Below are 144,179 nucleotides of genomic sequence, written 5' to 3'. Positions count from 1 at the left end.
TATTCCACTTTGATGATTTTAATGTGCATTTTATCGTTGTACTTAACCCTTTGGCCTTTATATATTTTAGACTTTCGTGTTCATTTTTGAAACATTAATAAACGTGTCCTGAAAAAAAAGTATAAAAACTCTTGTCTTGTCTGCTTTCGTGTCACAAGTGACATTCCTGACACTATAGCTACCTCTACTGTCTCTGCTCCTTCTTCCTCCACTTTCAAAGTCATCGACAAACACTTTGGGATGCCTTGTATCTTCGCAATCCCTTTAACACGCTCATTGCTGGACCTAGCGGTTCAGGCAAAGCCGAATTTGTCAAACGTTTGATCGAACATAAACATCATTTGATCGATCGTCCACCTCAACGAATCGTGTGGTGTTACAAAGAGTGGCAATCGGCGTACAACCTCTTGCGAGAAAGTCAAGGCGATTCCATCGTGTTTGTGGAAGGCATTCCTAACGAAGACGACGGAATCGTGTCTGACTTCCGTCAAACCCATTTGGTCATTTTCGACGACATGTTAGGAGAAGACGAAGACGAAATTAAACTGTGGTTTACGCGCAAAGGGCATCACCGTAATGCCAGTGTCATTTACATCACTCAAAATTTGTTTCAACAAAGTAAAGCCCATCACACCATCAGTTCCAATGCTCATTACGTGGTCTTCTTTAAAAGCCCTCGAGATAAATCGTAAGTTCAAGTCTTAGCCAAAGAGTTAGGAACGCTTTGGCTAACTCAGGCGTACGACGATGCCACTCAAACTCCACACGCCTATTTACTCGTCGATTTGAAACCTACTACCCCCGATTATTTGCGATTTCGTACTCATTTGTTTCACCACTGGTGTCAAGACAGAGGACCTGGCCTGTACATGTCTCCGTCCTCGACTTAACCCAAAATAAATCTACCAAACCTCGGACACTTTTCGTCTGTCTCAAACAGCGCCAACATGAGGTCTCTTCAGTCTCATCTTCCCGTCAAATTGATTCGAGCCTTGTATGGCATCAGTCACGAAAAAAATCCACAAATACGTGCTCGTGTCTTAGAAGCCAGTCTCAAAGAAATCTTACGATGGTTCACGGTAACAGCACGTCACTTACTGCAAGACATCATTCAGATTCCTCATCAAATCAAACGCTTTCTTGATAGAAACAAAGTAGCTTTGACCCAACTGGCCGATCTCAGCATTGACACTCAAACCAAACAGCTGATCATTTTGAAACCTAGAGGGAACGATACTCCATGAGGTGTCATCATTTGCTCCCTCTTAAGATGGGATCCTAATGCTCCCAAAGTTCTAACCAAGAAAAAAGCCACTCCCATAAAAGCCAAACGAAGCACCAAGAAGAAAAAGAGCAACAGTGTCAAGGCCAGGTCAGGATAATGTGACTGGGTGGGACATCATGCTACATGTCTTTGGCATGATGCTCCAGTGCTAGACATCACTATAAACTGCCACACTGCAGACATTGTAACAATATGTCTTAGCCACCACCAACACCCAAACAAACAACAACAAAAAGCAGCAATAGCAACAACAATCATATTGTTCAGTTTCCACACGAGTCCGATATTATTTCAAAATTGTTGTACTCATTATAGTCCTGAACACTTCTTTTGAAAATAATTTCTGGATGAATTCTATAGTGGCAATAGTATGTGAAGAAATTTTAGAAGATTTTTTGTTACATCCATTTTAATATTAGTAATAGTTTTTATCGTGTAATGCTTTATATATCATCATTATAAGATATGCAATTATTCCGACACATCCAATGTTATTTGAAGTAAAGGTAATGCATTTTATTATATATTACACACGGAGGTATTGAAATGTACGAGTGGAAGTAAGACTATATTAACCACATTGGCGACATCACTTTGTGAGTACTTTTATATCATACTTGTAATATATGTAAATTTTCCGACACCTCCAACGTTTTCTAAAGTAAAAGTATTGCATTTTATTATATATTTCACACGGAGATATTGAAATATACGAGTTGAAGTTAGACTATATTAACCACATTGGTTACATTACCTTGGGAGTAGTTTTTATATCACACTTGCAATATATGCAAATGGTCCGACATCTCCAACGTTATTTGAAGTAAAGGTAATGCATTTTATTATACATTTCACACGGAGGCTTTTAAATATACGAGTGGAAGAACGATTATATTTGCTTTTTCGCCATTTAGAAAATAAACGTGGGGATGTGTATTTTGTTCAGAACTGACTAGTGACCTATTTCATTGTTCTCCACAACAGTATGTACAGATCTTCAAAATAGGTCAACTGTAGACAGTCTAGTGCACTTTTATCCAGTGAGGTGCCATAAAGAAACAACGGGCTCTAAACAGTAACAGGTAGATTTCTAGCATACAATTTTGATTAGTTTTCTTCATGAATCAGGGACTGAATGTGCATGACCTATTACAATGTCAATAGTAATTTATCTAAATATTGTTGCTGTTGTTGTTGTTGTGGGGTTTAACGCCATTTTCAGCACACGATAGGCTATACATGGCGGCCAGTATTAATGGTGGAGGAAGAACCCGGAAAACCCTGGAAAGAACCACCGACCCACGAGAAGCTACTGGCAAGCTTTTTCACATGCCCACATTGGCTGAATCTTAGACTCGAACCGCCGCAGACAGAGGTGAGATGGCAGTGATCCGTAACGAAGAGCGCTTTAGACCACTCGGCCACTCGGGGCCCCTATCTAAATATTGACAGATGTCACTAATATGTATATATATATATATATATATATATATATATATATATATATATATATATATATATATAAAGAATACAAATGATATGGCCAATAACAGACCTTTCAAGTGCACTTGATCCGGCAAAGGATCACGTGTGTCAGTGATTGATTAAGATAACTGCAATAAACTGACAACAAACAGTGCAAAACTAGTATCTAACTAACCAAAGCGCTTTTGACTCTCATCTGTATTTGTCTTTCAAATCGACTCATCAAGAGTCGAAAGAGACTAGGCTACTTAGATACTAGTTTTGCACTAGTATATATATATATATATATATATATATATATATATATATATATATATATATATATATATATATATATATATATATATATATATATATATATATATATTGTGTGGGTGTGGGTGTGGGTGTGTGTTAGAGGATTAAATGATCACGGTTCGGTATTTATCGATGTGTAAAATTTACCTTATCACCCACTAAGTAAATAAAGTCCGAAGGAATTTATGTTAACTTTGTGAGTGATTAGGTAAAATTTACATATCGGTAATACAGTAATAAAGAGTGGAGTGTCATAGTGGGTCATGTCATTGATATATAGTAATAAAGAATAGAGTGTCATAGTGGGTCATACCATTGATATAAAGTAATAAAGAGTGGAGTGTCATAGTGGGTCATGCCATTAATATAAAGTAATAAAAAGTAGAGTGTCATAGTGGGTCATGTCATTGATATATAGTAATAAAGAATAGAGTGTCATAGTGGGTCATGCCATTAATATAAAGTAATAAAGAGTGGAGTGTCATAGTGGGTCATGCCATCGGTAATAAAGTAATAAAAAGTAGAGTGTCATAGTGGGTCATGCCAATAATATAAAGTAATAAAGAGTGGAGTGTCATAGTGGGTCATGCCATCGGTAATAAAGTAATAAAAAGTAGAGTGTCATAGTGGGTCATGCCATTAATATAAAGTAATAAAGAGTGGAGTGTCATAGTGGGTCATGTCATTGATATATAGTAATAAAGAATAGAGTGTCATAGTGGGTCATGTCATTGATATATAGTAATAAAGAGTAGAGTGTCATAGATGGTCATGCCATTGATATATTCTTATGATCATTAATCTAATATTTAATAAAAATGGTTGGTGTTATTTAAACCAAGCTAGTCCTTTTTTTCTAAAATTATTCTTGCGAATGGCACGTGTTGTCATAACATCGTTTGTTGTTAGTTTCTACGCATTTCGATATTTCAAAAGCAACGTCGTGTCCATTTTTAGCGAGAACCATTGCTAGACATATGACCCTGACCTGTAAGAATAGCTTCTGTAACATGACGAAGCAAAAGCCAATAATTTACGAAGATTGCCTTGTAAAGCCTGTCATATGCCTTCTTTGGTAAAAGGTTTAAGTGTCTGAATGCCAAAAGGTATGTGCATTTACATTATTTTATCTTTTAATGGTTAATTTTCATCTGGAGTTTGTATTAAAAAAAATTGTATCGGAAATCACAGGAGTGGGTGGGTGGTGGATTGTTGTTATTATTATAAGAGTGTAATGCGTTGATATAGATAAAACTTCAAACTAAGTGACCGGGGAACTGGGTGCACAAGTAGTTCACACAATTTATGGATGAGTAAATAATGCCAGATCTGTATTACGTGACCGTTTACATCCAATACAATAGTAGAAATCGCGGTCAGTTTATACAAATTGGAATTGAATTACCTTTCATTATCTTTAGATTGGTATCAAGAACGATGGACTTATAATACCAGATGATATCAACTTTTGCGGAGTGATATTAACAGAACTCCGTACGATGAATTAACGGAAAGAAAATGAGTGAAATGTAAACAAGCTAAAATGTCGTTTTATCGTATATAGTTAATGGATGGTTAGGTATTTTCTTCGCTCTTATCAGTATCGTACACAACTGTAATTTCTGTATGGAATGTTTGATGGTCATTCTGATATCTGGCAAGGGAGTCCGCAATGATGGGGGTTGGGGTGGGTAGCAAACATGTAGTGGTCAGCTATTAAATTTTTTTAATGGAGGCCAACACATGTTTAGAGGTGAAATCGGGAGAGGATCAAATGACCACCCTTGCCCCATGTGATGGAGCCCATGGTTACAGGTACGCATTTAATATGACTATCAATCATGGGATTGGATCGACGGGAAAATAATCAATATGGCATCACCCATCAAATGACATCGCGATTTATGATACACGGATTTCACGCACGCCCAATGCATATGGAAAATGTAACGCTCGTTGCAGCTTGATTAGCCTCCATGCAACACAATAATTGTACTGCAGTGACTCAGTTCTATCTCAGCATGGGGATCTATTGCACACGAAATGCAACATCAGATTATATATCTTAGCTAATATAAATATCTTCCCGTAAAATAAATTGTACATGCATATTTAAAAAAACAGTGTCTTAAGCAAATCGTTTATGATTTTCAACTTACTTAGTATGTACTATACGTGATATCTGTTTCTACCACATACATCCACCATATAAAGACTATTCCCATTACGAATTAGCGTACTAGCGAGGGTGAGGGGGCTTGGACAGAGTGTTTGCCCGAGCGCCAGAGTTTATGCGGCGCCAAAACTACGGGCGATATAGCCCTTGTAGCGCCTAAACCCTTTGAGCCTTCATTGTCGCCCCGGGTGTCGTTTCCCCTTAAGACGCCACTGATTACGAATAGCCCTTAAAATCGGGGTGTTTAAAGATTTTTAGCTTGGAGTCATTCAGATACAACTGCTCAGTGATGTTTCTGCATTACCCAACCCAAACATTATCAATCTGCGCATGAAATGTGTCAGCAACAAAAAATGCAGTAATTATTTAGACAAAAGACACACTTTTCAGCATGGTATGTGTAAGTTAAGTGTTAAAACGTTATGGTTACACAATTATTGTAAAAGTTGCGAAATTATTTTTTATGGCAGTAACAATGCAACTATTAATCGCTTAGGCACACAGTAGAGAAAACACAAGTAAATCGAAGGTTCTTACTTTAGAAAATATATAACAGAAACAAAATCAATGCCCCGTGAAGTGGAAATGCTAGTAAGCTTTTCGATAGTGAAATTGCTAATATTTTCAAATACTGACTTAAAATAATTGTGTTGATCGAATAATGACATACAGTGCTAACAGAGAGAACAGGAGAAGATAGTGCATACAACCCTTGTACTTTCTGGGTTTATTTCCTTACAGAACGTAAATATCCTTTATTGTAAATCTATATTGTGTTGTGTACGAAACGAACATTTTGAAAAGACAATGAGTTGTCCAGAATTTCTCTTGATATTTTTAAATCGATGTCCATTATTTAACATGCAAAACCAAGGTTAACGGTACATTCGAGGCAATTTGACTGGCATAGAAAATAGGTATACAATTTTGCCTTGCTGGAGAGACCATCATAAGGTTGGCGACAATATTTGGATTATGCAACGTTGTAGACACGTGCTCTAAGAAAATATTTGGATTATGCAATGTGGTACACACGTGCTCTAGGAACACGTTGATATTGCTTTAGAACATTAATCTAAACCGCAACATAAATTTCGAGCTTTCAATGTATCTTTCTTCATTTTAGATTTTTGAAAATCTATATATTTCGAGTTCTGCGATAACTAATTTTAATTACTCATTTTATTTGCAGAAATTGTCAAAAAGTAATCATGCACAGTAATTATCAATGTAATCATGTACAGTAATTATCAATCAAATCATGTACAGTAATCATCAATGTAATCATGTATAGCAATTATCAATGTATTCATGTACAGTAATAATCGATGTAATCATGTACAGAATTAACAATGTATTCATGTATAATAATTCTCAATGTAATCATCTATATTAATTATCAATGTAATTATGTACAGTGATTACCAATGTATTCATGTACAGTGATTACCAATGTATTCATGTACAATAATTACCAAAGTAATCATGTACAGTAATTATCAACGTAATCATATACAGTAATTACCAATGTAATAGTGTGCAGTAATTATCAACATAATCATGTACAGTAATCATCAATGTAATCATGTACAGTAATTACATATGTAATCATGTACAGTAATTGTCAATGTAATCATGTACAGTAATTACCAATTAATTCATGTACAGTAATTATCAGTGTAATTATGTAAAGTAATTACCAATGTATTCAATGTATTCATGTGCGGTACTTAGCAATGTAATCATGTACAGTCATGATCAATGTAATCATGTACAGTAATTATCAATGTAATCATGTACAGTAATTACCAATGTATTAATGTACAGTATTTATCAATGTAATCATGTACAGTAATTACCAAAGTAATCATGTACAGTAATTATCAATGCAAACATGTACAGTAGTTATCATTGTATTCATGTACAGTAATTACCAATGTATTCATGTACAGTAATTATCGATGTAATCATGTACAATAATTACCAATGTAATCCTGTACAATAATTGCCAATGTAATCATGTACAGTATTTACCAATGTATTCATCTACAGTAATTATCAATGTAATAATGTGCAGTAATTATCAATGTTTTCATGTACAGTATTTACCAATGTAACCATGTACAGTAATTACCAATATAATCATGTACAGTAATTACCAATGTAATCGTTTACAGTAATTACCAATGTATTCATCTACAGTAATTATCAATGTAATCATGTACAGTAATTACCAATGTAATCATGTACAGTAATTATCAATGTAAACGAAACACTCAACATGCATTTGTTCTGAAAAGATTCTGGATATTAAATTCGTTTTAATGTTGGCTTTGTCCTGGATTCAAATCTCACGCTTCGCTCTGTTTATTTCTTTTCCCACTTAATTTCCCTGTGTTCTTCGAAATAAAAAAAGGCCTACTAATCAGGGAATCGATGTCGACAACAAACGTAATTTAATCAAATAAGCATATTCTGGCCATAAAAATGTTATGTCGAAGATTAGAGCCAAACGGGTGATACAACAGTAACGATTCTGATGGTTTTATAGCGTTTCATCCATTATTTTGTTTCAATATGATATACTTTCTTTTGGGTTGTTTTTGTCCTCTTAAATCAATTAAGTTACTTCCGCAAAATTTAATTTCGCAAGGTCCTCGAGACCTGCAAAATCAATGTCATTAAATGCTTTTCACATATTAGAACAACGCTCGTGAATGTCGTCGAAATCACTCTAAGGAAAGATGTACTTGTAGACAATAATTATATTCTTTTGTTTCTGCATAAGTCGGCTATGATTAAACACTGTTTTAATTTTGTAAAAATAAGCTGCATTATGGACATTGGAATTACTCCAAACAACATCACCGTTTTGATCGGACTAAACCCGCTTTATTTTATTTTGTTATCGTCAATAACGTGTCCAGTACCTTGCCTACGGTCTCAGCCTGGCCAATGAATCCAAAGAAATACTCTACCGTAGGAGACCATAGCTCTAATTCCTGAGTTTCAGGGAATATGGCAATTTTTTCAGATGATTTGAGTAGCTATAAGGTCACCAGTTAATATTTATTCTCATATAGACTATTTTACACTCCATCATAAAATTACGTTCCTACTGTAGGTATTTTGTCGATTATTGCATAGCGAAAAAGTACCCAAATTGTATTCATATTTATTTGGGCATTAATGATGACACTGTACAACATCTTTCTAATTTAGATAAATGGAAAATTCTAAATCAACCGTATGACAACTATTTTTTTAAATATATGTAGCAGGAAAGTAAAATAGCTTATTCATAGTGTACGTACTGCATTTATTTCGGGTTATTTGACAACAAAAGTGCATATGTGTGTGTGTGTGTGTGTGTGTGTGTGTGTGTGTGTGTGTGTGTGCGTGCGTGTGTATGCGTGTGTGGGCATGAGTTGGATTTTTAAAGTGGCTTTAACAATTTTTCAGTCATATCGCTACAATGTCTGCAGTATGGCAGTTTATAGTGATGTCTAGCATTATGGCGCAGACATGTAACGTCATGTCCCACCAAGTCATATTATCCTGACACCTTGCAAGTCTTTGTTATGACTTGGCCGGGGTTCGATACCGCGACCTCACGCATCCAAGGCGGACGCTCCAACCACTAGGCTACCGGAGTGGAATACAAAGGGCTGATTGACTTTGTATAATAATACATTGATTCGAGATTATTGTAAATTCTTTAAAAGACATGATCGATTATATCAGTGTGATGCATTCAAGACTATTTGTAAATCAACTCATTGGATTTGTGACAGAACATTTAGCAGTATTAGGGATCCAAATCACGATACTGTATGTTCCTCTTAAATGGGATTTTTTTGGGGGAAAAGGTATGCAGAATGTTACTAAGCTTTTTGGTTTCGTTTGTTAGTATGCCTTAGTTGTAGACTGCATAATCAGAAAACAAAGTGTCTTTTGCAAACAAGACTTCCTATGTTCCTTTTTGCTTTCAAACAATAAGTAATACAACATCTGATATAGCTAGTTCTACATACTACATTTCACCTGACTAGTTCTAAATACTACATTTCTTCTGTCTAGTTCTAAATAAAACATTTCTCCTCAATAGTTCTAAATACTACATTTCACCGGACAAGTTATAAATACTACATTTCACCTGACTAGTTCTAAATACTACATTTCACTTGACTGGTTCTAAATGATACATTTCACCTGACTAGTTCTAAATTCTAAATTTCACCTGACTAGTTCCAAATACTACATTTCACCTGCCTGGTTCTAAATACTAAATTTACCGGACAAGATAAAAATATTATATTTCAACTAACTAAATCTAAATGCTACATTTTACCTGACTAGTTCTAAATATTACTATTCACCTGACTAGTTATAAATACTACATTTCCTCTGACTAGTTCTAAATACTACATTTCACCTAGCTAATTATAAGCACTACATTTCACCTGACTAGTTCTAAATACTACATTTCCTCTGACTAGTTATAAATACTACATTTCACCTGACTAGTTCTAAATATTGCTAGTTATTTCACTAGTTCGAAACACTACATTTCATCTGACTAGTTCTAAATACTACATTTCACCTGACTGGTTCTGAATAATACATTTCTCACCTGACTAGTTCTAAATTCTACATCTTACCTGAATAGTTCTAAATATTACTACTTAATTCACCAGTTCTAAACACTACATTTCATCTGACTAGTTCTAAATACTACATTTCAACTGACTGGTTCTAAATAATATATTTCACCTGACATGTTTTAAATTCTACATTTTACCTGACTAGTTCTAAATATTACTATTCATCTCACTACTTATAACTACTACATTTCACCTAACAGGTTCGATATGCTACATTTCACCTGACTAGCTCTAAATATTACCATTCACCTGACTAATTCTAAATACTACATTTCACCTGCCTATTTCTAAACCCTACATTTCTCCTGACTAGTTCTAAATATTACATTTCACCTGACTAGCAATAAATACTATATTTCACCTGACTAGTTATAAATACTACATTTCTCCTGCCTAGTTCTAAATACTACATCTCACCTGACTATTTCTAAATACAACATTTCACCTGATTAGTTCTAGACACTACATTTCAAATGACTAATTCTAAATACTACATTTCAAATGATTAGTTCTAAATACTACATTTCTTCAGTCTGGTTCTAAATACTACATTTCACCTGACTAGTTATAAATACTACGTTTCTTCTGACTAGTTCTAAATACGACATTTCATCTGACTAGTTCTAAACACCATATTTTACCTGAGTAGTTCTTAATGCTACATTTCTCCTGACTAGTTATAAATATTACATTTCACCTGACTAGTTCTAAATACTACATTTCTTCTGTCTAGTTCTAAATACTACATTTCACCTCCACTAGTTATAAATCCTACATTTTACCTGACTAGTTATAAATACCACATATCTTCCGTCTAGTTTTAAATACTACATTTTACCTGACTAGTTCTAAATACTACATTTGTTCTGACTAGTTCTAAATACTACATTTTATCTGACTAGTTCCAAACACTAAATTTCATCTGACTAGTTTTAAATACTACATTTCTTCTGTCTAGTTCTAAGTACTATATTTCACCTGACTAGTTGTAAACACTACATGTCACCTCACTAGTTCTAAATTCTACATTTCACCTGACTAGTTCTGAACACTACATTTCACCTGACTAGTTCTAAATTCTACACTTTACCTGACTAGTTCTAAATATTACTATTCACCTCATTAATTATAAATACTACATTTCACCGGATATTCTCTAAATAATACTATTCACCTCACTATTTATAAATACTACATTTCACCTGACTAGTTCTAAATATTACATTTCACCTAACTAAATCTACATACTACATTTTACCTGATTAGTTCTAAATATTGCTATTCACCTGACTAGTTCTAAACACTACATTTCAAATGACTAGTTCTAGATACTACGTTTCTTCTGTCCAGTTCTAAACACTACATTTCACCTGACTAGGTAGACATGCTACATTCCATGTGACTAGTTTAAAATACTACATTTCACCTGTCTAGTTCTCAATACTACTTTTCATCTGACTAGTACTTAATACATTTCACCTGACTTGTTATACATACTACATTTCACCTGACTAGATATAAATACTACGTTTCTCCGGACTAGTTCTAAATACTACATTTCCCCTGACTAGTTCTAAACAATACATTTCACCTGATTAGTTCTTAATACTACATTTCACCTCCACTAATTGTGAATGCTACATTTCAGCTGACTAGTTATAAATACTACATTTCTTCTGTCTACTTCTAAATACTACATTTCACCTGACTAGTTCTAAATACTACATTTCCCCTGACTAGTTTTAAATACTACATTTCTTCAGTGTAGTTCTAAGTACTACATTTCACCTGACTAGTTCTAAACACTACATTTCACCTGACTAGTTCTAAATACTACATTTCTCCTGACTAGTTATAAATACTACATTTCGCCTGACTAGTTCTAAATGCTACATTTCTTCTGTCTAGTTCTGAAAACTACGTTTCACCTCCACTAATTCTAAATCATACATTTCACCTGACTAGTTCTAAATACTACATTTCCCCTGACTAGTTCTAAACGCTACATTTCTTCTGTCTAGTTCTAAATACTACATTTTACCTCCACTACTTCTAAATGCTACATTTCACCTGACTAGTAATAAATACTATATTTCACCTGACTAGTTCTAAATAACACTACTTACCTGACTAGTTCTAAATATTACATTTCAACTGACCAGCAATAAATACTACATTTCACCTGACTAGTTATAAATACTACATTCCTCCTCACTAGTTCTAAATACTACATCTCACCTGACCATTTCTAAATACTAGATTTCACCTGACTAGTTCTAAACAATACATTTCAAATGACTAATTCTAAATACTACATTTCAAATGACTACTTCTAAACACTACATTTCATCTGACTAGTTCTTCATACTACATTTCACCTGCACTAATTCTAAATGCTACATTTCATCTGACTAGTTCTAAATACTGCATTTTACCTGACTAGTTCTAAATACTACATTTCACCTCCACTACTTCTAAATGCTACATTTCACCTGATTAGTTATAAATACTACATTTCTTCTGTCTAGTTCTGAATACTACATTTCACCTCGCTAGTTCTAAATACTACATTTCTCCTGACTAGTTCTAAATGCTACATTTCTCCTGACTAGTTCTAAATACTACATTTCACATGACTAGCTAGAAATACTACATTTCAAATGACTAGTTCTAAATGCTACATTTCACCTGACTAGTTCTAAATACTGCATTTCTTCTGTCTAGTTATAAATCATACATTTCACCTGACTAATTATAAATTCTACATTTCTCCTGACTAGTTCTAAATGCTACATTTCCCCGGACTAGTTCTAAATGCTACATTTCTTCTGTCTAGTTCTAAATACTACATTTCACCTCCACTAGTTCTAAATGTTACATTTCACATGTCTAGTTCTAAATATTACATTTCACCTGACTAGTTCTAAATACTACATTTCACCTGACTAGTTTTGAATACTACATTTCTTCTGTCTAGTTCTAAGTACTACATTTCACCTGACTAGTTCTAAACACTACACTTCACCTGACTATTTCTAAATACTACATTTCTCCTGACTAGCTATAAATATTACATTTCCCCTGACTAGTTTTAAACACTACATTTCTCCTGACTAGTTCTAAATTCTACATTTTACCTGACAAGTTCTATATATTACTATTCACCTCACTAATTATAAACACTACAGTTCAACTGCCTAGTTCTAAATATTACATTTTACCTAACTAAATCTACATACTACAATTTACCTGACTAGTTCTATATATTACTATTCACCTGACTAGTTCTAAATACTATATTTCACCTGCCTATTTCAAGACACTACATTTCACCTGATTAGTTCTAAATACTACATTTCTCCTGATTAATTCTAAATACTACATTTCACCTGGCTAGTTATAAATACTACATTTCTCTTTACTAGTTCTAAATACTACATCTCACCTGACTATTTCTAAGAACTACATTTCACCTGACTAGTTCTAAACACTACATTTCAAATGACAAGTTATAATACTACGTTTCTCCTGACTAGTTCTAAATGCTACATTTCCCCTGATTAGTTCTAAACACTACATTTCACCTGACTAATTCTTAATACTACATTTCACCTCCACTAATTCAAAATGCTACATTTCACCTGACTAGTTATAAATACTACATTTCTTCTGTCTAGTTCTAATTATTACATTTCACCTGACTAGTTTTGAATACTACATTTCGTCTGTCTAGTTCTAAGTACTACATTTCACCTGACTAGTTCTAAATGCTACATTTCTCCTGATTAGCTATACATATTACATTTTATGTGACTAGTTCTAAACACTACATTTCAAGTGACTAGTTCTAGATACTACGTTTCTTCTGTCCAGTTCTAAACACTACATTTCACCTGACTAGGTAGACATGCTACATTCCACGTGACTAGTTTAAAATACTACATTTCACCTGTCTAGTTCTCAATACTACTTTTCACCTGACTAGTACTTAATACATTTCACCTGACTTGTTATACATACTACATTTCACCTGACTAGTTATAAATACTACGTTTCACCTGATAAGTTCTAAATACTACATTTCCCCTGACTAGTTCTAAATACTACATTTCACATCCACTAATTGTGAATGCTACATTTTACCTGACTAGTTATAAATACTACATTTCTTCTGTCTAGTTCTAAATACTACATTTCACCTGACTAATTCAAAATACTACATTTCCCCTGGCTAGTTTTAAATACTACATTTCTTCAGTGTAGTTCTAAGTACTACATTTCATCTGACTAGTTATAAACACTACATTTCCCCTGACTAGTTCTAAATACTACATTTCTGCTGACTAGTTATAAATACTACATTTCCCCTGACTAGTTCTAAACGCTACATTTCTTCTGTCTAGTTCTAAATACTACATTTCACCTCCACTACTTCTAAATGCTACATTTCACCTGACTAGTAATAAATACTATATTTCACCTGACTGGTTCTAAATAACACTACTTACCTGACTAGTTCTAAATATTACATTTCAACTGACCAGCAATAAATACTACATTTCACCTGACTAGTATAAATACTACATTCCTCCTGACTAGTTTTTAATACTACATCTCACCTGACCATTTCTAAATACTAGATTTCACCTGACTAGTTCTAAACAATACATTTCAAATGACTAATTCTAAATACGACATTTCAAATGACTAATTCTAAACACTACATTTCATCTGACAAGTTCTTCATACTACATTTCACCTGCACTAATTCTAAATGCTACATTTCACCTGACTAGTTCTAAATACTTCATTTTCCCTGACTAGTTCTAAATATTACATTTCACCTCCACTACTTCTAAATACTACATTTCACCTGATTAGTTATAAATACTACATTTCTTCTGTCTAGTTCTGAATACTACATTTCACCTCGCTAGTTCTAAATACTACATTTCTCCTGATTAGTTCTAAATGCTACATTTCTCCTGACTAGTTCTAAATACTACATTTCACATGACTAGTTATAAATACTACATTTCAAATGACTAGTTCTAAATGCTACATTTCACCTGACTAGTTCTAAATATTACATTTCAACTGACCAGCAATAAATACTACATTTCACCTGACTAGTATAAATACTACATTCCTCCTGACTAGTTTTTAATACTACATCTCACCTGACCATTTCTAAATACTAGATTTCACCTGACTAGTTCTAAACAATACATTTTAAATGACTAATTCTAAATACTACATTTCAAATGACTAATTCTAAACACTACATTTCATCTGACAAGTTTTTCATACTACATTTCACCTGCACTAATTCTAAATGCTACATTTCACCTGACTCGTTCTAAATACTTCATTTTCCCTGACTAGTTCTAAATATTACATTTCACCTCCACTACTTCTAAATACTACATTTCACCTGATTAGTTATAAATACTACATTTCTTCTGTCTAGTTCTGAATACTACATTTCACCTCGCTAGTTCAAAATACTACATTTCTCCTGATTAGTTCTAAATGCTACATTTCTCCTGACTAGTTCTAAATACTACATTTCACATGACTAGTTATAAATACTACATTTCAAATGACTAGTTCTAAATGCTACATTTCACCTGACTAGTTCTAAATACTGCATTTCTTCTGTCTAGTTATAAATCATACATTTCACCTGACTAGTTATAAATTCTACATTTCTCCTGACTAGTTCTAAATACTACATTTCCCCTGACTAGTTCTAAATGCTACATTTCTTCTGTCTAGTTCTAAATACTACATTTCACCTCCACTAGTTCTAAATGCTACATTTCACGTGTCTAGTTCTAAATACTACATTTCACCTGACTAGTTCTAAATACTACATTTCACCTGACTAGTTTTAAATACTACATTTCTTCTGTCTAGATCTAAGTACTACATTTCACCTGACTAGTTCTAAACACTACACTTCACCTGACTATTTCTAAATACTACATTTCTCCTGACTAGCTATAAATATTACATTTCCCCTGACTAGTTTTAAACACTACATTTCTCCTGACTAGTTCAAAATTGTACATTTTACCTGACAAGTTCTATATATTACTATTCACCTCACTAATTATAAACACTATAGTTCAACTGCCTAGTTCTAAATATTGCATTTCACCTAACTAAATCTACATACTACAATTTACCTGACTAGTTCTATATATTACTATTCACCTGACTAGTTCTAAATACTATATTTCACCTGCCTATTTCTAGACACTACATTTCACCTGACTAGTTCTAAATGCTACATTTCTCCTGATTAGTTCTAACTACTACATTTCACCTGGCTAGTTATAAATACTACATTTCTCTTTACTAGTTCTAAATACTACATCTCACCTGACTATTTCTAAGTACTACATTTCACCTGACTAGTTCTAAACACTACATTTCAAATGACTAGTTATAAATACTACGTTTCACCTGACTAGTTCTAAATGCTACATTTCCCTGATGAGTTCTAAACACTACATTTCACCTGACTAATTCTTAATACTACAGTTCACCTCCACTAATTCAAAATGCTACATTTCACATGACTAGTTATAAATACTACATTTCTTCTGTCTAGTTCTAAATATTACATTTCACCTGACTAGTTTTGAATACTACATTTCTTCTGTCTAGTTCTAAGTACTACATTTCACCTGACTAGTTCTAAATACTACATTTTTTCTGTGTAGTTCTAAAAACTACATTTCACCTCCACTAATTCTCATCGCTACATTTCACATCACTAGTTCTAAATTCTACATTTCCCCTAACTAGTTCTAAATGCTACATTTCTTCTGTCTAGTTCTAAATGCTAAATTTCACCTCCACTACTTCTAAATGCTACATTTCACCTGATTAGTTATAAATACTACATTTCTTCTGTCTATCTCTAAATACTATATTTCACCTGGCTAGTTCTAAATACTACATTTCACCTGACTAATTAAAAATACTACATTTCAAATGACTAGTTCTAAATACTTCATTTCTTCAGTCTAGTTCTAAACACTACATTTCACCTGACTAGTTCTAAATACTACATTTCCCCTGATTAGTTCTAAACACTACATTTCACCTGACTAGTTCTTAATACTACAGTTCACTTCCACTAATTCCCAATGGTACATTTCACCTGACTAGTTATAAATACTACATTTCTTCTGTCTAGTTCTATATACTATATTTCACCTGGCTAGTTTTAAATACTATATTTCTTCTGTCTAGTTATAAGTGCTTCATTTCACCTGACTAGTTCTAAACACTACATTTCACCTGAATAGTTCTAGATACTACATTTCTCCTGACTAGCTATACATATTACATTTCACCTGACTAGTTCTAAATACTACATTTCTTCTGTGTAGTTCTAAAAACTACATTTCACCTCCACTAATTCTAAATGCTACATTTCACATGACTAGTTCAAAATACTACATTTCCCCTGACTAGTTCTGAATACTACATTTCTTCTGTCTAGTTCTAAATACTACATTTCACCTCCACTACTTCTAGATGCTATATTTCACCTGATTAGTTATAAATACTACATTTCTTCTGTCTAGTTCTAAATACTACATTTCACCTGGCTAGTTCTAAATACTACATTTCTCCTGATTAGTTCTAAATGCTACATTTCTCCTGACTAGTTCTAAATACTACATTTCACATGACTAGTTGTAAATACTACATTTCAAATGACTAGTTCTAAATGCTACATTTCACCTGACTAGTTCTAAATACTGTATTTCTTCTGTCTAGTTATAAATCCTACATTTCACCTGACTAGTTATAAATGCTACATTTTTCCTGACTAGTTCTAAATACTACATTTCCCCTGACTAGTTCTAAATGCTACATTTCTCTGTCTAGTTCTAAATACTACATTTCACCTCCACTAGTTCCAAATGCTGCATTTCACCTGACTTGTTCTAAATACTACATTTCTTCTGTCTAGTTCTAAATAGTACATTTCACCTGAGTAGTTCTAAATACTACATTTCACCTGACTAGTTTTAAATACTACATTTCTTCTGTCTAGTTCTAAGTACTACATTTTACCTGACTAGTTCGAAACACTACACCTCACCTGACTACTTCTAAATACTACATTTCTCCTGACTAGTTATAAATATTACATTTCCCCTGACTAGTTTTAAACACTACATTTCTCCTGACTAATTCTAAATTGTACATTTTACCTGACTAGTTCTAACTATTACTATTCACCTCACTTATTATAAAAACTACAGTTCTACTGACTAGTTCTAAATATTACATTTCACCTAACTAAATCTACATACTACAATTTACCTGACTAGTTCTATATATTACTATTCACCTGACTAGTTCTAAATACTACATTTCACCTGCCTATTTCTAAACACTACATTTCACCTGACTAGTTCTAAATACTACTTTTCTCCTGATTAGTTCTAAATACTACATTTCACCTGACTAGTTATAAATACTACATTTCTCTTTACTAGTTCTAAATACTACATCTCACCTGACTATTTCTAAGTACTACATTTCACCTGACTAGTTCTAAACACTACATTTCAAATGACTAGTTGTAAATACTACATTTCTTCTGTCTAGTTCTAAATACTAGATTTCACCTGACTAGTTATACATACTACATTTCTCCTGACTAGTTTTAAATACTACATTTCACCTGACTAGTTCTAAATACTACCTTTCACCTTACTAGTTCTAAACACTACATTTCACCTTACTAGTTCTTAATACATTTCTACTGACTAGTTATAAATACTACATTTCACCTGACTTTCTAAATACTACATTTCTCCTGACTAGTGTTCAATACTACATTTCTCCTGATTAGTTTTCAAAACTACACTTCACCTGACTATTTCTAAAAGAGGCACTTCAGCTAACCAGTTATAAAACTACATCTCACCTAGCCAATTGTAGCAAATATATTATCTTATCCAGTTATAATTTCTTTATTTACACGGATCAAATTTCTATTTTAGAAATAAAATACTCCCCTTAAAATCATCAAATAGTATGCGAACATAAAAAATAAAGTAACGTATCATTAACTATATTTCACTTGCATTCACTTTTTCAAAATGATCCTTAAATCGGGCTTGCTTGATTTTGTTCTCGGTTTGTTTCGCTGTTTTGTTATTGTTATTATTATTATTATTATTATTATGATGATTATTATTATTATTATTATTATTACTATTATTATTATATTTTAATATTTGGTTTGTGTTGGCTTTTTTCGTGATTATGTAGACATCTTTTATGACTCATTGATCTAAAAATATTTTCAGGAAGAATATTTCCTTGAAACGAGTGAATAATGGATATATTTCATAGAGTAGTGAATAGATCCGTTATTCACTCAGAGGAAGGAAATTTTATTTTTATTTTATGATCAAATTTTTTGTCTAGAACGATGTTTCACAGATTGAAGATGGGTCGGTGGTTCTTTCCGGGATTTTCCCGGAGTCTTCCTCCACCACTAATACTGGCGCCTATCATGTGCTGAAAAATGATGTTAAACCCCACAACAACAACAACAACAGATTGAAGATGCAGACGTCCTTTTGTTTCCCGCTCAGCGATGTCGGCGGTTTGCCGTGTAATTTGTGCTGTTTAAAATCAGTATCCGCATAAGTATCCTTCCTAATTCACGGTAAAAATAGAGCATACAAAAATTAAACATGAAAAGGCAGAAAAATATTTATGCATTTGAGATCTCATCTTGTTTCATCTGCATGCGAGTGTGCCATACTTACCACTGAACCAAGCAGACGTAAAAAAAACCCCCAAAAAATCAGATTTCCTGCCCGATTTGTTATCGACTTCTATTGGCGGATTAATGAACACAAATTTCAGGTACTCCGTGACAGAGAATTATGAAACGTACTTCTAGAAAATCAAGTAATCCAAAGCCAAGCATGAAAGAGAGAGGCACAAGTCTCTTCGGCTATATCAGGTAACTACTATTACCAATACCAAAGTAACTAACCGTCTAAAGATGCATCCTCGCTTGGATGTTTACAAAGACAGTTTTCGATAAAATGGTTGAAGAACAGCAGATAATAATTTATTATTAAAACACTTACAAACAAAGTCTTAACGCAAAAGAAAATTGTTCTTTGTGTGCGTCTTTTGATATTTTCAAACCATTTGTATCTATTGAGGAATTCCAACCATGAGCTTATGCCAATTTGAAAACATATCTCACTGGTCATGAACGTCACTTTTATCATTTGTCTTTTGTTTTCCTTTTCTGATAATGTAATTGTACCATGTCCGTTTATTAACTGTTTTCTGAGTTTGTAAGTGTACCATGTCCGTTTATTTAACTGTTTTCTGATGGTGTAATTAGTCTCTGTTTTATTAAAAAAAAAGAAACTGCTTTGTACAATGAAGAAAATAAATGAATATGTAATTATGGATATTTGGAGTAAAGTTTTGTTATTTATTTATTCCCAGATATATTGAGAGACGGGTTATGGTTTCAAATCCGGTTTGGCTGTTTCATGCACAGCGGCTGTAATAATGTCACAACTCTGACCAGATGAACATTTCTGAGAACGATACCGATTGCCCCTCTTTTAATAGAAAAGTATGCCCTGAGTGAAACTATCATTCATTAATAACAAAGAGATTTAATTTATAACTCTAGCACTTGTAATTGTTGTTATGTGTGGGAGGGTGGGCGTTATATGTTTCCTTTTATATAAAACTGTTTTGATAGGCTATGCGTGTGAAATTTTGCATAGCAAAATCCGGTGCACGAACCTCGCATATCTATGTTAAAAAGCTAATGTTATTTGTTGTCTGACTCTGCTTCATTGACTTTCAAGAATACACTCTCTCTAAGAGTAAAATTGCATAAACGTTTGGACGAATAACAAACGATCTGGCTTTTGTTTCCAGCCCACGACAGAACCTAAATGTTAGACATTTTAGTACGCTTTTCTGTGGCCCTTGATTATAGCCACCGATGAAAGGAGTGCTCTTTTCAGAATCCAATTATGCTACTTTTTTCCTTAGATACATCGATCGATTCTTGAAGCACGCACTTACACTGTTAAGTGTAAAGCACAGAAATGATAAAAAGAAAGTAAAAACCAGCCTCAGCAAGGATCGTTCCGTTTGCTGTATTAGTCAGCATTCCTCACGTAAAATGGCAGTACTAATACGAGTACAACTTGTACTGCAAAAGGAGAATGTAAGGCAAGCTAACATCTCTGATCAAAAGGAATGACCGTATTAGTGTGTGACAAGGAAATCGGAGTCTGATAACAGAACGGGTTAGATGTGAATTGTGTACTGGTGTAATAAAAGTAAAAAGTTTTGATGATGCGGATAAAGCGATCAAAAACATGTAGCTTTTGTACGGGAAAATGAACGTGTTGCTAATGTAACTGGAGATGTAATAGACCCAGGGCGTAATTGTATGATGTATAGTTAGGTAACATCGTCATTCTCTGTGTAGAAATACGAATAAATTGTAAGCATTTTCAGAATTCAGATGAAACTACTCTACCTTCAGAGATCAGTATCTATTTGATTTGCTTTCATCGAAAACTCTATGCTTTTTTTATATCGTAATAAATACACATTAATGTCCGTATTTGAAACAAGCGACTTAGATGTCGAAGGATACGACGATTTATCAGTTTATCAGCAATGAATAAATTCTCAGTGGCTAAAGTCCCGCAATCAGACAGCAATCTTTACAATGGAACTAAATTCACCTCCACCGTTCCCTTTCCGGCTTTATCACCCTGATTTATCCCTTCTGTCCAGGTAACCATTTAAAATACATCTGACATTTTTTATATCATGATTATTTTTAAATACGTATTCTATATCTGTAAAATCTTTTGGTATTTTTAACGTTGTTTCCGCCGTATGTAGCATATTTATTCGACGGACAAATTCGTTTTTCTTGATTTCAGCTTTATCTTTTGACAATAGTCTTGATGGCAAACCTGGTTATAGTAGCAGTCATGCAGAAATATCCTGCTATTCATCTTTGTTTTTGTTTTTATCGAAGAAGCCACTATATTTATAAGTCTTAAAAGATATATATGTCTACATACATACATACATACATACATACATACATACATACGTACGTACGTACGTACACACTTACACATACATACATACATACATACATACATACATACATACGTACGTACGTACGTACACACTTACACATACATACATACATACATACATACATACATACATACATACATACATACACACATACATACATACGTACGTACGTACACACTTACATACATACATACATACATACGTACGTACGTACGTACATACGTACACACATACATACATACATACATACATACATACACAAACATCCATCCATCCATCCATCCATCCATCCATACATACATACATACATACATACATACATACATACATACAACTAAATGCATCGGTGATGGGAATATAACTATTCATTGGCACATAATTAAAAGACTCATGTTTTTATATATAAAAAATCAGAAGAATAACTTTATAGTAGTGTACTGATTAATCCCCCTGGCACATTTTGTATATTTCAATAGTTAAGGAAACAATTCTGTGAACAATTTTCTTTATCGGTTGTATTTATTGCAAATTCTATTTTGACAGAAGCTCTTACAAGGCATTTTTTGTAACTCGGTATTGAAATGGGTGGATTTATATTTTGTCTTTACTTGTGTGACTTCGTGTAGAAAGGAGGTGAATTATTTGAATGGTTCCACGGCCATTAGTTGCATCTGATTTGCTTTTTAACTATTCGTTTCGCTACTTTTTGGTTTTATTGTTTTAATGACTATTAAACCTTCTCTGGGCTTTCATCTGAAATTGATTCATTTTTGGGGGCTATTCTTCGTAATTTTGGATTAATTCAATCCAATTAGTTATTTGGTATTTTTAAAATTGAAATCCAAACAATGCTTTTTTATCTTTTAATCAGTATTTAGTATAAGACACATCTTTAAATTGGTATTTGTTCTTCACGTGTTGGCACTGTGATTTATTATATATTGACGTATTATAAACATACATCAAACATACATACATAGTATCAAAAGCAAAATAAATGAAACATCCGGTTCGTATACTTTAGGATTTTTTATATGTGACATCGTGGTTTGGTTCAAATAGAAAATAAGCAAAAATAACCATGGTGTTTACTATTGAAAAACGTATGCACATGTAAGTAACAGGCGATAAAGAAAATGCATGTACCAAATCGGCCTGAATAAAAGGTTGGATTTGCGGTAGGCTTCTTAAAAAATTCTTGTATTATCCATTTGTTCCGAATGTCAAATGGAGGAACTACGAGTATTCTGAGTGGTAAATACTAAATATACTAACAACACACACACACACACACACACACACACACAGACACCGCCACTCCGCCAGTAGTGCTACAGGATTAATGGATGCTTATTTTATTTATTTGTCTTGTAGATTTTGCTTCAGCGTGAAAATAGTGCAACGAAAGATCTGAAATTTGAAGCCATTTACCAGAGGTATACACCAAACTCACAATAATAGGGTTTCCTGTGCTATAAGAGTGTGTCAAAATGTTCAGCTTCCAGGTACATTTTGATAGATATGACGTATAATATTTACGTAGAGTTGTGTAGCAATAGATATTGCATCCATCAGCAAAAGATTGTGTTGAAGGGCTGGAAAATAACTTCCTTTCTAAGCAAATTAAAGTGTAAACAAACGACAATTAAATGTCATGAATCAAACACTACATTTCGTTGTCTGCTTAGTTACCTGAGTGACCTACAGTTGAATAATAGCACTATATTTATAATATTCGAAAATCAAGATTTATTTCATATTTTAGTTACCTTTATATCCACGATTTATCGTGAGCGGAAGTACTGTGATACCCTCCGTCTGATCGCCTGTTCCTTGGTCTTTCACATAGATCATTCAAAAAGTCATCTCTTAGGTTCCTGTGAGTGGATCGAAGGGAATATATATACAAACATTATAATTCCAGTGACACATTAACTATTTATTTCTCCAAACTTTTCACATGCATTATTGAGGGCTCTCTCGCAAAATGTACAGCAAATTTGGGGTCATGACCCGTACATCAACGACGGACAGGTGGTCGGGATGGGGATGGGTGGGAGGTAATGCAAATTGGCTCTAACAATTGCAGCGTATTGACGTTTTTTAAATTCACTTATATTCAAATAGAATATATATCCAACAGCGATAAAAAAAACTATCTAGAATCCATTAACTTTGAGTTGTGTAGATGTGTCAGTTGAGTCGTAGGTTTTGTTAAATATATATATCGTGTTCTTTTGAAATACCAGCTTGGCGGTTTTTTCCACCTATACGTGAACACCCTATATTCTGTCCCGAAACCAGTCTAAAGGTGGAACATTGAAACGTCAGTTCACTGCTGCGAAGAATCATTGTGGAGATCTAAACTTGAAATGAGACCTGAACTTTTACATTATGCAAGTGTCCATACTAGTCTTCAATCACTCGCTGTCTGGAAGCTTGGTAAATGTTTTCCTAATAAAACTTGGACTTTCGCTAACATTGCCTATTTAACTATGTGTTTAATTTCAACAGAAAATGAATATAACTGTAAACTCTGCAAGAGATTGACTACAGACAGAGCCAAACATATGTTACTATATTGCCAAGCCCTAAACGACGAACGTAATACTATGTTTGAAAACATAATAGATGCAATAGACATTCTAGACTCGCACTGGCTTTTATGTCAGGACGATGACTCATTACTACACATCCTTTTGGACAAGTGAGTGGACATTTTTGATTCTACGGATGATCAGTCATGGCAGGCATTCATGTGTGTGGTGGCTGATGGAATAGACACAATGTACAGAAGAACAAATGAACCTGAAAACGATATATGATACTATGCTTGTTCAGCAAATTAGGGAAATGGACCCATTTCATTTCGATCTTATAAATTATCTACATGTCTTCTAAGTGAGAGAGGACATGATAATCCATTTAAATCGTTACAGTCGAATATAAATAATTCCAATTCCTTTATTTTCCTCTCTTAATATTTGTTGCGTATATCTCGTTTGCAATGAGTTCTCTCACTCATGTGTTTAGATATTGCGTTTTCTTTACGTTTCTTGATATTTATGTATATATATATATATATATATATGTGTGTGTGTGTGTGTGTGTGTATGTGTATATATATATGTACGTATATGTATATATGTGTATATATATGTATATGTATGCATATGTGTATATCTGTGCATATATGTATTTGTGTGTATATGTGTATGTATATGTGTGTGTGTATATATGTATGAATATATGTATGTGTGTATTTATATGTGTATGTGTGTATATATGTATATATGCGTATATATGTGTGTATGTATACATATGTATATATGTATGTATATATATATATATATATATATATATATATATATATATATATATATATATATATATATATATATATATATATAGTGTACTTTAAGTCCATTAATGTCAAGCTATGTTCCTATCTTTTCTGTATTAACGAAAAATTAACTGAATAAAATCTTTTCTGAAGAGGAAATAAAGAAAGTCAGTCAGTCAGTGATATATACATACATATATAGATACATACATACATACATACATACATACATACATACATACATACATACATACATACATACACCTACACTATAAGGATTGAACGCTTGCATAGAATATTAGCCTTTTCGCCAGCTTACTTCTTCCCCTTCCCCCTCCCCACCCAGCAACAATTCCACCAACTTCAACAACACGTCTTTTAATCAGCTCGCTGAAAGGCCTGATATCTTGCATTATCAGAATTTCTAAGATCGATAATAATATCAATGAGCTCAGTTTCTCCAGCAATTTTTGAGAAATTAAATAAAAAATGGAAAGGAAACGTGATCCAGTATGTACTCAATCTGGTGGATGCCTGCAAAATTTGGGTGCACCAGAGATGCACAAATTCCATTTGGATTTTTTTTTTTTTACCGTGCTTTATGTTATTTTGTATGAGGCATTGATTAATTTTGATGGGAAATTGTCTCACCTGGAGAACTTGCACAGATGCTCATCGGAGTCTGCTCCTGAGAACTAGTCAGGCACGGTAATACTGAAACGACACTAGACGATATGCGTGAAGATGCTCATGTCATTGTAAGGTAATGTTGACGGATATTGAAGACAGACTGTCTTGCTAACCTTGAATTATTATTTTTTCACCTGATTGATTCCGTTCGAGCTTTAAACAAGACATTTCTGATATTAAATGTCAATCCTTTAATTAGTTTTCCAACAACAGTGTTCATTCTTCTGCCACATAAAGTCATAACAGGATTTGCCTGTCGCCTATTACTGTATGGGTAATATGATGCCGAGTACATTATTAATTTTTAAGGAGATGCAATGGATCAGTACATGGCGGACTCAATGCCGAAAGGGTGTGAGTTTTAAACCATGGCATCGAATCAGCCTGGGTCGGCTACAGTAGTGTTATTGTTGGCCAGGCACTTTACGCCATTTGCATCGGAACTAAATAATACAGTTGTATTGCTGTATCGTAAGATGCAAAAGTAGACAACGCGTTATGTTTTGTGATAATAATTTCCAAAGGGAAATAATCTTGAGAGATTTGTCTGTCCACTCCAGTGTATTATCAGAGTATTCTCCCTGCAATACATGAACAATGCAGATAGATCTCTAGTTGTTCGTTTGACTGAGTACGCCCGTGTCCCTAAAACCTGACGCTGACTGGCATTACAATATTCTCAAAGTGTCAAGGTGATAAAAAGTTGCTTCATACACCAATATGACTGGAAAAAGTTGAACTCGTGATATCTGTTGAGAATGGAGGGTTAATTCTGCCAGGTTAATTGTCATGCATGATAGATAACGGTGCAGAGAGCGTTTATAATCCTTATGTAATTATTTTGAGTTTGGAATGTTTTGCAGGATACAGGGTCAATCACCATAAAATAACATCTTTATTTTGTACCAGGATAAACCAGATTCCATGACTACGCTGCCAAGGAATGACTGGCAACAACAGTCTATTAATTAGCTGTGAATGTTTGTGCCAACCCAGTGTTCATTAAGAAAAATAAGCAATTGGGAATTTTGGACTTTTAAACATGGAAATTGGAAGGGTTATGAGATGTGTTTTTTTATTTTATTTTATTTTTTTTTTTTATTTTTTTTATATAAACGTAACTCATTTGCTTCTTATGTAAATCAAGAGTATCATGAATTGCTCTGCACCCTAGCATCGTTGTAAATTTTTGGTAATAAAACTGTTAACATTTATAGTCAGTAAATATTTGTACTTTCTTTTTCTTTGCTTAGTCTGAATTTTTTTAAAAAAAAAACAACTTTTGAGTAGTAGTTTGCTTTTGGGCAATTTATGAAAATTAAGTTTCGATTAATCCATGTATCATTTTTGGTAATAAAACTGTAAATATTTTTAGTCAGTAAATATTTGTACTTATTATATGCTCATACTGAACCCGCGCGTCAATACACATAAAGCAATCACGTGCATAAAGGAACTACTTTCTACTGTAAACAAACAACGGACACAGACGCCAGCACTTTTGATTTGTAAACAAATCATGTACACTCGCGTAAGAGGCGCTTTGCGTTGTGGTTGTTTAAATTTGTTTCTGAATGAACTAAAACAGATGTTTCGTGGACTGCCACATACCAGCTGCTTTGGCACATTCCGCGTTGATACAATGTTCCGGATTTAGGCTAGCTACAGTATACAACAGACGCAAGAACAGGTCATTACATATCTCATATAAGTGACAAGTCATATACTGTCTTCTTTAGCTGCTGATAAGAATGGCCAAAAAAAGTATACTTACAGTTTTACATCCTGGATTTCCTCAAAATGTACTTTCATAGTTCTGCAAATCCGAATTACATGAGGCATGTCATGGGTTCTCAATCTTGATTACACATTTCGAAATTGTAATGTAATTTCGACTATATTCCAAGTGGAATTAAATCCTCCTTACTGCACTCAAAATGAAATAAGCATTAAATTCCATAGCGTCTTTTTGATAATTGCAATTTAAAGACTTCATACTTTTCCCATATTATGATTTCAAACATTCAATGACAGAAACAGAAACACATCTGCAGATGTCAACACGCTTCTCCCTAGCTTCTTCAATCCCATGTATTTCATGTGTAATTGTCACATACAAATCCAGTCCATATTCACGAAATTTCGTAGAATCGAAAAACAAATACCAAAATCTATTCATTCCAGATCAAATGGAAAAGTTGTTGCAATGCAGATTCATTCGAAATATGACTCCAAATTTCAATTTTAACTAGATACGCCATTTTTTTTCGAAAGTTATGTCGAGCGCGCGACTAAGTTCAAATTTATCTGGGCGGAGTTATGTGCGCAGTTATATTGTTGTTTGTTGTGTAATGTCGAATATGCGCTTGTGTATTGAGTTTGGAATACGGCATACATTCATTTACGTTGTTTCTTGTAGTGTATTTTGTTTATATAATTAAGCCTAAGGAAGAATAAAAAAATGAGCATATAATACAAAGGTTACTGCATTTGTATGGGAAAATATGAACTCGTTTTGTCAAATGGATATTCTGCACTCCCAAGGTCATGCAGTATTCCATCCAAAAAACTCGTTCATATTTTCCCATACAAATGCAGTAACATATAATTTCTTTTTCTATGCTTCGTCTGAAGTTTTAAACAAACATTTAAGTAGTAGTTTGCTTTTGGGCAATTTTTGAAAATTACAGTTTCGATCAATCCATGTATCATTGTTGTTTTTCATCCGTCAAGCAAAGCTATTTCTGTATTTTATCAAATTTGCAGTACATATGTACAATGTTATCAAAATATATTAGTAATAGGTTTTTTCTTGTTGCCTTTTCCATTCATGTGCGAATGAGGATCGGATATATCTCCTTCCCAACTCTCCATTCCTACATTTTCTTTTACTTGCTACCGGATGCGGGATTTCCGTTTCAGGGAGGTGAAGCTCTTGGCAACCCTACAGCGTTTTAATTTTAGGCTATTGTACTTTTGTTGATAAGATTTTACATCATTAAATCCGGTTATTGTAAAACGGTTAGTTTTAGTGATTGAAATACCTCTGATAAGTAGAGGAACTATAACTATCAAGATTCGTTTTAAGTTCGTGTATTTTTAAGCGATATTGAGGAATGCTGTGTCCTTGCAGCAGAACAGCCTTAGCAAAGGTGAGCCTGAATCGGATCATTTTGGCGGGAATCCATGCTCCTAACGCGCAGAGGTCTATGTGAGCATGGCAATTGAAAAAAAAACTGTTAAACTGTTATATGATATTTATCTTAAAATTTACTTCCAACGCTTTAAAATTACTCTCTCTCTCAGTCTCTCTCTCTCTCTCTCTCTCTCTCTCTCTCTCTCTCTCTCTCTCTCTCTCTCTATATATATATATATATATATATATATATATATATATATATATATTGTAAAATATTACTAACGCGCGGGGCCCCTGTGTGCGTTGGTCCCGAATGGGCCAAATCGGTCCAATCAGCATAGGACCGGACCTGCCTTGCAGTATAACATAAAACCATGACAAAATTGGTATTTCAGTTACATTAAAGCTATGAGCCTTGTATGGTAGTGGCCATTCTAAAGTATGCAAACATTCGTCAATATAAAGTCTGATTTATAAGGATATATAACCTAAGAAGAACAAGGAGTCAGTTAGATAAACGTTTTGAAACATTTGTTGGTGACACTATAAAATAAAAACAAAACAAACAAAAAGAAAAAAAAGAAGATATTTTACACTTCAAAACTGTTGTAAATATCGTTTAACTTCAGCAACCTGGTCTTAAAATCATATTGTACGTCATGCCACACTCTGACTTACACAAAACCTATTGTACGTCATGCCACTCTGACTTACATAAATCCTATTATACGTCATGCCACTCTGACTTATACAAATCATATTGTACGTTATACCACACTCTGACTTACACGAATTCTACTGTACGTCATGCCACACTCTGACTTATACAAATCCTATTGTACGTCATGCCACACTCTGACTTTAAACAACTCCTATTTTACGTCAATGCCACTCTGACTTACATAAATCCTATTGTACGTCATGCCACTCTGACTTACATAAATCTTATTATATGTCATGCCACACTCTGACTTATACAAATCCTATTGTACGTCATGCCACAATCTGATTAAACACAAATCCTATTGCTCGTCATGCCACTCTGACTTACACAAATCCTATTGTACGTCAATGCCACTCTGACTTACACAAATCCTATTGTACGTCATGCCACTCTGACTTACATAAATCCTATTATACGTCATGCCACACTCTGACTTATACAAATCATATTGTACGTCATGCCACACTCTGACTTTACACAAATCCTATTGCACGTCATGCCACTCTGACTTACACAAAACCAATTGTACGTCATGCCACTCTGACTTACACGAATCTTATTATACTTCATGCCACTCGGACTTACACAAATCCTATTGTACGTCATGTCACTCTGACTTACAGAAATCCTATTATACGTCATGCCACACTCTGACTTATACAAATCATATTGTACGTCATGCCACTCTCTGATTATACACAAATCCTATTGTACGTCAATGCCACTCTGACTTACATAAATCCTATTGTACGTCATGCCACACTCTGACTTATACAAATCATATTGTAGGTCATACCGCACTCTGACTTTACACCAATCCTATTGCACGTCATGCCACTCTGACTTACACAAAACCTATGACGTATAATAAGATTTGTTTAAGTCAGAGTGTCATGACGTACAATAGGATTCGTGTAAGTCAGAGTGGCATGACGTCCAATAGTGGCATGACGTATAATAAGATTTGTGTAAGTCAGAGTGGCATGACGTGCCACTCTCACTTACACAAATCCTATTGTACGTCAATGCCACTCTGACTTACACAAATCCTATTGTACGTCATGCCATTCTGACATACATAAATCCTTTTATACGTCATGCCACATACTGACTTATACAAATCATATTGTACGTCATGCCGCACTCTGACTTTACACAAATCCTATTGCACGTCATGCCACACTCTGACTTTAAACAAATCCTATTTTACGTCAATGCCACTCTGACTTACACAAATCCTCTTGTACGTCATGCCACTCTCACTTACATAAATCCTATTATACGTCGTGCCACACTCTGACATATACAAATCATATTGTACGTCATGCTGCACGCTGACTTTACACAAATCTTATTTTACGTCATGCCACTCTGACTTGCAGAAATCCTATTATACGTCATGCCACACTCTGACGTATACAAATCCTATTGTACGTCATGCCACTCTGACTTACACAAATCCTGTTGTACGTCATGCCACACTCTGACTTCACCCAAATCCTATTTTACGTCATGCCACTCTGACTTACAGAAATCCTATTATACGTCATGCCACACTCTGACGTATATAGATCCTATTGAACGTCATGCCACTCTGACTTATCCAAATCCTATTGTATGTCATGCCACACTGACTTACACAAAACCTATTGTACGTCATGCCACGCTCGGACTTATACAAATCATATTGTACGTCATGCCACACTCTGACTATACACAAATCCTATTGTACGTCATGCCACTCTCACTTCCAAAAATCGTATTGTACGTCAATGCCACTCTGACTTACACAAATCCTATTGTACGTCATGCCACTCTGACTTACATAAATCCTATTATACGTCATGCCACACTCTGACTTGAACAAATCATATTGTACGTCATGCCACACTCTGGCTTACACAAAACCTATTGTACGTCATGCCACACTCTGACTTTACACAAATCCTATCGTACGTCATGCCACTCTGACTTACATAAATCCTATTATACGTCATCCCACTCTGACTTATACAAATCATATTGTACGTTATACCACACTCTGACTTACACAAATTCTACTGTACGTCATGCCACACTCTGACTTATACAAATCATATTGTACGTCATCCCACACTCTGACTTTACACAAATCCTATTGTACGTCATGCCACTCTGACTTACACAAATCCTATTGTACGTCATGCCACTCTGACTTAAACAAATCCTATTGTACGTCATGCCACTCTGACTTATACAAATCTTATTATACGTCATGCCACACTCTGACTTTACACAAATCCTATTGGACGTCATGCCACTCTGACTTACACCAATCCTATTGTACGTCATGCCACTCTGACTTACACAAATCTTATTATACGTCATGCCACTCCGACTTACACAGATCCTATTTTACGTCATGCCACTCTGACTTACAGAAATCCTATTATACGTCATGCCACACTCTGACATATGCAAATCCTGTTGTACGTCATGCCGCTCAGACTTACACAAATCTTATCGTACGTCATGCCACACTCTGACGTTACACAAATCCTATTGCACGTCATGCCACTCTGACTGACACAAATCCTATTGTACGTCATGCCACTCTGACTTACATAAATCCTACTATACGTCAAGCCACACTCTGTCTTATACAAATCATATTGTACGTCATGCCACTCTCTGACTATACACAAATCCTATTGTACGTCAATGCCACTCTGACTTACATGAATCCTATTATACGTCATGCCACACTCTGACTTATACAAATCATATTGTACGTCATACCGCACTCTGACTTTACACAAATCCTATTGCACGTCATGCCACTCTGACTTACACAAAACCTATTGTACGTCATGCCACTCTGACTTACACAAATCCTATTGTACGTCATGCCACTCTGACTTACACAAAACCTATTGTACGTCATGCCACTCTGACTTACACAAATCCTATTTTACGTCATGCCACTCTGACTTCCAGAAATCCTATTATACGTCATGCCACACTCTGACGTATACAAATCCTATTGTACGTCATGCCACTCTCACTTACACAAATCCTATTGTACGTCAATGCCACTCTGACTTACACAAATCCTATTGTACGTCATGCCACTCTGACTTACATAAATCCTTTTATACTTCATGCCACATTCTGACTTATACAAATCATATTGTACGTCATGCCGCACTCTGACTTTACACAAATCCTATTGCACGTCATGCCACACTCTGACTTTAAACAAATCCTATTTTACGTCAATGCCACTCTGACTTACACAAATCCTATTGTACGTCATGCCACTCTGACTTACATAAATCCTATTATACGTCATGCCACACTCTGACATATACAAATCATATTGTACGTCATGCCGCACTCTGACTTTACACAAATCTTACTTTACGTCATGCCACTCTGACTTACAGAAATCCTATTATACGTCATTCCACACTCTGACGTATACAAATCCTATTGTACGTCATGCCACTCTGACTTACACAAATCCTATTGTACGTCATGCCACACTGTGACTTTACCCAAATCCTATTTTACGTCATGCCACTCTTACTTACAGAAATCCTATTATACGTCATGCCACACTCTGACGTATATAGATCCTATTGTACGTCATGCCACTCTGACTTATCCAAATCCTATTGTACGTCATGCCTCACTGACTTACACAAAACCTATTGTACGTCATGCCACGCTCGGACTTATACAAATCATATTGTACGTCATGCCACACTCTGACTTTACACAAATCCTGTTGTACGTCATGCCACTCTGACTTACACAAATCCTATTGTACGTCATGCCACACTCTGACTTTACACAAAACCTATTGTACGTCATGCCACTCTGACTTACACAAATCTTATTATACGCCATGCCACTCCGACTTACACAGATCCTATTTTACGTCATGCCACTCTGACTTACAGAAATCCTATTATACTTCATGCCACACTCTGTCGTAAGCAAATCCTATTGTACGTCATGCCACTCTGACTTACACAAATCTTATTGAACCTCATGCCACACACTGACATTACACAAATCCTATTATACGTCATACCACTGTGACTTACATAAATCCTATTGTGCGTCAATGCCACTCCGACTTACACAAATCCTATTGTACGTCATGCCACTCTGACTTACATAAATCCTATTATACGTCATGCCACACTCTGACTTATGCAAATCATATTGTACGTCATGCCACACTCTGACTATACACAAATCCTATTGTACGTCATGCCACTCTCACTTGCACAAATCCTATTGTACGTCAATGCCACTCCGACTTACACAAATCCTATTGTACATCATGAAACTCTGACTTACATAAATCCTATTATACGTCATGCCACACTCTGACTTGTACAAATCATATTGTACGTCATGCCGCACTCTGACTTTACACAAATCCTATTTCACGTCATGCCACTCTGACTTACACAAAACCTATTGTACGTCATGCCACTCTGACTTACACAAATCCTATTGTACGTCATGCCACTCTGACTTACACAGATCTTGTTATACGTCATGCCACTCTGACTTACACGAATCCTATTGTACGTCATGCCACTCTGACTTACATAAATCCTTTTATACTTCATGCCACATTCTGACTTATACAAATCATATTGTACGTCATGCCGCACTCTGACTTTACACAAATCCTATTGCACGTCATGCCACACTCTGACTTTAAACAAATCCTATTTTACGTCAATGCCACTCTGACTTACACAAATCCTATTGTACGTCATGCCACTCTGACTTACATAAATCCTATTATACGTCATGCCACACTCTGACATATACAAATCATATTGTACGTCATGCCGCACTCTGACTTTACACAAATCTTACTTTACGTCATGCCACTCTGACTTACAGAAATCCTATTATACGTCATTCCACACTCTGACGTATACAAATCATATTGTACGTCATGCCACTCTGACTTACACAAATCCTATTGTACGTCATGCCTCACTGTGACTTTACCCAAATCCTATTTTACGTCATGCCACTCTTACTTACAGAAATCCTATTATACGTCATGCCACACTCTGACGTATATAGATCCTATTGTACGTCATGCCACTCTGACTTATCCAAATCCTATTGTACGTCATGCCTCACTGACTTACACAAAACCTATTGTACGTCATGCCACGCTCGGACTTATACAAATCATATTGTACGTCATGCCACACTCTGACTTTACACAAGTCCTGTTGTACGTCATGCCACTCTGACTTACACAAATCGTATTGTACGTCATGCCACACTCTGACTTTACACAAAACCTATTGTACGTCATGCCACTCTGACTTACACAAATCTTATTATACGCCATGCCACTCCGACTTTCACAGATCCTATTTTACGTCATGCCACTCTGACTTACAGAAATCCTATTATACTTCATGCCACACTCTGTCGTAAGCAAATCCTATTGTACGTCATGCCACTCTGACTTACACAAATCTTATTGAACCTCATGCCACACACTGACATTACACAAATCCTATTGTACGTCATACCACTGTGACTTACATAAATCCTATTGTGCGTCAATGCCACTCCGACTTACACAAATCCTATTGTACGTCATGCCACTCTGACTTACATAAATCCTATTATACGTCATGCCACACTCTGACTTATGCAAATCATATTGTACGTCATGCCACACTCTGACTATACACAAATCCTATTGTACGTCATGCCACTCTCACTTGCACAAATCCTATTGTACGTCAATGCCACTCCGACTTACACAAATCCTATTGTACATCATGAAACTCTGACTTACATAAATCCTATTATACGTCATGCCACACTCTGACTTGTACAAATCATATTGTACGTCATGCCGCACTCTGACTTTACACAAATCCTATTTCACGTCATGCCACTCTGACTTACACAAAACCTATTGTACGTCATGCCACTCTGACTTACACAAATCCTATTGTACGTCATGCCACTCTGACTTACACAGATCTTGTTATACGTCATGCCACTCTGACTTACACGAATCCTATTTTACGTCATGCCACTCTGACTTACAGAAATCCTATTATACATCATGCCACATTCTGACTTATACAAATCATATTGTACGTCATGCCGCACTCTGACTTTACACAAATCCTATTGCACGTCATGCCACACTCTGACTTTACACAAATCCTAATTTACGTCATGCCACTATGACTTACAGAAATCCTATTATACGTCATGCCACACTCTGACGTATAGAAATCCAATTATACGTCATGCCACTCTGACTTATCTAAATCCTATTGTACGTCATGCCACTCTGACTTACATAAATCTTATTATACGTCATGCCACACTCTGACGTATACAAATCATATTGTACGTCATGCCACTCTGACTTACACTAATCATATTGTACATCATGCCACTCTGATTTACACAAACCTTAAAATACGTATGTTATATGGGTTATTGGCGCCACATGTCAATATCTGTCTTTTATACTTTTACTTATGTCCTGTATTAGGAAGTCTTTTGAAGGTACAATGGTTCGGTTGTTCCAATATCTGCAGTTTGACGTCCCACTTTAGTTAAAAAATATTGCGAGGTCTGTTGTTGGGGCAATTTGATTCGAACAATAATTGGAACAAAAGAACTGAATGCATGATGATTGATAGGAATCTTTTCAAAATTAATCAAACGTGCCAGAGGTAAATGTTCAGTCTTCAATATCTTTTCAAAATGAATCAGACATGCTAGAGATAAATGTTAGATCTTAAATAATCTGTTTGAAATGAATCAGACGTGCTTGAGATTAACGTCAGAGCTTAAATAACTTTACAATAGTGTTAATCTGTGCCTTCATCTATTTACCAAAGGTCACCTCTTGTTCATGTAAAATGACACATACAAGATAGCTCACTTCTAATGGTAGGTAAAGTTATCTGTAATAAGATTGAAAACCTTTATGCTGAACACAAGAGTCTTCCTTATTGTAAAAGATAAGAAACAAAGCCTCTGCCCGTTTTAACAAAAATCCGAGTCCCCCAAAGGCTTAGGTGCCAAATTATAATGCCAGTACGAACCTCTATCTGTCCTTATATAAGTTTTACTGTTCAGTGTTACAATCATATCTTTTTTATAGAAATTCCATGATATCAAATTATATATATATATATATATATATATATATATATATATATATATATATATATATATATATATTTATTTATTTATTTATTTATTTATTTTTCAAAAACTTCAAACAAATAAAATAAATTAATTTATAAAAAAAAAAAAGAAAACAAATAAAAAAAATAATAAAAAGGTAAAAAATAAAATATAATATACAACACAATTATAACAACACATACAAGATAGCAACCATTAACATGCAGTGCAGGAGGGCCTCCCTAACTGGTCTGAAAAGATCAAACAAGAAGAGAGTACCTTCCACAAATAAAAAAATAGATAAAAAAAATAAAACATAAAAAGGCGGGTGAATTCTAGTGAAAATTCTAAGTTTGAATTGAGAACAAAGGATTCTGATAATTGTTGCATACATTTACAGTCATATGTGTTGTTTAGTTACCTCTGTTTACAAGTATAATTTTAACGCTATTCTGAGGTTTTCAAACACTGGTAAGTAGTTACGATAACAACAGGATTATGCAACCATTATTATTAAACATAATAATGTGTTGCTAGCAATATATTTCGTTTACTAGATATTGTATTTTATATATCACAAAGACAGTAGCTGAGGGAACATAAAGGACACATGGGACACTACAGAATGTGTTTCTGCTACACAAAATATTCATGAATGGATATCAAATTAGATGTTTATGGCCTGATAATTTCTAGGACCTCGACAATAAAGGCGTATTTGTAAGTGGGAAAGAAGGCACTCTCTCTCTCTCTCTCTCTCTCTCAGCAGCAGAGGGGGCGAATCGGACATTTTGTCCAATCGTTATTTTGCTTAATTATTACTTTCTGCACTCAACGATCTAGTGTCGTCAGCGCCTGGTAAAAAAAAACGACGACGTCGTTGGGGGATCGTCGCGTCGTCATTTGGTTTAATTAACACCTTCTGCGCGTAGAATCCCCAGCGTCGTCAGCGTCCGGTAAGCACATCGAAGACCGCGTCGATGTCATCGCCCCCTCTGCTGCTAAGTGGTTATTTACAATGAAAATTATTTACAACTAACCGAATATTTGGTCAAGTCCGATACGATATCGTGTCCGAGGATCATGTAAATTTATCGTTACGAATCCATGTGGGGTCGACTGAGCATGACTAAAAAAGTTTCGAAAAACATTAAAGTCCATGTCACCGCCGCACCATGTCTGCCAAATATTTCGTAGCGTGTGTGTATCAACGCCGTTGAACACAGCAAGAATATTACAGTTGTCTCTAATTACTTTTGGAATCTGAGTGTATCGTTGAGTGACATATATCACGTCAGTGTTTTTATGCCTGCCTCTGGAAAATATCCTAGCTGGGTTCTTTTGATTGTCTAACATAACATCATCGTACACGACTAGATTGTTAACGTCGCCATCAATATCATCGATACCCGGTGCATCATTGATATCCGTAATAAACTCAATAACATTCTTTTTAGCGATCGCTGATGCATTCTCGTTGAAATCTTTCAACACCTCGTAGCATCGTTGATCATCTACGCTAGGAGCAACCAAATACAACTTATCCCACTTCATCCATCTCATTATTAAATTGAGTAACAATTGCGTCTTGCCGGATCCAGATGGTCCGATGATAATCATCCGGATCGAGTTTGGTAACGCTGCAACATGCTTAACTGGTTCTCTTGTTTTAGTCGCCGAAAAATCAATTATATTCATATCTCTATACATAAATTATGGATCTATATTGTGTGAAGTGTAGAGTGCGTACTGGCACAAATGATATGACAACCGTTACGACAAGAAATAACAGATCGGCGCTTACTGGTAAGTGTGTACAATGCGGTACAAAGAAATTTAGATTTATTTCTATTAGACCCGGAGATGTTTTAAAAAAAAGCGAGGAGGTGACATCGCAGCCAAATTGGCAAAACTCCCCGGAACACCGTGGGCAAAGTATCCAGGAGAAAAACACCTCCCAGGATATAACTACTGTGGCCCCGGAACACGATTAGATATTAGACTCGATGATCAAAATCAACCCAAACCCGGTGAGTATCCAATAAACGCTATCGATAAGGCGTGTCATGCTCATGATGTTGCTTACAAAAGTAGCGATCTGCAACAGCGTCATATCGCGGATGTAAAATTAATTCACGCGCTAAATGCTATTCCTGATAAATCCGTCAAAGAAAAATTGGCCTCATGGTTGGTAAAATCGGCTATGAAAGGTAAATTAATGATTGGCGCTGGTAATTAATAACAATCATCCAAGAAAAACGATGGATTCCATCTATTATTCTCCAAGAGGATACTGGAAGGGGAAGGCCGCAATTGGTAAGCTTGCAAGCGCTGCAAAGGTAACAAAGACCACTGCGGCTAATTGGTTATCCAAACAGGCTATATGGCAAATCTATCTACCACCGCCTAAACAAATCAACTTCTCGCGCTTTGATGTCAGCGTACCTAATGAAGTTCATCAGGCTGATATACTATTTCTGCCGCATGACAACGGTTACAAATACGCGCTAACCGTAGTTGATGTTGCGAGTCGATACAAACAAGCGGAACCATTGAAAACAAAGTCAGCAACTGAAGTAGCCGATGCGTTTGAGCGGATTTATCGAAGAGGTCCTCTGCGCTGGCCAAATCTATTACAAGTTGATCCTGGTAGTGAATTTCGCGGCGCTGTTTTATCAACGCTGAAACATCATAGCGTCGCGATACGACGAGGTCATACTGCGCTACATCGTGATCAGGCAATTGTTGAACGATTCAATCGGACTCTCGCTGAACGGTTATTTGGATATCAATACGCGAAGGAATTCATCCAAGAAAAACGATCTCGTGAATGGGTTAAAAGGTTGCCAGGTGTAATTGCAGCGTTAAATAATGAGATTACCCGAGCAATCAACATGAAGCCCAGCGACGCGATTAAATACGAGTATATACCCGGAAAATCAAAAATAAATAGCGTTTTCAAGCCGATTCTCGGCAATGTCACCGTGAGATATCTGTATGAACCAGGAGAGCTTGAAGGCGGTAAAAAAAGAGCTACTGATCCTATTTGGAGTGTTACCACACATAACATATCAACGATAACACGATCAACTGGTAGACCACCGATCTATAGGCTGGATTCAACTGCTCCTCAGCGCGGATTTACACGCGAGCAACTACAAGTGATACCTAACGATACTCAATTACCCCCACGTGGTCTTAACTAGCGCCGTTGCGTCTATTGCACTCAAGACAGGTCAACCTCACATTGTTTTTGACATGACCGAGACTGTTATCGATCCTGTCCACGGTAAATTGGCGAGCGTCTTTATCCGAATAACGCCAGCGCATTACACAATTGCAACTAGCGCAGTGATTATTCTGTTGTTGTCGTAACGCAATTATTAATTCGGCATCAATATCAAAACGCCGCTGTTTTTTTTTATCCTGTTGGCGGTAACCCGAGAGTTTTCTATCAATGACGCTTGCATCGATGATGTCATCGTTGTCGCCGGCTTCGTCGGTGGCTTCGTCAATAACAATTCTTCGAAGCTGATTCATTCTCCGTACTCTGGACACTGCAAGATAGACTAGATTTGACCATTCGATGCGATTATCAACCATCCAAACAACTGTGTCCGTGATGGTTAATCCCTGCGAGGAATGTATTGTCGTTGCGTATCCTAGCGTCCACGGGGATTTATCAGCACGTAGCGCGTCCTCGACGACGCTGATATCAACGAGCACGATATCATTCAGCACGAGAATTTGTTTTTCTGTCCCCGACGCTGTCGGGCCTGGAATTTCAACTTCAATGTTCTGCCGCCGTGTGTCCGCGGGTCTATAACATAACGGCACTGGACGCGTTGAAAACTTTTCCTTATGCAAAGTAAACAACCTCCGCTGAAGTGTGTCTCTGACTATCTTTCTACTCGCTACAATCAAATCGTTTGGTCTCCATGTTTCCCAGAATTCATTTAACGGCGTTTCCGGAATCACCTCGCGGATTATTTCACACTGAATTCTATCCGGCTGTAATCTGATTAATTTTTTAACCTCGCGCAGTTGTTCATCAAGTGCTCGGTAATCAGTATCGGTTTCTTCATAATAGTCCACAAAACCCCTTAACCAATCATGTGGACCCTCGCCGACAAATGGTGGTGGTTGGCCATGGTCCCCACACATGATCACCGCTGTATTCGCGCGCAGCAACCACTCAAGAAACATTTGTAAAGTATCTAACGAAACAGTACATATCTCATCCCAGATGATAATGTCGGGAATAAATTTTTCACCCATTCGATCAGGAGTCCACTCGCCGCCGCTGTATCGAAAAAAGCTGTGATAAGTAACGGCGTCAACATTTCGTTGTTTTATTTCTCGCGCTAGTCTATGGGTCGGTGTAAGCACGATTATACTTGCCCGCGTTCGAAATAATTCAATTGCCCGAGTCGTCTTTCCTGACCCGCCACAGCCGCTTAAATAAACCGTCTTGTGTCTACAAATTGGATCAGAACACGGTGGTGCATTAGACCATTCTGACAATTTATCACCGCGTAAGTAGTTGTTCTCAACGGTGACATCTGCTGACGGGGAATAATCGCGTCGTATTTCATTTTTAATTCTCCATGTACCCCAACTCTCGTCCGGACTAGTAAACTCGGCTACGTTTCCCTTATACGCTACGTCAATATAAAATGAATCAACGGCTACTCTAACCGCGGTGTCAGGAAATCTATTTATCATCGAGAATAAATTAATAGCGGCATAACCCAGCATAGACGCCCTCAAATGTGGATACGCCGGGCTGTCTCCGTCGCTGTAGGTAACAACTGTACCCAACCTCGTTCCATTGGACAAGAAAGCTGTTTTGCAGTTCACGTATCTATTTTTCGCCACTGCGTCCTTGATTACGAAATCATATTCTGCGTCATCTATAATCAGCCGTGAGCAATATCGTTTGTAATCGCAGTTTTTTCCACCTTGTGTGAACTTACCAATTATTCTTCTACCGAGATCTTTTGCCTCGCGGTTTCGTTGGTTAAATATCCTCCTGGACCATTCGATGATATATTCCTCGTCGGCATCAATGTTTTTTCTGGACTCGTCAATTATGCTATCTAGACGCTCCGGTTCTGGTAACCAGACTTCAGTCTGTGCCCGGTATGATATAATCGCGTCACTGACAATCAACGAAACTAGCATGCTACAATCAATCATATACCGTAGCAGCGCTATTGGCAGCCATCTCTTTTCAGCCATGTGTCTACCGATCCAAATATAGCAACAGCGATGGAGTCCTGCCGCGAATTCAAATGATACTATGCGAGCGAATCCGGTTAAATCAAAATCAGGCAGTGGTCCATTAATAGCAACACGAGTCATTTCATGACTGGGGTGTCCAAATCGTCTAAAGTACTCAGCGGCGGATCCATACCCGAGAAAACTCGCTGGATAACAGGCAACCATATCAACCGAGATCATAGCGTCGCGGTTGTATTCAGTGTTCCATAGTCCACCGTGATAGTATTCCAAACAACTGGATTGTATATCCGGTAGAAATCCCCTGCGCGTTGGTCTCCACGCATTTTTCCTTGCTGCAACATGAGCTACAACCGATGTAATCGTAAAACAATTTGTTAGCAGTTGTTCATCATGCTCCTCAAATTCTATGGCGGTTTTTTTCATCCTGTTGTGAAATGCTTCAGTGCGATATAATTCGCCGTTTGGTCTTACAAACTGATCAAAGGTATCCATGTCGTTTTCAGCGCTGCGAAGTAACCACACTGATACAGGGTCGTTTTTACACAAGTAGGCAATAGCATCAAATAGTTTCCTCTCCGCGAGAAAACCATCCCGGGAGAATTCTTCTCCTAAAAATTCCCCCGGGATATACTTTACTGTTCTATCCCGTGGAAATATTGTGATCGCGGGCGTCCATGCGTGTTCGTTATGATCAATAATTTTGATTGGGGCTCCCTTCGATTTATACTTCGATTCGTATAATACTTCACCGGTTATCGTTGTAACGGTTATTGGAAATCTCAGCGATGTTTCTAATCTCGCTATGTCGCTGATGGTTGCTCCACGCTCTTTTACGGTTAGTTCCCACTGGTTGATTTTGCTACGTCGTAAATCAGTCAATTTGTTTCCTCGACATGCATTTGTAAAATGCTCTATTATTCGTTCTGCTACACAATTTATCCCCGTTGACTGTTTCATCGGTTTCAGTTTTCCGATATCAGGTTTCTTATTTAACGGGTATATTCCATAAACAACTGCTGTTTCAGGATACGCTCGTTCATAGTATGGTCTGTCAATTCCGGTTAACAACCCCGGCTTGGAGTCGCGGCTGACAGTGACTGTTTTCTTGTCGCTGAGAACTGGTTCAAATTTATCACGCATGATCCAATCGCCTGATTTCACCCGGACAATGAATTTTACTCTGAAGAAATACCTTTTACCGTCAAGTTGTGATATTATCATTGCTGCGCGGTTGTCGTTCATGGTAGCATCAACAACGCCATCAATTCGAAATGTTGACCAACTATGAGATGCACTATCACGTTTGAATTCATCGATACAATCGCGTATTTTATTCAACAGGGTTCTATCGTTTATTAACGCTTTTGGTGTGTCCTTGAGGACTCTATCGAGATTGAACTTAATATTTTTCCGGGGCTTAATTACTGCTAATCTCTCGAACTCATCCATATAATTAAAACAAGTATTTAAATGAAAGAATATAGTATAATGAATAAATGCAAATGGTTGATGATTGGGTCGACAACCCCGTGCAATAAATCATGTAGAGGTGAATTCTGCGGGTATCATTTACAAAGCGTTCGTAATGGTTCTCTTGGCCCCCTCCCGTGCTTGGTTTGCCACGTCGGTGTAAGAGGAAAATCACAGTTGTGTATCAATTGTGGCGGAAAGCGATACAGGGAACTAAAACGCTATTATGACAAGCGAATTAAAAACGCCGTCATTGACCCCACCGCAGACTTCGTCATCAAAACTCCTCAGGACTACATTGCAAGGTTTATAATTAAACCAAATAATAAATTAGACAAGTAGTATTATTATACAAATGGACCAAGAGTTCAGACCTCACCCTGTGTTTGTTAATTACGAGGCATCTCGCGACGGTATTGTTAGAAACCGCAGACTGAAGAAGCCGGTTGGTACCGTAAATAATCACGGATACTTGCGATTTAATGCTGGGAAAAAAATCTGTCTTATTCACAGGATGGTGTATGAAGCGTTTAACGGACTGATCAACGACGGTCTCGTTATTGATCACATTGATGGATGTCCTCAAAATAACAGACTGTGTAATCTAAGAGCTGTTACACCGAGTCAAAATTCCAAATTTGGAAAAACAGGAGGGATGAGAAAGGCAAAACCCGTAAAGTCATTTGATACAATAACGCACGACGAAAAAATATTTCGCTCTATGAATGCGGCTGGTAAATACTTCGATATTTGTAGTAAATCAGTTCTAGATGTTGCGGAGAATATAACTAAAACAGCGATCTCAAAAAAGACGGGTCACAGAATTCGATTTTCATATATAACATCAAAGGGAGATAACTCGTTTTGTGATAGCGTCTCATGATAAGAGTTATGTCCCTTGAAGTCCAATTAATGTTGCGATTAATTAATCATTTTACGATGAAAACTAATGAAATACACGCTATTATCTAACAGCTGTATTCTTTTTTTTAATGTTTTATTTGAGTATTTGGTTTCATTTAAATGCCGTGAAACACCATTAATAAGTATTTAAGGATTCAAACGATTCAAGGGAATTCAAATTAACACACACCTTGTGACTGACGCCGCTGTATTAGTCACTTTATATATAAGATGACTCGTTATAAGCCTGGGGCTTTCGAAAGCCAATTCAACTAATCAAAACTAACCCACGCTCTTGACCCGGGCGTGTGGTTGTCTTTTGTTCACAATCATGCAACCGGGTTAATTTAATTGGGTTGCTTTTGATTGGTTGAATTGGCCGTAGAGTTCCGCCCCGCCGTTTTATGTTTGTGCTGTCTTGTGCCGTCCCATCATCCATCAATCATTTCATTGTAAATATATTCATCCTTAATTAAGTACATGTAGTGATGTCCCCCAAGCATATCTTCTGGGCGGTCTACGATGACGTTTGTCACCCTAGGCCTCCCTCCCGGAGATGTATGCTTTGGGGTTCCAAGATGTGAATGTCCTTAATTAAGTATATGTATATGCCTGTAATCTGCCACAACACTCGAGTGGAGATCTACGGCATTGTACTGTCCATGTATGCCTGCAATCTGCCACAACACTCGAGTGGAGATCTACGGCATTGTACTGTCCATACAAAAAACGGGGTTAAAAATGGCCCCAATAATTTTATTAAAATTTTTGATATTAGAAATAAGATGTTTTATAAGAATAATGAATATCGAAGACATCAATAATATATTAACTGAGATTTCAAAATTAAAAAATCAAGGAATTGAATTATCTGATGGTCTCGACAGTGAAAAAATATTATCCGATTATGAGATTATTAACGAACAGTCGAAACGGGGGCGTTTTACCCTGGCCCGCGAGTATTTTTTTATAAAACGATTACAACATACGATCAATGAAAACTTGTACCACAATGACGCAAATGCATTCATTGGACTATTCACTGCCGTTGAAATAATACGAAAAAAACTCGGACGTGTTTATGAACGACGCCGGGAGATTTCTAGTAAGATCAAAAACATTAGAAGAATTATAGACGAAAACTCCGTGGAGCCCCCGATGGTACACTCGGCGGAAAATTAGAAAATTGCGGATCAATTTACAATAATGGTAGGTGAATCACTTACTACTCGGCTAGCCAGAGAGCGGCTAGCAGCGCTTAAAAAGTTTATACCGTTACGAGACAGGGTCCGAGAACAACTTCAAACGCGACAACAAATGCAAACTGATTTTGCTGTTGGAAGTGAACAGTTATTTGCCCCGGTAACTAAAGCGACTAAGGATGTTACAGCGGCAACTGTACCCGTTCTTGGTGCGCTTGAAAAGATAGCGGCAGAGACAAAACAAACAAAAAGGTCTTTAGAAACACTCCCTGCAAAAATAGCGGCTGCTACAACACGGAGACCACCACCACTCGCTATAACCGAACCACAAGAACCCTATGTTACAATGGCCGATGAAGAAGAACAAGGCGCCACCGCAAGAGAACCAGAAGAAGAAATACCAGAAGAAATACCAGAAGAAGAAATACCGGAAGAAAAAGAGGGGAATATACCCCGTATTGTACTCAAGAAGAGCACAATAGATCAAATTAGAGGCTTCAGCAACAGGGAAGAATTAATTAATTTTACTGCCAACAATTTTGCTAAGAGCATACGAGATAAGAAGCATATCAATAGCGGTTACGAGAAAAATATAAAGTCGTTAAAGGACTGGGCAAGAATAGTGTATTTAGCAAGTAAACATAAAGATGCATTACCACATCGTAGTAAATCCGATTACGACGCATTCCACAAGGAAGTTAAGAGTAGAACACCAAAAAAAGGAAAAGGATACCCTGTTGGTAAAGAATCCTACGGCGTTACCTGCCCTAATAGTGTTCTCAGTGATATATCACGGCTAGAGGTACTAATTGGAGGAAAACGAGCCGGAAATAACTCTACGGAAATAATCAATGAGGCCGCTGATATTTGCAAGCGGTTATTTGCAGGCGGTATTATGGACATTAATGCATATCGAACGCTCATAGACGAACTCGTGGATGATTAATTGAAAAACCGGTGTTTTTATAATAAAGATGATCATACACTACAACCACGATAAACCAGTACTCGTCTACGTGGTAAACTCGCGATTGCCTGTTTACCGCGCGTACTATGGAGATGGTCTCGGTAGCACCATTGCGGGGTTATTTACAAGAATGGCTCCAAAAGTAGCGCCGTTAGCCAAACAATTAGGAATGAAGGCTATTGATGTTATTCGTGATAAGGGTATTAGTGCCATTGGAGATGTTGCCGGAAGGGCGTTTTCTGCCGCACGAGACAAACTAATGTCATTGGTGAAATCTAAGAGATTTTCAAAAAGAAAACAGATGCCATCAACGACAGTGATGCCTGCAAATGTCAGTAAAGTAATAAATAACGCCGTGGAAGAAAAATTAGAGTCGTTGGCGACGACTCAGTCGTTGGCGACGAAGCCATCAATGGCTGAGCCATCCGCCGATGCGGCAACCAACGCGCTCATGAACGCGATAGCGGGGAGTGGTTTAAATTCAAAGAATTTACGACGAAAAAATCGCAATTGAAAACATCAACATGATAAATAATAGAATGTTTGCGCGAACCGCTGATCCCGCGTTTGATATGGATGCCCCAGTGCGCAGGGATGATTCTGTCCGTGATTATCAATATTATTCTTATTATGCAGCGCAACCTGACCTACGATCGCGAATTGAACTTCAAGTCCAAGATACCAGTAAATACTTTCTGCCGTGTGAAGCGTTTATCGAAATCGAGGGAGAACTCGTGACAAATGCCGCCGATAATGCACCATACGCAGATGACCATCGTGTTCGAGTTGGCTTCGTCAACAACGGTATCATGGCGTTATTTGAGAGCGCCAGATATCTTATTGACGGGCGAGAAATTGAATCAATAGAACGCGAGGTTGATGTTGCAACAACGATAATTGGGTTGGCGAGATACTCGGATGATTATACAAGATCGGCGGGCCCATCTATGATGTTTGCGAAGGACACCACCAATAACGCTGACCATATTCAGTACATCAACGTGCTGGTGGAAAGAGATACCGCAGTTGACCAGGTTGAAGCAACCAATCCAGATCGCAGAGCAAAACCAGGCGCTAATTTCAATATTATAAAAAGCACCAACAATGATTACAATCTAGGATTCGCAGCACGAGTAGGAATGTTGCAAGGACCACGCCGACAGTTTTCATGCGCGATTCCACTCCATCACATATTTGGATTCTGCAGAAATGTTAGAAAAGTCATCTATGGGGCTAAGCATACAATCGCGCTGACGCGAAGGGGCGATGATAACAATGCAATATGGCATGCTGCTGGCGTCGCTGCCGGTAAAGTCATTTTAACTAAAATGGCATTGTGGATGCCGGTGCTGACTCCATCAGTTACCACGGAAGCACGATTGTTAGCATTTATGGAACAGGGAGGGAAATCGTTGTTGAGTTGGCTAGCGGTAACAACTGATGCTAAAGAGGATAACGTCGCCGATACGTTTACATGGCACCTGGCGTCAAAACAGGGTGTTTCAGCCCCGCGTCATATATTCATAGCGCTGCAGAATAGGGAACGATTGGGTAGTCAAGAACGCAGCCATATGATATTTGATCAATTAGGAGTCAGGGATGTTTCGCTGAGAATAAACGGACAACAGGAACCATCCGAGGATATACAGCTTAATTACGGCGATAACCATATCGCACGTGTGTATCATCGATTGCTGTCGTATATGGGTCGTGATCAAAACGTCGACACTGGTTTGCAAATATCACAACTTGATTTTAAAAACCTGTATCCGATTTATTATTTTTCGCTGGAACATCTTGATTTAACGAGACAATCCGTCGTTGATATACACTTCCGAGCTCGTATAGCCCCGGGTGGTGTTAATTATAGAGCGGTTGCTGTCATTCTCAGCGATAAATCAATGCTGCTAGAAGGCGTTGGTGGACGAATGAGAATCGTTGATGCGCCAGTGGAAAACATGTAATTGAAAACACAAACGCGTTTACAATAAAATGTCGTATAGTGTCGTCAATGTAGAGTTGACTGATGGTCAAGTCAAGAAATTACGATCAAAGTCGGCTAAACAATGCGGAACCACAATAACGCTGAAGCCGTCACAGATGGCAGGTGGTAATCATAAGATATCGTTGACGGCGCGTCAAATAAAACATTTCAATGATGCGATGAAGAATAAAAAGGGTGTTCAAATAGATTTTTCAGCCGCAGCAATTAAAAACATGGAAAAGACCGGTGGGATATTTCCGCTGTTAGCTGCGATTCCAGCGTTGATTGCCGCGGCCGCACCAGCAGTGGCTAAGGCGGCTGCGTTAGGGGCCGTTGGTACCGCGGCGGGAATGGCATTAAAGAAGGCAACCGGGAAAGGCTACAAAAAAAAACGACCCGTGGCCGGAAAGGGTCTAAGACTACCGGGAACCCCGTATTCATGGTACTCGGGAAAGGGTCTAAGACTACCGGGAACCGTTTATTGACTCGGGAGTCAATGACTCCTGAGTCTATGACTCCAATGTCTAATTTTGATTTAATAGACGCCGCAAACGCGCTAGCGATAAAAAACTTCAGAGGTGTTTTTATGAGGGATCAATTACCGGCGGCACCAAGGAATATTGAAACCGGCATAATTAACCTCGATGGGTCCTCCGGAGCGGGAACTCATTGGGTTGCGTACGCGATTGATCCGCGTGCGATCGTCTATTTTGATTCATACGGGTTAGCCCCGCCGAAAGAGTTCATGCGGTATATCCGGGCGTGTTCAGCCCGGGTTTTTTATTCCACGCTGCCAACACAGCAATTAAGTGACCCACCGATATGTGGCCGCGAGGTATTGAACGTACTCGCGGCGATTTCATCATCGCGGAAACCACCTCATGTGGTTGTAAACGAATACACTAGTGGGAAATTTAGAGACAATTACATTAGATAATAATGATTGATATTTGGGGACGACCGGTTTCGGCGCTGAAAAAGCCCACGGAAACGTCTACCACCGATGACATAAAAAAACTAATCGAGGATGAAATCGCTGATACGTTGAATTTAACAAGTGTTGACCCAGGTGAAATAGTTGTATTTCAGGACCGCCAGGGTAAATTGAAATCCAGTAATGTGTCGCTGGATGACGTTTTAATACGACATCCTAATGTCACCAATGGCACTATCGCGTTGTATACCGGCGACGGACGACTCAAACCGGGTAAACATATATCGGAGGTGATGAATGAGATAACATCCGTTCGAGACAGACTTACATCGTTGAATATATCTATGATCGAATTCGACGCGCAGGTGAAAAAATCTGTCACCGAGGTGAAAAAATCTGCCACCGATATACAACTCACTACCGCTAGTTTTTTTGGGACCCCGACAGTAACCGAACCAAATCTTGCAACAATAAAGAATACTATTTCGGAGTTTACGACGCTGTCGGGTCAATTTTACACGTTACGAAAAAATGTTAACAGGATCGATGACAACTTTGATAAATTCTTTGGTAAAAAAAATGCCAAACCGGATGAAATCACAATAACTATAAATGATATCACTGCGTATGGACAGGAAATAGAAACAATCAAAACTGATGTTACAACGATCATAAATAATGTAGACGCGCATGAACGGGAAATAGAAATAATAGGCGCTAATGTTGCAACGATCATAAATAATGTAGACTCGCATGGACGGAAAATAGAAACAATCAAAACTGATGTTACAACGATCATAAATAATATGGACACGCATACACAGGAAATAGGAACAATCAAAACTGATATTGAAGCGAACAAAAAAAATGTAGACGCATATTGGCGGGGAATAGGATTAATTAAAACTGATGTTGCAGCGAACAAAAAAGGCATAGACGTGCATACATATGAAATAGAAACAATCAAACTTGATGTTGCAGCGAACAAAAAAAGTATAACCGAGAATACACGGGAAATAGAAACAATCAAAACTAATGTTGCAGCGAACAAAAAAGATGTGGACACGCATATACAGGAAATAGGAACGATTAAAACTGATGTTGAAGCGATTAAAAACGGACTACCGAGAGTAGCAGAGCAATTTGAAAAAATAAAAATCCCTCATGAGAACATCATCAACACAGTATACACAATTCGGCATGGATCATTCGATTGGACTCCTACACAGAATACAGTAAATATCACCGCAACTGTTAAGGGCATTTATCGATTGACACTGGTTTCAATGATGCAGTTTAATATATTATCGTCGAGTTCATCCGGGTTTAACAATACAATATCAACAATTATAGACAAGAACGCAACTGAACAGTTTACAATTTATGCCGTTGATAGAAATCTAGCCCGGGCAAACATTACATGGTATGTGGAATTTGCAGCGAATCTAAGTAATTAAAAACACTAGCTCTTTTAAAATAAAAATGACCACCAAGGAAGTTGAATCAGAGGTATCACCGACGTCACATCAATATCGATTCGATACCGCAAAAGAATTTTCCGCGAACTTGAAAACGCTTTCCGAACAATACCGTGTAAAAATAAAAAAATACCGTCGTAAAATAACCGCCATCGACGCGGTCGTGTACTCGGTGTCGGGTATAGTAGCTGGCGCCGGTGTTATTTTATCCACGGTGACCACGATAACCCCGATCGCTGTTCCAATCGCTGTCTCCGCAATGACAACAGTTGCTGGAGTTGCCAACGCAATCACTAGGAAGATATCATCGTGTTTTCAGAAAAAACTCAACGAGTATACAGTAAAACATCAAATAGTATCCGACGCGTACTCGAAATTATCCGGGTTGATCTCGTTGTCAATTGATAATTTGTTCGTATCCGATGTTGAATTCTCCACGATGGTCCAGTTGTATAGCTCCGCGATGTCAAAAATCGAGGATTTTCAACTGGAAGCCGGAACCACCTGGTTGTTGAAATTAGACACTAAAGACAACGAATAATAATAATGTCGCTGAACCCCGAAGGGTCTCAATTACTTCAGCGGATCGCGGAGAACACCACTCCGGTACAAACAAGTATGATATCGATAACATCAACGAAACCCGAATTCAGTGTGAACTTCCCGTCGCCGGTTCCAGTGAAGGAAATAGCGCTGGCAAAATTGCGAGTATATCACAGTTGGCCTAATATCCGAGCGGACGCATTTAACGGACAACAACCTAATAACTCGCTGGTTTTTGCACGGACAAATAAACCCGATGGGACCCCAGACTGGGAGGAGGTTACAATACCAACTGGGTCATACCAAATAGAACAAATCAATAAAGAATTTCAACGCAGGATAAAATCAATCACAGGAAAAGAATCAAAAATCGCTATTACGGTTCATGAACCGACGTTATCGTCGACGATTGAAATAAGCACACCGGGGTATATGGTTGATATCTATAACAGTTCAATAAGAACCATACTAGGTTGGCCTAAGAATCCACCTCATAAAACCCCCGCGGACAAGCAATCGTATCATGAGATTAATCCCAGTTATCGAGATGTTTTGTTTATTATGAAAAACGCGTCACCCCCCGACTGGTTTACATTTCAAGACAGGAATACCATGTACTGGTTTTTTCAGTACAATGAAACTCCTAAATCGCACGTCAATGCCGAACTTAATTTAAATGATATCGATAGGTTTTTTATCGAGATTAATCGTATTTACCAATCACAACTAGAACAGCTACGGGAAACAAAAGCACAAAAACACGTTGAGGTGTTAAATCAACTTATATCAGACATGGAATATATTAATGAACGAATCGTCGGGGTAATATCCGCTAACAGAACTGATAATAAACAAAAATTCCTAACCGAGTATAATATCGCAGAAGCCGATTTACCCGATTTTAAGTTTCCAAGATACAACGCGCCAGAACTAAGAAAGTCTCTTAATGATTTTATCAGTCCATCAACTTATATCCTCAGACACGATAACGGGGATGATGGTAGGCATATTGCTCCATACAACGTAAATATCGCATCGGTGATAGCGATCAATCTAGTGTGTGATGTTATCGAAGGGAGTTACCAGGTGGATACCAAGCAATCAAATCAGGCTCAACAGGGGTATATCCTTTATTCATTTTCACCAACAGCCCCTCCGGGATTTTTAATCGTTGAGAGTCCGATTAATCCGGTCTATATGCGATGCCATGATCGGTTTTTAACGAGAATTAATTTTAGACTTACCGATCAGTCAAATAACCTAATTGATCTGCAAGAGGAGGAGTTAGTGATCACTCTGTTTGTAAGATCATAAAGACCCTCATTGTAAATAACCACTTAGCAGCAGAGGGGGCGATGACATCGACGCGGTCGTCGATGTGCTTACCGGACGCTGACGACGCTGGGGATTCTACGCGCAGAAGGTGTTAATTAAACCAAATGACGACGCGACGATCCCCCAACGACGTCGTCGTTTTTTTTTTACCAGGCGCTGACGACACTAGATCGTTGAGTGCAGAAAGTAATAATTAAGCAAAATAACGATTGGACAAAATGTCCGATTCGCCCCCTCTGCTGCTCTCTCTCTGATGTTCAAGGCTTTTGGAGTGTAAATTTAACTCTGGAATCGAATTTATACCGCTCTATAAAAGAGGGAGCACATTCCAGAGAAATCAGATGTTTCTTCCTTGATGTAGGAAACGGTTTCTTCTCATCTTGACGGTGAATTCGAATGCGCTCTCAAAACTAACAGAGGTAGTAGCCGCTTCTTTGCAGAAATGGAGATTATGTATTCTAGTAACAAGGCAATTTCCCTTATGAAGGGCTATAGTCTCAAAGCTGGGATTAGATTAGCCCCTCCCATCACCTCCGGGAAGGAAGGAAAGCAGCAACCTTAATATAATAAAAAGTTAAAATTTTGGAGGGAGGTTAGAGTAACTACATATCTTTGAGGATGATTGGATACACCACTGCAAGAAATGGGTCCATAGGTTGACATACTCTTTGTATCAGAAGCCCTTCTACGACGATGAGCCGTTTAGGGCAAACACAAGATTGATATATGACATCCTAGCTCTCATATGTCTTCCCGCAGCACGGGGACCCCGTTAGGCTCCTATGAACACTCTTTGATCACGGAGCATCGGGCACGTAACAACAGTCACCGGTCAGGGAGTACACGCTGGCCACAGGGCATGGCATTGGTCATATAGAATACATCTTGCACTCGGCACCGGTCATATGGTCATGAAGGTATTGGGAAAAGGTATAGAACCGATGCAAACCTTTGCCCGTTTTTTCGTTCAATCCCTGCAATATGTGGAATTTCTCCTTTCATGGGAATGATCGTAGACATCGTCATTCTGCGCGATGAATGGCCTCCGCATCTCAAACAAGCAGCACACCCGTTCAAGGAGTGACATCCCCATATTATACTCAGGGTGTACAAACTCCATCTTCTATATCATAAACATAACCATCCTACACTAAATCATCAGTATAATTTTGGTTTCCATAGTTTAAGTTTTAGCATTAGAGCAATGAAAACATATTTAATCAAGAGATAATAAACTCTGTAATGTACAGTGATCCTGTACTTTTGTGCAACAGCCTACATTCATCCAAAAATGCACACGTAGTAAAATTATTATGTAAATATGATTAAATATGTAGGAGTTAGGCATAACAGATCGCAAAATGTAAAAACAATTGTAATATGTCAAAGAAATTAGGTCACAGCAACATAAATATGGTAAGCAACGTAAAGCCATCCTTTAGTCCCAAGCTGATGGCAATAGGTGGTTTTCGGTAAATCCTGGAAAGTAGATCAAAGTGACCACCTTTTAGTGCACAAAACATGCTCATCCCAAGTTCATCCATAGTATAAATTTAATGTCAACAAGAGATACCGTAAAATAGATTAGGAAAACAGATAGAGTGCAGCAAACAGATGGACAAAGCAGGTCCAATATACTCCCCGCAAGTGATACAGAGTACATACAATATCATGTATAATCTGTCCTGCATGGACGTTACGAATGACAGAAATTTAGTTTCCATCACAACCAGATCAAACCTATGTTTCGAATTTTAAACAAAGCAGTAAAATTTGGCCAAAGGGGATAGTTTTATAAGGGACAGGCTTTGGTGTTGATTGCTTCAATAGCAGCCGGGTACAGAAACATACATTTCACACCAAGAATGCAATGGTAAAAATATAATCAAATAATTAGATGAAATATGTATCATGGCATGGTATACAAACAGTGCGCCTTTTGGTCTCAATGGCTGTAATACTAGAAGCATAACATTTCTTTTGATGTTATAAAACTTTAGGGAAAAGTTCCATCTGACATGCTCTAGTCAATGTTGCTTTTTATTACCACCTTATCGTTTATATGTTTAACATCCATGTTGGAGACTGCTTATATCCTACAATAATTGCAGCAAATTTTGTTTGTTTTTGTTGGTTTGTTTTGGGGGATTTTTGGGGTGGGGTGGGGTGGATTCGCTGTAGAACGAGATTCTGTAGCCAATACTGTATGCTATCTAACACATTATCCTGTATAAGAGAGAAAAACAGATGGTTATTGAGTTTTTTCGTTTCTTTTTCTCTTATAAATTGAAATAGTAAATCGTCACTGTCAACGGTTCAAACGATACACCCCGATACATGCCGATACACGCCGATACATGTCGATACACGCCGAACACAGACTCATAGCATTAGCTCATTTGTTGTAAGGAATTGAACATAAAGATAGATGTTGTTGTTGTTGTTGTTGTAGGGTTTAACGCCATTTTTCAGCACTTGATAGGCTATATATGGCGGCCAGTATTAATGGTGGAGGAAGAACCCGGGAAAACCCCAGAAAGAACCACCGACCCACGAGAAGCTACTGGCAAGCTTTCTCACATACCCACATTGGCTGAATCCGAGACTCGAACCCACGCAGACAGAGGTGAGATGGCAGTGATCCGTAACGGACAGCGCTTTAGACCACTCGGCCACTAAAGATAGATGCTGACGCTGTATATGTTATGGTGTAAGTGCATGATACAATCAGATATGTAGTCATTAGTATGTAACATCGTCCCTGACAACAATACCGTTTATCGTCCTTGACAGTTAGACCTCTTGAGTATATCAAATACACCACCTTTCACCTAAATATGCGTTAATGACTGCAAAGGTATGTGCTCTAATATTGATGATTGGATGTAAAACCTCTCCGACAGTGGTACATATTTCCAGGTGATTTACTTTAAACAGACGTAATACACTATAATGGTGGATATCGAAGTTGTTCAACACGTTCCCAGCTTATATAAAACTCTTTCCCTACCACAACTGACAGCTAGAAGATTATTATATCACACAGAACTATTGCAATGTTCCTTACCAAATGCCCCACTTGCCCCTACAGCTTACGTAATAAGCTATGCCCTGTTATCTGTATATGCTTCATGTTGTTCGTGTTTTTATTTTAATACATGTTTTGTTTACGGGAATACAGATTTAAAAGTATAGTTTTGGTCATCTTCTTTATTTTGTTTTCTTTACTGTCGCGTTACTTTACGATTAAGTAGCTGTGTTTTCTAATATCACGTAACTTTATAATTAGGTAATTTTCCGGAGTAAGTGTTTTCTCTACCATCACCGTAATTTACGATTAAACAAGTGTTTTCTCTACAATCCTGCAATTTTTTTCTTATACAGGTGTTTTCTCTATATACCTAAATTCTTATTAATTCTATATTGTCCTTGTTTATCTATAGCTAGACGTTTTCTCTATTGTCCTTGTTTATCGTTAACTGGACGTTTTCTCTATTGTCCTTGTTTATCATTAACTAGACGTTTTCTCTATTGTCCTTGTTTATCATTAACTAGACGTTTTCTCTATTGTCCTTGTTTATCATTAACTAGACGTTTTCTCTATTGTCCTTGTTTATCATTAACTAGTCGTTTTCTCTATTTTCCTTGTTTATCATTAACTAGACGTTTTCTCTATTGTCCTTGATAAGATTACCGGTATCACCTAAAAAATTGCAAATTGACATAACACTTTCACCCGACAATTTTTGTGTGAGTTATTACCCTTTCTTTTTTTTTTTTCTTGTAGCAGCATAATTAGCTCCGAAGTGTTTTAACTGATTACCATCAAGTGTAAAAATAATAAGGACTAAAAATAATAAGGACATAACCCGAATATGCCCATATCGAGAAATCACTTTCTTTGCTCTGCAGATTTTATTATATGGCTATTGCTGGGGGTTGGGGTGCAACTTAACCCAGTGCATGCCAAATCTCCTGAACGCATTTAGTCCGTGAGTGTTGAAAGACTGTACTGAAACTAGGAAAATATTATGGTCATCACATATTTAAATCGAGAATAATAACTGCAGAACTATTGTTGTCGGTATTACGTTGTTTAGAATTGAATAAGGATTCATCGCTTTGCACGCATTAGTATTTGTACAACTCATGCCAGTTGTGTTTTATAGCTGCATGAAGCTTACAACATGACATCGTTACAGGTGTGTGTTTAATTGTTTAATGCATTAAAATGAAACCTAATACAAATTATGTATATCACCTGTAGATACGGATATGAACAAAATAATTTGTTCCCACAATTTTTGTTTGAGACATTGATCTTGTACTTGTATGAAAATACGGGGCACAGTGTGATAACTGCAACTGGTCTCTCACTTTTTGGACGTATTAACACTGAACCTGAAACATATTACGGCCCTATAGTGAACGTCAATAAATCAGTTTGTTCCCGCAATTTATCTTGGGGCCCGGAGTGGCCGAGTGGTCTAAAGTGATCTCCGTTACGAATCACTGCCATCTCACCTCTGTCTACGTGGGTTCGACTCTCGGATTCTGCTAATGTGGGTATGTGAGAGAGCTTACCAGAGCTTCTCGTGGGTCGGTGGTTCTTTCCGGGGTTTTCCGGGGTTCTTCCTCCACCATTAATACTGGCCGCCATGTATAGCCTATCGTGTGCTGACAAATGGCCTTAAAGCCTACAACAACAACAACAACAACAACAAGCAATTTATCTAAGAGCTATTGACATTGTTGGCTTGTCCTTGAATGCAGCGTGGCCCAAAATTCTTAGCTCAGCTAGTGCCAATGTTGTACATGGATTGCTTAAAACCTGGTACATAATACGGTTATCAGCTGTGAATGTCAGCAGATCGCCTTTATTTCGCCATTTTGCTAGAGTTTTTGTCACACAATGTTTAGCACAACTCAGTAGCTCAATTTGTTCTGAATTTTGTATTTATCTTTTGATTCTTTATTGCTGCTGATTTTTGTATGGATGATATGAAACACTATAATCATCATTTTAGCCGCCACATATTTACAAATCTGTTTATTCCAGTGCTTTCTCTAAGATTTATTGACCTATTTGACTTCCAACTGGAGATAAGACTTTTTGAGCTCTTGCAGTTTTAGTACATTGCTGTGGATTTCTGGTGGAATGCTGGAAAAGCCTGGCTGTATTTACAACAGTTTATTGTTATTTATGCTGCTACTACTATTGTTTTTGTTTATCTTTTCTACAAAAGAACTGGTTAGACAAATGACAGTGTATTTCTAATGATTTTACACCTGTAACGATATTAGTGTAAACGTACAGAGCAATAAAAGGAATGGTCTTCTCGCCTGAACTAGAGTTTTCTGTTGGCTCCAACAGCTTTAATCAGGTAGGCCAATCTTGAACCTATTCCTTCATTTTACTATAGTGTTTTGCCCTCGAAAGCAAACAGTCTCTACACTGATCGGTACGATATGGTTTTTATATATTATACATGCAAACAAGTCAACTGACGATGAGAGGCGAATGTGGGTGGTTGGGAGATGGTACTTATGCGTTCAAAATATACTTCTAGTTGTGGCAAAATTATCGTATGTTAAATACGATAAAATGAACATGTTCAACATTTACGCTACCTTTGAAACATTTGAATTCAGTAATATCAATTATTTGTCTAGTAAAATACCGCAGTATTATTAGATAAAGAATAGACATTTTTAATCGTCTAATGACGCTAATTGGTCTCCTTAATACTCATTGCTGAAACGTGTGTCATTTTGGAGAGTATGCTCAAATACTTACTATTCAATATTATGCGTCTTATTTTATCATAATTACCAAATCTCATTCATGTATCGGACGAGAAAACACTCATGAAACATACAATATTAGACAGAAACTTTGGCACTGAAGTGTGGACTCCAATGTGGCATATGAAAAAATATTGCACGTTTAAACATTTAATCTGGAATGGTTTATGTATAACATGCAAAGAAAGTGATTCAACAAAAAATAAATTCTGACTTATGACCTTGACCGTAACGAAATGGCCTTCATTACGGTATGCAATTTTTTTGCAAAAGACGACATAAAAATATATCCAGTTGCATCATTTCATTAAAACATTTAATATGGAATGGTTTAGCTATAACATGCAAAGAAAGGGATTCAACAACAAAAAAAATTCTGACTTATGACCTTGATCTTAACTAAATGGCCTCCATTACGGTATGCAAACAAATTGCAAAAGACGATATAGAAATATATCCAGATGCATCATTTCATCCAAAATGCTGTTAAATCATTGAGACGAAAGAAGGTTTGATATAAAACATAAAATATTGATTCAGTATCAATGTATCAAAGACTCCACCCCAAATATGGTGCACGGGACAATTTCTAATCATAGTGCAAAAGCATATTAAGTTTCATACCGAAAACTGAAAAGATTCTAAAATTTTAGTTCAGACATTTAAGTGTGATAATGAACTTGAAAGGCGGACCTGTGATCAAGACCCTGAAAATAATACGACTGCTGTAGAATACAACACGCCTTCTAATGTCGATTTATAAGTATACACAATTTCATCATAGAATCTCAAACCCTCTGAAGTTATATACAGAAAAATCAACTATGACAATGAGTAAAATGCTACGTCGTGACCTGGAAATTTAAGTTACAATTCCCAATGTGATTAGTAACACAGCTTCCATTGATCATGTATACGTACGCCATATTGCACGCCTTAATCTCAAGTAGTTCAAATATTATACAGCTGAATGGATTGTGTGGTGGAAACAAAATATGGTACAGTGACATTGACCTTAAAAAATACATCAAACTTGAATCCTTACACATCTTTTAATGATTATACATAAATATCTCTCACCACTTAACCTCATAACTGGCATGACAGTTATGGAGCGGAAAGGAAAGTACAGTGTAACATATATATATATATATATATATATATATATATAGAGAGAGAGAGAGAGAGAGAGAGAGAGAGAGAGAGAGATATTGAAACCTGGCCTAGCAGAAAGGACTTCTAAGGGGAAAATAAACACATGTCCTAATTATGATGTACCAATATATCAAATCACATCATTTAATTTCAAACAGCCTCAAATGGCATAGAAACAAAATTCAGCCGGACGAACTGAAACGCAAATAATGCCCGCAAGCCAGCTTCTCACTAGAAAGGAGTTGCAATGAATTAAACAGTCAAAAATGTGTTATATTTATAAATCACATCTTTATTTGTTTAGTTTGTAATATAATGTATAGAAAGCAACAGCTGTGGGATTTTTTTTTCTTTTCTACAGGAGCCTCAGCATACATATTTCCACCTATTCCAGTACCTCTTCCTCTCCAAATGGGACGTTCCAGCTGTAGTCGTATTCTATTCTGCCGAAAAATGTATACAATTTTAGTCATATGATATATTACAGAAAAGATGATGCAGATATATAACATGCTATTGAACTTGTTCAGTGTTGTTGTTTACGGTGTATTATGCAACAACATGGCTTTTTTTAATGTACTGATGCAGTGAGATCAGCAGAACACACACCTGTAGTCAAAGTAGGCTCATCCAATCATTGCCGAGTCCAGCACACAAACCTCATTGCCGCTGCCGGTGATTCCTCATTTACCAGCATTTTACGTCACAAGGGATAGCGCATCCGGTGGGATCTATATCCACAGTAGATGAGACAGTTTAAGGACTAACGGTTCCTGTCTACCATAGTTGGGTATAATGTAGCCATATGTCACATTTTATTTGCCTAGGTGAATTTGAGGTGGGAGAAGGAAACTGCTACAACAATTTCTATTTCAATTTGAATCAGTCAGCATAATTGTTTTATGGGTCCTCTAAACACGAACACTTGTTTAATTTAATTTCATGTAGATAACTGAATGCATTACTGTATATACTATCAAGTTACCTATGATTCCAGTTATTTCATCAAAATGAATATTTGTCGAAAAGTATTCTTGTTCTCATTGTGAGAAAGTAACTTCCTAAATTTGAAATGAGAAGACGTTCATGAAATAATATGAACAATGCCAGTTTCAGGTGACTCTCATATTTTTTGTGTCAGTATTTAACTTGAATAAACAAAAGTAGACGTCAAAATTCTTATAGCACGCATCCATACATACATGCATGCTTATGTGCGTAAGTACGTATGTGCGTACGTACATGCATGCATGCATGCATACATACATACATCCATGCATACATACATACATACATACACACATACACACATACATACATACATACATACATACAAACATACATACATACATACATACATACACACACACACACAGACACATACATGCATCCATCCATACATACATACATACATACATACATAAATTTGTTCCCAAGGCGTTTGCATTTATTATCCCTTGCTAATACCCCTGATATAAATCTGAAATTAAATTAACTATCAACTTACCATTGCTGTCAAGGTTCCCGAACGTTTGAACACCAGGCTGCTTCATAGCACTTCTGCCAAATCTATTCAAATCAAGAAGATGTTGTGTTGGTAAAGTAATATAAAAACAGATGCTGTACTGTTATATACTCTAGTAATCAGTGATCTACATTTTGGTTTTCATTCTACATTAACTGTGGTAGCTTATCATTAAAATAATTTGAGTAATGATACAAGGTATATTGTAATAGTACCACTTGGTGTTAGCTGCACTCTTTTGCTTGAAGTATACAACAGCTATGTGCATTTTGCATCTGATGTGGCTGATCACACAAAACAGCCCTTACCTGTACCCGCCGGAAAGAGATATTGTCACGTTATAAGTAAGGAACAATAACTAGATTGCAGCATGTATATGCTAGACCCGGAGGCTAATTATTCGCTCCATAAATGTTGCGAATGTCAGCCTTGCGAACAATGAGTGTGAAAGTGGTGTGTACAGAACTGGCCGGCCGGCTTATGTTACGATAGTGTAAGCCGACATCTAAAGGACTGGTGGGAAGCCAGTTGTATATAACATGGCCATAGGAACTTGCTACTGGCGCCTTATTTGGCTGTGTGCAATTCACAGGTAAGTGGCATGAATTGCCGGTGTTGGGCTCAAAGAAACATCAAGTGGGGTCGTAAATCCACCCTTGACAGTCTGCCGGGGAGGGGGCAATGTCTGCTAATTATGTAGACCATGGCTTAATCGACATCCACTCGGAATCGAGAAAGGCGTGGTCACCGTTGGAATCGCAAGTTTAAATCTAGTGTCTTGAAACTAAACGTCAGTAGTCGCTAAACCATCTTGCTTGCATTACATAAGGAAGTAATAAACTACTCCGACGTCATTCGAAATTGGCGGGAAACATTGTTATTCTGGGAATTACAAAGGAGCTTAGGACAGGAAGCTTTTAGGAACCGGGGCAGCTGTAGGAAACAGAGAAGGGAAATACCCTGGTACAGTTGGTCCTGAGTCTCTGGGTGACAAGAAAAGGAGAGAATGGAAGTGGAGGAAGTGGAAGGGTGAATGACGTGGTTGTTGGACTGAGGATGTACAGGGTACCAGTCACGAAATACTACAGATGAGTAGAAACACAGGACAGGAGAAAAATCTATCATACTAAGTCAGATGATGAAATAGGCAGTCACTTGGTCGAATGAAAGACGAGTGATAGGGTTTTGAATATTGAATTTCATTTGAAGAAGGACTATATGTTATTGAATGGCATTACATTTTTTGTTTATTTGTTTATTTGAATTTCACCTTTTGTGTATTAAGTAATTTAACTGGGGGCTCGGAGCTTTGCATCTCTATCACTACTTCAATTTCTAACAAATACGAGCCAGGGTGGGTCTTCTGTAATAATTAAAGATAATACTGGGAGCACCCCACCCCAACCTAAGGTAGTCTACGAGACCTTTACATATATAAAGCAGCCTTTGGTGGAAGTCACTAAGGAAACTGGAAAATTTAGCTTAACAATTAGGAATATGTTTGTTATGGTGGACTTCAATAATTCACCTCAGTTGCTGTAAAAGATACTGGAACGAAATTGTATTATTGCAAGTTAATTACCATTACTACCGACCATAAATCTCTCTCTCTCTCTCTCTCTCTCTCTCTCTCTCTCTCTCTCTTCCTTTGGTCGGTTTGACTTAACATTGAACATTTCTTGATACGTCCAGAGACATCGTAGTATGGTACAAGCGAAAATCCTCCATTTTCGTCTTGCATGGATTTTAGATATAATTTTGGTCAACAGAGAGAGAGAGAGGGTGTATATTTTCACATTTAATTGATAATTATAGGTTACTACATTTGTATGCGAAAATATGAACGAGTTTTTTTTCGGATACAAACACTGCACGACCTTGGGAGTGCACTATATCCATCCAACAAAAACGAGTTCATATTTTCTCATACAAATGCTGTATCCTTTTTAGTATGTACTCATTGTTATATTCAATCTAAGGCTTAATTATGTAAATAAAAATACACTACACGAAACAAAGTAACTGAATATATGCCGTATTCCGAACTAAATACACAAGCGCAGATTCATCATTACACAACAGCAACATTGTTAATGAACACATAACTCCGCCCAGATAAATTTGAACTTGGTCGCGCACTAAACATAACTTTCAAAAGAAAATGGCGTTTTGGTCTATTTAAAATTGATATTTGGAGTCATATTATGAATCAATGTTCATTGCAACAACTTTTCCATTTGATCTGGAATGAATATATTTTGGCATTTTTTGTCGTTTCTACGAAACTTCGTGATTATGGGCTGGATTTAGGTGTCAATTCTACATGAAGTACATCTGATTTCAGCGGCGACGGACCAATCGTACCATCAACATCTGCAAGGGTTTTTCTGTTCAGCCATTCAATGTTTGAAATCGAAATGTGGGAAAAATAGGTAGACTTTCAATTGTAATGATACAAATTCGCTACGGAATATAATTTTTGTTCATGTTGTGTGCAGTAAGGAGGATGTAATTGCACTTGCAATAAAGTCGAAATTACAGTAAAAATTCGAAATGCGTAATCAAGTTTGAGAACCCATGACATGGCTCATGTAATTCGTATTTACAGAACTAAGAAATACAATTTGAGAAAATTCAGGATGTAAAACTGTAACTATATTTTTTGCCATTACCAGCTCAAGAAGACAAGTTTGTCTTGTCACTTGCACATTATTTGTAAGGACCCTGTCTGGCGCCTACTGTATAGGTAGCCTAAAACCGAAACGTTGTATCAAAAAGGTTAACGCGGTATGTACCTAAGCAGCTGGTATATGGCAGTCCACGAAACATCTGGTTTAGTTTATTCAGAAACAAATTTCATCAACCAAAACGTAAATAGCATACTACGCGAGTGCACATGATTTGTTTACAAATCAAAAGTGATGGCGTCTACGTCCATTGTTTGTTTACAATAGAAAGTAGTTCCTTTATTCACGTGGATGCAATATGAAGGTGAGCAATATCGTAAAGTAAAGAACGATTCTGACAACGTAACGTTAACGGAGAAAAAAATGAGCATATCATAATTATCCATTTTTAGAACCTTTTAATGGGTTTAAGAAAAGCCAGCATCAACAAAGCCTTAAATACATTACATATGTGTGCCCCGTAACAAAGACATTTACCTTAATGTGTCGACCGGCAATTGCAACTTTTTATCATTGATTATATAAATACTTTAGAGAGGTCCCAAAGGAAGTGTAAACATACCGTTATGAAGAATTATATTGTAGATTACTTGGTGCAATTTTAGTTTCAATGTTTTTATCCAGCCAAATTTATTTTTCTCACCCACTCCAGATCTCTGCATATTTTGTCCCTTTTGCATGAGTATGGAGGGGGGAACGGAGATAGAAAGATAGATAGATAGATAGATAGATAGATAGATAGATAGATAGATAGATAGATAGATAGATAGATAAATAGATAGATAGATAGATAGATAGATAGATAGATAGATAGATAGATAGATAGATATATAGATATGCTAACATCCACAACCCATGGTTATTTCCTAACACTGCGTATCTTTGTCCATCCCACTCTTCAAAGAGACAGACTTATCAACAAAATAAGCCTAATGTTTAGAATGATGCAAAGACATTGGTTTGCAGCAGCCGGATTCTTTTCAAACAAATGACATGGAAAACAACAAGTAACAGTCATTGAGAACTTTAAGAGATTTTACCTTGGTCTTCCTACGAAATCGCAGTAGTTATTCAGAGCTATAGGGGATTTTGCCATGGGCTTCCTAAAATACCGAAGTAGTCATTGATAACTTTAAGAGATTTTACCCTGGTCTTCCTAAGATAGAGTAGTCGTCATTGAGAACTTTAAGAGATTTTACCTTGGTCTTCCCACGATAGCGTAGTAGTCGTTGAGAGCTTTAAGATATTTTCGTAATTGATCTGGTGTTCTGAACTCTGAAGGGCGACCAGGGGGCGATAGCATTGATTCCTGGCACGTGACACTCAACATCAGAAACCCACACACAAACAGGAAGACGAGGCTTAGTTTTTCCATTTCAACTGAAACCAGAGTGAGGAGGATTTCATTTCTTTACGATTCTAATGTTTCGTACTTGTTCATTAAAATGTTAAAACAAGAGTTAAAATTAAAAGCTAAGACTATAGAGACATATGAAAAAGGTGTGTTTTAACCCTAGACTATAAATACATATGAGAAAAGTGTGTTTTAACTCTAGAATATGGAGAATGATGAGATAAGTGTGTTTTAACCCTAGAATATGGAGAAATATAATAAAAGTGTGTTTTAACCCTAGAATATGGAGAAATATGAGAAAAGTGTGTTTTAACCCTAGAATATGGAGAAAAATGAGAAAAGTGTGTTTTAACCCTAGAATATGGAGAAATACGAGGAAAGTGTGTTTTAACCCTAGAATATGGAGAAATACGAGAGAAGTGTGTTTTAACCCTAGAATATGGAGAAATAGGAGAAAAGTGTGTTTTAACTCTAGAATATGGAAAATACGAGAAAAGTGTGTTTTAACCCTACAATATGGAGAAATACGAGAAAAAATACGAGAAAAGTGTTTTAACCCTAGAATATGGAAAATACGAGAAAAGTGTGTTTTAACCCTACAATATGGAGAAATACGAGCAAAATGCGTTTTAACCCTAGAATATGGAGAAATGTAAGAGAAGTGTGTTTTAACCCTAGAATATGGAGAAATAGGAGAAAAGTGTGTTCTAACGCTAGAATATGGAGAAATATGAGAAAAGTGCTTTTTAACCCTAGAATATGGAGAAATATGAGAAAAGTGTGTTTTAACTCTAGAATATGGAGAAATATGAGAAAAGTGTGTTTAAGCTCTAGAATATGGAGAAATATGAGAAAAGTGTGTTTTAACCCTAGAATATGGAGCTGAATGAAAATTTTGCATTATTATTTTTACGCGAGTATTATCAAATTTATTTTGTGTTCACAAAGCATATATTTACACACGGAATTGGGAATGAAGATATTGGCCACTTATTCAAAAGCATAGCGAATATTAAAACACGTTGGGATCACCTATGTCTTTTAGCGACGTAAACTAAAACAAATAAATGAAAATAACGGACATGATGCGACTAAAACAAAATGTTAAATTCCAAATGCGACTCGTACCAATGATTTCTTCAAAATCTGTAAAACAACTCTGACATCTTTTGTCAAAGAATTTTTTTTATCGTCACCGAACTTATATTTCATAAACTGATATAACTCGGCCAAAATGATGAAAACTAAAATTAAGCTATATATCGTACGGGGACGTCAATATTTCTTGTGAAATATTTTACTAGTTAATTGGGTTTCTCAATATATCGCTAATGATGTCTCAAAATTGGGACAGTTTTTAATTTGGAAGAAGTATATGCGATAAAACCAAACATGCTGACGTAGAAAGGTTCACGACTTGTAGCGTAAAAACAAACACTTTCAACACTGGAGTAGAAAAAACAAATTTTCAAAAAAGAAAAGCAATAGAAAGACTGAACAAGAAAAGTGCAGAAGAGAACAAAATACTAGATGGAAAGAAGACGTATACCTATTATGAAAGAGAAATTTAAAAAGACAAAACGATAGCAAAAATGAAATCTAGAAAAAAAATTTAGATACATTTCTAACCATGGATGGTGTTATAAAATGTAGTTTATAATTGTCAAAAGTTAAAACGAAATGTGTAATGGTGTTACAAATAAGTGTAAAGTGGGACATCTATAAAGCCAAATGTCAGGAGAGAGAGAGAGAGAGAGAGAGAGAGAGAGATTCGTACTCACATTGTTATTTATCAAAATGCGTGTTTCTGTGATTTCCCTCACTTCTTTCTAGTCTGAGGAGGGTTAACTCTGGTTCGGCATTTTATACTATGGTGTCGCCTCCAACTGTCAAAAACAGTGGCCATTTTCATTACTTCTCTCGCTGGGTCCGATACCATTTACGTATCTTTTTCCATCATAGTTCCGATGTATAACTGACAACACTCGATTGATTTACCCTGCAACAATTGTTTGGAGTTCTGGGAATCTTAAAAATAATTAAAATATGTCCGGTCTATAGAGGGACTGCCAGGAACACCTGTTTTGGGAACTGTGTCGCTTAATTAACTTTCAGAAAAACAGATTTGATTCTCTCAAAGGAGTTAGCTATTTCTTTCACCATCCCGCTTCCTTTGTCGGTTATCGCCTGGGGGAAAATATAAACGTAAACAATATTTCTCCGTAATTATATATCATGATTGAAGTTTTTCTTGTTGATTTGTTTGCTTGTGTTTCTTTTAGGAAATAATTAAAACATTTATATTTTGAAATGTGCATACGTGTCAGGTTTATATCTATGCCACCTCTTCTTTTAATATTAAATATAAATTAGTCACCATGATTTCAGAAGCTTAGAATGTATATTTTATTAAAAGACAAAACGATTGCCAAACCAGAAACTCCGTTTAAAATTATAGTGTTAATACCTTAAATAACCAACATGTGTTTTGGTGCTCTGACCAATAGTATTCGATAAAACAACTAAACAATGACATACCTTCTTGATATAAATCGAAAATTTTCAAACAGTGATAAAGGTGACAAACTCTTGTCCACCACTGTGCTGCAATAGGCAAACGACAAACAGAATTTGTGGTCTCTGTGTCCGTTGTGTGTGTGTGTGTGTGTGTGTGTGTGTGATTTGGAGTTTTAACGTAGCTTTTAAAAAAGTTCAGCCATGTCGCTACGATGTCTGCAGTGTTGAGTTTATAGTAACGTCTAGCACTGGGGCATCATGCCGCAGACATGCTGCACGATTTCCCACCCAGTCACATTATCACGACACCAGGCCGAACAGTCCTAACCCTAACCTCTTAATGCTGAACGCCTAGCGAGGCAGGTGTTTGTTCCATTTTTATATCTTTGGTATCACCCGGCCAGGGTTGGACCCCACGTCCTCCCGCATCTGAGGTGGAGGCTCTAAACACTAGGCCACCGGAGCGATCCATGAACATTTCTGAACTGTACGAAGTATATTATCATGTGGGGTTTTATAGAAATGAGTATTCGCCGGTTTTGCTCCTTGATCTTTGTTTGTACGCAAGCGAGCAGTTTAAAACGAAGGGATTTTCTGTGAAATGGACCTAATTTATCATCACTTCACTATGTTATAATATCTTTCCTGAAATGTTCGTAAGTGATTTACGGGCTAACTTTCGCATTAGAGACAAGATGAATGGTAGGTGGGTGGGTGGTATAGGGCGCTAGTCCGGAATATACTTTGAAAGCTTTCTTAAATTTACCGAGATGGGTTTTCTTCCTATTCCGTAACAGACATAAACACGTTAACATATTGGTGGGTCTCATGGTCCGTCCTGCAATATGAGCATGCGTTCTCAGCATCCGGGTTTTATAAAATGCGATATGAGAGCATTAAACATTATATAACATAATTTCAAAATTCCGACAGAACATTTTATACATAACATTTTATACATAACATTTTATACATAATCCAATGGAGCAGATAATAAATTTATATTATATCTTACGTGTATGGTATACGTACTCATCTTATATCCATCCATCCATCTAATTTTATATATCTGTGTCTCTTTTCACTCGTCTTACATGAAAATCTATCTTGAAAGACGGACTCTATTTTTAGAGTCCCTTCCTTCCACTCCATACAAAACAATGCTTTATAATCACTACCATATATATAGTGATATATAGATATAAAGTGACGACTCGAAGTTCTAAACAAAGTAGCTGAAGAAGAGCGGAAGCAAATTTGTTTTGTAAACTTCGACAAACAACACAAGTCCTAGAGATTAAAGTTCAAAATAAACTTTTGCGGCATTCCCAAAAAAAATCAATGTCGATGTGCCTGTGATGGACTCTGTCGTAGGATGTGTGCTAACAATCTATTGTTGAATCACAATTATACAATTCAAGAATATATCTTTGATTTAATTTCGTTATAAATTTAATTCTTTATCTCCAAAAAATATAGTATTTATTTTAGCAACTTTTATCTCCTGAGTAGAATAATTTGAATTTAATATTTTCGCCCAAACCAAACTATTGAACAACAATAATACTTAATTCTACTCAGATGTAATACCACGAATGACTAATTTTCAAGTAAAAACGATTTATATAAAAAAAACACATAAAGAAAATCAGGATGAGGATCAAAAGTTCATTGTTCGAAAACAATTAGAAGTTCTGTTACAATAAAGCTTGCGACAATCATCATGTAGATCAGGTCTATGAAAAAATATCCTTGACACAGTTTAATATAATAATTCTAATAATTATCCAATGTTATTTATAAACTTGTCACTGATCTTGGACAAGGTCGGCTATTAGATAAACGCTTACTTTATCTATCGCATTCAATAAAAAAAACAATGAAAAACTAACTAACAAACAAATGCAAATAAAATATACATAACACTTCTCCTCATAAAGAAAACGAATGATGCAATAAAGCTTTATTTTAGGAATATATTCAAATGTGCATGTGATAAAAATTAATATAATATGAATCCTCATGAATAAGATAAAGATAACATGAAACAAAATAATATTTATATACACGTGAAAGTAGATCTGATATTATATTGTCTTTTCATTTGATATCAACGTTTATTCCTGCAACGCCCAACTCTGGGTTTTTTTGCGGGGGTGGTGGTCTTTTGTGTTCTGTTTTCTTGTTGTTGTTTTTTAATGGGCTGCGAATTAAATCACTAACACAAAACCGGATAATTAGCTGAACTAATGTACACTTTAAAATATTGGAATGCCAATATTAAAGCAAAACATTCTATCTGGTTTGTCGAATAATTTATATTGTGCTTATTTAATTTCTTAGATAAAATGTACAATGGATGATCTGCACCATTATGGTCATCTTTAATCAATACTGCACCAAGCCCTACATCACTTGCCTCAACATATATTATAAATTACTTACTGGCATGTGGAGTTGAACAAAATGTTATACTCCTAAGTATGGCCGATATAGTTTGGTTTTCTTACTTAACAAATTGGTTAGGGTGTCAGCAATTATTGGAAAATTGGATCAAACTCCCCGATAGTATAGGTGATCCTCTAGCCTATTACTGCATCGATGGTGTGATGGCAGCCCTCAACATCGTTCAAGATCCAGATGAGTGGAGACTATGCTTTGATTCACCGTAGACGAGTCTAAAATCTTTGCTGTATAATGGCAATGCTTTGCCATCGATTCCAGATGGGCATGCAGTTCATATGAAGGAAACCTATGAAAACATGAAACAAATTTTGAGGTGCAAGAACTATGACCAACATCAGTGGCGGCTTCGCGGCAATTTGAAGGTTCTTGCTCTCTTGATTGATCTGCAGACTGGATATACAAAGTACTGCTGTGTTTTTTTCTGCGAATGGGAGATTCGTGCGAGAGATTCCCGTTGCATCAAGAGAGATTGGCCACTCCGACAGACATTGTAACCTTTGAGGAAAACTGTTCATCATCCACCACATGTTAAATCAAGGAAGATTATTGTAATTCAAGTTGGGTGTGATGAAGAACTTTGTCAAGGACATGTACTTAGATTCGTGAACTTCCTTGAATTGCTGGTTGAATATATATATATATATATATATATATATATATATATATATATATATATATATATATATATATATATATATATATACATAATTTGCTGAAAAATTCCGGACTCCTGATCCGATTGGCCATATTTGATTAGGTCATACTGAGTAAACAAGAAGTTTATCACAGCTTTATCTATGGTTTTAGTTTCAATATGTATCAAGAAATTGCCTCTAGGAAACTTGATGACGCACACATCATGACAAGTGTGACATAATCTAAGGTATTTACAAAAATCATTTTAAAATTTTGACCACTAAAATGATTCAAGGTCTTCCGGTATTCTTATTTACCCTTAAATGACCAGCCAGATGAGCCTCGTGGGATATACTAAGGATTTCCTGTTTATACTACTTAGGAACACTTATGTCATTGTTCACTGACCTCTCGTCACCAGTGCGTACCTCAGGTGGTCTCTAATATCTCATAATAATCATCATTTGTGACAAAATAAGCATATACTTATATGGCTTTAGTTTCGCTAATAGCCCACTGAAACAAACAGAGGATACCAGGATCGTTTTCCGATGCCACAAGTGATTAGAATATTGAGAATGAGTGATCACTAATTATGATCACTGTGATCAAGACCTTTCGATTGACCAAGCGAGGAGCTGAAGTGATCTCATCTAAAACCTGACCAGTGCATGTATCAGCTAATGGAACAATTTCATCATTAACATCATTCTCAACAGATTTAATAGCCATAGCTCTAGTAACTATACAAGATGTGTATAAATCAAGGATAGCGTTTTCAGTATATCGACATTCCTATCGTGAGCTTTTACGTTGCCTGGTAATCAATCCTTGGGTACAAACGTCACTGTTCCGTTTGTCACGGTTCATGAGACAAAGCCTAACACTAAAATGTGCACAGAGGAGAGGGACAAAGCCACACTCTGCGCCCTGAATAAGAACACTTTCATTAGAAAAAGGCAAATTGTGTAATAATATATAACTATGAGAAATTCCTGCATCTCGGAAAACGTGCATAATGATAGGATTGGCAGAATCACCAATGGGAGATATAGAATCAGTCGACGTGAATGATTCATATATCTCTATAATACAATCAGACTAGGATTTGTTTGATGCAGCTAATGTATTGATTCTGTACATGCGTTTGACCCCTTAGAAATAAGAACATTTTGAAAAGGTCTGTCTTCATTTGGTTCTTCATTTTTACGTTTGTGGCAACCAGCAATAACGTGCCCTTTCTTCTTCATATAGGTGAACATAGGAAGGGATAATGATTTCTGATCAGTCTTATCCGAAACCTGGATGCTAAAAGTTGCGCAAAATTGAAATTTGGAAGTGCTCATACTAGACTGAAATAGTCGTGTACCAAAAAGACTGATGCGCGGAACTCGTACTGACAAAAGAAACAAAATGAGATAAGGAGTATATTTCAGCTGTTCGATCAGTATTTTCTAATGTTTCAGCCTTGTTCTCAAACATATTATTTTTAGTAACATCAAGACCTGAATTTGTGTGCAAAGTCCTTTAATCTAAATTTCTATTCCCATTCTTCATTTTTTCTTTCTCTTTGAATTTACATTTCTCTTTCTTTCTCTTCTCTTTAAGCCTTCATTTGCATTATCGTATCTTTTCATTCTCTTGCTTTCCTCTTTCTGCAGTTGCCATTGCACTTGTGTCACTCTCCCATCTTTCTCCAATTGCATGTGGTTTGCTTGTTTCTGTATTGTCATATATCTCATCGTTCTCCAGTTGCATTAATTTCTACTCTGAAACTAAAAAGGTCTTACAAATTTCCATCTAGTGTTTTTATTTCAGTCCTTTTTGTTTCATGTCACAGCTAGATAGAGACTTATTACTCAAACATAAAGCATTTTAATCTACAGCATTCTTTTCCATCAACTATTGGACCAAGATATTTGTAATTCCTGCTTCGTTAAAGAAGCATTTGCCTCAGCAAATTATATTGTTGGAAAGTTGGAGTAATTCATCAATTTTCAAGGTCTTTAACCTTTCTGTGTAAGATTAAAATATAGTTCTCTACTTCAAAAAACAATGTGAAAGCTTGATGACTTCACTGTTGATTTCACAAATATGTAAGATAATAACTCGACCTTCGGTTATGCAGAAACAAAGTGAAGTTTAACTACAGAAACAAGTTTCCTACAATTCAACAAATAATGTATTTCCTCCCTGAAATACAAATAAAACAATGTGAAACGATAACGTACGGTATTGCGAATTAAATCCCAAATACTCATAGAATTTCTACCACATGACATGATTAAATTTCTCAATTACCTTTAGTGGTATACAAAAATATGCAATACTGGAAGTGCTTATGTGCCTCGAATGGCCTGAATGGTACTGATGTGTCAACATTCTGTTTCTGAATCACAATAATCATATTCACAATACATCCTTATTTGAATTTCAGTATAAATCCAAGTCTCTGTTTCCAAGAATATTATTATAGATAAGCACTGTGTATCTGCAGTGAATTGATAATAATTTCAGTCAAATGGAACATTTCATTCTAGAAGAAGAATGTTTTAAAGATGAAAGTTTAGATGAAAAATTAGATGATATGTTACTAAAATATAATAAAGAATATGGTGAGTACAATGTCATTGATTCAGACAAAGATACGATTCCTAATATTTATCCTTCGGCCAGAAAATGTTACAAAATGTTGTTTACAAAAGTGTCATTCATTTTGGACACAGTCATGTATATAATTTTGAGTTCCCTGTAGCATACAATCAATAACAATTAAACCATTGATTAACAATGCAAATTAAATATCAAATATACATAAAACTACTGTGTTCCATTTCGTCGAATACAAAATATATTCTATTACGAAATATCATCAAAGAAATCACATTCTACGTGTAATGTATCCAACAGAGGGAAATTAAATCAGTAAAACTCTGAACAGAGAGATATCCAAGTATCCTCCACGACGACTGGAGATAAATACCTTTCACCATGGCTTCTAGATACTGATCCAAAATCGAAGATCATATCTTCCATGGACAACTGCAACAACGTATGTTTTATGTTTGTGTATGACTTTCTCTTCCACAAAAACTAAATATTGTGTGTAAGGAGGCATGGTGTGTTTAAGCATTCCCATCCTTTTATATGTGACAATAAGTGATTTCATCCTCCTCCTTTCCCAACCTTCCCATTTCGTTGGTTGTTAGGTCATTCCCACGGCGCGTTGTACAATAAATGTGGAGTGATGGATATAATGGGTGGTTGGTTAAGAGTAGACGGTTGACTATTTGTCACTAGCAGCTGCATCAGTGTGGAGTATTGTTCATTAAACACAAGGCGTGTTGGGTAATTACTAGGATTTGGATAGGAGATAACTAGTTCTTTGTGAGTACATAAATAAGTATTGGACAGTATATACTGGGGTGTTGGAAATAAATATTAGATAGTAGATGGATAGTTGTACGATAGTAGATAACTATTTAGCATTGCACTTCCCCTTATGGCAGTGTATATATATATATATATATATATATATATATATATATATATATATATATATATATATATATATATATATGTGTGTGTGTGTGTGTGTGTGTGTGTGAGAGAGAGAGAGAGGGTGAGATGGGGCCGGGAGGGAGGGAGAGAGAGAAAAAAAAAAGCTTATGAAAGGTACGCTCGGTTTTAAACTCTCTGTATCTTTTCGAGAAACTTCGATTGTGCAGGCGGGCTTAGGCATAGGCGATGGTATTTTCTCACGTCTAAGTAATCAAAGTTTATTTGACTAATCAGATACATTTGAAACCAGCTTAAGGTGATCAAACATACACATATTGTATGTTCTACATCCTCAAAAAATCTAACGACTTGCTGGGAAATAGAGGCTACAGAGCATGTCCTACATGTAGGTTATCATTTTAGTTAAAATTCAGTCACAGTTTTGTATTTGACTTTATAATTTGTTTAATAAGCACAATGAAAAACCAATAGTACAAAAACATAGTTTCCAAGAAAAGTGAAAATCCTATTAGAAACGCAGAGAAAAATCAATATCTGTCGCAAATTTATAATCCCATAATCCGAATTTAAAATATAACTAGATTGCGGGAAAATCTCCATTGATGACTATCCAGGTTTTTGCATCGAGGGGAGATATTTTATTTACATATTGCAAACATCTAAAGAGGGATGAAGGTGATACTTTGATATAGGTTGCTGTATCAAGTATGTTTGACTACAGTTTCATTCATAAGCAACGAAATTTATACATTTTAAGGGGTCCCTGGGTGGCCGAGACGCTGGCCTTTATAGATCACTCACTCAGTCCTCGTGAGTTCGAGTCCCGACATGGCTATGTCGGAAAGCGTACCAGTAGCCTCCCATGAATGGTTGGTTCTCCCCAAGCTCTTGATAGACTAGCTGTCATGTATAGCCTAGCATGTTCTGAAAATCGCTCTAAGCCACATAACCAAACTATACAATTTCAAAGGAGTTAGCGAAGATTCATTTTAATGCAGAATGCATACTATCAAGGCTGGATAAATAGGCGTAGCAAAATGTCACAGGGCCCCCACCCTGCAGTGTGCCCCGCAACACAGTAAAATGTTTTCGGGTATGGTGATGGGCTTGTTTCTTAATCACTCCGGGGCCTTTTAAACCGGCCTTGCATACAACAAGAGCAGTATAGTGGGGGTGTTGAGAATCTATGAAAATCCCAGTCAGAAAGGTCGTGGGGTTGTTTAGGGTCTATGGGAAATTTAACATGGGGCAAAACATTGGGGTCAATGGAAGTCCCAGTCAAAAAGGTGTCCCGGCACTATGGGGTCTATGGGAAGGAATTTAACATGGGTGGGCATCTTTAAGGACAATGTGAATTTGACATGGGAATGGCTCCTGGGGAATTGAAAATGGAGGACGTTATGGTGTTTATAGAGTCAAAACTATTTATAGCGTGAAATGCATTTATAGCGACAACAAAGGTTGATAGGGACAAACTTAGACATACAGAAACAAGTAAATTAATAATCAAACAAAGAAGATTGAAACACACATAAAATAGGACGGACAGTTTCTAAAGATAGACTCACAGATAGAAGAGAGACTCGAAAAAGAAAAGTCTATTATATTGGTACAAAACATTTATTCAGGTATGTGCATTGGCTCTCTGGCCTGTGCTTTGGTCGAAGCTCTATCCATTTAATACATTAATAGTTCGACATGAAACAAACCTATTTAGTAGTCATTTAGTTCTTGGTTCTAGTAAACTACTTTTTAAAATTAAAATTCACGCCTTTCTAAAAATCACTTCATATACAACTTATTTACAATAAATGTTCATCTATAAGAAAATGCTAAAACAAAACAAATAACAAACAATCAAAGGGGACAAATTTCATGTTTCGCTCTATATCCGTCAAACACGTTGTTTAAAATCTGTTCAGCTACCACGTGTTTCCCATCACGTACTCTCTTTCATTCGTAAATCTGCTGTATGTCCCTCTTGCTAGGTGCACTTATCGGAAAGCAGATCAAGTGCAGTTGTCGTCTTCTTCCCATGGAGGAACAACGTATGCCACATGAATGGTCACTTTTCCATCGATGATGTCAAATTGTTCACTTATCGTCTGCATGTCTTCAGTAGAGCTCAAACGTTTAGAAGAAATTAATTTTGCATATGTGTTAACCCGAAACACACAAGCGAGTTCAAACTGTCGTGATGCATAGATAGGCTCAAACGACCTCGATCTTTGACTTGGCACTGATATCTGAGTTCCTCTAATAATGAGTTAAGTAGGTCTGTAATGAAACCTGCTACTTCCTCTGGTGGAACATCAGAGGCAAAAGTTTTACATTTCACCGTGCAGGTTTAAGTCGGCCGAAATTTTCTTGAAATCGCTATCTGATCCATTTGGATGCTGAAACACTCCTTTAGGTCTACTTAATATATATGGTGGTGAAGGAAGTCAATTGTGTTTCTTCCTTTTCTTTTTTCATCTGCGTAGAGTGATTCATCTTTCTTAAAGCTGGTCCTCGCAATGAAGTCTTGCTTTTTAAAGTTGTCTGTTTTTATACTGGGCGATATTAGCTTGTACATCAGGTAAAGTCGTAAAATCTGAAGTTGCACTGGTTGCACGTAGATTGTCATGACGTTAGTATATAAACAAGTAAGATGTGGTACTGCATTCGTGATGTGATCGTGAGGCATAGCATTACACCTGATAAGACCGTTGGACTTACGTTCGATAGTTGCTGTTTGAAAGTATTCAACTGTATCGATTGACGTTGTTCGTTACAATGAAGTATCGGTCTTGGACGTTGTCCCTTTTTATATGCTAACCAATATCGACGTGACCGTTCGTTAAAGTGAAGTGGTTGGGAAGTCGAATTCGGTGTGTGCGTAAACGTACAATCTTGTTCTGTTCATGGGTGGTCACTTTAAAGTTTTCATCCTGTCAAACTGCAAGGATTATTTCAATATGCCAATGTTCACCAGTCGACTGTTGGGATAACTGAGAATCAATCCTGTCACTTTACACTAAGTATGCATCTTTCTTGCGGGTCCCGTATTCGTTGCCGTAACTTTTACGACCGCCACTAGCAAAACTTAGAATCTTGTCGTCGGGGTGCTCGTCCGTCCAGGCTCCTAAACTGTCTCCTTCTACATCAGGGTGACGTTGACCTAGGCGATCGAAGTAGATGCAACTGTCCGTGTCAGAGTACATGATGCTATTTCCTAACAGTTATAAAGTTTCGTGCAATTTTAAGCGAGCTTGGGCTGTCACGTAAGTTACAATATTGACATTTCCAAATTCGTCGGCTTCTACAAAGTCTACTTCTTCTTCGTAATTGACTAAGATCAAGTCCTCACGAGGCACGTCTACGTGTTTTATGTATTTGGTTTTGTCGTGAATCATCTGGAAGTAGCGGGAAGTTTCTGTCAAATACTCCGTCTTGGGTAAACACTGTCGTTGTGCCAACTTACCCCACAAACAATTTAACATCACTCTGGCAAACGATCACATGTCTTCATTTTTCTCCACATTGTCTAAGGTGATGCCTTCCTGCTCCCAGTATTTGTCTTTAATTTATTTTGGCCTTCGGAAGTGTGGCAACCGGAAGGATAGCGCTGGCTTCTTGTTTCCGTTTCAGAAAGGCATCCAAGTAGTCAGTGAAAATGACTTTCTGAGTTTGGTCACCCTTGTGGTACTGTTCTGTCTTGGAAAAATGAGAAATTCCGTACACTTCTAGCAGTTGGTATCCCAGGTCCAGAGTTTGAAACAGTTCCATGCTGACCATCGTTCCGGTCAAGTTGCTTTCTTCCTGGGTGTGCTGACAAGACTGGTCTGGGTTGCACCTTTTGGCATAAGTAGAGCACAAGGGAAACATCAGTTTCCCTTGGCAATGGTGAGGTAAAGCGGGATGGTACAAGTCCGTGGTGGTCAATATTTTGCCCTTGATCAATACTTCATATTGTCGAATGATGTCCAGGTCGATGTGTTCCGTCAGCAATTGCGTATGCCCTGCGGGAAAGTGACAATTTATGCATACGTAAGGATACAGCGAACACGCGTCCAAGTAGTTGCTTTCTTCTCTTTTCTCCTCGTCGGCGTGGTACAGCAAACATGTATAAATTATACCGCGGGTTCAGTGGGTCAACCAGCTTGTAACTTAACAGTATGCTTTTAAACTCAGGGTCGGTTTTCAAAAGGTGATCGTACTCGAGTTCCACATTTCCAACACTTGTTATCCTTACTGCTCTAACTTCAAGTGTTGATGACAGGTAGCCTAGTACAAGTGTTTCGTGGTACGTTGTAAAAACTGATCTTTAGTGTCACGTTCAGGGTAGCAGAGGGGACATCCGTGAAATAAGCATCCGTTAAATGTGTACACCATCTTTGGGTTTTCTAAGTCCGAGGCAAGATTCTGGTACTAAGCGTAGAAAGCTTCTCATTGTTCGGTACGCATGTTGCCGGGTCGGAGTAGTGAGGCTCCTGTAAATGGGATAGAACGGCGTTTCGATTGGCTTCGGTATTGAAAAAGTGAGGAAATAGCCTTTGGCCTTCTCTGTCATTCCAAGCGTTTTAGGCACTGGGCTCAAATGCATAGCCAAGTAATTCATCGAATCGTTAAACTGCACTCGGCCCACTTGCATGGAAATGATTTTGTCTCCGTTTAAAATCACTTTAGGACGTTCGGTACTTTGTCCCGTACAGTATCTATATAAAAAAACTGTCCATCGTATCCCGAGAAATTGTGAGCAATTACATTGGCATGGTTATGACATTCTCCGTAACATTAGATGTCCGCTTGGATCCACATCTAGTCGATGGGGCCTAAGAACCATTGGACAAAATTGGCTAGCGTGTTTGGTCCCCGAATGATTTTTTCACGTCCTCCATGAATTTTGCTGCAGTGATGGCAATGACATTGAACCTGCGGTATAATTTGTACATGTTTGCTGTACCACGCCGACTAGAAGAATTGAGAAGAAAGCAAATACTGGGACGTGTGTTCGCTATATCCATACGTATGCAAAAATAGTCACATTTCCGCAGGGCATACGTAATTGCTGACGGAACACGTCGACCGGGACAACATTCGACAATACGAAGGATTGATCAAGTGCAAAATCTGGACCCCCACGGACTTGTACCATCCCGTTTTACCTCACCATTGCCAAGGGAAACTGATGTTCCCCTTGTGCAATCCTTATGCCAAAAGGTGCAACTCAGACCGGCCTTGTCAGCACACCCAGGAACAATGCGCCTTGACAGGAACGTTGGTTAGCGTGGAATTCTTTAAAACTGTTAAAGGTGTACGAAATGTATCACTTTTCCAAGACAGAACAGTGCCACCAGGGTGACTAAACTCAGAAAGGCATTTTCTCTGACTACGTGGATGCCTTTTTGAACTGAAACAAGAAACCAGCAGATATACTTCCTGGTGCCACACTTCCGAAGACCAAAATAAATTAAAATACAAATACTGGGAGCAGGAAGGCATCACTTTAGACCACATGGAGAAAAGCGATGGCATGCGATCGTTTGCCAAAGTGATGTTAAATTGCTTGTGGGGTAAATTGGCACAACGACAGTGTTTACCCAAGACGGAGTATTTGATAGAACCTTCCCGCTACTTCCAGATGATCCACGACAAAACCAGATACATAGAACACTTATATGTCCCTCGTGAGAACTTGATCTTAGTCAATTACAAAGAAGAAGTGGACTTTGTAGAAGCCGACGAACTTGGAAATGTCATCATTGCGGCTTACGTGACAGCCCATGCTCGCTTAAAATTGTACGAAGCTTTAGAACTTTTAGAAGATTGCGTCCTGTACTTTGACACGGACAGATGCATCTAAATCGATCGCCTAGGTCAACGTCACCCTGATAACGATGGAGATCTTTTAGGATCCTGGACGGTCGAGCACCTCGACGACAAGATTCTAAGTTTTGCTAGTGGCGTTCCAAAAAAAGTACGGATACGAATACCGTTACCCACATGGAAAAGTGCAGATGGAGTATAAAGTGAAAGGATTGACTCTCAATTATCCCAACAGTCGGCTGGTAAAATTTCGCGTATTGAAAGTAGCCGTGCAGTCAGGACAGGATGAACACATTAAAGTGACCTCCCGTGAACAGAACACGATTGTACGTTTACGCTCACATCAAGTCGTATGTCGACTCTTGGAAAAAGTCTATTAAATCGTGTACGAGAAGAGGATTCGGCTTCCCAACCACTCACTTTATCGTACGGTCACGTCGATATTGGTCAGCATATAAAAAGGGACAACGTTCAAGACCGATACTTCATTGTAACGAACAACGTCAATCGATACAGTTGAATACTTTCAAACAGCAACTATCGAACGTAAGTCCAACGGTCTTATCAGGTGTAATGCTATGCCTCACGATCACATCACGAATGCAGTACCACATCTTACTTGTTTATGTACTAACGTCATGACAATCTACTTGCAACCAGTGCAACTTCCAGACGACAAGACGTTACCTTATGGACATGCTGATATCGCCCATTATTAAAAAGAGACAACTTTCAAAAGCAAAACTTCATTGCGAGGACCAGCGACAAGAAAGTTGAATCACTCTACGCAGATAAAAAAGGAAAAGGAAGAAATATCATTGACCTCTTTCACTACCATACCGTCACGGCAAAGTGAGTCGAAGAAGGGAAAGGATTCAGTAGACCTAAAGGAGTGTTTTAGCATTTAAATGGCTCAGATAGTGACTTCGAGAACATTTACGACGCCAACTTATGTGTTCCATACACATATTTTATTTATAAGAGATTCCACCAGATACCATTGTGCATAAATGTTGTTAGGGGGTGTGGCCTGGAGAAAACTATTTTTGCCTTGATGTGCCGAAAATAAACCCACCCGCTACTAATTATTTCCATTACACTATGTGTTGTAAACAAAACATCTGGAGGTAAAATAAAAAAAAAACTGTCCAAGTAGCTCTCTCTCTCTCTCTCTCTCTCTTGCGGTTAATCTATCTGTTCGCTTATAATCATAAAGCAATGGGCGGTTGGGCGGAATAGTCTGCCATGCTGCATATCCGATCATTGTCTTTGAACATCAGTATTTAAAAATAATATTTTTCAGAACCTTATCAAGACTAGCGAAAAAATCCGTCAGGTTTCTAGTGGCAGCTTTGTATCGAAGCGCAGGCATAATAGCATAACGACCCAGTTTATCGAAATATACTTGGTGTTAATTCATCTTCAGTTTGTTGTTGTTGTTGTTGTGGGGTTTAACGCCATTTTTCAGCACACGATAGGCCATGCATGGCGGCCAGTATTAATGGTGGAGGAAGAATCCGGGAAAATCCCGGGAAGAACCACCGACCCACGAAAAGCTACTGGCAAGCTTTCTCACATACCCACATCGGCTGAATCCTAGAATCGAACCCACGCAGACAGAGGTCAGATGGCAGTGATCCGTAACGGAGAGCGCTTTAGACCACTCGGCCACTCGGGGCCCCCTCTTCCGTTTGTACGTTTATTTTAAGTTCTCTCTCTCTCTCAATCTTTCTCTCTCTCTCTCTCTCTCTCTCTCTCTCTCTCTCTCTCTCTCTCTCTCCAGTTGTCTAAGAATATATGTCCCTTATTGGCACTAGAGAGAAAGGTTAGGGGGTGGTAGATAAAACTGAGTGCCATATTTTAAAAAAATACATTCACAATAAACGGCATTGTTAACAATATTTTCTCGTTATTTTCTTAGTTCATTAATCAATAATAATTGGAAATTCATCACTGATTTGAGATTTGAGACGCAATAGTCTACGCTTGAGGAAGAAATAATCATATACATGGGGAGAATTACGAATTAATATGCCAACATTACAGATTTATCAAGATTTACGAGGATAAAATATCTCACCATCATAATTACATTTTACACAGTTCTGGGATTTTACGATTGATTTAACGTTACACTGATCTAAACTTGCACCATCTATTGCAAGTGAGTTCTGTTTAGCAAACACGTGACATATATCATAGATACGTGTCCTTACCCCCCACCCACCCCCACCCCCCGCACAGGCGATGAATATCACTACCCTTTACAGGGACAACGTTTTGCTGAACTATGCAAATAATATATAATTTAGAAGTATCAGGTAAAATGTCACTAAATGCAACTTTGAGGAGTTGATAAATAATACAAAATGTTCAAATACTATTCAGAGAGAGATATATATATATATATATATATATATATATATATATATATATATATATATATATATATATATATATATATATATATATATAATTAGAGAGAGAGATAGAGAAAGAGGGAGAGAGAGAGAGAGAGTGAGACAGTCGAGCAATTTGCTGTAGTTAAACAAGCACTCGTGCTGCATTGAAGGACACACCGTACTAATGAAATGGAAAAATGGGAACCAGCCTGAAAATGGGGGAGCATAAAATAGAATATAGATAGGTTTGGCTGGCCAGGATTGCTTAATAATGGAAGTCATGTTTTAGGACAAATAATCTTTTGAGAGCTGATTTTAGTTATAAGTGAGCGAAAAGAGAGAAATTGTTTTATTGATGGAATTTTAGTCCTTTAACATTTCTGAGTTTTGGAACACACGTTACTAAAATTAGCACCTGACCCTTTGGTCCGGAATTGAAAGCACATGTTTCAAACACATGCAGGTCCAGAAAATGTCTCGGCTCATATCCTTTCCTCAACACAGAAGCTGATATCCAGGTTTTATTTATACTGATAAATATAGGTTTGATCATGAGTACTCAGTAATTTATATTTAGTGACTTTTTAATATCATGGTGTTTGCATAGGTTTACAAGGGGAACTGAACTAGTACCGTGAGTCCTGAAAGGAACTTCAATGAGGTCTGCTTGTACCTTGTCCACTTCATAGCACTATGGCCCGGGGGTAGACTCGGTTTTGCGGTCGCATTTCTCAGTGACCACACATACTCAAGGAAGGTATTAGGCCCTTTTCACCATGCAGAATATGACCTTCTGGCTGACACGTTAAAATTTGGTACAGATGTTTGGTCAATTAAATCAAATATCAACACACGGTACTTATTTGATTTGTTATTAACCTAAGTAGAAATGATTTTTAACTGTTCATTATCTACTTTGCCTAACATAGCGATAAAATGCGGTACTGTTTAAGTGAAAAACGGTTTTTCGTAAATCCTTTATTTGTCTAATTGCAGTTTTTGTTGTTATGGTGGGGGTGGGGGTGGGGGTGGGGTGCGTGTGTCTCTTGGCTTTGAAAGACCTCATCATTAGTGGTACATCGATCGGCATTGCGAACAGATCTTCCAGTTTGATTATACGGAAACATTCGAATTTTTTCTCATTATTTATGGAGTCAATGACAGGCGGATGATTAAACCCATTTAAGCGCTTGGAGGGATTTAAGAAGTGCACTAGGCATTCTCGTTATCATCTGCTGGCTGATCAACAAACGGTCGATACTAGATATGAGAGCTTTTCTGGGATTCATGCTGTAATTGGCTCCGAGCTGTATCTCAAACACTACAGGAAAGATACCGTTTTCATATGTCAACGTTCTGAGCTGAATAGTTTTCTTTATGTTGAAATGAAGATCCGTTGGTTTGTCTGATACGAAAGACGTACAAAGGAGATGAGGATGTTGAAATCATATATTCTACGCCGAGTATACCGCAGCACACGTTGAAATATTACAACGGAAAAAGGAGTTTATTCATAGCATGATAAACGCCTAGAAAGAAGGTTAGTCCATCTCTCTCTCTCTCTCTCTCTCATATATATATTTGTGTTGTGTGTGTGTGTGTGTATTTATATATGTATTTATTACATACTCATTATTGTCTCCCTTAGCATTGGATTGTCAAAATCGTTCTGTATTTTACGATACTGAACTCCCGTTTAGTTGATATTGAACTCACGTGAATAAAAGAACTACTTTCTATTGTAAACAAACAATGAACGCAGACGCCAGCACTTTTGATTTATTGTATTTGTATGTGGATGAAGTAAATCAACTGAATCAACTAAACCAGATGTTTCGTGGACTGTAACATACCAACTGATTTGGCACATTCCGCATTAAGTTATTTGATAAAATGTTTCGGATTTAGGCAAGACATACACGCCAGACAAGGTCCCTACAAATAACATCCAAGTGACATGGCATAAACTGTCTTCTTTAGCGGGTAATAAGAATGGCAAACAATATACTTACAGTTTTACACCCTGAATTTTCTCAAATTTTATTTTTTAGTTCTGTAAATACAAATTACATGAGCCATGTCATGGGTTCTCAAGCCTGATTACGCATTTCGAAATTGTACTGTAATTTCGACTATATTCAAAATGCAATTATATCCTCGTTACTGCACTCAAAATTTTAAAAAATCAGTGTATTCCATAGCGTCTTGTTGATCATTGCAATTGAAAGTCTTCATCATTTTCCCACATTTTGACTTTAAGCATTCAGTGGCAGAAAAAAAAAAAAAAAACACTTGCAGATGTCATTATTATGTTGATCCGTTGCTGCTGAAATCCGATTTACTTCATGTAGAATTGACACATAAATCCAGCCCATAATCACGAAATTCCGTAGAAACGACAAAAGAATGCCAAACTTTATTCATTCCAGATCGAACGGAAAAGTAGTTGCAGTGCGTATTCATTCACTATAGCCCATTTCATACCGAATTTAACCGAGTTGCTCCGTAATTATCCAAATAACCTCCCGAGTTACTTTATACTTCAGCCAATCAAACGCTGGTGGGCACATGTACATAACAAAATGGCGTCCATTGTTGTTTAGAAATATTTCAGAAATAAAATTAATTAAATGATTGAAATTTATATGTAAATTATCCACAGACTTTCAAAAACAAATCTGATAAACTCATATGAAACGCTTTTTATTACAGTGACGTTTCGGATGCACAGAAATAGTTTGAACAACTTGCTTTTTGATTGCCAGGGTTAAATTTGTTTACTTCGACACCGTTTCCTTACTTACATGTACATGTACAGATGTAAACAGCACAAAGCTACTCTCTCGTATGGGTTTGAAATCCGCCCTGGTTTCCAGAAAATAAGACAGGATGGTTCCAATATTAAATTTCGTCAATATCTGCGGCAGCATCGCTGTTGAATATGCATTTTTCAACTCGATAAACGATGGTGAGTAGTTACAGAACTTGATGCTGATGCTGAAGCGTTAGCCATATTTTGCCCACCACCTATTACAGTCAGCTGACCACCCGCCACGTGATCAAAATTCCGATCAAATTACGAAGTTCACCGAAGTCTGCATGAAATGGGCTATATGACTCTAAATTTCAATTTTAAGTAGACAAAAACGCCATTCTCTTTTGAGAGTTATGTTTATCGCGCGACCAAGTTCAAATCTATCTGGACGGAGTTATGTGGGCATTAACACGGTTGTTTTGTGTACTGATGAATCTGCGCTTGTGTATACAGTTCGGACTACGGCATACATTCAGTTACTTTGTTTATTTTAGTGTACTTGTATTTAGATAATTAAACCTTAGGTAGAATTTAAAAAATGAGCATATAATAAAAAGGCTACTGCATTTGTATGGGGAAAATATGAACTCTTTTTGTCGGATGGATATACTGTACTCCCAAGGTCGTGATGTATTTCTATCCGAAAACCTCGTTCATATTTTCCCATACAAATGTAGTAACCTATCACACTATAGTAGTCACACTTAAGTTTTATTCTTGAGAATCTCTGCTCCTGGACTTTTTAATTTAATTTAGCATTCATGCTGGATCCAGGTCTATGGTACCTGGTTCCTAAAATTTGAATCAAGTTAAACCAGTTATCGTATGCATGGAAACCGCAGTAGGTCAGTTGGTATTGCGCTGGAATCTAAGTCCAAAGGTCTAAAAATTGATACCACCAGTTCCACCCAGGTCGTCTGGCCTGGTGTGTCACTGGGTGTCTCTTTACTGCCATGCCACTAGTCTTGTCAGAGTTTGCATTGTTTAAAGTGTGTGTGTGTGTGTGTGTGTGTATATATATATATATATATATATATATATATATATATATATATATATATATATATATATATATATATATATAAAACAAAGACGTATAATGCCCGCTCATATATCATGTTGAATGTTAGCTCAAAATGAAAAAATAATTTAAATCATTTCTCAAGCCAAAACAAGAAAACCATGCTTATTGAATGTATGAGTAGATTTTCTTTTATATCCCTCAAACGAAAGTGTCAACCACATTTGTGTTTGTGACACAATATCCTCTGAAAAAGAGTTTCAGAGCAGATACTTCTTCAAAGTTTAGACTCCAGTATCCCGCATGATGTATCCTGCATGATGTATCCCGCATGATGTATCCTATCCCGCATGATGTATCCTGCATGATGTATCCCGCATGATGTATCCTGCATGCAGATATCTGGTTTGAGTAAAATATCGTTTCATACAAACATTGAATATCAATATAAAACGATTTCAAAAGGGCTTTAAAGATTTCCGTAAAATTTTAGGAAGAGTCGACATTTTAGATATTCTAATAAACTGTCGTACAATTTGTTTCAATTGATTTGGTTGTAATTAAGTACTAAAGTCTGACCAGTAGGGCTAAGGCCATAAAAAGGCGAAGAAATTGTGGCTGTGTCAGTCTTGAATATCACTCCGCATCTGACTTAACTATAAGCAAAGCAGTGATGATGTGGTTCCATTCCAGTTAAAGTAAAGAAAGATGATAAATCTAATTTTGGGAATTAAAATGGGCTTTTTCAATACATGCCGAAAACTGTACATCTTTCATGAGAGAACTGAGACTTTTTCGGTGTCTATTAGCATAGTTTGCATTTTGAATTAAAAAGTCACTAAAACATTCTATGCAAGAAAATTCCGTTTCTTTTGTTTCACCTATCAAGTTCAAACTTATATGGAACAACATACAAGCATTTTAGCATCTATGCAACATTAACATAATGAAAGCACCAACAAGCGTTTTTAATGGAAAGAGTTTTAGAATTCATCATCGTCTTAATATTCATCATTGGCGTCTTCACTGAGTCAGTACACCATCAATCTCAACGTATCTGACTCCATTATATCATCAGTGAGCAACCGCGCTCAAATCGTTGCGGTCTCTTTGATGTCTTCTGGTAAGTTGTTCACCCTCAAACTAACCCCACATGTGCTCCAAATGATTCAAGAGTTCATTTACATGTTGTTCGTCCAGGGTCACGCATTTGAACCCTTGAGTTATCCGACGTTTGTGTCCACGACCAAAGAGATCTTTTCAACGTTGGAATGGTGCCTCGTCTTCCACAGGACGCGCATCCTCCTTGTTCGGCACATCCTCCTTCTGATGCTCTTCTTTTGTAAAGTATTGATGGAGTTTGATAGCATTCTAAGCTTCCGGCCACATAGGATCAACGCTTCCTATTTTTATATCCAACCAACCCCCTGTATAAATATGCGGTTCTGTTCAGATATATGTAACTCGGTCAGTTAATTTATGCTCCAGCATATTGTCTATTGTTTTATCAGCATCAAGTATATTTGGGGCGGACCTCATGTATTGTGAAATATATGATACCGCTCTGACTGCTAAAAAGTTTTTAATTTCGCTTTTAACTTTAATACGTACTCGGGTGGTTGGCCTTATGCAACAGGCGAAAATATCTCTCCAGCATCCATTATATACCCTCTAATATTGTTTATATGTGTGATAATTGTGCTATCGCACGCCTGACCTGACTAGGATGTTTTTGTATTCCTATCGCAGAGGCATTGGTGTTCGCGATTGTCGTCACTTATTATAGGTGTAAACAATCCTGGTTACACTCTGTCTTGTTGGGTCTTTTAGCGATGCAAACGTTTGTTTTAATTATTTTTCTTTCTTTTTTTGAAACCCGTTTGAGTGATCTCCTTATTAAATTAATCGCGACAGTAACATGTCCTTGACAAATATGTGTACTTATGTACACGCGAAGAAGTTTTATTTGATCAAGAGCAGCTTGGCGGTAACTGTTAGCAGCCTCTGCTATATTATCAATGCCATTTTTAACTATTGTTTAAATTGGCTCGATATTTTCCGTCCAGTGACGATGCCACTAGACAAGTCAGTCTTGACGGGTCGTGGTGGATGACCTCCGCAAACGTATTATGAAACCCATTAGTGATCAGTAGCACGCTAGGTTCAATGAATGTTTGTGAGACCATAGGCGTCAATGCTACGAAATATCATCAGCATGTTGCTGTTGTCTCAGATTACTTTAGGTCCACGTGCGTATTGATAAGTCACGTGATTCAGGTTTCTGTTTAAAAGTCGACCTAGGCAAAATATTTTACCTGGATTAATTGGTGTTCATGCTATACATCATAATACAGGACAAGATTACTCACACTCGTATCAATGTCGTAAATGGTAAAAGCTTCATCGATTGGGAAGCATAAATCAATGGCGGAACGCGAGGACACTTATTTGATGACTGAATCACTTCCATAAAATACTTGAGAACAACATAACACAGCTGATCATCCGCATACAGCACAATCACCTACAAGCAATCCACTGTTGACCTTCCCAGTATCATAATTAACACAAAACAGAAATCTCGCTACTTTGCACATCTGCTGGTAACATCCAAGCTCTCCATCCCCTCCTTTATGCATATCTCCATCAACCTGCATACCTGCTCGACTTTCTTTCCGGAGTCTCAGGACACTTCTCCTCCCAATGTTCAGTCAATTCAATGGCCAACAGCGTCTTCCTAGACTCTGGCCAAATTATTACATCTGGACGTAGAGACTCCGGACAATGTTCAGTCAACTCAATGGCCAACAGCGTCTTCCTAGACTCTGGCCAAATTATTACATCTGGACGTAGAGACTCCTCCCAATGTTCAGTCAATTCAATGGCCAACAGCGTCTTCCTAGACTCTGGCCAAATTATTACATCTGGACGTAGAGACTCCGGACAATGTTCAGTCAATTCAATGGCCAACAGCGTCTTCCTAGACTCTGGCCAAATTATTATTACATCTGGACGTAGAGACTCCGGACAATGTTCAGTCAACTCAATGGCCAACAGCGTCTTCATAGACTCTGGCCAAACCATTACATGTGGACGTAGAGACTCCGGACAATTTCTGGCAAAACAACTTCTAGATATACATACGCATGTCCCAACTCTCTACTTCTTTAAAGATTTCTCTCCTCTTTGGAAACGTGCTACTGGTTCCTCCCTCTTTGATAAACTTCTTGTCTAAGTGAAGTTTGGTCGATGACAGGATGCGTTCTAGGAGACCTTTTTAGCACAGAGAGGACATGCAGGAATATCAATGGATCATCATCTGTGCAAGTTTGTTGGAGATGGAAATATAACATACACTGATCTCAGCAGAAACTGGGTCCGGAGAAGCACATAATTTTAGATACCAGACCACGCTGATATCCTCTATGATAAGGATCGTCTGATCCATGCTCCTTGGGTTCATCATTAGCCACTTTTTCGTTGTCTATTCTCTTCCTCCACTTTCACAGCCCCATTTATGTTTTAAAATGTATACATGGGCTTTGCTTAAATTGTTATACTCGTGACAATAAAGTTATATTTTAGAGCTAAATGTTATTTGTAGGTTGGACTTCTGCGTGATAGAATATATTTACTTCGGTCCTACCTTCCGGTACCTGAATAAATTTTCTTTGTTTTCCATAATGGAAGAGTACCGGAAGTGCCGATCGTTTACCTCAATAATATTTCTTGTATTAAGGTTTATAATCCTTACTTTAAAACATCTTTTCCTACATGTTTTTATTTATAAAGAATATTTGGTGACACAGTAAGAGTCATGTATCGTTGATGTGTCTTGCTTTCTTTTGCTTGTACAATACGGAAGTTAAGAATAATTAATTTTGAATCAAATAAAATTAAACCATCACTCATGTCATTTTCAAATTGTGACTCTCTCTCTCTCTCTCTCTCTCTCTCTCTCTCTCTCTCTCTCGTACTTTCACTTGTAGCTGCACCACACATGACATGAAAACATTGTTTCTGACCCACCTGATGCAGAATATAGATTATTCGTTAGATGCAAGTAAATTCCCTTTATTCAGAGGTGATTCTGAAAATTGCAAGGTGGAATTATACAGTGATACATTTTAATGCCGCCTTCGCTCTTGAAAATAAAGTTGTTGTTGTTGTTGTTGTTGTGTTTAACGCCATTTTTCAACACATGATAGGCTATACATGGCGGCCAGTATTAATGGTGGAGGAAGAACCCGGGAAAACCCCGGAAAGAACCACCGACCCACGAGAAGCTACTGGCAAGCTTTCTCACATACCCACATTGGCTGAATCCGAGACTCGAACCGGCGCAGACAGAGGTGAAATGGCAGTGATCCGTAACGGAGAGCGCTTTAGACCACTCGGAAGAATGTTATGTTGCCTCCTCTGTGGAAAATATAGTGTTGCATTTTCATATTGCCAAACGTTGAGAAGCTTATGGTAATAATTACTGGTAGTCGCACCGTCATCATACTGGATGAAAGTAGTTTTCATGCAGATCAATCGAAATAGCATTACACTTTTGGCGTAAAATAGAGCTAGGAAATATATCTTATGCAATGCATAGAAGATCGAATCACGAATCTGGCACAGTGGTTATAAATTGGCCCATGCGTTATTAATCTATCTACCATCTGCATTAGTTTATCTTGCTACGCCAAGATGTAATTCTTATAAGATATGACCTTGTATATTTTATCTTTCATTTATAAAATAAAATAAAATAACATAACATAAAATAATATAAAAAATATAAAAAATATTTTTTGGACATCAAAATCAATTACATGCCATGTTGAAGAGTAGTAATGAATTCAAATGTATCCAAAAAACAATTCTTGCCATAATAGGTAAATCCCGATATAAAAATTTTAACGATAGCAATTTATTCTCTGTCATTTAAACTATAATTATATTCCCCTCCCGACCCCCTCTCCCTCCATTATCATCCCCCTTCTCTGACCAATATAGGGAATTCACTACATCAACAGGCTTTTTTTTATTTAATCCTTTGAACCTTTGTGTGTGTATGTGTGTGTGTGTGTGTGTGTTTGTTTGTGTATGTGTGTGTGTGTGTGTGTGTGTGTGTGTGAGAGAGAGAGAGAGAGAGAGAGTGCGCCCATTCGAAGCTGAAACTAAAAATATTTGAATTTGTTATCTTCCATACACTGAAATAAATACTATTTTGTAATAGCAATTTGTGTCCATTAGCGGTTCGATATAGACTTCTAACGTATAAAGGAACAGGTGCAAATTCTGTAACGAATATCTGCTTCTTTTTTGTTTCCGCAGATTGGACATCTATAAAGTTACATACGGTTTATGTTATCAGTGCAGATTGCATAGCATTGCACTAGAATTGTATGAACTGGCTGCATGTTATTCACCAATGTTGCTTTATGCATAGTAGTAGGCTATTTAATACAACCGTGACAGGATCCTTTTTTTTGTTACGCACGAGGTGAATCCCAAATGCAGACGACACTGGATTATCCAATTAAAAGTGGTTTATCTCTTTTAATGTATCAAGTTTTTTAAATCCATGCAAACGATTCCAGCCTTTGATTGATTTCCCTTATTTTTTTCGTAAAACAAAATGAAGCAGAGAAAAAGCTTTGCAAAAAGTGACAATTTGTAGAAGCTCTTGATCGTAACGTTTTATTAGTATGTATACACGGAATGTATCAGACGTCTAGATATAATTAAGAATGTCTCATACGTATTTTACTAACTAAAGGCGCCTAATTTTCTCAGACGTTTATCAACATAAAATTAGAGTAAGTATACGAGAGAGAGAGAGAGAGAGAGAGAGAGAGAGAGAGAGTGGTTTTATAACGAAGCAGCGAAGTCTTGTCTGGCTTGTCTTGACTTTGACCTTGACCTGCGTTATAATCTGTTGGAAACATGCAGTAATATTTGTTTTAGGGCGCAAATGCCTCCACAGTTGATGCGTGTTATGGCTTAACAAGTCAGAAACAGTTGTGTATCTCAGATGTATAAGCACGGGTGATGCTCTCTTCAAGTTACCGAGAAAAATAACTCACGTCTGACTTCAATATTTAGTTTTTCCAATAACTTACATTGTCCGCACCGTTATCAACATCCAGGATAATCCCAATAGTTTCATCAGTTGGTAGAAAGGGCACTGGCTGAGTCCAAATTATCAATATCTGGAATCTGACACCGAGTGGTTGATCTGTAAAGAGCGTGAAAATAATAAGGTTTGGTTTCACACTTTTAATAAAATATTATTTTTATCACGCCGGGGTAAAGGGAGCTAACTGCCTTTCACAATAACAAACAGATGCAGCCAGAAAGACTGGGTATCGACCTCGTTGAATCATGAAACAAACTGAGGTAATGTGAATTCTCTGATTGTGAAAAAATAATCAAGGCCTTGATAATATAAGTAATCAAAGCCCATTTCAGCATGGTCTTGCATATACGCGCTACCGGAAGTCTTGCATACATATACGCACTACCGGAAGTCTTGCATATACGCACTACCGGAATAATAAAACAATTCACCCAAGTACTACAAATGGTTACAACACTCGAGCTCTGTTCTTCTGAGCAGACAAATGAACATCAGATTCAGTTATAATTACAATGTTTAGCGGAAATTCCTGAGCAAATTGGCAATTTGTGTAAGTCTTTGTGGGTAATTAGCTGCAGGGCATTGTGGGTAAAGTTGGTACAATGCTTAGTTTTTATTAGTTTGTAATCCGTATCAATGGAAATGTTTGAAAATGAGAACCTTATACCAGTCACAAACATAAACTCTTGCATAAATAAAGCCGCAATTACTAGCTAAAATGGTCGACTTGTTTTTGGAATTTTGGCGTCTACCGTCGTCTGCTATAAAGTCTATTTCTAAATTAAATTGACGTCCATGTACCTGCTTAAAACAATGGCTCAAAGCTCAAGGTTTTTGTTTTCATGTGTTATTTGGTTAATTGCTTTTTAGAAAGCTGGAATATTATATCTGATAAATTGTGTTGACCAACATACATACTGCGTCTAGGTATTTTATTTGATATATTCTTTCACAAGACAAATTAGAAAAGCGGACGAATTGCGGGCGAGATAGTAATATACTGTATGTAAGGATGAACAGTACCGGTTGACATTTAAAATGCAAGGAAGATCTCTTAGCATGGTATTATATCATGGTCATTGTTTATATAGACATGTGAGCATTGACATATAAAAGGTAAATAAGTCCATTACATGAAAACGTGACCAATTTCAATAGGTACAATCAACGACTGTTCTCTATAAAAATAACTATGGGATAGATTATTGATTGTTCATTCAGATGTTACTAACCGGTAATTAAATATAACTTGTCCTTGCAAATGAACACAATTTATAGATCGGAGCTTTACAGAAAACAAAGGGTAAGTACTACAGTTATTGAATATTATCAATAATAATACAACAAAAATGGTAATTCCCTATTTTTTAAATACATGTTTTATATACCCTTTCTTTTTTAATGTATGTCCTAATATTTTATTTCTGTCACGAGGTTATGGAGGTCGTCATATTGATAGATGTTTCTTCATTTCCTGCTGTATGTGAAATGGGAGATAGAGGAATATTTTAAATTACATACATATAAAACAATAAACCAATTGAAGCGAGTTTGATAAGTACATAAACAGTAAGTGTAAGTACTTAAATTTTCATAAGTTTTCTTTTCTCCCTGCAATGTGTACAAACTTACAAACCGATACAAAAGTTTCTCTGTAATTACTTCTCAAGACATCCACAAATTTCTCTTCACGTGGGTTTAGATACGGAAACAGAGGTAACTACTTTGAACTAATAACTGTAAATCCTGGACAAGCAATACATTGATATTCGGTTTCCACAATATTAAAATCGCAGTACATGCAGGATCTTACTTAATACTTCATTTTCTCAGTGCATTATGTATTAACCTTAGCATCATGTAACCAGTCTCTCAGTTTGCAGTACATATTCCAAAAATGGCTCGTCAAAGCAAACCAAAGAATCTTCAAAAGATAAACCTCTTTAATATCCAATAATTCTCTAACCCTGTCAACCTCTGCATGACTCTTTTGTGTAACCTTTTCTTTTCATCTGCTCTTCAATATATTAATAAAAGTTTCCTTGTTCCCCACTCCTTGTTATGCCATGCCACAAAAAAAAATCATAACTCAGTAAGGTGGCAGGGACAGTCTCGCATATTGGCCCCTGGCAGATTTCTTAACTTAAGAGTATTGTGAGACTTTCTGAGCTATTATTGATTAATAAAATTAAACGTGTTGACATATTTGTGAATTTGGTCTTTCCGGCTTGTGTTGTTCATGAAACTGATCTTAGGCATGTACACACCTCGTGTAGTCACTGCACAATATGTAGCCATAAAGATACCAATAGTCGGCAAGGTAGCAGAGCTAGCTGCTTATAGAAGTAGACACGTTGGTTCAAGGCAAGTAGGATATCTCAAAAACTGATTGCATGTCAGCTATTATGAATAGCATCAAACTATTAAGCACAGAATTTTATTAAAACATTCAAAATTATCTCCCTGGGACACGGATTGTGTTTGCATCGTGAGCACAACATGTTCTCAAAAAATGGCTTTCAGACATGAAAAATGAACGTATAAATTTCGGGGATGGGTGCATCAACTTTTTATTGGATGAATCTCCATTCAAATCAAGTGAATGATATTCTTTTATGTTGCTTTATTATACCTATAAAACAATATTGACCTTTTTGACCTAAAGCATATGATGCTTTATTATACATATCCAAAAATATTGACCTTTTTGACCTAACGCATATGATGCTTTATTATACCTATCCAAAAATATTGACCTTTTTGACCTCACGCATATGATGCTTTATTATACCTATCCAAAAATATTGACCTTTCTGACCTCACGCATATGATGCTTTATTATACCTATCCAAAAATATTGACCTTTTTGACCTCACGCATATGATGCTTTATTATACCTATCCAAAAATATTGACCTTTTTGACCTAACGCATATGATGCTTTATTATACCTATCCAAAAATATTGACCTTTTTGACCTCACGCATATGTTGCTTTATTATACCTATCCAAAAATATTGACCTTTTTGACCTCACGCATATGATGCTTCATTATACCTATCCAAAAATATTGACCTTTTTGACCTCACGCATATGATGCTTTATTATACCTATCCAAAAATATTGACCTTTTTGACCTCACGCATATGATGCTTTGTTATACCTATCCAAAAATATTGACCTTTTTGACCTCACGCATATGATGCTTTATTATACCTATCCAAAAATATTGACCTTTTTGACCTCACGCATATGTTGCTTTATTATACCTATCCAAAAATATTGACCTTTTTGACCTCACGCATATGATGCTTTATTATACCTATCCAAAAATATTGACCTTTTTGACCTCACGCATATGATGCTTTATTATACCTATCCAAAAATATTGACCTTTTTGACCTCACGCATATGATGCTTTATTATACCTATCCAAAAATATTGACCCTTTTGTCCTCATCGATGTATTTTATTTTTTATGAATGCATGCTATAATCTAATCTTTCTCTTCCTCAGATATTTTTTAATAAGTGTATTCGGAACTCAAACGTTATCTACTATATCATGTGGTTTTCTAGTACCCTTATATTTGTGACATTAGTCAAACCTTAACTAGTAACATGTAACAGACTTATTCCTCTGTAATTATTAGGGTCATTTTGGTTAATTTTGTAAGATGTATAACAACTGTAGCTATTCCAGTCATTTTATAACGTATGCGGCATTTAACACTGAATTAAACATGTATGTGAGTAAATGTGTTATGAAGGTTTCAGATGCTTTTAAAAATGGATAACATGTAACATCACGTCCTCGATCTTTCCATAATTTAATATCATTTATTGAATTCCTTACCTAATCTTAAGTAATATAAGCATCAAAAGTAATCCCTTGCCGTCTTACTGATGGTCTACGTTTGTATCAAATAACTCAGGTCTAGAAGGATTCAATATACCCTGAAAATTCCCCCACCAATTTAGCCTGGACATTTGGTGGGGCGGGGGGGTCCATGTGTGTCTGTGTGTGCGTGTGTGTTTGTGTGTGAGAGAGAGAGAGAGAGAGAGAGAGAGAGAGACGGGGGGGGGGGAATTTAGATTTTTAAACGTAGCTTTAAGAATTTTTCAGTCATATCGCTACGATGAATTTAGTGTGGCAGTTTATAGAGATGTCTAGCACTAGAGCTAATGGCGTAGACATGGATCTTCATATCCTGTCCAGTCACATCATCCTGACGCCAGGCCGACCAGTCCTAACACTAACCGCTTAATGATGAACACCAGGCGAGGCATCTGCTAGTATAAATTTTTTGAAGTATTTTGTATGACTCGGACGGGGTTTGTACCCGCTACCTCTCGCATCCGAAGCGGACGCTCTAACCAGTTGGGTTAACGGAGCGGCCCGGAAAACTGTTGTAGGCCATGTGATGACCTCAATCTAAGTAACTTCCAAAATGGAATCTCTTTTTTAATAACACAGTCTAGCCTGTTTTGTAGAGTACTTTCTCTGTTCAACGTTTATATATCCTGTAATCTTTTGAACTAATAGTAAGTTTTCGACTTTTGGTGATGAATTAACCTGGAAGTTTCTTAGGCTTTTAGCGCCATTGTCTAAGTACTTTTACATTTCATACCATTCCAATCCTGTTTATATACTGACACAATATACTGACACAATATGCTGACACAACATGCTGACACAACATACTGACACAATATGCTGACACAACATGCTGAGACAATATACTGTCACAATATACTGACACAACATACTGACACAATATGCTGACACAACATGCTGACACAACATACTGACACAATATGCTGACACAACATGCTGAGACAATATACTGACACAATATATTGACACAATATACTGTCACAATATACTGACACAATATACTGACTCAACATACTGACACAACATACTGACACAACATACTGACACAATATACTGACACAATATATTGACACAATATACTGTCACAATATATTGGCACAATATACTGTCACAATATACTGACACAATATACTGACACAACATACTGACACAACATACTGACACAATATACTGACACAACATACGGACACAATATACTGACAACATACAGACACAACATACTGACACAATATACTGACACAGGTCCTTTAGAAGGGACGTATTGACAACTATTTTCGTATTAGATCTGTCTGAAGCTGATTTAATGATTCGTACTGAATTGTATAATGCTCTATAAAAGCTCCTAGTAGCAATCATTTCAAAATATTAATTAAATGGGAAAGATACATACATAGCATATATGCATGAATACATCTGGGTTTTGTACTCCGTTAACCACATACAAATTTATATTGTTGTGATCGACAGCTTTCCTCATTCCTCTGAGGTACACCTGGCAATAAGATTCAGAGACGGATTTAATGGCATATGTCGTAATTCTAACCCGTCTACTGCATCCAGTTCTTTGGTTTCCTCAAATAATCGATTGTCCGCCAGAACACAGCTGTTACAACCAGCCTAATTATTAATGTACCATAGGAATCAATGTTTTTGTCCATTTGGGAAAGGTCAGTGAAGAAAAATGGTTTTTTTTCCATTTGGGAAAGGTCAAAAAAGAAAACGCTTTTGTCCATTTGTGAAGGAAATAACGCAAGATATTGTTGTCCATATAGGAAGGGTCAATAACGCAAAGTGTTTTTGTCCATTTGGGAAGGGCAATAACGCGAGATACTTTTGTCCATTTTGGTAGGGTCAATAACGCAAAGGAATGTTGTGGGGGGGGGGGAGGGCTTAATAACGTAAAGTGAAACGCATTTGGTACATAAGCAAGTAATAACTCATCACCTTCTGCCATTGTGTTCATCCACACAAAACACTGTCCAACTGCTTTTTTCCTCCTTGGATGTAAATAAATACCAAATGAGAACCAGACAATAAAACTTTTCTTGAAGTCCACATTGATTCAAAGCCAGCTCTGTAATTGTCAGTGTCATCTAAAACCCAGGACTGCTTTTGCGATAGGACGGTAATTCATTTAAGCAGGCAACTTCTACCACACTACACTTTCGGATTTTTATCAGCAAACTGCGGATTCTTTTCTCGACTTGGTTGACGTGTGGTCAACTTTCCTTTAGATGATTTCTGCGTCAATTATATAGATTTATTTGATTGCAGCCTTTTCGGGGAATTTGTGTGAGTAAACGTAAATATCAAATCCTAAATCAAGTTTCAACCTTCTAACTGTTTATACATTACGTGTAGATCACACTGGATTGCATTTAAAAATACATGCTTTGTCACCCAACGAAGATATCAAAGTGTACTTGATGTTCTGGGATTGTATCAAGCAAAGGAATCCTTGCGAAGCGACTTTAAAAACATTAATTTTTCTATTTCGTAGACTTTTTCAACTGAAAAATGTTTTTATCCTATTTTCTTGTGAGTACACTGATATCACCGTTTAAGTTAAAATATATCGTATACGGAATCTTAATAACATCTATTTTAAGTGTTACACTGAGACATTATTATGTGTGTGTATATATATATATATATATATATATATATATATATATATATATATATATATATATATATATATATATATATATATATATATATATAGAGAGAGAGAGAGAGAGAGAGAGAGGCGAGAGAGATACAGCATCTTTATAATACTCTTTCATTTCATCAGAGACAAAGAAGAAACATGCGTGTTCAAAGAGATGATTGATGGATGGCGTTAGTGACGGAAAACTTATAATGGCTCCGGTCCACATGATTCTTATCTTCTCGCTGTTTGACTTCATTGTGTGCATTCCAAATGTTACAGATATGTACAGTAAGTATTACATAAAGTAGACAGACTTCAAGGATTTTGCTAATATTCCCATTATCTCCATTAAGTTTTTACATATTATGTTTAATCTGTAATTAGTAAGATGCATGTAATTTTCTGTTCACACATTGTAGTATGTATGACCGATATTGAACGTTAGCATCGACACATTATTAAAAACAAAATATGAATTAAGGACATAGATATCTTACAATAATTCAAACCATGAAGTCTCGTCTACAAAATATTCTGAAAAAATATATATTTCTTTTCTATTTTTGATACAATATATTTAAATGTCCACGTTTCATTAAATTGTAAAACTCTTAAGAATAAAACTATGATAACCTGTTCATAAATATTGGTTATATATTTACTACTTTTCAGAATTTGCATTGTTAGAAAACAAGTTTTTTATCCTTCGCATATACTGAATAAAGAAATATGTGAGCGAGATTGCCTCTATCTATGTTAGATTCAGCATATATAAAAAGAACAGATTACTGAGTACGGACTTATAAAGGGGATATAGAGATATCTGTATTATTTTTAAAGGCAATCGCTTAATATATATATATATATATATATATATATATATATATATATATATATATATATATATATATATATATATATATATATATATATATATATATATATATATATATGTGAAGAATACGGTGACTGACGGAGCTCGGAATGGCAAAATAGCCGTTCGTTATATATCTGTGAATGTTTTACCCATGAAAGAGCCAGACTTAGATCTTCATTTCTCACAAGCATGAAAACGATGCTATCATTTTCAGATTCCAAATTACCATACTCTCAGACGAGGCTTGAACTATTTTATCCTAAACGTTTTCCGGTTAAAGTAGCAGCGTCCTTAGCTATGGATGTCAACACTATCAGAAAATAAAGCTTTAACAGTGACTTCACTTAAGAAACCTTACGATGTATGTAGAATATATGAATGGTCTACATCAATTTTGCTTCAATAAAACAATAAGAACCAGTAATTCATATTTTGAAAATAGATAACATAGCCAATATGGTTGTCTGAAGAAAGAGAAAAAGATAACATAAGAAATCGAGTACCAAAAGATTACTGCACCCATTTGTCGAGGTTAATAATTGGTAACATTGGTGAATTTTCGGATTGAGGAATTTTAAATGATAAACACTATTATTAGCTCAAAACTGATCGGTATGTAACAAACGTATCATCGTCATAGTAATTCGAGTTTGATTATTAGATCAAGTATCATTGTCATCATCATAAATCCGGGTCATGATACGACATTTTCGGTCTCTTAATGATCCGGATTTTCTGATACTGCCTGTTCAACGTGCTTTAGCAATCAAAACAGCTCACTGTGATAATAACAAATAAGCAACGAATGATTCGTTCCCTGAAAAATTATTTCAGTAATACAGGAGAAGGATTAACTGACGTTTTGGTAAACAGGATAGATTCATTTAATATTCCGAGCTGCTATGTTCGCACTCAGACATTCACAACTCTCGCACCTAAGAGAACACGTTGGTAGCAAAATCTCCAAAATCCGTTGCTTTAACTTCACGTCACAAAACAGGTGCACATCTATATCAGACATTTTAATTCCCTAACTACGCTAACCGGCAAATGACATTGTTCTTCCCTTGCACCTCTTAAGAAGCAATAAATTACCTGTCAAAATATTGTGCTAAATTATCTCTCGTCAAGATACAGTTCAAAATTACCTCTCAAAATATAATGCTAAATTACCTCTTCTTAAGACAGAGCTCTAAACTACCTCTCAAAATATGCTGGTAAATTACCTCCCCTCAATATACAGTTCTAACTTAACTTTCAAAATAAAATTCTAAATTACCTCTCTTCAAGATACAGTTCTAAATTACCTCTCAAAATATATTGCTCAATTTCCCCTCCTCAAGATACAGTTCTAAATTACCTCTCAAAATATATTGCTAAATTACTTCTCCTCAAGATACAGTTCTAAATTACCTCTCAAAATATAATGTTATATTACCTCTCTTCTAGATGCAGTTCTAAACTACCTCTCAAAATATGATGTAAATTATCTCTCCTCAACAATCGTTTAAGGTACGTTAAAAATCGAAATCACACACACACCCACACACCTCTTACGATATCGTGCTAAATTACTTCTCAAGTTTTACCTGTCAATATAATAACACATTTCCTCTCAAGATATAGTGCTAAATTACCCTACTTATCCCATGATTAAATATGGTAAAATTGCTTAAAAATATCTGGGCAGACCTAACAAAGATAAACCCTCGAAAAAATTGCTTAGACATGAGACAATGTTGTGACCTAGTATAGCTACCTAGAAAGCCACATTGAAGTGAAAACTGACCTCAGCAATTCGAACCAGACCGTAATACAAGAGGCGACAAAATGGATACTGAAGGACAAAACTAAGACATAACATACTAATCCAAATAAAAGTGATACTGGAATCACATAGACTAACATCGAGAAATTATGGGTCACTGAATTTGTATGGGAAAAGATGAACGAGTTTTTTCCAGAAAAAAAAACGAGGTCATATTTTCACTTACAAATGCAATAACCTTTTATTGTATGCTCCTTTTGTTTAACTACCTAAGGCTTAATAATAAAATACATTATAAGAAACAATGTCATAACAGTAATCATGCGGTCATAGCTCTGTCCAGTGATTTTGTAACACAGTCGCGCGCTCAGCATCAGTTTCAGAAAGGATTGTCATTCTGGTCTACTTAAAGTTGAAATAGAGAGTCATATTGGGAAGGAATGCCCGTAGATTTATTCGTTCTATGTTGATAAATATGTTCATAAATGTAAGTATATTAATCATTATTCTTACTACCAACGAACGAAAACATGTTTATACCCTGACACTCGCATTTCGCTTTTGATGGGACCCCATCTATGACTTGTATCATACAGTTTCTTCTATCTCTACCCTAACATTATATCGAAATATGTACAAGGGGAAATTTGAAAAACAGCTGTTTTGTGACACTCCAATTACCCATTGAAAATAATACTTTTTCTTTGATTATTGTCTCTGAGGCTTTTAGTTACCTACCAAAACTTTGGGTTAAATGTTTTCTCGGATATAGCATTTTGACAAACTTTAAAACCGTACATCCCTATATTATGTGCAACAGCCCTTGGCCTCAATATGCTCTTCTATGCTACTTTTCTCGTGATAGTATTCGCCGTTATGTTTGTGAATAGATATGAATATCGTCCTAAATAACTGTTTAAATGATCAGAACCGTATTTTCAATTATTGCGTTTCTCCCGTTTGTTTTTGACTGCGAATATCACGTTCACTCGTTTTGCATGTTTGAAAGTTTCGTGTCTAACTCAATGGACTCGTCCACATCGTTACCTTTATCATCTATACTTTCCAATGGACGAAACAGCTGCTTTGTTTATTCACAAACAAATTTAATTAATTGCAAACTAAAGCATCTGCTACACGAGTGTACATGGTTTGTTTACAAAGTAGTTTCCTGACCGCTCCGGTGGCCTAGTGGTTAGAGCGTCCGCCTCGGAAGCGGGAGGTCATGGGTTCGAACCCAGGCCGAATCATACCAAAGACTTACAAAGATTATACTAACAGCTGCCTCGCTAGGCGCTCAGCATTAAGAGGTTAGTGTTAGGACTGGTCGGCCTGGTGTCAGGATAATATGATTGGGTGGGACGTCATGCTACGTGTCTGCAGCATGATGCCCCAGTGAAAGATATCGCTATAAACTGCCACATTGCATACATCGTAGCGATATAACTGAAATATTGTTAAAGCTACGTTAAAAATCCTAATCACACACACACACAAACACACACACACACACACACACAAAGTAGTTCCTAATACACTGTACTATCTTTAGGCACATGTCGATAACGTGCGTGCATTATGAAAGTGTTCAGTATCGTAAAATGCTGCATCATTCGGTAAGTGTTAAGTTAACGGAGACAAAAATGAGCATATAATAACTTAGAATATTGATGCAGTAGATCTCGATGCAAACAACTGTGTTAACAATGCCATCCAAAGTCACAAAACTCACGCCAACATACAACACATAAGTAATATATATTGTACCAAACCTATTTTATGCGTTATATATATTTATGTTATCGTTTATACCTTTGTTAGATTTTTTGAATTTTTGTTTGATTAAGGGCATTCGGTGCTCAGAAAATATTTCTCAAACAGGATAATTAGCCAATTACTGGGAGTGGACGTCACAATGTACAGTATTTAAGCGACACAATAGTAGTTTGGGTTAGTTTTGCGCAATGGCGTATCAATTTCGTTGCATAACGAATTCTGAAAATCTATTCAGTATAAGTCTTTTGTGATTTGAGATATGAATTATTACGTGTTTTAGGTGTTTAGGTCATGTTTTGTGGTATGTGGTAAGAAATACCCGTTCTTCGACTTAGAAAAACGTACTGATGTATCCTACGTACGTGAAGCTAGAAAAACCATGCCAAAAAATGTATGCATGTGGTATTTGCACGTTTAAAAACCATTCGCTTGACAAAGAATGATTCTTGGTGGCATAGTACCCGAAGCCAGCCTGGAGAAGGCTTAAGCACACCATACTGAATCTAACATAATACACATCTCAAGCGCAGAAGACGAATTTCATTAAAGTTATTTTAAATTTATTGGTTATGGAAATAATCTATAGATGTGAAAAAGACAAAGAAGATAATATGCAGATATACAAATCTTCCATCTTCCAACCCGGGGTTGCAATCATCTCACATGCCTGATAGCTTCGTCATAGCTGGAGTCCGAAGGTGCGCAAGAGCCTACACCTCCCACAACCCAACCCACACACCCAGAAAAGAAGAAAAGTAAAAGTGGCGAATAAAAGTATTAACGTAAGTGGTAAACAAAAATGGCGCATTCTACTAAAACTTTTATTTTTCAATTCCTCTTCTCAGGAATAGTACGTTTTAGATGCAATATTATAGTGCGAAAGTCTGGTTTCCATGGAAACTACTTGAGCTTGATGGATTCTTTATGTTGGTTTTGCCAAAAATCTCTTCGTACGTACAATATTCTAAGGTTTCCGACCACTTTTGTCCCAGTGTATCCGTTTACTTCCAGCTCATTGGAAGACAATGTGCCTAGTGCCTGTTTCAGATTATTAGAGTATTCTAAACCCTGCTTTAAATTTTGCAATATTGTTCCAAATGAAATGACCATAAGCTTTGTTTTATTCTAATCCAAAAGGAAATAAAATCTGTAATCAAAAAAATACACAAATATAAATAATGTACTACTGCTACGGGCAGCGTAATATGCAACGATTTTGATCACAAATCAAATGTTAACGTTTCTTTCACCGGCATTCAAACATGTTACGATTAACAACGTGTTTTTGTTTTTGTAGGCCTGGTTTCAATCTAAAACAAGTAGAAAAATATCACTTTGCTTTGCGTGATGCAGAAAGCCACGAGTTTATACAATCATGTCGATTCAGAATATTGCAAGTCAAGAAAAATGTTTGGAAATAAGCACAATCGTTATTTACGAAATATAAATTGTATCGTGCACCGTGATGTACATAACGCATTTATATAGCTGCAGGGTTTGTATCTAATTAGATATCTAATTAGAGAAGAAAGCAATTAGGAGAAATGGTACCAGTATTACTGGTGTGTGGAATATTTAATCTTACGTCTGCAAATCATCGTGGTCTGTACATTTTCTATCCTAACATGCTTTAAGCTCTCGCCATTGTTAATATCGTTTTTAGTTAGCATCGTATACAAATGTCTTTAGTTACAATAGCAAATAAATTATGCCAAAAGAAGAATAAATATCCGTCGATTGAATCACAAGTACGTTAGATTTGTCAATCTGTCTTTCTGTTGAATATTCTTGATTTCGTTGTCAACTTGAAATTAAGGTAATTATATGGCTGAATTTTCATCTCGTTGATAATTATGCATATTAACAGTCAATGGTATTGTTTATTCAATCATAATGATAATTATGCGTGTTTACAGTCCAGGGTACTGTAGATTAAATCATAATGATAATTATGCGTGTTTACAGTCCAGGGTACTGTAGATTAAATCATAATGATAATTATGCGTGTTTACAGTCCAGGATATTGTAGATTGAATCTCAATTATCACTATGTACATTTACCGTCCGGTGTATTGTAGATTAAATGTCAGTAATCATTATGTACATTTACCGTCCGGTGTATTGTAGATTAAATCATAATTATCACTATGTACATTTACCGTCCGGTGTATTGTAGATTAAATCTCAATTATCACTATGTACATTTACCGTCCGGTGTATTGTAGATTAAATGTCAGTAATCATTATGTACATTTACCGTCCGGTGTATTGTAGATTAAATCATAATTATCACTATGTACATTTACCGTCCGGTGTATTGTAGATTAAATCTCAATTATCACTATGTACATTTACCGTCCGGTGTATTGTAGATTAAATGTCAGTAATCATTATGTACATTTACCGTCCGGTGTATTGTAGATTAAATCATAATTATCACTATGTACATTTACCGTCCGGTGTATTGTAGATTAAATCTCAATTATCACTATGGACATTTACCGTCCAAAGTATTGTAGATTAAATGTCAGTAATCATTATGTACATTTACCGTCTGATGTATTGTAGATTAAATGTCAGTAATCATTATGTACATTTACCGTCCGGTGTATTGTAGATTAAATCATAATTATCACTATGTACATTTACCGTCCGGTGTATTGTAGATTAAATGTCAGTAATCATTATGTACATTTACCGTCCGGTGTATTGTAGATTAAATCATAATTATCACTATGTACATTTACCGTCCGGTGTATTGTAGATTAAATGTCAATAATCTTTATGTACATTTACTGTCTGGTGTATTGTAGATTAAATCATAATTATCACTATGTACATTTACCGTCCGGTATATTGTAGATTAAATGTCAATACTCATTATGTACATTTACCGTCCGGTGTATTGTAGATTAAATCATAATTATCACTATGTACATTTACCGTCCGGTGTATTGTAGATTAAATGTCAATAATCTTTATGTACATTTACCGTCCGGTGTATTGTAGATTAAATCATAATTATCACTATGTACATTTACCGTCCGGTATATTGTAGATTAAATGTCAATACTCATTATGTACATTTACCGTCCGGTGTATTGTAGATTAAATCATAATTATCACTATGTACATTTACCGTCCGGTGTATTGTAGATTAAATGTCAATAATCTTTATGTACATTTACTGTCTGGTGTATTGTAGATTAAATCATAATTATCACTATGTACATTTACCGTCCGGTATATTGTAGATTAAATGTCAATACTCATTATGTACATTTACCGTCCGGTGTATTGTAGATTAAATCATAATTATCACTATGTACATTTACCGTCCGGTGTATTGTAGATTAAATGTCAATAATCTTTATGTACATTTACTGTCTGGTGTATTGTAGATTAAATCGCAATGCTCACTGTGCGTTTTTGCAGTTAAGTGTATTACACACAAACACACACATATGAAGACACACACACACACACACACACACATATTTGTGATCTGAAATATAATGTTAATAATTAAACATTAGATGGTGTGTGTGTGTGTGTGTGTGTATGTGTGTGTGTATGTGTGTGTGTGTGTGGATGTGTGTACCTGTCTTATTTGTATCACTACTAGCATCTGACAAATATTTAGCGAGCAACAATGTTATAACAAGTTTAATGATATCAGTGATGAGACTCTGCATGTAGACACTTGGCTATAGTTAATTAGATGTTCCATTCCTGTCAATTACCATGTATGTACTTGGTTGTAGTTAATTAGATGTTCCATTCCTGTCAATTACCCTTTATGTACATGGCTATAGTTAATTAGATGTTCCATTCATGTCAGTTACCCTGTATTTACTTGGTTGTAGTTAATTAGATGTTCCATTCCTGTCAATTACCCTGTATCTACTTGGTTGTAGTTAATCGGATGTTCCATTCCTGTCAATTACCCTGTATGTATATGGTTGTAGTTAATTATATGTTCCATTCCTGTCAATTACCCTGTATGTACTTGGTTGAAGTTAATCAGATGTTCCATTCCTGTCAATTAAGTACCATTTCTCTTTCTTTGTAACTGGATATTGATTTAATTTTGATACATTATCCTGAATAAATAACTTGAATTATTCTCTGGTTTAACAGGACATTCATGCAATCGTACACGTATAGGTGGTTAGGTAGATAAATAGCTACGTAAATAATATAAAAATAATATTGTGATCTACATCAGATATTGAAGCACCCTCCTTGTTGCGGGCCAGAGTCCCAGATGAACAGCGGTTATATGAGGAACTGATGAACGGGTACGAGAAATCTGTGCGTCCTGTTCACAACGCCACTTCCGTTCTGCTAGTGCGCTTCGGACTCCGTCTTAATCAGATCGTGGACTTGGTGTGTATGAGACTCTTTTTCAACTTTCAATAGGGCAAACAATAGCTATAGGTTTTTGATTTATGCCAGATCGAATGGTAGTAATGGAATTGTGACGATGAATCTGTCAAATGATACATATATTGGACTACTGGACTGCTCTGATTAGGAAACAGACAATGCAAATCAAATTCAAATATAAAACAACATGTATGTTTCCATTTATAAAACATGTATATTTCCATAACGTTTTCATATATAAAACATCATGAATGTTTCCATTTATAAAACATCTATGTTTCCATACCGTTTTCATATATTAAACATTATGTATGGTTCTAAAAAGTTTACATATCGAAATGAAAAACAGTATGCATGTTTCCAGAGAGTTTTATCTACACATCATGAAGCTTGTTTCTGTAATTCTTTCATATACAAAACATCATGCATATTTCCATAAAACTGTTGTATACAAAACATCATCATGCATGCTTCTATAACGATTACTCACCAAAAGATGTATGTTTCCATAACCTTTACTCATACAAAAAACATCATGCATGTTTCCATAACAATTATTCATACAAAACATCATGCATTTTCCATAACGTTTACTCATACAAAACTACATGCATATTTCCATGACGATTACTCACATAAAACTTCATGCACGCTTCCATAACTTTTACTCATACAAAATATCATGCATATTTCCATAACGTTTACTCATACAAAACATCATGAATGTGTTTACAAGGATTACTCACACAAATCATATATGCATGTTTCCATAACGTTTACTCATACAAAACATCATGAATGTGTTTACAACGATTACTCACACAAAATATCAAGCATGTTTCCATATAATTTTCATATACCAAACATCATGCATATTTTCCATAAAGTTTTCATATACAAAACATCACGCATGTTTCCATATAGTTTTGTGTATCCGATATTATTTGTCTGTGGTGTAAAATCCTGCTGAAAACACAAATGAGCAAAAAACAACAACATCCTTGTCATTTCGAGTTACATACGATGCTAGACAGTTGTATTGTCAGGTCGTGAACGTAATCATATTTATAAATATTTTTCTACAGATTGTAACAGAGTTATACTGACATCAGAACACAGTTGTACGGCCCAGATAACACACATACAAAGTGTACGGCTCAGATAACACATATACAAAGTGTACGGCTCAGATAACACACATACAAGTTGTACGGCTCAGATAACACACATACAAAGTGTACAGCTCAGATAACACACATAAGCAGAGTGTTTACTGCTGATCTTGGGGGTGTTACTTGATTGCAATTATTGTCCGAATAATTGCAATGGCAGTAGCTGGTACAGGAAAGTAACGTTTTCATTGGTCAGAATGTAACCACGTGATCAAAATGAATTGCGTTCATTTCTGTATGAACTGTAAGGAGAACTACTTTTCCACTTCTATAAATAGAGTCACGTGTACAGCATAAGATAAACACTGCCAGTGAAGGCAGACACGAAGTAAGCATTAAAGAAAAACAACATTCTTAAATATTTTTTTTATAAAAAAATTTAATAAATTTGGCTTGCATTGGTTGAAGGACTGGTATTATGATGACCTTATTACGATCAAGCAGGACAATCCCAAGTGTTATATATAGCTACGTAACAGAAAAACCCCAAACATGTATTACTACGCTCAATTAAGATTTCTATTTTTTAGTGATGCAAACAAAATAACATAACTAATAATTGAAATTTCAATTATAAGAGTTTAACGTTGTTTTTTCTGAGTTTATCGTGGTATAAACTGTCAGTTGCTAACTCACACAGCTTACATAACGCCCTTCGGGCGTTATTTGCTGTGTGAAGCGGCAACTGACAGTTTATACTATGATAAACTCAGAAAAAACAACGTTAAACTCAAACGTGTTACTTTCAAGCGGTCTTTTGGTTTTTGAGTTACTGCCCATTTATAAACCATCAAATCCCTTTATTACGATTATAGGGCTATCGTTGTAAAGTGCCTGAAGGCGGAAAGCTAATATAAAATGGCCGGCTTCCCATGATTATGGATCTGAACGCGTCCTTTGTTGGCGTGGTACCTCATTAATTAGCGTAGTGGACTCCTATATAAGGAGTCCACGGTTCGATTTCCAGACCAAGCTGGGTAAGGTGCTGCAATGTGTCATTAGGATAGACACTTTAGACCGTTGTCTAGTTAAGACTAACTGAAGCCACTACACAAAGTACGTTGAAGGGAACTTAGTCCATCCAAACCTGAAATGTGTGTCGCTGATGCACACCAATATTTGCTTTTGATTGGTTATTTAGCAAAGGTTATAATCTGATACAGTGACTGACAAAACAAACTTAATGCCTAATACATGGATCGACCAACACCGCCATCGTATCGGTATAACGTTGACTATTGCACGTTACAGTATCTCACTGACCACTACAATCGCTGACTGGGTATGAGTCTAATATAACTGCGACCAGAATGCAAGTGTGTTGCCTAGCTGGCCACAGCCGCACCAACACATTCATGATTGCCACTATATAACATAAACTACATGAACTAGTAATAAGATCATCCTTGATGTCTGCTGCTGTTTCAGTATTTTATGAATGGATTTAACATTCCATTACGTGTCTGTTATAATAATGACAATGTTTCTATGTTAATGAGTAAATGTCGCTATCTCTGCTCTGGAAATCCACCCAGTACATATTAATTGTAATTAGCATAAATGGGGATAATTAAGTCCTGGGGCTAATTAAGTCCGTACACAAGGTCAGCCATCCGTTGATGGGTCTTTTTCCAATATGTCTATAAGAAACAAAGAACCAAAGAACACCAAAATACCTTCCAGCTGCTTGACACATTAAAATCAGATTGTAAGGTACGGCACCTAACCTTTCTTACCCTACCTGCCACTTTGCACCTCGAGTTCTGACTGTCTGAACTGTTTCAGTTTCTTTGGTTTTAATTTTCTGTTTTCTATGTTAAACCCCTAATCCGATTCGTAATCCTAATCCGATTTGTAATCCTAATCCGGTTTGTACTGACTGAATCAAATAGTATTCTACAGTGTATCGATTAAAATCGCAAAATCTTACATCAGGTATTGTTGATGGAGTTCTCTCTTCTATTTATAAGAGTTTTATGGCAAAGTATACGACTAAGATCTAGAGTATTGCATCCTGCTTGGAATTTACCTGAGTATCTATTTCAAATTATTTATCATTCGTGAGAGTATCTGCTGACTGCATCCGTCATTAGTAGTCAGGCTCAGTAGTGACGTCATTCAAACGTTACTTGCTTAGGACGAAACCCAGGTACAAAATCAATAACAAAATCTGATGTAGTCGAGTAACACAATACACAATGACACAGCGGAAACAAAGAAAATATTGATGAGGAATACACGATATAAACGCAGATAGTATGACCTGTCTAAGTACAATGGTGGTGGATTTCTTTTCTGTAGTCAACGTCAATTAATAAAGTAAAGTAATATATGTTCTATATTTAATCTCCACCAGCTGCTGTAGCGGTGCGGTCGGCTTTCGTTAATAAGTCTATTTTCAGTGATATTACATGTGTACCGTATTATTCAGTTATACGACTAAAGTTCATTATGTAGATTTTGCATCTACGCAGACGATGTTAATTATTTTACTCCATGGTCTAGTAAACGTTTTGTAATATGTAATATTCAGATAGTGTGTGCAATAACACAATTAAAAAGAAAGGAGAAAGGCTTGTTTGACCATAGGGAATAGATAATGTTAATCTATCTAATCTTATCTCAAATATGCTTCGGTAATAAGCTCTAACAAATGCTGCCGAGTCATTTTATTTTAGTTGTTTGCATAGTTGGACTTAATTTTATACCATCATGCACAGGTCTTTAGAATCATATTTCTTGAAATTGGCACGGAACAATATGCGTCGTTCGAAAACCATATAAATTTGCCACTCTCGAAACGAACGGTGGCGCATGAATACTGTAAGGTTGGGAATACTGTACCAAAATATATCTGCTGCTAGCACCAAAAAAGGTTTGTTCCTTGAAAAGAGATTGTTTTGATTCGGTCGAGGACTGGAATATGAGATTTAATAATGGATTTAGTATTAGTAAGGAACAATGAGTACTTGACATTTAATTAGTTCCTTTATTTTTTTGTTTTCAGGACGAGCGACATCAAGTCTTGACAACCAACGTCTTTATCGATCAGGTACGTTATGGTACTCGAAGTTCCATGGCAATTGTCATTCATCCAAATGAAGCTATCAATGCTAACTTTACTTGTAGTTAGCTGTCTTTGACACGCTGACAAAGATATAATGAATAAAGAGAAAACAATCAATTGATTAAAAAGATATGACTCCCATTTCAAATACAGACCATAAAGTATTGAACGCTTCTTTCCTACAAACACCCAGCATGTAGCTTGATCCTCAAACTATTGGTTTGTCATCAGAATTTTTTTATAACTCCTAGCAAGTGTAAAGGTCTTCATTTTCTTAATGCTTCTATCTTAACTAATACGATATCTTGTTATTTGGCAGTCTCGAAAGCACCTATCAGGACACACCTGTATTACAATAATAATCACGACACACCTGTATTACAATAATAATCACGACACACCTGTATTACAATAGTAATTACGACATACACCTGCAAGAAGACAGCAAAAACCTTTTTCACATGTTGTTTGCGCACAAAAAGTTTAATAAAAAAATCTTCAACGTGATCTGCATTGATAACCCATCTAGGTAAAGGGAGTGCATGAAAACTCCCTTCCCCATTTACCCTGTTGCATGTAGTCGTTAAACTAACGCTGACGTGCACCAGTTTGACTTCATTAATAAGTGTACATCATCAGGGTTTGTATATTAAAGACACGGCAACCAACTTTTTTATGTGATGATATGGAATTCTTCAGAAAGCACGGGCATATATATTTTAATGATTGTGCGGCATCCGTGCCTATAAAAAAAAATGACCATTGCGTATAGATTATGCACGATGAAAGAGGCGGGAAAACTAGGTCACTGTGATTTACTTTTGATAATATGGTGTGGCACTTCTCAGAGTGTATGTAATAAAGTGTGTACTGAAAATGACAGATATATATATATATATATATATATATATATATATATATATATATATATATATATATATATATATATATATATATATATATTAACGACAATTACACCACCGACTATAAAATAAGGGTTTGGTCTCTTCTAAACTTAATGTAGAAGAGATAATGCCCGTTTTATTTTCACTACATATGGTGGAAACAGTGATATCATAAATCTGTTAAAGACGTGGAAAATTTCAGAGAATAGTTTCCTTAAAGTTTGTACTCTATAGTTTATAAGAAAGAACAAATACAATGATTTTTTTTAACGCTTTTACTTTAAAAAAAATATACTTTTTATTTTGATTGACAAAACCGGTTGCACGCGCTCAACAGCAAAATGACGTCTTTCGATTTCCGTCCAGTATAAGGCCATAAAAATACCTGTATTTCCTATTGCACTGGTTTTAAAATTAATTAGTTAGGTATGTATGTGTGTATTATACTAGATATAATTTACTAATCGCTTCGTGTACTGTGCTAAACCGGATCAATTAGATTAACGAGTCAAATTTCGTGAACTGTTTGTAAAAATTGTTGGTTTTTTTTTTTTTGGTTTTTTTTTGTAAACATCATATGCATTATAATGATTAGTATGCATAATGTACTAAGCGCTTCAAGTTCTTACCTATACCGGCTCAGTTAGATGTACAAATCAATTTTAGTTTATTTATTTTTTTAAATTGTTTACAAATTTTATTTTGTGCTTTTTTAAAATTTCTTATTAGTGCATATAATATACTAAGCGCCCCCAATACTATGCTAAACAGGTTAAATTAAATGCACAAATCAATTTCGTTTCTATTGTTATTAGTTTATTAATATTTCGTTTTTACACTGTGGAAAAAGTGCTAATCTTGGCACTAAAAAATATATATATATTTGGGGTCAAATAGAGAGTTGTACTGTCGTGAGGATATTATTTGATAGCTATATGATTGTGAGAAAGCAATCTCAGTCTTCCTTTTTGCACGATGCAGGCAGAGACCAATATTATATTTCACAGCTCAGTGGGACAATTATTGATCTTGCATACTGCTATGCTGGATTTATGTTATGCATGTAAAGCGGACGAAATGACATTCCATTTAATATAGAGTTTATGAAACCATTTTTACCACTACTTTCTGTAACTCACAATGAATTGATTAATGAGAAGAAAATACATCGATATATTTTGAGAAAGTATAACCCTTTTCACTCATTATTTGCTTAATGTTCTGTTATGTCCTGTGTCGCGCAATTTAAGACAAATCTGGCAATTACAGTAGATATATTGCTTTAATGAGATGGAGATGTTATACATCTGCTGATAAATCTAAAATGAGATTAGATTATATTCAAATGCTTTTAGAAATGACTTTAATGAGATTAAATAACATGCACATGTTTTTGGAGAAACCTAAAATGAGATCAGATTAACGCAACGTTTGATCCGGTCATTGTTTCGTAAGACACTAAACATTTAATATATGATTTCTAGTTTCCTAACGTTTCACCTCCTTTCACGGGGACCCCCACCTTTCTTCTGATAGAGATGCAACATCTCCTTCCACGAGATCCCCTACCATTCTTATTTTAAAGATCCCACTTCCATTTTCACTGGTATCCTAACCTTTCTTCTGATTGAGATACCACGTGAACAAAATAAAACGATCAAACGCAATTACTATTAGCTTCTGATAGATTCTTTTTTCTTTAATTTTCTTCATTTTTTAAATTGCATATCTATCAAATTTCTCTGAGAGAAATTAACTGTTACTTCTGAATCCTTCTGTGGGATAAGATGGAATAAATGAAATAAAAATAACAGGCTTTCAAAAGCACCTCCTGTTAATGTCCTTTTGATCACTCGTAGCAAGCACGTGTCTTTTACTGCACTTTCAGTTCAACTGTTCTTGTGAAAAGATCATATGGCATCGTAGGAAAACTGTTTGGTTATTTGTAACAGCTTTCACATCAAATGTATTACAATAGAAATTTAAAGTAGAAATATCCAACATAAGAGTTTGAAAATAATGGTATATTGATTTTTAATTGAATGTTGTGTGCGTTGAAATTTGTTAGCCAGGCTCCTGCCTACAGGTTACACTGTACGAAAGAAAATGTTATTGATTTTTCAACTTGAATCTATGAGACAGTGAGAGATATATATATGGGCAGAGTAATTCAATACGACGCCATAAGATCACGTGATTGTCTAATGCTTTAGACTATCTAAATTCCGAAGACAAGGGGCTCTCTAATCGCACCCAAATTACGCCAGTTAGAGACAATATAAATGTGATTTCCAGTATGACTAAACAACTGTCAATATATCCTTTGATGGATCGATTCGATGGAATCTTTGCCTGTATACAAAAATCACATATTCACACACAAGGGTAAACTTAAATACCTGCAGTTGTGTTTGTGCTTCGCAACTCACTCACTCTTGTAACTGAGTTTTAGCGGCTCGAGGTCGAACTGTTCACATTATTTTGTTGATGATGACATAGAGAGTAAGCTATAGTTCCTTGTCATGTGTCTCCTAAAATCCAGGCAATATAAAGAGGCCATTGGGCACCATTATTATATAGTTCTAATTTATAATAAGCTTGTATTTTTATATAAAAAAACAACAAAGGGAAATAGGTTCATCTTACATTTCTGAGCAATCCTTCGCGATTCGTAAGTGTGCGAATAAGGTTTGGTAACTTCCCCTGCAAATGTTCAATGACGAGATTTCAAACCGAGTATTATTATTGGAAGGGAAGGTTTTCTAAATGTACATAGAGGTATTACAATTTGAACCAGCCCGTGCGTATTGGGTTGTTATATAGAAACTGTCATGTCCAAGAATAGAAAGGTCCCCATATATCCCAGATGGGTGTTTTAATGGAAAATCTGGGTAGTGTTCAGGGGCAGAAGTTTCGACCGCTGGGCAACATCTAAACTGAACTCATATCACCATTATGCCCCCCCCCCCCCTTAATCTATTGTACGCACAAAGATGAATTAAGAAATTTAACTGTCTCATAATAAAGAAACTACTGAGATCCCTTTTCTAAAGTCACATATACGCTTATTCAGAATGATAATGAAAATTTATATAACAACCTATAGCAACCCCTAGATGTGTCCTTATCTCTGGGGATAGACCCTAGTGTCATTGATTTTAGGAGGGTGGGTGGAAAAAATGGAGAGCGCAGGAATGTGCAATGTACAAACACTTTTGATAATCCCACCTTATATTTAACTTTCCATTTGCAAGGAAAAAAATTAATATTACATTGAAGGTACGCATTTTAATTTGTATTTTATATATGGTAATTTTGCCTTTTGGCCTCATACCACACTTGTTTTTCTTGTTTTATGTTTAGGCCGTCAGCAGCATGTTACCTTCGGTGATAGACCTATATCGCATTTGCTACAGATGATTCCACTTTAGTCCATTAAATCTTATACGGTTGTATCGGAGGTTGACTGACACGATTTTTGTATTACTAATGTAAACAAACTCACGTACAGGAACTAATGAACAAGCGTCTGCATGACCCATAAAACGGATATATTTTATGTCATGCTTATTTCATTAAACAAGTAAATGCAACTTTTGTATAACGTTTGAAGTCGATTCTTTCATAGGGGGTGAGATCGGTCGTTTGTGCTGGCATCAAATCTGAATGGCTTGATACGCCATCTGTGTCCTCCTCATTGTCTTTTGACTCGCTCCATACCAGCGACATTATTTGTCGGGTTGTATTGGCTTATGTTACTCATCTGTTGACAGGTGGCGAAGGGCAACTTCTTCCAGAAACCATATAACAGGATGTATCAACATTTCTCCAAATGTATGAATTTATGTACTTTGTATAGCCAGAAGGTTTTTCAAATTAGGGCTAATTATTAACAATGAATTTATGTACTTTGTATAGCCAGAAGGTTTTTCAAATTAGGGCTAACTATTAACAATGATTAATAATAGTTTTTGTCTCACCTCCAAGAAGTAGAACTATTTTTCTGTTAGTAAGCTATTACACTACCCCCTACCACCCCATCCCCACCCCTGCCATCGGCACAGATAAAAGGCATGCACATATGTTCACCCTCACCGAATTTCAACCCGTCTTTCTCCCTACGTCCCAGACCACCTTTTTAAATGGGAATCATATCATCTAACCTATGTTATTACCATAATCGAAAACCGCTCCGGTGGCATAGTGGCTAGAGCGTCCGCCTTGGATACAGTTGGTCGTGGGTTAGATCCCCCGGCCGAGTCTAGCAAAGACTTACAAAAGTCGTGCTAACAGCTATCTCGCATGGCTCTCAGCATTACGAGGTTAGTGTTAGGACTGTTAGGCCTGATGTTGGTATAATGTGACTGGGTGGGACATCATGCTACATGTCTGCGGCATGATGTCCCAGTGCTAGACATCACGATAAGCTGCAAACTGCAGCCGTCGTATCGATATGACTGAAAAATTGTTAAAGCTACGTTGAAATTTCAAATCACACACACACACTCATTACTATAATCGCTAATTGTATCAACCAATCCGATGAAGTCTTATATCTTCGCGTTTGGAGACTGAATAGTGTGAATGAAGAGCATGAATGTCTACCGAACGAATTGATTCACTTTCAGTTATTTGAAAGATACTTTTCCATTGGCTTGATTCAAAAGTCACAAGAACATGATCCTTAAGCGGTCGTCTTCAGATGTTCACCTAGGAGAGCGGAGATCTGATTTTAATCAGATTGCAAGAGGGATAAATTTGTACATAGAAATTACCTTTGTTGCACATTTTGCTTCTAAGGTTTAGGTTGTGCTCCGGATTTTTGCAAACGTAGGATGTTTCGCAAACTAAATTACTACTGCTATACCTGGAATCAGCTAGCTTTGGCGATGGGTTAGATCGTAATTACTAGTTTACTCTCTCTCTTAGATGTAGGTCACTACGACCTATATTTCATACTGCACTGGCATGGCTAAATTTTGTGGTCTGGTTTATCCCCAAGCATTTAACCTTAATGTAATATATTTAAGTCTATCGCATTGCGTGGTGATTCTTCATGTACCTATAGTTACCATGAATATTATCAGTGAATGAGCTAAACAGTGTAGTATCGGATAATTTATATTCGCTTTCATTCCCACCGATTTAGAAGAGAGAACTGTTTCCAGTTTTTCTGTGTGTCTGCCTATACATTCCTAATGTGCTTTGTTGTCCTTACTTTATTGGAATTAGTGGAATATATAAAAGATGGAATTTCTGCAACAGTATGTGTGTTGAAGTACTTGGAAGTTCTCTTACTAAGCATTGCGCATTCCAACCTTTGATAAAAGCTAGAAGATAGTAAATCTTCTTTATTAACTGCACTTAAGTAAATACGGTATTTGTTACCGAAACATCATCGAAGTCATTTAGTTATTGCGCACTTAGGAAACGGTTTTGTTCATTAAAAATGGTATTCGTTATGCAATGGGTCATTGTGCCTCAGTCTAGACACATAAGCTTAGAAATGTAATAATACTGCCATTACCTACAATGCAGTTTGTAATAGTATTTATTGGTTTCCTTTCATCTGGGGTTTTATTGGTTTCCTTCGTAGAGAATCTGTGCATTAGCAATCAAAAGCCTTTAAGCTTTCCAATTCGTCGTTTCCATTAGATCGGAAACAATTATTACATAACACAGCTTCCATTAGCAACAGTGGCTACGACCATTAATCGATTACTTTCTTGGTTCACAGCGATATTGCATTTTCTATGCGAACCTAAAAGTAACAGCTGCAAACAGTCATGGTCAACTTTGATTGATATCAGATTTGAAAGTACGAGCTATCCATTCAATCAAGTCATAGCAATAAATACGTCGTGTGCTGTTTGTGTTGATCAGCGATTAAAATTACATTAAACCAGCAGTGAAATGACTGAAGCTTTACTTCATAACAACAAATGAATTTATATTAAAGATCTTTCCACGTTTTAAAATAACAAACCAATTAAAACATTTGACCTGACTTTCAAATCTTTGTTACCTATGCGCGTCACAAAATTGCCTTACCTATAAATCAGCCTACCTGCATAAAAGTCAAATAAAAGATAATTAGGGCTGCGTATTTAATATTTTAAAATGGAACTGCGATCGTTTGTTTCAAAACATGTTTCTGATATATTGACGTTTTCTTTTCTTCCGTTGATAATTTATAATCTTGCGTTAATGAAATTGTATCGATGTTGAGTAATGGAAAAGACTTCAAATTATTTAAAATAAACCTTTGCAACCAATGCATGAACAACGGTTGTTTTCTCTAGGTCGTACGGAATTGATATTGATTTTCTTTTATCTTCCCCATAAAAATAGAAAAGAGAAATATACTACAATTACATCGTAAGGCAAACCGTGCGATTGTATCTGATTATATGTGTGATCTGTTCCTTCACCCGCAAATTGCTTGGTTGGAAAGGTTATGTATGTAACTTGCTTGGTTTCCAATTTAATTATGTAACTTGCTTGGTTTCAGATTTTATTATGTAAATTGCTTGGTTTCAAATTTAATTATGCAGCTTGCTTGGGTTCAAATTTATTTATGTAACTACTTTGGGCAGGTCGCTGAAATCAAACATTGTTGGGTTCCATCAACCATTCGTTACCCAGTATTCGTAAGAAATTTAGAACGTTTATATATTGCTTTTGGTACATTAACGCAAGATTGGTATGCGTGACTTGGTACTGATTATTTATGTTGTTATGCCAGACTCAGTTGATTCCAGCAAGAAATTGCATATTTCCACGCTTTCGATTGCATAATAATCCATCACTCTCATTAGCAATGCCAAGGTAGTCAAAGGAATTGTTTCCATTTTTTTTTTCTTTCTTTTGTTTCTTGCGTTGGCCAAATCATTTATTTTCTTCATGTGCTTTTTCCATTAATTTCCTTCGTTCATTCTTTCCATCGAAAACCAATGTACTTTGATCATACCATAAGGAAAACGGCTCCACAAGTTATGTAAAGAGAATGCTGATACCGACGTTTAACGTTTGTAATTATTTGTTAGTAAAAGTAACAAAGAAACAAACCAAAACTGTCTCTGCGTTTATGGATTGGCGTCACATAAATTGTGTGGCTGTTCCATGCGATTTAGACACGAATGATACATAGTTTTTCTTGGACGCATAAGAAACACTGTGAATAAAATTTTAGGAAGGCAATTAGAAAATGAGTATCGAAGTGTGCATTTGGAAATAAGTTTGGAAATTCTGATTTTCTTTGAATCTTGTTCTACAGAAAGTTAACTAATTCATTTATCTCTGCATGATTTTACAAGTCTGTGAAAATTCAATTGGATGAATAGGTACGTAATAGGTAGACAGTGGTACATTATTATTTTGGAAGATTTTGCAGTATTTAAAGCTATCTCTATTTTTCGCTTGGTATTGAATTTAACAGGTGCATACATGTTGCTAAGAAAGCATACGATAAAAGCACCAGCCAGACTGAATGAAGTCCATATTTCACATTGTACGAGATGAGAAAATAATCGCATTGTTAACAGTTCATAGGCGTATATGGGATTTCCATCAGATGACTTGCACGCAAATTAAAAGATAGAAGGACATTTAACACATTCTATCGTTGGGTATAACATAGTTAATTTTGAAAGATGGCACCACATCGCTGAGTGAATAGTGTCGCGGCAAACGTGACAGGCAAACATTAGCATTGTCGTAAGCATTTGATGCTTCCGCTGGGGCATGATTGATTTTCAATTTAGATAACAGTTAGAAACATAGAGAGGCAAGGTTAATTGGGGTTCAAATAGCAGAAAAGAAATGTCAGGGTTGCAGGGTTGAAATAATCTTCAGACAAATTTGTGCCATTGGAAATAGATATCATAAAATGAGACTTTATATAAATAGCTACTAATAAAGGCGGAATAGAGATAATTATTCTAACTTTGAATGACGTGTTAATTTTGGCGGTTCGATAAAATTAATTTTAATTGGCTTAGCTAAATAAGGAGATTGTAATTCCCAGATCACTCTCAATGTGTTAAGTAATATTCTCGCAAAATTTGATTTATTAGGAATCATGTATCCTAGGAAATCGATTAATTATTTCAATACTAACTGTGAGAATTGTGTGGATTCATCTGTATTAAATAACATGAATCTGGTTATGTCTGGAAATGTTATGCACACGAATTGCTACGTAGAAAATATTGTATTTAAGACAAGAAGTGAATTTCAATAATTTATTTGTGTAACTGAGTTGTGAATACTATTAAGCCAGAATTCGGCGCCTGCACACTGACATTTATTTCAGATGTTAACTTGTAGCTCACAGTAGGTCGTATTACTAAGTTATTAAAAGGTCTATGTTATATCATAGTCCCGTTAGGAATTCGACTAACAGCTAGATGTTAATTTTTTGGGTACTAGAGTTGTGTATCAAATATTAGCCTTAGTTTATGTCGAATTGCGGTAAGGCGATATCTAGCGTAGCATGAGTGGGGATTATTGTTCCATCACATAAATAAAAAGTTCTACAAATGCTTAGATTGCGTACTTGTATGCTTATCTAAAAGGGGGAAATAGGTCTCTATATGCACCATAAACGGGGAAAGAGAACAGACAATAAATATTCGGCTGATGCCCCGAAAGAGGCTGGAGAAAGAGAATAGTAAAAGGAATACGCCGACTCTGCTCTGTCACGAACGTTGAATTCGGAAGGACCGGAAACAACCAGGTTATGCAGGAATGCTGACCACTTTAGAGTTTTCATCATGCTTTTTTTCCCCCAGAATAGCGTATTTGTTCCTTTCATTTTTGCGCACATTGATCTAAATTCTCGGGCATTTACATGTAACGAAATGCTCGATTCGTGATATCTGTCTCCGTAATGTTTTTTTCGGTCATAAGTATTTTCCGGTAGTCACGTGGTATAAATCTTCAAAGTGCTATTATTTAATACATTTGCTATTCAGGACAGGAGTGTTCCAGTTTAGCATCCTTTCAAATGTTAAGAAGATAATTGTCTTTGTTGTTTTCGCTCATCGTCTAACCAATGTTCTGTATCAACCGCGTCGGTTTAAAAAAACCAAACACGTTTGTATCTCTTCATTTATTCAGGAAAGTGCTTCTAGGTTGTGTCTCAAATGACGACATATTCGCTATATTACAATCCAAAGGTGTTTAGATTTGTATTTGTTGTATCTTTAAACAAATATTCTGTCTTTGCCCTCTTAATAAACTGTTTTTTTTGTTACACCTAATTAACACTCTCTAAATCTATACGAGTATCATTGCAGGTTCAATGTATGTATGTATGTATGTATGTATGTGTATATATATATATATATATATATATATATATATATATATATATATATATATATATATATATATATATATACACGAGTATCATTGCAGGTTCAATGTATGTATGTATGTATGTATGTATGTATATATATATATATATATATATATATATATATATATATATATATATATATATATATATATATATATATATATATATATATATATGCGGGGGGGGGGGGCAAGCTACATATTATGATCCTGTGTAGTAATGTAGTAATTCAGTTTTTTTTTTCTCTCAGTCTCTTGCTTTTGTATAATGGTCCATTTTGGACAATGAGGAAACTGGGGTCCACATGCTTTCTTTCCCTTTGGAAATAAATAAGTAAGACAAAATCAGCACGATCAACGATAGCGATGCTTCTCCGAACAGCTGGCAATTACATATTAGTCATATCTGGTGCTCAAAATAAGCTGCCGGTTTGTTTGCATGCAGTTTTAAAGGCCTTGCTGTTTCCAACAAATGCAGCTTAAGTTCATCACTCAATGGAAATTAAGGCTGACGACGACGATAAGTATATTGCTGTAAAAACAGGCTACTTCAACATAGATAATCCTCCTTAAACAAAATAGTAACACGCATCTATAACTAGCTCATCAGTTACACATATCAGCTAATACTTCAGGGAATTTTGTGAAAACAACGGAGTGCATCTTTACAGCTGTATGTCATTAGCAGATTGATAGACATTTATCTGAGAACCAAAGCGGTTAGCAAGTAGAATAGTAATGTATGATGCTCACAGGGATTGGTTGAACTACAACGTTAGCAAGTATGTGACGCTTACAGGAATTGGTTGAACTAAAACTTAAGCAAGTAGAATAACAATGTATGATGCTTACAGGGATTGGTAAAACTAAAACATTAGCTAGTAGAATAACAATGTACGACGCTTACATGGATTGGTTGAACTACAACGTTAGCAAGTAGAATAACAATGTATGATGCTTACAGGGATTGGTTGAACCAAAACGTTAGCTAGTAGAATAACAATGTATGACGCTTACAGGGATTGTTTGAACTACAACGTTAGCAAGTATAATAACAATGTATGACGCTTACAGGGATTGGTTGAACTACAACGAACTCCTTGTTGAAGATTGTGATAGAAATTGTAAATTCTATTAGAATTTCAAAATTTTCCTTCTGTGGATTATCATTGACTAATTGCACATTTATATCGTATTTATATACTAGATCAGGAAGTGGTGGCGGTACATGTGAAACGTATATATTTAATTTCATTAAAACCATTTTGTACAATTGTTCATGTGCTTAGTTGCTGTGCAAATAAAATTTCAAAAGGGGCTGAAAAACGACCACACCCTGAGTAACGTAGCCTAAACATAAGTTTAAAATACAACTGTTTCATTTCAGGCATGGACTGACGAGAACCTAGTCTGGGACCCGGATGTATTTAGCAGCATTCGTTCCATTCGCATCCCAGCGAGGAAAGTATGGTTGCCAGATACATTTATATATAACAAGTACGTTTTAGCTGTACAGTCTAAATTTGTGTAAATTGTTTTAGTCAACAAACTCTTTCCTGCTCACGCTGTGCTAAAAATGGGCTACTTTTTAATCTGTGACGTTTCATTTCAACTGGTCAACAAGGATAATGTGAATGTAAAAAGTGAATTTATGTCATCTATGGACACACTTTTGGGTCTGTTTGGACGGAAATTATTCCCTATTCATAAGAACCAGATGCAAAATCCTATCGGTTATAGAGATTGTTGAACATAAAATGGAGTCTCAGAAATAAGAAACAAACACAATAAAAGTTAAAGGAAACAATTTATACTTACAATGTTAATAGGTAGCTAAATTATTTTCTTAATTAAATAGAAAAATAAAAAATAATTATAACTAAGAAAGGGACAGAGTGAGTTTGAAATATGAATGTGTTCCGTTATATGTTATTGCCAAATGAGTGCCATCATGCCACTATGTAATTTATGATATAGCTATTACAGCCTAATTAAGTATGAATACAGGACTCATCATTGCCAAGCAAGGTCGTTTTGGCGCTTGTAAACACAATGAGTACTTATATAACATATCATACTGATATTATTCGTGTTCATTTTTTTTTTCTGCTTTTAACATCTTGAAAAAATGTCTAAAAAACGTTTATATTGACTTAATTACTAATACATATACACTCGAACGTATTTAATTCAGATACTTTCGTTTACATTTCCACTATTCGATCCAAATTCGGTCATCAGGACGGCCGATCAGCCAGACAAAATATATGTTACCCGGTAGGTCCAGTGCATAAAGTCAGAAGGAGTTAATGTTAGCCTTGTGCCAGATTAGGTAAGGATTCACGCGGATATCGGCAACAAAGCATTCAGCTTTAGGTAGCTAATACTTTTCTTTCATTAGCCTCTTCACTGCGCCAGAATAAATAACCCCATCTTCGCTAGGCATTATTCGTCGACTCATTATATTGTCATGTAATAAATTTAGGGTATGTGCCATTGGTATTTACGTATCCAATTTATAGCTTTATTAGATTTTTATGACTTTTTTGTTTGATCATGCGAAGTTGCTCTTGGGGAAAGATGTATCAGTCCGAGTTATTAGTCGATTTCTAGGGGCAAGCGTCACAGAGTGCTATATGTATGCGATTTCTTGATGGCATGGTTTATTGTCGTAGCTGAGCTCTGGTCAGAACAGGATAAGTGGTCATGAACCAAGTAGTTCCTATTTAAATCTAAATGTATTGATTGAATGTGTATCTCCATGCGAACTATTTGTAATAGTGAGTGTAAAATGGAAATTTTAATACGGGATTGTTCTGTCATATTGAGGCGTTTTTTATTGTTGATATGATAGTACATATGGTAGAATGATACAGGTTCAAACACGTGGTTCGACTGACCCGGGGAACAAGTAGGAAATAGTTCCCTGTATTTGGGTTTTGAGTAATGGCGCTATATTTCGGAATCCTGACAGGGAGAAACTATTAAGTTGTGGGGTTACCATGAAACTGTAAAATTTTGAAGCCGGTTAGAAGTTGGGATACTTTGTGGTCATTGACTGATAAAAGGAAAGTTATTTATCGTTTTGATTCGTTATTAGAACATCCAGTTGACAACGACTGTTGTCTATCAGTCTTTGGAAATAGAGGAAAACAAGGAACTTCTAGCTTGGTGAAGAGATAGACCCCATTGCATATTACAGTATTATAGGTTAGTGTGTCAGTGCGGGTCAAGTCAAAGATCTCTGTAACATGGTATGGTTGTTTGTTTTGTTTTATTTGGGGGATATTCAGTTATGTTTAAGTTTTTTTCTTTCATTGGTTGTTTTTTAAACCAGTCTGTTCCTTTTTTCCAAAATTACAAATGCGTATGGACGTTTTGCGTTAGCATTCATCTGTCTTGCTTTCTACGAATTTTGATCCTTCAAAAGCAAACTATTATATAATTTTACTGAGATCTCTTACTCGTCATATGACCCTAACTTTTAATAACATCTGGTGCGACAATCTCTCGCTGCCAAATTGAATAATGTCTGAAGACTTGCTTGTAAAGGCTGCTATACGCTTTATTTGCCAGAAAGGGGTGAAGGAAGTTCTTTGTCTATAAATTGTTTTAATCTCTAATGGGCGATCTTAATCTGTAGTTGTAAATTTTGATTGGAAATTGCAAGGGTGGACGAGTTGGGACATCTTGTTGTTATTAGTATGGTTTAAAGCGTTGATAAAACTTCACACACAATGACCAGGAATTAGGGAACCAGGGAAAATTAGTCCGCAGAATGTACAGATAAAAAAATTTACAGAGAGAGAGAGAGAGTGAGGACAGACAGACAGAAGGACGGATGGACGGACATAGAGACACATGTAGAGATACAGGAAGAGAGAGACAGTGAGAGAAATAGGTGCGTATTTGTGCACGTGATTATAACCTCGTTCCACCATTATAATCCAATGCATTTGAAAGAAACCATTTAGTTTGTACGTGCGTATACTTTTACCTAACCTACGCTATCTCGAATACAAGTCGGCAACTGTGAGGATTGTTTTGATTCTTGGGGTTGTGAGGTTCATACTGCCATGCCCGAATTTTCTTTCAAATACATGATATCTTGAGATTTTGATACCATGGAGGAATACCATGAAAACGCGCTGGAACACGTGTTTTGCCTGGAAGACTTCCGCGGAAGTGTCGACTGATCAACATAGATCCAATATCTTACTAGAGTAAGAGTACCAAATCATAACTTAGTGAGATGTCTTCAACAGAATAACCTGCACGAACTTATATCACCAGATGTCCTTTTAATTATCTCATTTGAACGTGTGACAAACTGCTTCCTTTCTTTATACCCTTTTTTTAATATAAACTTCCGTATATCTTGTGTTATCAGTCGTAAGTATCTAATGCCAGCTGGTAAGATATGACACTATGTATCGACTGGTATCTGTTTTTATGACATATTCTGGATTTATTTATTTACCAAACAAAATAAAGGAATCTATAAATAAAAAACAGAAACAGAAAGATACAAAAGTAGAAGAAATCGAACTATTATTATTATTATTATTATTATCATTATTATTATTATTATTATTTGTATTATTATTATTATTATTATTATTATTATTATTATTATTATCATTATTATTATTTGTATTATTATTATTATTATTATTATTATTATTATTATTTGTATTATTATTATTATTATTATTATTATTATCATTATTATTATCATTATTATTATTATTATTTGTATTATTATTATTATTATTATTATTATTATTATCATCATTATTGTTATTATTATTATTATTATTATTATTGGTTCAACTTGTCTCCACAGTGCGGACGACGGGTCTACGGGCTTCATGCAGGGTACATACGTTCTCGTTGACTACAATGGCACAGTTCTTTGGCCTGTTCCAGTAAAGTTAAAGAGCTCGTGCAAGGTTGATATAACCTACTTCCCTTTCGATGATCAGAAATGTATTCTTCGATTTGGTTCCTGGATTTACAGCGGTCTGTGGATGGATTACGTCACCATGCACCATGACCGGCCGATTGATTTGGGAAATTACGTCAACAACAGTGAATGGGATCTTCTATCAGTAATATTGAATAAAAACATACGCACGCACTCATGTTGCCCCGACCCCCATCCAGATTTGACGTATTTATTACATATAAGACGAAAAACGTTTTACTACATATTTAACATTATAGTACCGTGTATAATGCTATCTATACTGACGTTATTGACGTTTTGGCTACCGCCGACATCCGGTGAGAAGATAACCCTGGGGCTGTCCGTGTTTCTTGCATTCTCCATGTTCATGCTACTGATTGCAGAGGAAGTTCCGGCCACATCAGAAGCTGTGCCGTTGATAGGTACACACACACACACACACACACACACACACACACACTTCAAGTTGACGCGGGGGAGGAGGGGAGGTGGTGAAATATTGTACCGATACTGTTCTGAATTTCTGCGATTCCTCGTGAACAGAAGCTGTGCCGTTGATAGGTACACACACACACACACACACACACACACACACACACACACACACACACACACACTTCAAGTTGACGCGGGGGAGGAGGGGAGGTGGTGAAATATTGTACCGATACTGTTCTGAATTTCTGCGATTCCTCGTGAACTTCAAGTACAATGTACGTTTGGATGAGAATACGTCCTTAATAAAGCAGTTTGAGTGAATGCTGGCATCAGATGGCACATGTATCACATATTTATGATATTGCTAGCTGACCATGGCGTCATAAGTCAATTTATTATAAAGCTATTATGTTCCATTATTTGACAACAAAAGCGAAAGTAAAACTATATTTCACTACATATTCTTAAAACTATAATTAGGCAATTGTCAACAAAGTTATTTATTTATCTTGAAAAATAAATAAAACTACGCATCTTGATTCTGTTAGATTCGTAAGGTGGTGAAAGTTAAAAACAATATTTTGCAATGGATTCAAGCTCGAGACCACTGGCATACAAACCATTCGCTCTGCCTTCTGAGCTTAACAGATTACGCAGATCGATTGCTGTCTGAGCTTAACAGATTACGCAGATTGACTGCCGTCTGAGCTTAACAGATTACGCAGATCGACTGCTGTCTGAGCTTAACAGATTATGCAGATCGACTGCATTCTGAGCTTAACAGATTACGTAGATCTACAAGGTACCTTTTTATGAACATAAACCATATATGCATGTAAATCGCATTTTCAATGAGATCAAAAAGTATATTTATGCAATTTCAGTAAGTGCAATTTCGGTATAGAGTTTTGCTATAAAATTTGTCAGAGCCAAACGTATGTAGATATTCTCTTGCGTTTCATGGTACATATTGTTTTAAAATCTTGAAGACCTACTAAAATGTTACAACATTAACAAAATATTATGTTTATAATTATTTATATTGTGGAAAGGGGATGTTTTCGTTAAATTCGAAGATATTCTGAGCAACATAAATCAAACTATTTTGTTCTCATGAAATTACACCTATGGGTTTAAAAGCTGATCTCTTTAAGAACATGTTCCAATAAAAATCACCCTTGACCTTTCCGGGTTACGAGGCTAATATATTAAACTCGTTACGTTCCTGCTTTGCGAAAGTTGTAAAGATGGTTGCATATTATTATAATCTAGCAAGCTATGGAATGCTTGATATCAGCGTAATGAGGTACTAGTTGTAACGACTTCGCTGTAGCCCTCTTGAGTCATGCATTGTATATCAGTTTTGGCAATTGCAAAATTAATCGGTCGCCCACCCAAGTGTTGGCAATTGCTAGATTTATCGGTCGCCCACCACAGTTTGGGAAATTGCATGAATAACCATGTAAGTTCGATGGCTAAATCCCGGTTACTCGAGACTCCTTTGCCTCACATTCCACATTCCCCCAATATCTACGCCGTTCAGCGTGTAATAGATACATTTCTAGAACTTCTTGTACGATTGACGTAAATGGCTAAAGTATAAAGATTATACTAATCTATTCAAGTTACAACTTACCTTTGGCTCGTCAATGGATAGTTAAAGGGAGGCAACTTAAGTTAGACTCGGGAGAAGGCTATTAAAGGGAGGTTATGTTGATCAAAGGACGTAACGTATCGGGCTTAATGACTCACGGTACTAATTCAGATCCAATAGTAAACTCATGCAAACACCATGCTATTAAAAATGAAATAACTTAAAATTGTCAAGTGCGCATGATCAAACCTTTATTTATCGGTATAATTGAAACCTGGATGTCAGCTTCTATGTAGACGAAAGGATTATGAGCCGGGGCATTTTCTGGAACTGCATGTGTTTGGAACATGTGCTTTCAATTCCGCACCAAAGAGTCTGGTGCTAATTTTAGTAATGAGTGTTTCGAACTCAAGAATGTTAAAAGACTAAGATTCCATCAATAAAATAATGTCTCCATTTTTTTAAATTATAACTAGGATAAACTCTCTAAAGATTCTTTTCCCTACAACATAACTTACATTATTAACCAATCTTGGTCAGCCAAACCCATATATACTCTATTTTAGGTTTACCCATTTCCAGGCTGGTTCCCATTTTTCCATATCATTAGTACCGTGTGTTCTATATCCACCATTGATTTTCTTGACATCCCTAGGAATAGTAGTTCAATACATAAGTGTGACGTTTGCACGCATTGGGGAGGGGTTCTTATATAATTTAATTAAATTATGATGGAAGTTCCACCCTGGCTCGTGAGGTTAGAAAGTTAAATTAGTGACGAGGTAGATTTACAGCTCTGAGCCCCCAGTCAGCAATGCCGACGGTTAAATTATAGAGAACACGCAAATGAAATTCAATCAATAACAATTTAATAAATTCGATAATTTAAAAAAAACACGATAACTTTCAATCACCCGTCTTTCCCTCGACCAAGTGACAGCCTAATTCATCCCGTGATTTACAGTGTGAGTTCGATCTTCCCCCTGTCCTTGCAACTACTCATCTCTTTCGTTCCCGCTAATTCCTTCCTTCTTTCCGTTCCTCTAACACCTCCTTCGATTTCGTTTCCCTCTCTACTATCTCCTCCTCCAATTTCGCTCCCAGATTTCAACTTCTCCTGACTTCTCTCCTTTCTTCTCCTTTCTTCCGTCTCTCTATCTGAGACTACGGGACCAAACTGTAACTGGTCTGTCCCTCAAAGCTTCCTGTGAAAAACCACAAGGCGTTAACATATGTTTTATCGAATCTCACCTCACACTAGATCATCAATTAATCATCAGATAAGACCATCACAGTTTCTGTCACGCATGCGTACACATCGAAATTCCCACACACTTCTTGCAGGGTAAACAATGGCGTAATAACACGGTATCAGCGAATTGTCATACAGACATCAATACACTGCGTCAGACAATATATACACATATATATTTAATCTCATCGTACTACAATCCGACAACAACCAGACGCATGTCTGTACATTACACAAATATTCAACAATGACAAAATCTATAATCACATGAACATATGTGTTAGTCTACTATAAAATACCAACATAGCGAATTACAATATTAACTCTTACGACGGCTAGCAAGCTATATAATTCTTTACAAATATTAACTCATTTCTTCAAAATATGCAAACATATTAAGAAAACAAAGTAATTCTTCGTACTATGATTCTAGTACTAATAAAGTATGCATACGACCTACAATTAAAACCGCAGTCGCATTCCACAAAGACTTAACAAATAGCTCACTGACCTTATTTGAAGCTCTCTGTACTTAGAATTTCCTGTTCTAAGATTTTCCTGCCAATAACGAATGGCTATTCGGAGTTACGCTTCTCCTCTGGATAATTTCTCTTAGCGAACTAATTCTTGCCGGAAGACGTGGAGATATCATTCTACCCAAATCAAGGTTTCTCCCCTATCTCGATTCTGATTGGGTGGCGCTGTGATCCTGTCCAATCGTCTTAGCGGCCAGTTCAACCTGTCTGTCTGTCTGCAGGGAAAGAAGTTAAGACACTCCCACTTCTTCAGGCAACTTCTTTTGATCTTGGATAAACATTTCCACACCTAGGTGATAATTGGCTATCTGTGGCTTCGCAACTCCTAGGTCCGGCTCTCCACTTCTAACCACGGCAATCTTACGTAGTGGATTAGTGGTAGCCAGCGGCAATGTTTAACATCAAACAATGGCTTGTCAGAATTACTTTGATTATACATGTTTTAACTGGGCTACTCTGGGTCGGGATAAACATGACAATAAGTAAGCAATGTGCATAGTTCTGCTTGTCGAAGATTATATTAGTGAATATTAAATTATACTGCAAGTTCTTGTTCACCTAATGAGCAATTGTGCATTTCAGGCAACATTTAAATATTTGAGCTTTATTTTTAAAAAAAATAGAAAAAATATGATAATGAAGCTTTCTAATATGAATAAGCTTTATTAATATCACCATTTATCTCTCTTCAATTTAATGCTGAAATATATTACCAGCCTTGTCATAATATGTAATTAATGAGTAAAAGGTCAAGGTGACCATCTATACGTACATGTTTTATTACAGAAAAAGAGATTTCAATGATAAAAATTACCTAACATTCCTCCCAGAAGACATATAATTTAAAACTAAAGTAAGGTAGACGTAAGTCCATTAAAATGCAAAATATGAACTTTCAAAACATTCACTGAAAGAAATTAGTGGGATGCAAAGTCATGAGAGGTCATCGCCATTAGGTATGGAGGAAGAAACCTAAGTGATCATATCTGAAGCACTATGTTTCAAAACACGACTAGGAAATATTGTATTGCTAACTGTAATTACTCTATACATGGTAAATTGTATTAATTTTATTCATGTATTGCTTAGATATAAACCAAAGTGCAAAACAATCCACCTAACATAGTCAAATCTACACAATGTTCCTCTCCCCCTTCATGTCAACAGTTGATATTTCTGAATATGTGTTTAATATCCCACTGAAGGTCACTCCGTGGTTTACAAAAGGCATTAATTTTGCTTGTTATCCACAAATATAACCATATGATTGTATTTATAGTAAATTTAATGGCACTTGAATATGTGGATTCACTGTATTGATGTGGCTGTCTATAGGACTCACGGTACTAATTCAGTTCCCATAGTAACCCCAAGCAAATACCATGTTATTAAAAATTCAATAAGCTAAAAGTTGTGAGTGCTCGTGATCAAAGAAATATTTTTCAGTATAGATGTAACCTGGGTGTCAGGTTCTGTGTAAAGGAAAGGATATAAACCGCGGCATTTTCTGGACCTGCATGTGTTTAAAACATGAGAAGTACTTCCAATTCCACACCAAAGAATCAGGTGTTAATTTTAGCAATGAGTGTTAGCAACTCAAGACTGTTAAAGGACTCAAATTCCGTCAATAAAACAATTTCTCTTTTTTGACTTACAACTAGAATAAGTTCTCAAAAAGTTCTTATTTCTAAACATAACTTACATAATTAACCAATCCTGGTCAGCCAAACCCATATATACGCTATTTTATGTTCACCCATTTCCAGGCTGATTCCCATTTTTCCATATGATTAGTACCGTGTGTCCTTAATATAACCGTGACACAATCTGATTACATAGTGCATATTAAAAGTATAGTTCCAAAGGTATAAGGGAACGTTGCGATAAGCTTTACGAATTAAAACTGAGATGAAATCCAAGAAGAGAAATTTCTAAAAGACTGAGGATGAGGTAGTTGTTAGTTGCATGTGGCTATAATGAGAACATACATTCTAATATAAAGACACGAAAATATATGCTTACAAACTTATCAAATCCTTTATACTGATTTTTAAATGAGCTTTCAGACGCTACCTTAGCTAACCATGGTCGACTGTACTTTTAAAGGGTTATAACGCTCAATAAAAATTACGCTGGTGGTGTCAGTGCATATTTGCTTATACTCCTAGATATCGCGACTGAACTTTGCACAAACTAATCTCTCTTCCAGATTGCTTTGTATGTCATACATTTAGCAAATATTACCTCAGTTGCTTGCATTTATATCCCTCTGCTACATGTAAAAAAAATTAAAATATGTAAACAGAGTCATCAGAACGTCAATGTAAAGTAGTTCAAATTATTTACTGCATTCTCTGCAAAATTGTAATTTATCTTTTTTAGGTATATACCTTTGCGTCGTCATGACAATGACATCGCTTTCAGTGATCATGGCCGTTATGGTGATAAATGTCTATAACCGCGGAACGAAAGCAAGACGAGCGCCGCCCTGGGTTAGAAAGCTGGTACTTGATTGGATGTCTCGACCGTTGGGAATTCGCCATGACCTTGAACGTCTGGTTCAGTCTATTACTCTGGTGAGTAGTTGTTGTTGCTGTGGTTCTAATGCCATTATTTGCATAGAGTATATATATATATATATATATATATATATATATATATATATATATATATATATATATATATATATATATATATATATGACCTAGTGACGAAAACGTTATCACAACGTTTTCCCAAGCGCTTGGAGCTCACCAGCCCATTTGCCAGTTGCAAAGAAACTGTTTGCTTCAATAAAATATAAACGTACCACGTAGATGAGAGAAATATGATACAGCATTTTGTTTTATCAGATATATTTTGAGAATAATCATGGATGGGGATATCTATACAAATTCTTGTTTATTTTACTGGGGAAAAAATCGTTGAAACCATATTTCTGACTATAGGCAAAGAACTGAAGGAGCGTTTGCGGATAATGAACGCTATCTAAGGCCAGGTGCTAAAATATGTGCTAAAATGTATATAGTCCGGTATATATTTGTGTAGAAAAGTTAATAAAGTACGTGTTTCTTGATGTTTTGTAAGGAACACTGAAAAAGAAACATGGTACTATTTTTTCGAAACATCTTCCTGACTTTGGAGAACGTCAGTGGGAATAAAATATAGTGTAAGACCAGATCTGTCCACCATAAGTTAGACTCAGTCGGTAGCACATATAACGAATCGGCTGAATATCCCTTTAAGTCATTGTGGTGGATGAATTCCGCTCTGATTTTATTGCGAGTATGATTCCTGATACTCATTCGTACTCATACTCATACTCATCCGAACTCATACTCATACTCATCCGTATTCATACGCATACTCATCCGTACTCATACTCATATGTACTCATACTCATACTCATCCGTACTCATACTCATATGTACTCATACTCATACTCATCCGTACTCATACTCATCCGTACTCATACTCATGCTCATTCGTACTCATATTCATACTCTTTCGTACTCATCAGTATTCACATAAAACAACATTGTCTTTGATATGCCTTTACAACCATAGCTAGCATTTGTTACTAGTGTAAGAACTCATCGTCCAATCAATTTTCATTAACAGGACAATGACCAATACACGTCCGATGAAAGAAAGCCAAAGCAGTTTTCAGCGGAAAATGTTGCATTTCACGGTAAAATTCGTCCAAAGCCAGCGGAGCTTCTGGCTATGTCTGAAATGTCCCGACAAAGTTCCATCAAGAGGAAAGAATCTATAAGAAAGAGAATTAGCAAATCTGACTGCCCCGCCGTCGAGTCTTTGATTGCAGAAACTGAACTTGAAGAAGAGGAAGAACAGGAAGTAGTATGGCTGCGCAGAGAAGACTTTGACCCAGAGCCTGTGCCTCGTGCGGATCAGCTATACCCAACTGACACAGTACGACATGGCACATCAAACAGAGATAGCAAAAGGGATAGAAATGAGTACTCAAAGGTGCCTGAGAACAGAATTCACCCCACAGATATAAACCATTCAGTCAATAATAGAAGCCAAAATAAGGCCATATCCAAAATTGTGGACGCAATGTCGAAAGAAGATACAAATTCAGAACAAGAAATGTATTATCGGAAAATGGTAGTAGCTGAATGGCAGCGAATAGCAGCTGTTATAGACAGGGTGTTGTTTTGGATCTATTTCCTAGGAACCATTGCATCGTACGTGGTTATTCTGATCATAATACCCGGGAAAAACTACACTGAATGGGATGCAGAAGTTAAACAAGTGAGGGCAATGCAGAATAGCCAGGGCTTTACTCTGCAATAAAACAAGGCATGGCTGGTCTATTTAATGCATTGTAAAGTGCACTTTGTTGTTAATATGACTTAACCGTATAGCTTATTAAACATTTCTCACAATTCAGAACGGTTTAATTTGCACTGTTCATATTGTTCATCCTGCAAACAATTTCAGTTCCTAAGTGTACGATGCCAAGCCGCATGATATAAGGGAGCAATGCCACAACCAAATATATATATATATATATATATATATATATATATATATATATATATATATATATATATATATATATATATATATATATATATATATATATATCACATCCATACAAATAGTTCAGGCTATGAGTGCCATATTCATAGCCGTTTCGTACTTTGCATGTATTTTCTGTATAAATTAAACCCATATGTCTTAACAGTTTTCTTTTACTTGTAAACAACAAGAGCACACATAGAAGAATAGGGGGTGGGTGAGTGGTTATTACTCATCATGTTTGAAAGAAATTTGAGTCGGCTTCATTCGGTTGTTTGCTTTTCAACGAACAGTGCAAAACACGCTCAAAACTAGTCACCTTCAATTAGTGTTCCGCTTTTCGTTGCCTTTTTTCTTTATGTGTATCGGACTCAAACCCCGACAATCGTGATCCACACTGGATCCAGTCCATTGAAAAGGACAGTTATAGACAGATCGACTAATATAGAAAATAGTTTCTAACCGCTCAATTACTAAATAATTTCCCAATATGTCAAGCCAATTGAGCACAGATTCAATGGATGCAACACTAAACACAAAAGCGGAGAAACACTTAAGTATAACAAGTTTGAATAACAACGTTATGTAAGTGTCACGTCATTGCAAATGAGAAAAAATAAAACATTTGCCAGATCGTCCGCATGGTATGCCAAACGGTCCGCAACATATACCAAATTTCTACACGTGGTATATCAAACTGTTAGCATGGTATGATAAACTGTCCGCACGGTGTGCCAAACTGCCTGTGTGATATGCCATATTGTCCGCACGGTGTGCCAAACTGTCTGTGTGATATGCCATATTGTCCGCACGGTGTGCCACACTGTCTGTGTGATATGCCATATTGTCCGCACGGTGTGCCAAACTGTCTGTGTGATATGCCATATTGTCCGCACGGTGTGCCACACTGTCTGTGTGATATGCCATATTGTCCGCATGGTGTACCAAACTCTCTGCAAAGTGTGCCAAACTCTCTGCATGGTATTCAAGACTAACTGCGGATGATGTGTGTCACAAGGTCAGGATGGTGAACCAAACTGTCCGCATCGTGTGTCAAACATTCCATATGGTATGTCAAACTGTCCGAATGGCGTGCAATATGCACGGTGTGCCAAACGGTATGCATGACATACCAATCTGTCCGCTTGGTGTTTCTGCATAGTGTGCCAAACTGTCAGCATCGTATGCTAAATATTTAACGAAAGTGTGTGCTTCATATAAATATATGAAGACTTGTTTAAATTTTCAACGTTTTATTCATGCACAAAAATCATGTGATGCAAATGAAATATTCGGTGGTCTGGTGGCACGCAATGACAACATATTCGAAACATTCGGTGGTCGGGTGGCACGCAATGACAACATATTCGAAATATTCGGTGGTCGGGTGGCACGCAATGACAACATATTTGACATATTCGGTGGTCGGGTGGCACGCAGTGACAACATATTCGAAATATTCGGTGGTCGGGTGGCACGCAATGACAACATATTCGAAATATTCGGTGGTCGGGTGGCACGCAATGACAACATATTCGAAATATTCGGTGGTCGGGTGGCACGCAATGACAACATATTCGAAATATTCGGTGGTCGGGAGGCACGTAATGACAACATATTCGAAATATTCGGTGGTCGGGAGGCACGTAATGACAACATATTTGAAATATTCGGTGGTCGGGTGTCGGTGGTCGGGTGGCACTCAATTACAACAGATTCAAAATATTCGGTGGTCGGATGGCACGCAATGACAACATATTCGAAATATTCGGTGGTCGGGTGGCACGCAATGACAACATATTTGACATATTCGGTGGTCGGGTGGCACGCAGTGACAACATATTCGAAATATTCGGTGGTTGGGTGGCACGCAATGACAACATATTCGAAATATTCGGTGGTCGGGTGGCACGCAATGACAACATATTCGAAATATTCGGTGGTCGGGTGGCACGCAATGACAACATATTCGAAATATTCGGTGGTCGGGAGGCACGTAATGACAACATATTCGAAATATTCGGTGGTCGGGAGGCACGTAATGACAACATATTCGAAATATTCGGTGGTCGGGTGTCGGTGGTCGGGTGGCACGCAATTACAACAGATTCGAAATATTCGGTGGTCGGATGGCACGCAATGACAACATATTCGAAATATTCGGTGGTCGGATGGCACGCAATGACAACATATTTGACATATTCGGTGGTCGGGTGGCACGCAATGACAACATATTCGAAATATTCGGTGGTCGGGTGGCACGCGATGACAACATATTCGAAATATTCGGTGGTCGGGTGGCACGTAATGACAATATATTCGAAATATTTGGTGGTCGGGTGTCGGTGGTCGGGTGGCACGCAAGTACAACAGATTCGAAATATTCGGTGGTCGGGTGGCATGCAATGACAACATATTCGAAATATTCGGTGGTCGGGTGGCACGCAATGACAACATATTCGAAATATTCGGTGGTCGGGTGGCACGTAATGACAGCATATTCGAAATATTCGGTGGTCGGGTGTCGGTGGTCGGGTGGCACGCAATGACAACATATTCGAAATATTCGGTGGTCGGGTGGCACGCAATGACAACAGATTCGAATCTGTCCTTATGGTTCACTACTGCTAAAAGAGTGGAAACAGCAAAACAATGTTGCAAAAATGCAACGTGATTTGATCTAAGTGCACCATGAACAGAAGAAAAACTATAGATAGCTTGAACAATTGAATTAACCTCGTTTAGAAACAAAACACATCACTAAAACACCTCACTAAAACAGCTCACTATCTAAAACACACATCTTAATTACGCCATTATAAAATTACAGACTTTATTAAATTCTAAGCTTGAGCAATACGACAACGGAATACAAAACTTTACTAATGCAGACCAACGTATTGCTAATTTCTTGTGACAAATGTCAGTCACCCCATCGTGACCATGTACAAAATCAACAAACTTCAAAATGACCACATTATCTAAAGTCAACATTAACTAAACACGTTATCTATAGCCGTCATTAACTTAACACATTATCTATAGTCGTCATTAACTTAACACATTATCTATAGCCGACATTAACTTAACACATTATCTATAGTCGTCATTAACTTAACACATTATCTATAGCCGATATTAACTTAACACATTATCTATAGCCGACATTAACTAAACACGTTCTCTATAGTCGTCATTAACTTAACACATTATCTATAGCCGTCATTAACTAAAAGCGTTATCTATTGTCGTTATTAACTAAACATGTTCTCTGTAGTTGTCATTAACTAAACACATTATCTATAGTCATCATTAACTTAACACATTATCTATAGCCGACATTAACTAAACACGTTCTCTATAGTCGTCATTAACTTAACACATTATCTATAGCCGTCATTAACTAAAAGCGTTATCTATTGTCGTTATTAACTAAACACGTTCTCTATAGTCGTCATTAACTAAACACATTATCTATAGTAGTCATTAACTTAACACATTATCTATAGCCGACATTAACTAAACACGTTCTCTATAGTCGTCATTAACTTAACACATTATCTATAGCCGTCATTAACTAAAAGCGTTATCTATTGTCGTTATTAACTAAACACGTTCTCTATAGTCGTCATTAACTAAACACATTATCTATAGTAGTCATTAACTTAACACATTATCTATAGCCGACATTAACTAAACATTTTCTCTGTAGTTGTCATTAACTAAACACATTATCTATAGTCGACATTAATTAAACACATTGTGTCTAGTCGTTATTAACTAAACACATTAGGTATAGTCGTCATTAACTAAACACATTATCTATAGTCAACATTAATTAAACACATTGTGTCTAGTCGTTATTAACTCAACACATTAGGTATAGTCGTCATTAACTAAACACATTATCTATAGTCAACATTAAGTAAACACATTATATCTAGTCGTTATTAACTAAACACATTAGGTATAGTCGTCAGTAACTAAACACATTATCTATAGTCGTCATTAACTAAACATATGTATAGTCGTCATTAACTAAACACGTTATCTATTATCGTTATTAACTAAGCACGTTCTCTATAGTCGTCATTAACTAAACATATTATCTATAGTCGTCATTAACTAAAAATATGTATATTCGTCATTAACTAAACACATTATCTATAGTCGTCATTAACAAAAACACGTTATCTATTGTCGTTATTAACTAAGCACGTTCTCTGTAGTCGTCATTAACTAAACACATTAGGTATAGTCGTCATTAACTAAACACGTTCTCTGTAGTCGTCATTAACTAAACACGTTATATATAGGGGTCATCAACTAAACATACCTTTTGGTTGCCCTTACATTGCCACTTTAGTGAAGATGTGCCGTAAAGCACTACTACACACATATGTATCAACCAAATAAAAACAATCCTAAAATCTTCTTTGTCGATATTTAAAAATGCATATATATCAGACAGATGATGGCACGGTCTTACTTTACTTTCTATATATACCGGACAGATGATGGCACGGTATTACTTTGCTTTCTCTATATACCGGACAGATGATGGTACGGTCTTACTTTACTTTCTGTATATACCGTACAGATGATGGCACGGTCTTACTTTACCTTCCATATATACCGGACAGATGATGGCACGGTCTTACTTTACTTTCTGTATATACCGGACAGATGATGGCACGGTCTTACTTTACTTTCTCTATATATCAGACAGATGATGGCACGGTCTTACTTTACTTTCTGTATCTACCGGACAGATGATGGCACGGTCTTACTTTACTTTCTGTATATACCGGACAGATGATGGCACGGTCTTACTTTACCTTCCATATATACCGGACAGATGATGGCACGGTCTTACTTTACTTTCTGTATATACCGGACAGATGATGGCACGGTCTTATTGTACATTCTACATACACCAGGTAGATGGTGGCGCGGTTTTACCGGACCCATTTACACATACTATACAGGTGGTGTCATGGTCGTAATGCACACAGGGATTGAGAAACGAATATACCGGACACATGATGGCACGGTCTTACTTAACTTTCTGTATATACCGGACACATGATGGCACGGTCTTACTTTACTTTCTGTATCTACCGGACAGATGATGGCACGGTCCTACTTTACTTTCTGTATATACCGGACAGATGATGGCACGGTCTTACTTTACCTTCCATATATACCGGACAGATGATGGCACGGTCTTACTTTACTTTCTGTATATACCGGACAGATGATGGCACGGTCTTACTTTACTTTCTGTATATACCGGACAGATGATGGCACGGTCTTATTGTACATTCTACATATACCAGGTAGATGTTGGCGCGGTTTTACCGGACCCATTTACACATACTATACAGGTGGTGTCATGTTCGTAATGCACACAGGGATTGAGAAACGAAGAGTTGACCCATATAGGCATTAGCCAATATCTCTGCTGTCATTGCAGTACAAATTTATTTTAGAAAATTGCCAGCAAAAAGTAATAAGTCCTTAGTGACTAATAAAACCCTATTCCATAATCAACAACAGAATGGCTGCCAGTAGACCCTACGTTACATCACGGTCTCTGTTAATCTTCAGGAGATCATTAATTGGAAATCTGACTGTAGTAGCCCTATATATGCTGCCTTTTCGATACTCAAAAGGTCTTTAACAGTTGGCAAACTGATATATTTTTAAAACTATATAAAATTGGAACTTGGGAAAAAATCTGGACACCAATCACTGGATACATATCACAGTTTACAAAGTGCTTTGGTGGTTAAGAAATGCCAATTTAGATGCTGTGATTTCAGGGTCTGTTTTAAACGTCAGAGTGTAGGTGATGATGACTGTTCTCGTTTCTGCATCTGGTATTTATAGACCAGTTGCAACAGATCTTTGGTGAAAAGCAAACTAAGGAAACAGAGTGCATAATTGGATGTTTAGAGTACTTGTAGACGACCTTACATGCATATCTAATTATTTTGATAAATTAGCTAAATGTTCGAAATTAAGCCGGCTATTCTTAAAAACGACACTATAAAATAATTCTACAAAGTCATCAATTATTTTGCTTTGGGTAGTATTAAAGCGAGAACATAATTCAAGAAATTGACTCTGTTAGGAATATTACGATACGTCACGCCGTTCGATTAACCGTACCGGCAACGCATGAACAATGGAAATGCAAATCATATTAGTCTTACAAATGTGGGCTGGATACCTCAGACATAAACCCCTAAATCAACATCGACTTTATATAAGAAAATACTGGATCCGGCCATACTCAGTGATTATGAACTTTGGAATGAACATAAAAAGCGACCATTTTGCAACTCAGAATTTTTGCAAAGATTTTGTCTTAGAAAAGCCCCACATCCGCCCACCCCAAAGATAATGGGGGATTTTCTCAAGAAATGCGTTCAGATATGTGCGAGTCAATGCAAGGTTTGCTAAAAATGAGAAACGATATTGATGGGCGTAAACACTTCTCAGCAGGTATCTCAGTCCAGCGGCGGCGTCTCCTAGCAAATAAATCTCAAGTCGTGACTTTAATAGTATCCTATCTGTAAAATCAGGTCTTCTTGCAAATTTAGAATTTATATCTGAAGTGTGACGTTGCATTTTTTCTTGATCTTCATAAAATAATCTTGGTAGAATATTAATCGATTTATTTTCCACATAAATATCATCGGAAACATTGGTCAATATTACTATAGTTGAAATTGAAGAGTGCTTGGTGCGCGTGAAACAACATGTATTATATTTGCTCTATGAAGTTGACACCTGCCATCACCAATTCTCCCCCTCATTACGTACTACAATGAGATGAATACTTATGATCACAAATTAACCAGGTAATTAACCTGTGAAAAATAGAAAGTGGTCTTGATGTTTCTCATGGTAAAAATTGCAATCAGCGGTGTGCCGATCTGCTTTATCACGTTGTCACATCATGTATGTTAAGAAGAAACATTGACAAAGAATTAAACTGTTTCGTGTTTGACAAGTTTGGACCGGAGCTAAACATAAATCTAAATCTAAGTAACCACGAGTCGCAGTTCATGCCGGTGTCTCAACCGTTTTATTTATGTTCACACCAGTGTCTCAGCCTTTTCATTTCTGTTCATACTGGTATCTCAACCTATTCATTTCTGTTCATATCGGTGTCTCAACCTTTTCATTTTTGTTCGTATCGGTGTCTCAACCTTTTCATTTCTGTTCATACCGGTGTCTCAGCCTTTTCATTTCTGTTCATACCGGTATCTCAACCTGTTCATTTCTGTTCATATTGGTGTCTCAGCCTTTTCATTTCTGTTCATACCAGTGTCTCATCCTCGCATCACGAGTGTATTTCAAGATCTGACTACTAAGTTTTGGCTAAAGCAACTTCCCAGACCGACCGCTGCCAAAACGTTTGAACTTACAAGTCTTCATTTTAATAGCAAAGCCTTCCTTATCTATGTTCTCAAAATATTTATAGGTTACTGCATTTGTATGGGAAAATATGAACGAGTTTTCGGAATGAATACTGCACGAACTTGTGAGTGCAGTATATCCTTTCGACAAAACGAGTTCATATTTTCCCATACAAATGCAGTAACCTTTTTATTATATGCTCAATTTTTTTTAAATTCTACTTTAGGTTTAATTATATAAACAAAATACACTACAAGAAACAATGTAAATGAATGAATGCCGTATTCCAAAATAAATAACAAGCGCAGATTTGACATTACAAAATGACATCATTATTAATGCGCACATAGCTCCGCCCAGATAAATTTGAACTTAATCGCGCGGTCGACATAACTTTCGAAAGAAAATGGCGTGTCTAGTTAAAATTGAAATTTGCAGTCATATTGTGAATGAATGCGCATTGCAACGAGTTTTCCATTTGATCTGGAG

General features: G+C 36.4%; 2 protein-coding genes across 4 annotated transcripts; one reads left to right on the top strand and one right to left on the bottom strand.

The window, feature by feature from the left end:
• Positions 1-60,450: 60,450 nt before the first annotated feature.
• On the bottom strand, positions 60,451-67,564 carry LOC149792018 (pro-neuropeptide Y-like). 2 transcript variants are annotated; one of them, XM_089969320.1, is made up of 4 exons: positions 67,527-67,564; positions 65,591-65,771; positions 61,687-61,748; positions 60,451-60,622 (listed from the first exon to the last, which is right to left on the bottom strand). In XM_089969320.1, the coding sequence occupies exons 2-4, from the start codon at positions 65,764-65,766 to the stop codon at positions 60,618-60,620; spliced, it is 243 nt and encodes an 80-aa protein (XP_089825446.1). In that variant the 5' UTR covers positions 65,767-65,771; positions 67,527-67,564; the 3' UTR covers positions 60,451-60,617. The 2 variants fall into 2 exon arrangements, with proteins under 2 accessions (XP_089825446.1, XP_089825445.1); XM_089969319.1 differs by having other exon boundaries at positions 60,451-60,617.
• Positions 67,565-84,152: 16,588 nt separating this feature from the next.
• On the top strand, positions 84,153-136,130 carry LOC149792017 (neuronal acetylcholine receptor subunit alpha-10-like). Of its 2 annotated transcripts, XM_089970511.1 has the most exons (8): positions 84,155-84,636; positions 99,753-99,899; positions 108,261-108,421; positions 112,601-112,645; positions 124,313-124,422; positions 127,772-128,316; positions 134,094-134,287; positions 135,333-136,130. In XM_089970511.1, the coding sequence occupies exons 2-8, from the start codon at positions 99,791-99,793 to the stop codon at positions 136,029-136,031; spliced, it is 1,863 nt and encodes a 620-aa protein (XP_089826637.1). In that variant the 5' UTR covers positions 84,155-84,636; positions 99,753-99,790; the 3' UTR covers positions 136,032-136,130. The 2 variants fall into 2 exon arrangements, with proteins under 2 accessions (XP_089826638.1, XP_089826637.1); XM_089970512.1 differs by lacking the exon at positions 108,261-108,421 and having other exon boundaries at positions 84,153-84,636.
• The last annotated feature ends 8,049 nt before the right edge of the window (positions 136,131-144,179 follow it).

The sequence above is a fragment of the Sinohyriopsis cumingii genome, chromosome 9 (genome assembly GCF_028554795.1).
Source record: "Sinohyriopsis cumingii isolate HCF-2022 chromosome 9, ASM2855479v2, whole genome shotgun sequence".
Taxonomy (NCBI): Eukaryota; Metazoa; Mollusca; class Bivalvia; order Unionida; family Unionidae; genus Sinohyriopsis; species Sinohyriopsis cumingii.
This window is presented reverse-complemented; position numbering and strand designations above follow the sequence as displayed.

What these genes read in the sequence shown, in the direction of transcription:
- LOC149792018 (XM_089969319.1), bottom strand. Translation starts at nt 65,766, where the DNA reads ATGGAAAAACTAAGCCTCGTCTTCCTGTTTGTGTGTGGGTTTCTGATG. An exon ending in GCTATCGTGGGAAGACCAAG is followed by an intron (nt 61,749 to 65,590) that starts GTAAAATCTCTT and finishes TGATTTGAATAG; the next exon opens with ATTTGGCAGAAGTGCTATGA. An exon ending in CGGGAACCTTGACAGCAATG is followed by an intron (nt 60,618 to 61,686) that starts GTAAGTTGATAG and finishes TCGGCAGAATAG; the next exon opens with AATACGACTACAGCTGGAAC.
- LOC149792017 (XM_089970511.1), top strand. Translation starts at nt 99,791, where the DNA reads ATGGATGGCGTTAGTGACGGAAAACTTATAATGGCTCCGGTCCACATG. An exon ending in TTAATCAGATCGTGGACTTG is followed by an intron (nt 108,422 to 112,600) that starts GTGTGTATGAGA and finishes TTTTGTTTTCAG; the next exon opens with GACGAGCGACATCAAGTCTT. An exon ending in TGGTTCAGTCTATTACTCTG is followed by an intron (nt 134,288 to 135,332) that starts GTGAGTAGTTGT and finishes TTTCATTAACAG; the next exon opens with GACAATGACCAATACACGTC.